This window comes from Camelus bactrianus, chromosome 11, assembly GCF_048773025.1.
Source record: "Camelus bactrianus isolate YW-2024 breed Bactrian camel chromosome 11, ASM4877302v1, whole genome shotgun sequence".
Lineage (NCBI taxonomy): Eukaryota > Metazoa > Chordata > Mammalia > Artiodactyla > Camelidae > Camelus > Camelus bactrianus.
The window spans coordinates 84700788-84844966 of record NC_133549.1 but is presented as its reverse complement, the minus strand read 5'-3'; the positions used below and the strand labels follow the sequence as shown (position 1 = coordinate 84844966).

The following is a 144179-nucleotide window of genomic DNA, read 5'->3' as shown; positions in this document are numbered from 1 at the left end:
ATTCCTAGTCTTTTGAGGAATCTCCAAACTGTTTTCCACAGTGGCTGCACCAAACTGCATTCCCACTAACAGTGTAGGAGGGTTCCCTTTTCTCCACAGCCTCTCCAGCATTTGTCATTTGTGGACTTTTGAATGATGGCCATTCTGACTGGTGTGAGGCGATACCTCATTGTCGTTTTGATTTGCATTTCTCTGATAATTAGTGATATTGAGCATTTTATCATGTGCCTATTGTTCATTTGTATTTCTTCCTTGGAGAATTGCTTGTTTAGGTCTTCTGCCCATTTTTGGATTGGGTTGTTTGTTTTTTTCTTAAATCGTATGAGCTGCTTATATTTTCTGGAGATCAAGCCTTTGTCAGTTTCATCATTTGCAAAAATTTTCTCCCATTCTGTAGGTTCTTGATTTGTTTTATTTATGGTTTCCTTTGCTGTGCAGAAGCTTGTAAGTTTAATTAGGTTCCATTTGTTTATTCTTGCTTTTATTTCTATTGCTTGGGTAGACTGTTCTAGGAGAACATTTTTGAGATGTGTGAGATAATGTTTTGCCTATATTTTTTTCTAGGAGGTTTATTATATCTTGTCTTATGTTTAAGTCTTTGATCCATTTTGAGTTTATTTTTGTGTATGGTGTAAGGGAGTGTCCTAGCTTCACTGATTTACATGCTGCTGTCCAGTTTTCCCAACACCATTTGCTGAAGACTGTCTTGATTCCATTCTATATTCTTGCCTCCTTTGTCAAAGATGAGTTGACCAAAAGTTTGTGGGTTCATTTCTGGGCTCTCTATTATGTTCCATTGGTTCATATGTCTGTTTTTGTGGCAATGCCATGCTGTTTTGATTACAGTAGCTCTGTAGTATTGTCTGAAGTCTGGGAGAGTTATTCCTCCAGCCTCTTTCTTTTTCTTCAGTAATGCTTTGGTAATTTTTTAAAATTATAAAACAAAATTATATGAAGCTCCATGAAACAAATTTGCAAATCTAGAAAAAATGGGTAATTTCTCAGTAAAATATAAATGATCAAAATTAACCCAGTAATAAAATATGAAATTTTTTGAATAAACCAATTACCACAGAAGACATTGGAAAGGTAAAAAAGACCTTTCACTAAAAATGTTACCTACTGGTTTTATAGGTGAAATCTATCTAACCTTTAAAGAACAGATAGTTCCTAAGTCATTTAAATGATTCTAAGCCACATACACACACAAAAAAATACAGAAGCTCCTGATTCATTTCACAAAGCCTGCACAACTTAACTGCACAAAGTTTTACAGCAAAGCTTTGTAAAGAAGAAATAGATAACTGTAATCTCCTTTCCAAAAAGCAAATAGAATCTAGCATTGTAAGTAAAGAATAAAACAACATGAATAATTAGGGTTAATTCAAAGAGTGCAAAGGCTGCTATACATTAGAAAATCTATCAAAGTAATCTGTTAGAGCAACAAGGGAAAAATCTGATCATACCAAAGATGCTTAAAAAGACACAATAAATTCAATAATCATTCCTATAATGATCCAAGTAGGGGCTATAACTTCCACAATGCTTGAATGAGGAATTCAGAAAATACTATTCCTAGAGAACAATGATAAAACTTTACAAAAGTATCAAAAAATTATTATTTCTAACTCTAGAAGTTAACCAAAGCACACAACAAACTAAAAATATTATTTACTACTGGTTACATTCCATGTTGTGAAATCTCTTTTGTCTGATATAAATGTAGTCACTCCAGAATTCTTTACATCAGTGTTTTTTATCTTTTTTATTTCTATCCTATTTGTATCTTTATGTACAAGGTGGATTGCTTGTAGAAACCTCTTATGTCATTTGCATGTAATGCTATGACTAATATTAGGATTTAATATACTCTTTTGCTATTTGTTTTCTTTCTGTCCCATCTATTCTTTTCTACTTTTTTCTCCCTTTTCCACTTAAAAAAAATTAGTATTCCATTTTATCCACTATTAGCTTATTAGATACACACTCTTTTTCTTTTGTAGCAGTTGTTCTACAGTTTATAAGATACATATTTTATAATTGTCTACCTTTAAATAATTTTATAACACTTCCTATATATTTTGAGAACCTTACAACAGGGTACTTCTCCCCTCAAAAAATATATTATTGTGTTATATTTTAGTTCTACATATGTTATAAACCTCACAACATATGCATATTTTCTCTAAACAAATATCATTTAAAGAGATTTTAAAAGTGAGGAAAATGTATCTTATATTTAATCACATATTACCATTTTCAGTGCCCTTTATTCTTTTGTGTAGATCCAGATTTCTTCTGGTATCACATTCTGTCTGAAGAATTTCTTTGTACATTTAACTTTATTTGTAGCTTAGGCCTGCTGGCAATACATTTTCTCAGTTTTTATTCACCTTTAAAAAGTCTGTACTTAACTTTCATTTTTGAAGGAGGTGTTTATAGTTTATTGAATTCGAGGTAGGCACTTTTTCTTTCAGTGCTTTATAGATACCACCCCATTGTCCTCTGGCTCTGACCAGAAATCTGCTCTCTGCCTTGTTTTTACTTTTCTCTCTATTATTGTGTCCTTCCTCACCCCCACCTGCATTTATAACTTTCTTCTTACAGCTAGTGCTTTTCAACAATTTGATCATGATGTGTCTTGGTGTGATTTTCTTTGTTCTTTGTTTGTGGTTCATTGTGTTTCTTACATTTGTAACTTTAGAGTATTAATCAAATTTAGACATTTTTTAGCCATTATTTCTTTTTGATGTTCCATTCAGTCCTCAGGTTTTTCCCCATCTGCATTTTATTTGAAGTTATGTCTTTTCCCTGTGGTGTCTAAGCTACTATTAATCCCATTCAGTGTAATTTATACTTCAGGTATTGCTTTGAGAAAAATTAAGTAGGGAAGGGAGATAGAATCCAGGTGTATGTTTTAACTATGGCCATCAGGAAAAAGCTTATTGATGTGGTGAAATTCATACAAAGTCCTGAAGGAGGTGAGGTCAAGAGATTCAAGTCTTCAGCATCCTCCAAAGCTTTTTCTTATAACTTTAGCACCTTTTTCTATTTAAACTGTTCTTTTCCTCTAATTCAGTAAGGATAGTTATCCTTTGTCTTCTGTATGCTCCTTTTTGTCTTAGAGTCTGTTTAATTATGTTCTTTTACATTTGCTTCTCTCTTGCCTTCTTTCCCTTGTTATTGATTCTTTGTGGCTTCTGGATCTATAATGGTTTTATTTCACTCTTTCACCCTTTCCAAAGCTTTGACTACTCACTCATCAGCTCCTTTCTTCATACATTTGAATACTTTCCTCTCTTTTAATTTCTTATTTCTAGAGACCACATTTTCTTTAATTTAGTTGATAATTAATGAAAAACATATTCTGTGGCATGTCTTCATCTGGTGAACATCCTTCACCTGATTTTTGCTTGTTATGTAGTTTTTTTTTTTTCTTTGTGGCTGTTTTCTGACTATTACTCAACTTTGAATGGGATCAATTCCTTCGGGATCAATTACTTATGAAAGGTTGTGCAGGGAGGGTTTGTTACTGATTAGAGACAGAAGGCAGCTTGGGCTTAGGACTTTCTCACTTTCATACCATATACATGTCCACATTGCATATTCTCAAAGTCTAATATTCTGGAACCACTTTTGGGGTAAGCAGAAAGTTTGCTTGGCTCGTGTATGCAATGTTTTGTTTTTTTTTTTTTTGGTATGGTAATTTAGTGTTTATTGTTCCTGATTATTTTCTTTATCTAGTATCAGTAGTAGCTGAGCTCATTGTCACTTATGCTCATTCACACATTTACCTCATTAAATCGATAGCCTCTTATAGAAATGGTAGGTCCACGCAGACTTTTATTTAGTCTTGTATCTTCTGCCTTTCTATGGTGCTAAACAAGGTTTAGGATACTCCCAAAAGCCCACCTCCTTTTTCCTATTTCTGAATCTTGTGGGATGTCCTACAGTTGGATTAGCTATGGGAGCCCTTGAATTAGAGAGGAACCTGGGATGAAAAGCTTTAAGCACTGCTGGTGTGACATCAGATATTGGCTTTCAAAAATGTAAGTAAACTTCACAAAGTTGTGATAGATGGTTCTGGATTGGAAAAAGCTACAAGTAAGCATATTTCTAGAGAATACATTTGATTACATTAGCAATAATAATTAGATGGATCTTACTGGGAGAGATGGAAGGAAGAGAAGTGACAATTGTGGAACTAAAATCTCTTATAGGGACAACAGTTCTCTGAAATATGGCCACTCGGCCAGCAGCATCAGCATCACCTGGAAACGTGTTAGAAATGCAAATTTTCAGGACTTTCTTCAGACCTGGTGAATCAGAAATTTTGCAGGTAGGACTCAAATATCTTTTTTAACAAACCATCCAGGTGATTCTGATGTATGTTAAACTTTGAAAACCAATGCATGAGGGGAAGAAAAAGAACTCAATGTGTAGATATGTAGTTTTCAAACTTCTTTATCTAGCATCCAATTCATCTGGAGAGATTATTAAAGATTACCAGATCCTACTTTAATATGAGTTCCTGATTCAGTAGGACTAGTTGGGGTGGAAGATACTTTGCATGCTAGCAAGTTCCTGGGTGATACTGATGCTAGTGGACCAGGAAACATGCTTTGAGAACAACTAGTCTACATACAAGATTTGAGTAAAGGCAAAACTTCGGGTAAGAGAAGGATTTTCTTACCCAAAAAGGACTGAAGATTTGGAGGAAGGAGGGTTGAGAAGAGAGGTGATGACTACATTCACATATCAGTGATTTACACAGAGAAAGACTCTGCCTGCTTTGGGCTCCGGGGAGGCAGCAAGGCCTAGGAAGTCAGGGATTTCATTTCACTCACCAAGTTTCCTGCTGTCCATGCTTGAGAGTGGTAGGAAAGTAGTAGAAAGAGCCAGGAGTCCAGAAAGTACCATGGAGACAATCTTCCAAGTGGCCTGTGTGAACCAAGGCCCAGGCACCAACCATGGTGGTCACAGGTCAGTAGATACCTGCAGGGAGAGTTGAGTTCATCAAGCAGATTCCCATTCTTGGATCATGAAAAGTTAGCTCCTCAGAAGCCTCCAGAACTGAACCAGAATTGAGGAAAAGTGCTGACATGTCCAAATGGATTTAGATTGTTCTCACCACCATGTAGGAATAGGGCCAGGGCCATCCCTGAAAGGGTGAGGGATCCAGGGGTTTACAAAAAAGATATGACACTTGAAAGGGTCCGTGCTGTTAGTGTCTTTCATAGGCTCTTTGAGAGACTGTTAAAGACAGAAAATTTGAAATTTAAATTCAATGATGCTTCATCAACATGGGTAAGGTACAGTGCCTATGATAAGCCCTCAAGCTTGGACCTGAAATGACTGCCTCAGTTCCCCGACCCAAGGGACTGGCCTCGTGGAAACACAAATTAAGATGGGTTCTAAGACATAAAATGACTAATTATGAAGAAACAATTGGTAAAACTCAAACTAAAGGATATTCTACCAAACAGCTGGCTTGTACATTCAAATATGTACTGCATATTAGATTATGGAATTGTGGCAACAGTTTCCTAAATTTGAACAAAAATGAACCTGACTTTGTGGATGTAGCAGGTCAAAATCACAATCCACAGACCAGAATAATGAAGCTCATAATGAATCACAAAGAACTTACACACCAAGAATAGAAATTGTTTCTTTTTCATTTTTTAAAATTATTTTAGAAGTTTCAAGAGTCCATGGTTGAGTTCCTTCTCTAGGTGTTTGGTAGACTGTGCTCAGAGTGGGATGTGCTAGACTTGTCCAGGACAGGTGTGGAATATCACACAGTCTTGATTTCAGTCTTTCCCAGGGTGATAAGAGGCACAGAGTTTACTGCTGACATCTGAGACAGGAAGAGCAGCTTCATGCAATCCCTTTCAAAGTAACTGCTCTTTGTTTTCTCTCCTTGTGTGATCTTTCTTGCTTCAGAGTTTCTATAGTGCTTGCAGTCTGAACCAAGCACCCTAACATTTGATTTTATCAAGACTTGTGTTTTCCCCAGTTGTTTCACGTATGTGCCATTCATCTCCCAACGCAGATGTGACCTTTTCAGAGGCAGGGCTTTGTCTTCCATTACTTTTGTATCCAGAATCCCTGTACCAGACCCCTGTAAGCACAGAAGGAACATTGGTCAATTTATTCACAGAATGATTGAATGAATAAATGAATGGCATTGTCCATTTCTCCTATTACACCAATTAAAAAAAAAAAACTCCCCCCAGAAACATGTCTGTTGGATTTGAGAGAATTTGAGTAAAAAATTGTTTACTAAAAAATGTAAGAATTTTCCACCTGTATATAAGATGCTATTTGCATCATTAATGGTTGCCTGTCTATTCCTTTCAACTCCTAGTTAGAGAATTACCACATGCCTCATATTTTAGGACCAATGATGTTTCATCTATAAGCTTACTCATTGCTTATCTCAAGTGGGTTATTGGACTAAGCCAGGCAAGACTGTGAAATTAGCAAAATCTAGCTCTGTGGCCCCTCCTTCCTCTGGCTGTTCATGCATTCCTAAAGTATTACCCATCCCCATCTTCTTTTTAACTAGTAGCCAACCAATTTATTAGCTGGGAAGATCTAAAATATTACCCCTCTATAGACTATTTGTCTTTTAGCAAAAACAGTCAGTAAGAGCCAGCTTTTAGACTAAAAATTTATCTCAAATTGTACACTTCCATATAATAAAAGCCAATGGGAGAGAGATTTAGGGATCAGGCTCCTTAAATCTCCCCTTCTAGGAAGAACCCCATTTTACCTACGCATGAAGTAGTGCTAGTAAGATTTATTAAAAAGGGGCCCATTTCTTTCTTTCTTTCTTTCTTTCTTTCTTTCTTTCTTTCTTTCTTTCTTTCTTTCTTTCTTTCTTTCTTTCTTTCTTTCCTTCCTTCCTTCCTTCCTTCTTTCTTTCTTTCCTCCTTTCTTTCTTTCTTTCTTTCTTTCTTTCTTTCTTTCTTTCTTTCTTTCTTTCTTTCTTTCTTTCTTTCTTGTTCTCCATGGTAAGATTTCCTTTTCTTTTCTTTTTTTTAATTGAAGTATAGTCAGTTACAATGTGTCAATATTGGTGTACAGTAGAGTGTCCCAGTCATGCATATACATATATGTATTTGTTTTCATATTTTTAATAAAGGTTACTACAAGATATTGAATATAGTTCCCTGTGCTATATAGAAATTTGTTCTTTATTTTTACATATAGTGGTTAACATCTGCAAATGTCAAACTCCCAAACTTATCTCCTCCCTTCCCCTTTACCCCAGTAACCCACAAGTTTGTTTGCTATGTCTGCGAGTCTCTTTCAAAGACAAGTTCATTAGTGTCTTCCTTTTTTTTTTTTTTTTAGATTCCACATATGAGTGATATCATATGGTATTTTTCTTTCTCTTTCTGGCTTACGTCAATTAGAATGACAATCTCCAGGTCCATGCATGTTGCTGCAAATGGCATTATTTTATTCTTTTGTGTATGTGTGTGTGTATTTATTTTTTTCTAATGGATTCACTGGGGATTGAACCCAGAACCTTGTGCATGTTAAACACATACTCTACCACAGAGCTATTCCCATCCCCTGAGGTTTGCTCCTTTTAGTGGAGGGACATACTCTTCCTGCACCCTTTTGTAAAGATACCTGTTTTATTGGAATGATCCCTGGTAGAGGAAGCCTGGACAGGGGAAGGGATGCTAGAGAGCCAGCAGTAAACAGGAGGCAGGTTCCGAGCCCCCTTCTGCCCTGGCCTGTCTTGGTGAGACAGTCATGCTCTGCCGGCACCAGCTGGCCTTGCGTGATGTGCCCTTCACTGTACTAGGTGTGGATGCTGCCAGGACCCACTGCTGACTCGCCCAGAGGATCTGGGTGGGCAGGAGAGGAGGCCACAGCTAGTTGACTTCCTGCACTCACCTGAGGTTTTCTGCACCCATTTGAGAAAGATCATCCCCAGGAATAACCTTCGACAGGGCTGCAAGTTAGCCTTGCCTGGGAGGGACAGCCCAGCAGTGCACCATCCCTGAGGACCACCAACCACCATGGTACTTGCCTTCAAGCCAGGGATGGTCTGCCTGCCTCTTTCCTGGGAGCTCCAGCTGGCTTCATTGGTGGTTGGCTTGAAAACTGGTGCTAGGCTGCCTGCCCTGGGGGTATGTTTGAATCAGGTAGGGGGCAGTGGCCCTCTGCCAGATTTCTGGCTTGATTCACCCTTCATCCCCAGTCCTAACCCCAGAGGCCATGTCAGAAAGGGGCATGGGTGCTGCTGGGTGCCCTAGACCCACGTTGTCCCCTAGTCAGCCTGAGGGAAAGATCAAAGCTTGGCTTCAGTGGATGCTTCTGTGCTGTCTCTATTTGGAAGGAATCTTGGCAGAGATTGTGTGTTGCCTCCTCAGGAACCAGGATATAATTCACACCTTGATATAATTGTCTTACCTTTTGTCTGGATGGCTGCCTTTATTTTCATAGGAAAGATCAAGGGTATCTGTGCCTCAGGAGTTGTCAGGTCAGAACATCTGGTCCCAAGTGGGACGGGCTCCTTGGTGCCACCTAGTGTCAGGTGTAGCCCTTGGCAGGGAGAATGCTCACAAAATGGGATTCACCCCTAAGTCAATTCTTGGGTCCTGGTACAGTGGGAGTACAGAGAGAGCACTTTTCTTTCTTCCTAAATATAATAGTCGAGTGGCAGTGACTGAGTTGGCATGAATGAAATAATGCTACATGGTAGAGAGCACAAAGAGCTCATGTGGAATACACCAGAGCATCCTGAGAGTTCAGAGCAGGGGCCATGGGTGTGAGAGGATGAACAAGACATGGATAGATGGAGGAGAGAAATGCAGAATGAGGGAGTGAATGCAAGTGGGGTGCTCAGTTTAGGGCAGTGGCTGAAGGGGAAACTGAGATAAGACTGGAAAGGAAGATGGGAGCCTTGAAAGCTGGAAGATACGGTTTGAAGTTCACCTTGAAGTTCTGGGGACACTTTGAAAATTTTTAGCAGGGAAGTGACAGGTTGAAAAGGGCGGGTTGGAATATTGATATGGTCAGATCCCCACCTGTGACAACCATGCAGGGCCAGCAGTGCTCTAAGGAATGCAGAACAAACCAGGGGTGGAGACACATGTGAAACAGGCAGGCCAGGGAGCTGTTGAATGCCTTTCCAAGGCTGGATGAATTCAAGCTAAAATCCACCTCTACGATTGTAGCAGCCAGCTCTCCTCCCTGGGGCCCGAGGGTTTCAACATCAGAGCTCTGCAGCCACACAGCCAGCCCCACCTTGGGGGTGAATTTCTTCAGAAGCGGTAGTTATTAGGCTGAGGGTGGAACCAGGAAGCTGACTCCTGGATTTCTCGCTTGCCCTGGGGTGCTTTTGACCCTCCATCCCCAGAGGCAGCCTTCCAGGCCACAAGGGATGGCTCCTCCCCACAGCTTCCAGCCATCTCTAGTCTGGCAGGAGCTGCCCCAGGCTCTTGGCTTTACCGTTCCTCCCACAGGGCTTCACTCGCTGCTGAGCTTGCAGGAAATGTGCTTCCTGAAGCTGGCACCTCCCCATGCAGGTTGAGAGCTGCAGGCCTCAGCCTGAGGGATGACTCTGCTGGGGCTGTCATGTGTCTCAGGAACTCACCGCAGCTGCTCCCTCCTCAGGTAGGCAGTGACGGGGTGGCTGTGTGGCCCCTTCCACTCCTGCAAGCATCAAAGGAAGTTGATTCTCCTGCAGTGGAAGGCAGGATGAAAAAGGGACTGCAGAGGGGGTCCTGCAGGCCACAGTACCCTCTGGATGGTGACAGGGCTGCCACAGTCAGGGCAGCAGAAGGCAAAAGGAAGGGCAACACGTGGCCCCTGGAAAGGGGGATCCCAGTACCCTCACTGGAGGGCTCAGGCTTATCTGCACAGGGAGGGGGTAGGTGCCCAGAGTGGAGTGTACATTGTGTGTGTGTGTGTGTGTGTGTGTGTGGTCTGAGCCCACACCAAGCCTCATGCTGAGACACTGCATTCCTGCTGGCAGGGCTTCCTGCTCCAGATGTCTTCCTGCCCCAGAGTCACTATGGAGTCTGCTCAGAATCTAGCACCATATTCTCCAAATTCAGGACAAGATCTGGCAAAAGTTCCCTCCCTTTACCACCCACCCTTTCACTTTGGAGGGAAGAAGCCACCTGACTGGCCAGCCCTCCACCCCTACTCTCCAGGGAGGCCCAGGGTGGGATCTGCATGGCTTGTCCTGCCAGATTTGAACAAAGCAGTTTCCCCAGGCTGGGCACTCTTGGTTTCCCTCTCTGTACCTGGGAGAAGGGAATGAGGCTAGGGGTGCTACTGTTCAGGAGGATAGAGTTGGGAGGGGGCAACACAGAGGACCCGAGGCTAGCAGGGAAAGGCCTGGCCTGAAAATCAAGGTGTTAGAAGATGGCTGGCAATTCAGGCACTTGGCTCATTCTTCCCAAGGATTAGCTGTAGGCCTCAGTTTCCCCAACTTACAAAGTTAGAATCTTGCAGTTTATGACTCTGATTGATGATGGCTCCTGTGTTGGCTCTTGGAGGAAGGGTCGGAGGGAGCAGGAGATGGGGCAGACTGCTTTTTCCTTCCCTGTTAATAGCCAATTGCTCCCAAGGCCTCCAGCCCCTCCCCCAGAGGCTCAGGTGCAAGTTTGCATATCCATTAGCTCCCTTATCTCCTCCGAGAATTTGGGTCCTGCTGGGATTTTTCCAGCCAAGTCACCTTAGAGGCCACCAGCCCATCTGGTCACCAGGCTGCCTCCCTTTCAGCAGCTGCCAGCGCACACAGCCCCCTTTCACGGTCTGGGGTGGTGTTAACCCAGGGACCAAAAGACTCTGGGGGTGGGGACAGGGAAGCCTTGATAAGTTCACTGCCTCTGGGCTGCTCCCCTGCCCTCCTGGCTCAATCCCCCAGCTTCTGAAGTCCCCTCCCAGCTTTCAGGTACCCAAGTGAGGAAGAGATCTGGCCCAGAACACAAGGCGCTCCGCAGTTGTTGGAAAGGATTTCTTGGTGGTGGGAATCACTTCCGCCTCCGATCTCACCAGGTTTCTGAGAGGCTGAGTGACTTGCCTCAAGGGACACAGCTGGGAGCGCGGGAATACCGATGTCCAGGTCACCGCTGTTGCCACCTCCAGCACGTGAGGCTCTACTTCCTTCCGCGCTGCCTTCAGGTCGCTGCCGCCCCCCACCCTCACCCCCGCCCGGTTTCCTTTTGGCGGCAGAAAGACTGACCAGCTGGGGAACTGAGGGCTGAGCGTCCCCAGGCGGAGGTCCCCGCTCCTAGGGAGGGGGTGCGAAGGACAGCTGATTGGGGCCCGCCCCTCGTTGGCACTGGGGGCACCCCCAGTCCTCCGCTCACCTGCGCACCCCTCCCCCGGGCCCTCCCCACCCCGCCCCTCCCCGACTCCGGCTCGGGGTGTCCCGGGGGCCTCGCCGAGCCGTCCGCCCGCCTGTCTGGGAGCGGCGCGGGGACGTCCGCCGGGATCGCCACGGCCGAGGCGCCCCGTAGGGGCCGGGCTGGGGCCGTGCTGGGCCGGGGGCACGTCTTAGCCCTGGAGCCGCTTGGCGGCCGGGGTGAGTCGCCCACCCCGGGCCCACCGAGTTCTCTGCCCCACAGCCGGCTCCCGCGCCCGGGCCCGGTTCTGTGTTCCCCGCCCCACCCCGCAAAGGCCAGCCCGAGGCTCGAGACCTGACGGCGCCCTCCATCTCCTTCGGAAGGGCCGAGGGATCGCACTTTGCACGTTTGGACACTCTTGGCGTTAAACCGGCCATCACCTCTATCCCACTTCCTCTGGGTCCACTTCCCTCTAATTCCAAGTCTGCAGGCTTCTCCGCCCGGCCCCTGCCGCAGCCCCAGCCTGCAGTTGCGAAAGTTTCCTCGGCGGCGGCAGCGGACCCCTTTCCAAAGGAGCCACGCAGGGGTGGACATCCTGGCCCACTTCCTTGCCCAAAGGGGCCTGGTTTGGCCTCCAACTCTCCCGCATGCAGGGTGCCGGTTGGGAGACCAAGACAGCCCTCCATCCTCTGCAGTTTCAGTTTCTGCATCTTTACAACCAGGGCATCCAGATCTTAGGAGAACCTGGCAAAGGCCAGGGGTGGTTGTACTATTTTATTTTATTTTTTTTATCGCAGTTAAGGATCCCAATTTTTTAAAATTTTATTTTACATAGGTATAATCATGCTTTGGAGAGTGGGTGTGGGACAATAAAACTTACAAATCACTGGTTTATAAGTCAGAAAGCCATTAATTCACTTGTTTATGCTTTCTTGTTATTAGTATAGTCATGTATTCGACTTAAGACATAGATGTCAAACACCTGGTAGAAATGCCAACGAGTTCTCCTAACATGCTCACCGCAGACACTACCAATCAAGCAGAGCACGCCTTTCCTTCCCCATACCAGGCTCCAGGCAGCCATCACCACTGCCCAGTGCTGGCATGCAAGATCAAATCCTCCTGCCACTGCTGTTCTTCCCAATAGCAAAATGCCTAGGAAGTAATAATTTTACTTATTTGAAGTCAGAGCAAAAGACCCATTACCAAAAAATACAAGGAAGAAATAAAATAACACAAGTGAAAATAAATTAGAACTAAGGAGTTATAAAAAGGAGTAGGAAGTCAAAGAGAGAGGATGGCCAGGGTTCCATGTAGTTAGTATCATTAGAACTTAATTACATTTATTGCATTCAGAAGTTAAAACAAAGAAAGCAAATGAAAGATGGGATGAGGGAAGGGAGGGCAGGGGGACGTTTTTGGAGGGAATGTCACATGAGGGAGGGATGAGTGATGTTAGACAGTGTCCTTACTTCCGTGACAGATGCGGCAATGAAATTCATAAGGCTGTCCCTCAGTAAATGCTGAGGATATTACCCTTAGGCATAATTCAATGAAGGCAGTTTCATAGTGGGTCAAGATAATGTGTTCTAATTTGATACCAGAAAAAGAACCTAGACTACTGAGAAATGTGAGTGGATAATCCCAAATGGAATTGGATTGTTTTACAGAATATTTCCTACATTTGGGATATTACCGCCAACTCACTATGTAGTACAACTCTGCCAACTCACTACAGAGTATAACTCTCTAATGACTATAATTCCCCAAAATAATATCATCCTTGGGTAAGCCCTGATGAAATATTACTCTTCCTCTCTCCCTTTTAAGTCATTTTTAGATTGAGCCTGAAACTTCTGTCACTGCATTCCCTCATAACATTACTATATCCTACAATAAGGCATTTCTTAACTGGTTATATTTTAGCAGAACTGCTCCTTGCCAACATGTGAAATGTACAAATCTGACAATGTCTTTCTTCTCCATGGTGTGACACATACTGGTGCTGCGCCCTCCAACATAGCAGCTGTAATTCCGGTGGCTTCCCAGTCAAGAACAGTTTCTGGCATAACTCAATAAATTGTGCTCAATGAATATGACCTGAATAAATAAATATGAAAGACCTTCATATATTTTTTAAATTTATTTTTATTGAGTTGTAGTTGGTTTACAATGCTGTGTCAATTTCTGGCATACAGCACAATTTTTCAGTCATACGTGAATATATACATATATACTCATTTTCATATTCTATGTCCCCGTGAGCTACTTACTGCAAGATCTTGAATATATTTCCCTGTGCTATACTGTATTAACTTGTTTATCTATTCTGTATATACCTGTCATTATCTACAAATCTAGAACTCAGTCTGTCCCTTTCCACCCCGATTGCCCTTGGCAACCACAAGTTTGTATTCTATGTGTGTGAGTCTGTTTCTATTTTAAGTTTATTTGTCTTTTCTTTTCTTTTTTTTTTTTTTTTTTTTCAGATTCCACATGAGTGATATCATATGGTATTTTTCTTTCTCTTTCTGGCTTACTGCACTTAGAATGACATTCTCCAGGGACATCCATGTTGCTGCAAATGGCATTATGTTTTCATTTTTTTATGGCTGAATAGTAATTCCATTGTATAAATATACCACAACTTCTTCATCCTGTCATCCTCTAGATGGACATTTAGGTTGTTTCTATGTCTTAGCTACTGTGAATAGTGCTGCTGTGAACATTGGGGTGCAGGTGTCTTTTTGAATTAGGGTTCCTTCTGAATATACGCCGAAGAGTGGGATTGCTGGGTCATATGGTAAGTCTATTCTTAATCTTTTGCGGAATCTCCATACTAATTTCCGCAATGGTTGCACCAAACTGCATTCCCACCAACAGTGTAGGAGGGTTTCCATTTCTCCACAGCCTATGTTTTCTTCTAGGAGGTTTATTGTGTTTTGTCTTTTTATAGGTCTTTAATCCATTTTGAATTTATTGTTGTGTGTGGTGTGAGGGAGTGATCTAGCATCACTAATTTACATGCTGCTGTCCAGTTTTCCCAACACAGTTTCCTAAAGAGTCTACCTTTATTCCAATGTATGTTCTTGCCTCCTTTATCAAAGATTAATTGACCAAAAGTTTGTGGGTTCATTTCTGGGCTCTCTATTCTGTTCCATTGATCCATATGCCTGTTTTTGTACCAATACCATGCTGTTTGGATAACTGTCGGTCTGTATTATTGTCTGAAGTCTGGGAGAGTTATTCCTCCAGCTTCATTCTTTTACTTCAGTAATGCTTTGGCAATTCTGGGTCTTTTGTGATTCCATATAAGTTTCATTATGATTTGCTCCAGTTCTGTGAAATATGTCCTGGGCAATTTGATAGGGATTGCATTAAATCTGTAGATTGCCTTGGGCAGTGTGACCATTTTAACATTATTGATTCTTCCAATCCAGGAGTATGAGATATCTTTCCGTTTTTTTAAGTTTCTTCAATTTCCTTAATCAATGTCTTGTAGTTCTCCATATGTCTTTGACCTCCTTGGTTAGATTTATTCCTAGGTGTTTTTTTACTTTGGGTGATATTTTAAAAGGGAATGTTTCTTTACTTTCTTTTCCCATTGATTCATCATTAGCATAAAGAAATGCAACTGATTACTCTACATTATTCTTGTATCCTGCTACCTTGCTGAATTCTTCTATTAATTCTAGTAATTTTTGTGTGGAGTTTTTAGGGTTTTCTATATACAGTATCATGCCATCTACATATAGAGACAATTTGAACTCTTCTTTTCCAATTTGGATCCCCTTTATTTCTTTTTCTTCCCTGAATGCTGTGGCTAGGGCTTCCAAGACTATTTGAATAGAAGTGGTAAGGGTGGTGAGACCTTGTATTGTCCTAGACTTTATTGGGAAGGTTTCCCATTTTTCACCATTGAGTACTATGCTGGCTGTAGGTTTGTTATAAATAGCTTTCATCATGTTGAGATATGTTCCCTCTATACGCACGTTGGTGAGGGTTTTTATCGTAAAGGGTGTTACACTTTATCAAATGCTTTTTCTGTATCTATTGAGATAAACATGTGTTTTTTGTCCTTTGTCTTGTTGATGTGGTGTATTACATTGATGGATTTCTGTATGTTGAACCATCCTTGTGTTCCTGGGATGAAGTCAACTTCAATGGATAAAGAACATTTACAAAAACCTACAATTAAAACTACTTCTTATGATCAAAGACTGAATTCTCTCTCCCTAAGACCGGGAACAAGGCAAGGTGTTTACTCTTACTATGCTTATTCTTTATAGTACTGGAAATTATAGATACTGCAAAAGACAGGAAAAGTCCTTCCAGTTCTAAAGGAAGAAATAAAATAAAATTATTGCTATTGCAGGTGACATGATTATCTATGTAGATGGAGATAATCCAAAAAAAAAAAAATCTACAAAAACTTCTAGAACTGATAAGTGAGTTCAGTAACATTGTAATATCAGCATTCAAAAATCAACTGCACTTTTAAATAATAAAAACAAATATTCATACGGCATACTTTCAAAATAAAACACCAGTTGTAATTACTGGAAAAAATGAAGTACATAGGTGTAAATCTAATAAAATACATATAGAACTTGTAAACTAAAAACTATGAAGTGCTGATGAAAGAATGCAAGAGGTTCTAAATAAATGGAGAGTCACTGTTTTTATGATTTGGAAGGCTCAGCTTAGTAAAGATGCCAATTTTCCTGATACTAATCATAGATTTACAGCAATTGATATGGAAATGTCAGCAAGCTTTCTTTTTTGTTTTGTTTTGTTTATATATGTATTTTTTATTAATAGGCTTTACGTTTTTAGAGCACTTTCAGGTTCACGGCAGAATTTAGCAGAAAATACAGAGCGTTCACACATAGCCCTCCCCACTCAACCATATATACTCCCCTACCCTCAACATCACTCATCAATGTGGCATATTTGGTGCAATTGAAGAATCAGCGTGAGCACATTATTATCAACCAAAGTCCACAGTTTACATAGGGTTCACTCTTGATGTTGTACCTTCTATGGGTTTTGACAAATGCATAATGATGTGTAGCCACCATTGTAGTATCATACAGAATAACTTCATTGCCGTAAAAATCCCTTGTGCTCCATTTATTCATTCCTCCCTTCCTCTCTCTCCCCAAGCCCCTAGAAACCATGATCTTATTATTGTTTCTGCAGCTGTGCCTTTTCCAGATTATTATTTGGTTGGAATCGTACAGTTGGTAGCCTTTTCAGACTGGCTTCTTTCATTTAGTGCTATGTCTTTTAAGTTTCTTACATGTCTTCCATGGCTTGATAGCTCATTTCTTTTTCTTCTTCTTCTTTTATTTTTTTACTGCACATATATTTTTAAATTTACATGTATGTACTGTTCAGTGTTTCTAAGAATGTTTAGAGCTTTAGCTTTTTAAAATTACATAGTTATCAAAGGAATAAAGCCAACCACAAAATAAGAATTAATTCAAAAAGATACATACATCCTGCTATTAACAGCAACATTATTTATAATTGCCCAGATATGGAAGCCTCCTAAGTGCACACCAATATTTAAATAGATAATAAAGATGCAGCATATATATATACATACGTAATGGAATAAAACTCACCCATAAGAAAGAAGGATATTTTGCCATTTGTGGCCCTTCATTCACTTTTTTTAAATTTCAAAAACCAGAATTATAACCAGCATAAACATTTCCAGTACACTGAAAACAACAAAATACCTAGAAATAAACTTAACCAAGGGGGTTACCTATACTCTGAAAACCAAAATGACGCAAGGAAATGGAAAGATTTCTTGTGCTTTGGATTGGAAGAATCAACAGTCTCAAAATGGCCACACTACCCAAATCAATCCACAAATCCTATGCAACCCCCATCAAAATACTCACAACATTCCTCACAGAACTAGAAAAAATAATTCCAGATTTTTTCAGGAACCACAAAATCCCTGAACAGCCAAAGCAATATGTTCTAGGTCTTTTTTTTTTTTTTTAATCTTTCATCTTTTTGTTCTCTTTTCTTATGATTTGATGACTAGAGAAGTTCCTTATTTAATATTTGTTGTAAAGCTGGTTTGGTGGTGCTGAAATGTTTTAGCTCTTGTTCATCTGTGAAGCTTTTGATTTCACCGTCAATGTACACTTTAAACTTTAAAAAATGAAAAAGAGATGAAGAATGGACTTTAGTTGATACTAATGTGTCACTATTGGCTCACCAGTTGTGACAAATGGGCCATACAAATATGAGATTTTAATATTAGGGGAAAGTGGGTGAGAGGGATATGGGAACTCTTTGCATTGTCTTTGCAACTTTTTCATAAATCTAAAGCTATTCTAAAATACAAAATTTATCTAAATAAACATAAGGAAATAAAAATGTACTGAAAATCATTGAATTGTCCCTTGTAATAAGTGAATTTCATGGTATATAAATCACACCTCAACAGAGCTGTTTAAACAGTTAATAAGGCCAGAATGGGAGCAGGGCTGGGCTTGTGCAGGGTCAGGGAAGGGCCAGGGCCCAGGCTTAGGTTAAGACTCAAGGCTGGTTAAGACCAGGGTCAGGGCGGGGTCAGGCAGGGGTCAGCAACCTTGATAATGGGCATGGAGGTGTGGATCTCTGAAGTCCAAGGCCAGCCTGTGGCCCTCCTCTGGACGCTGCTGCTTCCCCCAGCCACCCTGGAGCTGTGGGGGTCCTCCAACAGGACTTGGCCACCCTTGGTCAGGCTCCAGGTGCGAAGAGGCCAGTGGAGAGTGGTGCTCTGACACCTGATGGGCAGTGGTTGGCTCCTGGAGCCTCAGGTGCAACTGGGGCCTCAGGGCGGGGTTGAGACGGGTTACACAAGAGGGCCTCAGTGGGATGCGCTGTGACCAGGGCCTGGGTGACCTGAGTCACTGTATCTCATCTTCTCTCTGCCCTTCCCTCCAAACAGGCAGCCCAGACATCACCTCAACACAGGTTGGGTCACAGGCCCCCCCCGTGGGGCCTCTGGGAGGGAACTGCCCCAGGACCTTTGTGGGGCTGTGCAACGGGTCAGGTAGCAGGGTCTGGTCCTGAGGCTGGGAGGCTGGCTGGAGGAAAGCACCAGGACTGCTAAATAAGTGGCCCTTAGTCTGGGGCCCAGGGGTCTCAATTCCCTCCCTGAGGCCCTGGGAGCACAAGCCCTAGACCGGAATGCCCACTCTCAGGGGGCCTGGGCACACTCCTGCCCTCCCAAGTGTGAGTCCTAGAACCAGGGCTGTCTTCATTAGCCCACTCCCTCTTTTAGAAATGGAGGGTCCTGAGTCAGAGAGGGGGAGTGACTTTCCTGAGGTCACACAGCACCACACACTTCTGCCTGTGAACCTATTTCCCTGAGATACTGGGATGAAGTGGAGGGGGCACAAGCATTTAGCAACCATGACCTTGAGCAAGTAATATTGGCAGCCTCTGAGGCCTGCAGTTCTTGGATCTGCAGAGTAGGCACTGAGGTGTGCTAAGTGAGGGAAGTAATGGCTGTGATGGCCCAGCCCTTCACAGGCTCATGCAGGGATATCCGTCACCATGGAGATGCTGCTGTGTCAGCTGCTGTGGCTGCCCTTGGTCCCCCTGCCTCGCCCACCAGACCACTGAGCCCTCATCCCCAAAGGCCTTGCTCAGTTGTCCTCTGCTGTCCAGTTCTTAGTGGCACCTTGTCATTTTGGCTAGGCCTCTGGATGCTTGGCCTTGGTTTCCTACCTATGAAGTGGACAGGCCCTCCCTGGTAGTGGCATCTGAGGTACTACCAGTGTCATAGGAGGCAGGGGCATCTCCATAGTGTGAGGGAAACCCAAGGTGATAGGGAAGATCTATGGTGGCCTGGAAGTGGTGGCGGGCCAGTGGCCATGGCAAGCCAGCCTGCTATGCCAAGGCTCGCATGTCTGTGGAGCCACCCTCATCAACTCCCACTGGCTGGTTTCTGCTGCCCTCTGCTTTCTCAAGTGAGTCCTCCCTCCTAGGGTGCCAGCAGAGGTGCTGGCAGGGGAGGGGTTTGCAGGGGAAGGGGAGAACAGTGGTGATGGGCATCCCACAACAGTCTTCTGGGCTTTTCTCTGGGGCAGTCTGTGGCTTTCAAATGCATGTCATCCCTGACTTTGACCTGTGTACCCTCCACCTGCACTATCCTCCACACTCACCTGTCTGATCCTCCTCATGCTCTGCCTTCAGCCCTTGTACCTGTCCCCCAACACAGATGCACCCCAGGAGACTGATAGTGTTGGTCTTGGCTACCATGAGGTGTGGACCAACCTCAGACCACAGCTTCTTCTCAGTGTCCCCACATTCCTGGGTGTCAGACTCTAGGCAAGGAATTGGAACTGTGTGTATGGCCAGCAGCTGGTCCATTCTTCTTCTTACTTGTACAAAACTGAATTCCCAGAAAGAGCTGTGGTCACTGGTGTGAATGGGGTGAACCCTGCTGCCAGGTTGCATAAATGGGAGATGGGTTTCCCTGGGAGAGTGACACAGCTGCTCAGGTGTCTAACTCACTGTTCGTCCTGGGCCTGTATCAGTGCCCAGCTTCTGAACAGATGAAGAGGGCTCTCCAGGGAGCAGGGGCATCACAGCCCAGGTCCAGGAGCTGGAGCTTTGAGAATGCAAAGTCCTGCCAGTACCTACTCTGTGCCACACTCCATGCATGCTTCTCTGTGGCATTAAGGGTGGCAAGCCCCCACCTCACCATGACTCCATCCTGTCAGAAGAGAAAGCCCAACATGCGTGAGAAGGGCAGACCACATGGTGGTGGGAGAGGTCAGGAGAAGCTCTGTGCTCCAGTGGTTGTGGAGAGGGAGGGGCTTGCTGGAGGGGAGCAAGGGGGAGGGTGTCCGGGCAGATGAGCCATGCATGCAAGCTCAGGGAGGTGGGAAGTTTCACCACTTGTATTCAGGGAACAAGGCAAGGTCCCATTTCCTGTGCTCATTTGCTTATTTAACAAATCTGTTCTAAGTGTTTATAACGAGTGGAGATGCAGCCCTTGGACAGGAAGATGTTTAAAGAAAGGAGGGGTCGGGAAAAGTGTGGGGCCAGAAGGGGGGATGTAGGGAGCCTTCAGAAGGGTGATGTTAGAGCTGGAATTGAACCAGAACTCCTTCTGTGTACAATCAAAAGGCCTTCATTTGATGACCCCCCCTATTCCACCATCCAGCCCTAAGATTCAATGCTTCTCCAATTCTAGTGTGTGATGGAGAAGCCATATGCTGCGGTTGTAAGTAGAATATCAATTATCCTCAAGAAAGAAGGGCTCCTTATCATTAGAAATGGGGAGACAAAAGCTGCCTGGCATCATGGGGGGCAGAGGGGCCCAGAGGGCTGTGGGCAGTTAGATGAGGATGCAAAGAGAGCTAGCCCACACTCAGATATGATGGTGAAAATACACCCTTCCTCCTCCAGAAAAATCTCACATCCTGAAGAACTACCGAGTTTTGTTTGGAAACACCCCAGCTGTACCAGCACACCAGGCACACCCAGAATATATGCATGAGTTGGATTATCATGTACCCAGACTTTGATAAATTTAAACCTTTGGGAATGACATAGCCGTGCTGAAGCTGCTCTTTCCCGTGAACTTCACCTCCTATGTCATCCCCGCCTGCCTCCCAGCTCCTGACATGCAGCTACCCAGTAACACATCCTGCGATATCTGGCTGGGGGGTGTTCAATGAGGAAAGTAAGGGGGCATAGGAGAGGCTGGGGGGCAGATGAGGCAGGGAGGAGGAGAAAGGGAGGAGGACAGAGGAGTCCCCAGGCAAAGTGGCCACTGGACCTTGGCTTGCCGTGCCTCATATCAAAAGGACTGGACTGATGTCCTAGTTGTGAAAGTGTGTGATTCTAAAGATTCAGTGTTCCCTAAGTCCAGATCTCTGAAATTCTGGGAATCTTTGACTTTTGGAATCAAGAATTGGGTTCTTGGAGTCCTTCTGAGTATTGACTCTAAGGTTTTAATCAACCATGGATGTGAGTTGACTTGATTCAACTCAGAAGTCATGATTGGGGACTGGTTCATTCCAGGCCACCGACACACTGATTTCCCATTGCTATAGGAGGCTCTTGGGAAAAGTGGAGAGAAAACACATTTATGACCTCTGATCTCTGAGCCTGCAGGATCAAGTTAGAATTATTATGACTTAAGAGTGTTTGACCTCCCTGAAGCCTGCTTTGCTCTTCTCCCAACCCAGGTCAACTATCTACTTTGTAGGCTTATTAGGTAAATTGAATAATGCAGGAAAAATTTTGAGTGTTTTAAGATTGAAAAAGGAGAAATATAGGCAAAGACTTATGAGCAAGAGTCTTTATTAAAGAGAGGACTGCTTATGGTTTGGGGAAATGCTTATGGTGCGTAATTAGGTGGAAAAAGCAAATATATTTGTAATTACTCGGTACAGTGTTTCTCAGCAGAGGTCTACGGGCATTTTGGATGGACCCTATCTTCACTGGGTAGGATGTGCCTGCTAGTGCGTCAGTAACTCTCCCTGTCATAGAAGAACCATGTCCCCAGTGTTCCCATACCATACATACTCACACACCCACAGAAATACTCACAGAAACACAACACACCACACCCACACCCACAAATACACACAGAGAGACTGCTTCCTCTTTGAGAACAGGGACCTTGTCTTTCTGGTTTTAATATTCCAGTCTGTGCCCTGTACCTGGCACGTGGTAGGTGCTCTACTGCTGCACTTTGGTCCCATAGACCATCATTTCTTGCCTGCACCTCCAGACTGGTCTCCTAGCTCCACCCTGTGTGCTCTGCTTTAGTCTCCACACAGCTGAGTGTTTCCTTTAGAGCAGGAGACATTCCAGTTCTCTGCTTACTACCCTCAGTGCCTTCTCATTTATGCTTCAAAAGAAGTCCAGACTCCGTACCTTTGCTCTGAATAACATTGGCCCCCAATCCTCCCTGCATATCTCCTACTGCATCCCTCGCTCATGCCATCCCAGCCACCAGGTCTCCTTCCTGCTTTGAATATGCTGCAGCCACCCCCACCTCGGGGCCTTCACCGTGGCTGTCAGCCTAGCCTCTCTTGCTCTGCTTGCTCATCTTGGTATGACTCATTTCTCTACACGAACAATTCAGCTCCTCTTCTGAGGAGTTTTACTGGCTCACATGAGCTAAAATAGGCAACCCCTCATACCACATCTCCCTATTCCCTTTACACCATTTATTAGATCTAAAATAATGCTACTTATTCACTTCACTTACCAGATCTCCGTGAACCGAAAATGTTCTCCTGTGTCACTAGTGTCTAAAAAATACTTAACATGAGGACAGATTAATAAGTGAGTGATTGGATGAGAGGATGGATTGGGGAGGGGTAGGTGGGAAGATGAGTGAGGATAAGGGAAGATGGGTGGGTGGGTAGGTGAAAGGATAGTGGGTAGAGAGATGCAGTGAGTGGACATATCAGTAGATGGAGGGGAGAATGGAGAGATGGGTCAAAAGATGGGTGGATGGTCAAATGGATGGAAGGGTGAGTGGATGAATAGGACAAAAGGAAAGCTAGGTAGATAGATGGAGGGATTGGTGGGTGGAAGGAAAGTTTAGTGATAGACAAATGGAGAAAGGATAGGACGGTTTGTGAAAGGGTAAGTAGGCTGGTGAATGGTTGCTAAGCACCAGTGAAGGGTGTGTGTTGGTGGGATTTGTGGAAGAAAAGAGTTGTGGTCTGTTGCTATGAGAGAGGTAGAGGGAATTGGATGAGTTTGGAAAAGTTCGAGAAACGGGAGAGGGCTTCTTAGGCAGAGGTAGAAGACTGAAACAGTGCTGAGAGCTCAGCTGTGCTGAGAAAACCCCACGCTCAGGGGTGAGTGGTGAGCAGTAAAGAATAGTGGGGAGTGGGGAGTGGCCTGTAGCTAAGCTGCAGTGCACTTCTCTTACCTCCTCATCCTCATGGTGCCTCTGCTCGAACTCTTCCATCTCCAGGAGGGAAAGGTGGGCTTCAATGAGAACAATGTCTGTAATATGTTATATGAACAAAGAGTTGGCAAAGGCAAGAACTACTCTGTGCATGAGGAGATGCTGTGTGCTGGGGACTTCTTGACAGGAAAGGCCATCTGCCAATTGTGTGAGACCATTTCTGTTCTTCCCTTGCCTGTTCTCAGGTCCTCCCTGTTTTGCTGAGGGTGGAGGGTGGGGGGCTGTGTTGCCTCAACTCTCCTTCTGGAGAGCCCCCAGGACATCCTGTTTCCTCCCTCTATGTGTCTTCCCTGGATTCCATCCCTTGGCAGTGTCCCCCAGGCTACCCCTTCCTAAGCCCTTTGCACCTAAGAGCATATACTGGCAGGACCCTCAGACAGCATCTATTTTTGAGGCATGTTTTAAATTTTTGATTGAAATATACTTGCAAAAGAGTATATTCATACTGTTTTCATAGGTGTGTAGTGGATGAATTCTCACACAGTGATGCAACATGTGAGCAAAACCCTAAGGCCCCATTCATGTCCCTTTCCTGTCACCAGCACTCAAGGGAAACCACCATCTTCACTTCCAACACCTTAGATTATGAATTTTCGGTAAGTATAATTTATTTCCGGTTGTCAGTCTTTCATGGCTTCACATTATATGTGTGAGATTCTTCCCTCCTGTTGCCTGTGGTTATAGTTTGTTCATTCTCATTGCCTTACAGGAGTCTGTTGTAGGCACTGAGTTCTATGGTCAGTTCTGCTTTTGATGGGTATACTAGTAGTTTGCAAGCTTTCTATTTCATTTCACTTCCAAATATTTCATGTTGCATTTCATAGAAGCCCATGAGGAGAACTGTTGGATTAAAAGGTATGTGTATATTCAGCTCTGGCAGATATTACCAAACCTCTCGAAGTGGTTACCACAGTGCCACTCATTCTAGCAGTGGGTGAGAGTTTTTGTCCTCCTCAAAACTTAGCACTTTCTATCTTTTCTCATTTTGATCTTAATGTGGTTTTATCTTCATTTTCCCTATAACAAATTAAATATATTCTCATATATTTATTGTCATTGGATGTCTTCTTCTATAAAGTTTCCCTTCGAGTTCTTTCCCCTCTCATTTTTCTCTTGGGTTGTCTGTCTTTTCCTTTAGGGGCTCTTGGTCTATTTGTATGATTTTCCATATTCGAGATATGAGTCCACTGTTGAATATATGGATTGTGAAGGTCATGCCCCATGTTATAGGTGGGCAGACAGGCCTGGAGAGGGAAAGTGACACCCTAAACTAAGGCAGAGCAAGCTGGGACTCTGTGCTCAGAGTCCAAACCCACTGCATCCCCCTTGGGCCCAGCCTCCCAAGCTGACATCTTATCTTTTTCACAGATGGCACTGTGGAGTGGAGGGGAGAGTGTTAGGCTCCAGAGTTAGAGACACTGCCCTGCAATGTGTCCCTGCCCTGCAACTTCTGGTGGGCTTTTCACCTCCTGAGCCTGTGTCCTTATTCACATTGTGGGATTCTGAGGTCTCCTTCATGGCATTGTTGAAAGAATGGTATAGTGGTTTGAATAGTGTCCCCTAAATCTGTATCCACTTGCAATCTCAGAATATGACCTTAATTGGAAATAGAGTCTTTGCAGATGTGACTAGATAAGAATCCCAAGATGGCACCATTCTGAAAATACTGTGGGTCCTAAATCCAATGACTTGTGTTCTTATAAGAAGGGGGATAGACACAGAGACACTCGATGTCTGGCTTCTGGCTTCCAGCACTGTGACAGGATACATTTCTGTTGTTTGTAGTGCCACTCAGTTTGTGTTGATAAGCTGTGTCACTTCAGGAAACACACACAGGAGGGATGAGATGCACCTGGCCTATGGGAGATCCTTGCTGACAGCAGCTTTTATGATGGCCCAGTGAGCTGCTGAGCCTGAGGGAGGAAGCTTGGCCACCTGCCCTGTTGGTGGGAGGTGGACCCAGGTTTCCTGGTTCCCAGGCCCTAACCAATGGGTATGGACTTTCTGACTGTCAGGACTGGACTGTCCTTCTCACAGAGTCAGCTGCACCCAGATATGAAACAAAGGGCTCAGCCCACTGCTTCCCGAATCCCCATCTGGCTGTCACCCTAGACCCCACTTCCAGCCTTGTCCTCCATCTGCCTTCCCCTTGCAGAAGTCATGCCAATGGAGCTCAGGGCTGGAGCCCTTGTCTGCTTGCCTGCCAGACATCCACAGTGCCCCTTGACCTCACTCCTCCTCTAGATCCCCCCAGCCTGAGGACACCACTGAGCTAGATGCCTCAGAGTCCCAGCAGATGGCCCCCTCCTGCCTCCCTTAGCCTTTCCGTCACCCCAGTCTATCTGAGAGTTTCCATCTAGATTCATCTTCTACCACATCACCTGTTCTGGCCCCCATCCTCCAACCCAGGGCTCTCTTCTCTCCCCTAAATTGTCCCTCCTTCTGCACAGGGCACCCAGAAACAGGTCTGAGGAGAGAAGGGCCACAGGGACACTCAGTACTCAAACAGTGGTGCAAGACAGACCTGGGTCCAGTAATTAATGTGTTGTTTACTGGGATTGTGGCCTTAGCTCAGTTTCGTCACCCATGAAATGGGGTCACTAACAGCCTCCACTTAATAAGGTTCCTATAAAAATTTGAATACTGTGCCTGGCACTCAGTAGGCACTTAACAAGTGTTGGCTTTCTTTGTCCTGGCCTGGTCTGCTCTCCTCTATCTTAATTGTACCTGTGTTGGGCCTGTCTTAGACAATTCTCTCACTTAAGGTGGAATTCACTGGCCTGGACTGACTCAAGACACACATGCACACATGTTTATGCACACATACACACAGTTTTCTCTTTCTCTACAGTAGTGCAAACCACAGCTCACTTTGCATGGGATATATTCGTGTTGGGTTCCCTCTGCCTTCTGAGAGCTCTCTGTGGGCCAGGAGGCTGTTGGAGCCCTTCCCATCTCCATTTATCATAATATCAGCAACCACATGGCTCATCTGTGTGAATCCTTGAGGCCTGGAGTGGACAAGGACCAGGTCTTCCCCTGGCCTTGAGAAACTATGAGTGAGTACACCGTGGGGAGGGCCAGGGGTACTCCAGGCAGGGACCACAGAGGGGAGGAGTGGAGAGGATGATGGGATATTCCCTATTTCCAAAAAGCCTAATGTATGACTTTCTTGGGGCTGCTGAGACCAATCCCCTCAAAGTGGGTTGCGAAAATGAGAGAAATTAATCACTTTAGGTTTCTGGTGGTCAAAAGTCTAAAATCAAGTTGCTGGCCAAGCACGTTCTTTCTGGAGAAGAATGTTTTCTTTTTTCTTCTGGCTTTTTAGAGGCTGCTCACTTTCCTTGGCTCATAGCCCCTTCCTCCGTCCTCAAAGCACATCACTCCAACCTCTGCTTCTGTCCTTACATCTCCTCATCTGTCCCTGGCCTCTCAACTCCCTCTTTCCTCGTGAGGAACCTTGTGATTACCTTGGGCCCACCCAGATAACCCAAGATAAGCTCCCTACTTCAAGATTCTCAACTCCACCACATCTGCAGAGTCTCTTTTGCCATGTAAGGGGACAGAACCACAGGTTCCAGAGTTGAGGATGGGCATCTTGGAGGGTTAGTTTTGGCTGGCCACACCATGTAACCTTCTCTCTCCTTCAAGCCACCACTTCCCCCCACCACTCCCTCTCAGCTAGAGCTTTTGCTCCTTATTTCACTGAGAACATCAAAGGAATCAATCAGACTAGAGCCATTCACCTTCCCAGCCCTACAGGCCCTCCCAGCATCTTCCATCTGGCTCATCCCTCTTCTCCTCATCTGCACTTAACTGCTCCCTCTGCTCCTGCATCAGAAAGTTAGGCTTTTTCCTGTTTAGACTCTGAGCTCAGGAAATCCTTCTTCCTCCAACCTTCTTGTCCTGTCCCTTTCATGGCTAATTTCCACACACCACATCTAACAATGGCAGGCTAGCTGGCTTATTGACAAAAGCACCATACAGGAGGAGCCTTGTTATTTCACCCCTATACACGAGGGTGGAGGCTGCCCTGGATACTTGATGTGCATGTTGGACAGATGAGTGGAAGAGCAGCAAGCATGACTGTGGCCCCTGCTCCACTACCCCTACATCCAAGGATGAGATGCTCCATTTTCCTGATGAAGTGAGAGGATTTTCAACCAGATGGTCCTTCCCTGACAGTATTTCAGGACTCCAGTAATTCCCAACAGCTTTCTGGGGATCCCATCCTGCTCCCCAAGCAAAGCTGGCTGCTTCTGCCAGGCCTGGGTATGAGTATTTTCTGAGGATGCTCAACCAAGAATTTGAGAGAAAACCAAAGGCCTAAATGAATGAATGAAAAAGGGAGAGGACCCAAGTGGGGATATTCTGCTGCAGCTCAGGGTTTTGCAAGAACTGGGGTCTGTAGTGGCCTTACCTAACCAGGCTCCGCTCAGAGCAGTCCTCTTGGGCCTGTTGGGGCAGCTGTCCCTTCTCAGACTTTTGCTGGACCACCAAGGCCTCCCTGGGAGCAAGAGTCCAGGTGTTGTTGATTTAGATCCATGACTGTCCTGAGGGTCACTCAGGAGCTTCCTCAAGCATGACTCCAGTGCCTGCCTGAATGACTTTGATCACAGAGGGAGACTGACGGTTGGATGTTCAAAGAGGCCCACTTCAGTGAGCCTGATGGCAGACGCTCATGAGCCTGGCCTTGCTACATGGTCTTCTCAGAATTGGGTAAGCTACACACACTAACTTCCTTCTCTCTCCTAGGGTGATTCTGGGGGGGCCTCTTGTCTGTGACCTCACCAATGCCTGGGTTCTGGTGGGGCTGGCCAGCTGGGGCTTGGACTGCAAGTATACCATCTACCCCAGTGACTTCACCAGTGTCTCCTACTTCATTGATTGGATCAATGAGATCCAGAAGCTCACATCTCTCCCTGATGCCATGTCTGCTCCTCCTCAGACACAGTTTCCATACCAACCTCTGCAAGCTGCTGCTCACCTGGGCCTGACACAGGCTTTGTGACTCCACAGACCTGGCTCCTACTGCTGTTCATGTTCCAGGCCCCATGGCAGACCCTGTGGTGACCTGCTAAGCCTCTCTGCTCTTTCCCTCTGCCTCAGACCCCAGTCTCCTTGCTGGAATTTTCCACCCCTTCCTTTCCCCAGCCCCATCAGCTTTCAGCAGTCCCTTCTTGGTTTTATAGTCCAACAGCTGCCACTCTCCAAACCAAGCCAGAAAAACCAAATAAAAACAAATGAAAGACTCATCCTGCTCCTGTCTTTGGGGACTCCTACCTTCTTGATCCTCAGCATTCACCTCTTCCCTTGAGTTCTGTCATCTGGCTCCCTGGACAAAGAAACAGGACCTGGCAGAGAGACTGTCCCAGGAGGAAACTGGGTTGAGGGTGCTGAAGCAGTCCAGCTGGGGAGGGAGAAGGATGTTTTCACTTGCAGACTACACTCCTGACATGAGAGTGCACAGACCTTCAGAGGAAGTGTATTAGTCAGCTCCAGATGCTATAAGAAGCACCATGGGCAATGTGGCTTAAACAACAGTAATTTATCAATTCATAATTTTGATTGGAGCCCAGAAGTCTGAGTTTAGGAAGTAGGCAGGTTTGATTCCCCTTGAGAACTCTCTCCTTAGCTTATAGACAGTCATCTTCTCCCTGTGTTCTCACATCATCATCCCCCTGTGTGTTTCTGTGTACAAAATCTCCTTTTTTAAAATGACATCAGTCATATTGGATTAAGGCCCACCCAAGTGACCTCATTTTAACTCAATTATCTCTTTAAAAGCTGTACTCCAAATAAAGTCACATTCTGAGTTGCTGGGGGTTATGACTTCAATATATGGATTTTGGGGGACACAGTTCAGCCCATAACAGGAAGTAAGACATTTTGCCAGGTGACTACAGTGCAGAGCAGTAAGAGTTTTCTCAAAGTAAAGAAACATTACTCCTGAGGTTTAGAGAAGGTAGGATCAACTTCCTTTGGAGGTAGAGGGAAGTTCCCAGGGTGCAGGACAATTGAGCTGGACTGGAGTAGATGACCCAGCCTGTGAGGAAGAGGATTCCACCCTACAGCATAGAGGGCTTTTGAATGTGAGGGGTCTAGGAGACTGAGTGGAAACAGACAGAGGAGGCCCAATGCCAGGCTGAGATCTGAGGTTCAGGCTGGCAGTCCTCAGACCTCTACTCCTGGAGTTAACTCCCAGCACCCTTCTCACCTGCCTACATGGCCCTGCTCTCCCTTGTCTGAAGGGGCCCAACTCACTCTCCACCTTCCTGGCCTCCAACCTGACACAAAACTATTCCCTCTGTCCAAGAACCAAAGTCAGTCTCACCTAAGTTGTCCACACACCTCCAGCTGTTGGAGCCTCATGTCTCCTTTTCTGCTTGACTGACTCAGGACTTAGTGATCTGGCAAAAAGCCTTGAAGCAATGTTCTCATCATTCTTCCTGCCCATCCACCTGACACAGAGTCCTTGTGCAGCCAGAAGGATTCCAGAAGAGCACTTGTATGGCAATAAAGAAATTGACAACTTAGAAGAAATGGACAAGTTTTTAGAAACATACAGTCCACCCAAACTGAACCAAGAAGATATATATCATTTGAATAGACCAATCACTATAAGTGAAGTAGAATCAGCAATAAAAAATCTCCATGCAAACAAAAGTCCAGGACCAGATGGCTTCACTGGGGAATTTTACCAAAAAGACCAAGAAGAGCTCATACCAATCCTCCTCAAACTGTTCCAAAAGATTGAAAATGAGGGAATGCTCCCAAATGCATTCTATGAAGCCACCATCACTCTGATACCAAAGCCAGACTAAGATACTACAAAAAAAAAAAAAAAAAAGAAGAATGAAAACTATAAGCCAGTATCACTGAGGTACATAGATGCAAAAATCCTCAACAAAACACTAGCAAACAGAATACAACAAACCATAAAAAGATTATACAACATGATCAAGTTGGGTGCATCCCAGGGACACAAAGATGGTTCAACATATGCAAATCAATCAACATGATACACCTCATCAACAAGAGAAAGGTCAGAAATCACATGATCATCTCAATAGGCAGAGAAAACTCATTTGATAAAATTGAACACCCATTTATGATAAAAACTTACCAAAGTGGGTATAGAGGGAACATATCTCAAAATAATAAAAGCTACCTATGACAAACCTACAGCCAGCATAATGCTTAATGGTGAAAAGGTGAAGAAAGCCTTCCTGCTAATATTTGGAACAAGACAAGAATGCCCACTCTCACCACTTCTATTCAATATAGTATTGCAAGTCCTAGCCCTAGCAATTAGTCAAGAAAAAGAAATGAAAGGAATCCAAACTGGAAGAGACAGGGTAAAATTGTCATTATACATGGATGACATGATACTATATATAGAAAACCCTAAAGGCTCCAACCAAAAACTACTAGAGGTGATGAAAGAATTCAGCAATGTAGCAGGATACAAAATAACATACAGAAATCAGTGGCATTTCTTTACACAAACAATGAAATATCAGAAAAGGGAAATAAAGAAACAATCCCTTTAAAATTGCATCCAAAAAATAAAATACTCAGGAATAAATCTGACCAAGGAAGTCAAAGGCCTATATGCAGAAAACTACAAAACACTGACTAAGGACATTAGAGATGACTTTAAGAAATGGAAAGATATCCTGTGTTCTTGGATAGGAAGAATTAATGTGATTAAAATGGCTATATTACCCAAAGCCATCTACATGTTGAATGCTATCCCTATCAAATTACCAAGGACATTTTTCAGAGAACTAGAACAAATAATCCTAAAATTGATATGGATTCACAGAAGACCCAGAATTGCCAAGCAATACTGAAGAAAAAGAATGAAGCTGTAGCAATAACCCTCCCAGACTTCAGACAATATTACAGAGCTACAGTCATCAAAACAACATGGTACTGACATAAAAACAGATGTATGGGTCAATGGAACAGAAGAGAGAGCCCAGAAATAAATCCACAAATTTTTGGTCAATTCAACTTTGACAAATGAGTCAAGAACATACAATGGAGTAAAGACAGTCTCTTCAGCAAATGGTGTTAGGAAAACTGGACAGCAGCATGTAAAGTGATGAAGTTAGAACACTCCCTCACACCATACAAAAAGATAGACTCAAAATAGCTTAAAGAGTTAAACATGAGACAAGACACTCTAAACCTCTTAGAAGAAAACATAGGCAAAATATTATCTGACATACATCTCAGCAATGTACTCCTAGGGCAGTCTACCCAGGCAATAGGGAAAAATAAGAAAAAAAAAAAAAACCAAATGGGACCTAATTAAACTTATAATCTTTTGCACAACAAAGGAAACTATAGGCAAAACAAAATCTATGGAATGGGAGATAATATTAGGAAAACATGAGACTGACAAGAGCTTAATCTCCAGAATATATAAACAACTTATATAACTTAATCAGCAAAAAAACAACCAACATAATTCAAAATGGGCAGAAAAACTAAACAAGAAATTCTCCAGTGAAGACATACAAATGGCCAAAAGGCACATGAAAAAAATGCTCAATATCATTAATTATTAGAGAAACGTAAATCAAAACTACAATGAAATATGACTTCATGCCAGTCCGAAGGACCGTCATTCCGAAGTCCATAAATGATACATGCTGGAGAGGCTGGGGAGAAAAGGGCCCCTCCTACACTGTTGGTGGAAATGTTGCTTGGTGCAGCTGTTATGGAAAACAGTATGGAGATTCCTCAAAAGTCTAAAAATAGTCTTACCATATGATCCAGGACTCCCGCTCCTGGACATATATCCAGAAGGAACCCTATTTTAAAATGACACCTGCACCCCAATGTTCATAGCAGCACTATTTACAATAGCCAAGACATGGAAACAGCCTAAATGTCCATCAACAGATGATTGGATAAAGAAGAAGTGGTATATTTATACAATGGAATACTATTCAGCCATAAGAACCGACAACATAACGCCATTTGCAGCAACATGGATGTTCCTGGAGAATGTCAATCTAAGTGAAGTAAGCCAGAAAGAGAAAGAAAAATACCATATGAGATCGCTCATATGTGAAATCTAAACAAACAAACAAACAAACAAAACATAAATACAAAGGAGAAACAGACTCATAGACATAGAATACAAACTTGTGGCTGCCAAGGGGGTGGGGGGGTGGGAAGGGATATACAGGATTTCAAAATGTAGACTAAATAAACAAGATCATACTGTATAGCACAGGGAAATATATACAAGATCTTATGGTAGGTAGCTCACAGAGAAAAAAATGTGACAATGAATATATATATATGTTCATGCATAACTGAAAATTGTGCTCTACACTGGAATTTGACACAACATTGTAAAATGATTATAAATTGATAAAAAAAAGAAAGAAAGAAGTGATTCTGGTGAGGGCTAAGAAAGAAAGAGGGGCACTGGAGAGAAAGTCTCCATATGTGTAGAGAAAACACAAACAATCATGAACAGAATGTTGATAGAAATACGGAATGCTAAAGGCTATTCTGGTTAGGTCTCAAATGGAAATGAGGAACATGTTATTGAAAGTTGGAAGAAAGGCAATTCTTGTTATCATATGGCAAAGAAATTGACTGAACTATATTCTAGTGTTTTGTGGAAGGTGGAACTTGTGAATGATGAAACTGAATATTCACCTGAGGGGATCTCTCAACAAAGTGCTGAAGAAGTGGCTTAGTTTCTCATGACTGCTTATAGTAACACATCAGGAGAGAGAGAAATTGAAGACAGAATTGTTAGGCCAAAAGTAATTAGAATTTAGAGATTTGGAAAATTCTCAGCCTATCTATATCTCAAAATGAGAAGGTTTGTTCCAAAGAGAACTCTAAGGGAATAGCTGAGCAACCATTTGAAGAAGAAATTCTGGATGTGATTAAATCAATTATCTCTGCAGAGGCCAGGAATACAGAGGGATGAAACCAGCAGAGACATTGCCAATGGGAACTTGAAAGGACAGAGAAAGCCAGGCAGAATGAGGGAAGGCTGCCAGAATTCTTGGATTCTGCAAAACGGAAGAAGAGAGGTATTTGGCTGTGAACACGTGCTTCCCTTCAAGAAAAGGGAAGAAGAGACCCCAAAGGCAATGCATAGCTTATCAGGGCTGTGGATCCCACCACAGGCCCAGGAACCTCAGAATCAAAGTGTGGGAGTGTTGCTGTCACAGAGCATCATGGTGTAGACAGAGACCTTACAGAGAGATGGAATGTGGGTGGCACCCCACCAAACTGAAGGAGGGGGGGAGCTACCTCAGCGAGCTGTGGGAGTGATACTGCCTCCCCAGTGGGCCTGGAGGGCAGAGCATCAAACCAAAGAGGATTATTCTCCTCCATTAAGGTCTGATGGGATTTGCCTCGCTAGGTTTTGGACTTCATTGGAAACTGTCACCCCTTCCTTTTTCTCTGTTTCTTCCTTTTGCAGTAGGAGTGTTTATTATATGCTCATCTGACCATCATAGTTTGGAAACACTTGTTTGGTTCACAGATTTACAGCTATACACTAAATTTGCCTCAGGGTGATTAGTACTTCCAGTTTCACTCATGTGTGATTCAGATGCTATTTAGATGCGACTTTGGACTTTAAAATTTAGAGTTGATGCTTGAATGAGTTAAGGCCTTTGAGACTTATTGGGATAGTCTCAAAATGTATTTTGCATGCAAAAAGGGCATGAATTTGGCGTACAAGGGGCAGAATGCTATGGATATATGTCCCCCTAAAATTCATATATTGGAGCCCTAACCGCAACGTGATGGTATTTGGGGATGAGGATTCATTTAGGGAGGTAATTAGGTCATTAAAATAGGGCTCTCCTAATGGGATTAATGCCCTTATAAGAGAAGGCATCAGAGAGATTCTCTTTTCTCTCCACCACAGGAGGACACAGAAAGAAGTCAACCGTCTGAAAGCAAGGAAGAGAGCTCTCACCAAGAACTGAATCTGTCACCTTGATCTTGGACTTCCAACCTCCAGAACTAAGAAATAAACATCTGTTTTTTAAGCCACTCAGTGTTTGGTATTTTGTTATAGCAGTCCAAGCTGATGAAGACATACAGAATATATGAGATGGTCTAATACATGTATATCCATGGTTCTAGAAGTAGACACAGGAGAGAATGAGGAGGAAAAAAACATTTGAAAAAGATAATATTATGTTCTAGAGTTGATGAAGAATGTGTCTTTGCAGTTAATGAAGCAAACTAGATCATGCAGAGGATAAATTTTTTAACCTAAAACTAGTCACACCTCAATTAAGAATAGAACACAAAAGATGAAATATAGTGCTAAAAACAATTAGCAAGGAAACATTGATCACCCACCATGAAAGAATTATAAAAGTGATGGCATAATTTTAAAAACAATAACAAAAACCATAGTTGATGAAATATATTTTCAAAGTTCTGAAAGGGAAGACTTTTCCTCTGGACCTGATAACCCAGTAACATTATGATTTATAAAAGTTCACCAACAAGAGAATTGATAAATTATTTTTAACACATCCATATAATGCAAACTTATAAATAATTTTAAAAAATTAAAGAACATGTACTATACCGATTTTTATTACTTTGAAGTCAGAATGTTGAAATAGAAGCCAAAGGCAATATGATATGCATATGATTCCATATATAAGCAAACATATTTTCAGTATGTTTAATTTTGATTAATTATACTGTGCAAAAAGCATAAACATTTTTATAAGTTGGATATACACCAAGTTCTTGATAGTGGTTATATTTCTCACTGTTGGTGAGCGTGCACAGTGTTATAGCTCTTATGGAAAACAATATGAAGTTTCCTCAAAAATTTAAAAATATACCTACCATGTGATCCAGTAATCCTGCTTCTGTATATATATACAAAAGAATTCAAAGCGGGATCTCAGAGAGATATTTGCACAGCTGTATTCATTGGAGCAGTTTTCAGAAATAGCCAGGAGGTGAAAAGCCAAATGCCCATCAATAGGTGAATGGGTCATGTGGGCTATACATACAATGGACGATTATGTAGCCTTAAAAAGGAAGGAAATCATGTCGCATGTTACAACAGGGATGAAACTGTCGGATACTATGCTAAGTGAAATAAACCACTTATTAAGGGACAATTAATGTATGATTCCACTCATATGAAACACCTACAGTAGTCAAAATCATAGAAACAGAAAGTAGAAAAGCAGTTGTCAAGGTCTAGGGGAGGAGGAGGGAGAATTAGCATTTAATGTGTACAGAGCTTCAGAATCGAAAGATGAAAAACTTCTAGAGATCTGTTGTACAGCAATGTGAATATACTTAACACCACTAAACTGTAACTTAAAAATGGTTAAGATGGTTTCAAAAAAGGATGAAAACACAGGTATAAATCTTCTTGACATAGGATTAGTCAACATAGCTTTAGCGATGACACCAAAACACAAGCAACAACAGAAACAAAAAATAAACTTTACCAAATTTAAATGATTTTTCTGCTTCAAAGGACATTCTCGAGAAAGTAATGGACAACCCACAGAATGAGAGAATATTTTTTGCAAATCATATCTCTGAAAAGAGACTTTTATTTAGAATACATAATTGCTCATACATATTGCTCCATAGCAGATATACAAATGGCCAAGAAGCATATGAAAGAAGCTCAGTGTCAGGGAAGCGCAATCCAAAACCACAATGAGACACCACTTCAGAACCATGAGGATGGCTGTCATCAAAAAGACAAAGGATAACATGTGTTGGCTATAATGTAGAGATAAACTGGAACCCTCATAGTCTACTAGTGGAAATACGTAAAATTGTGCAGCCACTTTGGAAACAGTCTGGCAGTTTCTAAAAAGGCTAACCACAGAGTGTCCTTACAACCCAGCCATGACAATCTCAGGTATGCAGCTGTGAGAAATGAAAACATAGATCTCCACAAAACTTGTATACTAATGTTCATAGGAGAATTATTCCTAATAGAAAAAAACAAATTGTGTGGACACCAGTTCACACACGTGTCTCTGTCCTGAGTGCTCAGCCCCGCCCCCGGGCCACAGGAGCCAATCCGCGCGCTCGCTGCCCAGCGCTGCCCCGGAGCCATCCTCAGCTGGGCCCCGCCCTCCGCCTAGCGGCCAGCGCGTTGGGCGGGCAGGCAGGCAGGCAGGCAGGCGACAGTTGGCAGTTGGTCCCAGCGGCCGGCGGCTCTGAAGCTCCGCATCTGCTTCGAGGCGGCGGCTGCAGCGGCGGCGGCGGCGGCGGCGGCGCGGTCCCTCCGGGAGGCGCCGTGTGGGCAGAGCGGTGGCCGCGAAGCCTTGAGCCAGCGCGGAGGCGGTGGAGGCGGCGGCGGCGGCGGCGGCGGCGGCGGCGGCGGCTGGCGCGGGACCGGAGCTTGTCTGCGGGCGGGTTTCGCCGCGGGGCCGCGCTCCAGCAACCTCATCGGCGAGGGCTCCTCCGGCGTGATGCGGTGAGTGTCCGCGGCCTCCTGCCCGGCCTCACGCCCGGCCTGGGCGGACGCGGCCGCGGCGTCGGCCGCCAACCCGCGACCGCGACCCCGAGCCAGGCCGGACCGCAGCCGGGCTGCCCCGCGGTCCGCGCGCCGGGGGTCTCGTGCGGGGCCGGGCCGCTCGGGCTGGGGCGTTACTCGCGGCGCTTGCCGGGCGGCCCTCGCTGGGCGCGCGGAGTGGGGGAGGGGCGCGGGGGGCGGCGGCCGGGAACTGGGGACCCCGGGACGTCGGGACGGGAACGGCCCCCAGCCCCAGGGTGCTCGCCTCGCGGCCTTCCCTTGCCGTCCCCATAGTGAAGCCGCGAATTACTTCAGGTACTTGAGGAGGCGGCCTTGGTCTGGAAAGCGGTTCTCAGCGGCGGGTGTGCACAACCCTTAAATCATCCTCTTGTTCTCCACGTGCCTGCGTTTTTCGCGAACGGCTGTGGTTCAGCACCTTCCGTGGTGCCCGTGGTGCCCTCCTGCGCAGGCTTTCTAAAAGGCAAGTAGTGGCACCAGTTTGGGTGTGGAATGTTTCAGTCTTGAAGTTTTGAATGACTTAGGCATGGTACTGTTCGCCTTTCAGGAAGGGTAAGTCAGCATCGCTCTTTTGATTTATTTAAGGAGTCTTAGGAGTTGGGCCTAATTTGACTTTTTTCCCCTTTTACCCGGCATGAACTCTAGCATAAAGGCATCCAGAGGTTTTAGCACAATGACTGTGGACTTTTCCTCTTAATGCTCCGGTGGTCAGTGTGTATGCGGCCCTGATGGAGTTCTTGCAGAACCGCATGCAGTCTCCCTTGTCTGGCTCCAGATCCCTCAGAAGCGTTTCGGGGTCGGGGGTGACGGTGTCTTTTTGTTTGTTTGTGTTTGGGTTTTTTTTTTTTTATTAGAACCAACTCCTGTGGTATTTTGTGCTGACAGAGACTTGTGGAGGTGTGGGCTCCCTTACATCTAAAACCTTCATGTGAGCGTGTCTTTTGTGTTGAAGGAAGGAAGCGGACTATGAACACTTCGTGTCAGGTACTGTGCGAGGTACCTTGTCTCCTGTTACCTGAACAGCCACCTGCAGAGAGGGAAGGGCAGTGCTATCAGTCAGATGAGAAAGTATTTTGAGGTGAAGCCAGTTCCTAAGGTCACACAACTAGAGTCAGACTTGAGATTGTAGACTGTCATCCTGTTTCAGTTGCCAGAGCTCTTTTCATTACTCCCTGTTTTCTTTAATTAGTGTTATTAATAATTTAGAATTCTAGCATATTTTACTCTTAAAAGCAAATTTAGCTCAGAAACATATTCAAATTTGAATGGTCATTATTTTAGAAATACATAGAGGGAATGTTTTACCAAGTATGCTAGCTAGGTGCAAAGACTAAAATTCTTTTAAAAAACCTGAATATTTTCATTCTCTTCAGGAACAGAGTGCTTCACAGCACACAGTTGTGAAGATTGACGTGAAATCAGTGGGTTAGGAGCCATAAGAGGAATTAAATTAGGTCAGGCCTAAAAGAAACAAGGTCCTAGAAGGTAATGGAAAGACAGTACTGCCCACAGCATTGCTTATGTGGTGTAGGTCTGATTGCTGTGCACCTGCGTGGGGTTGTCTGTGTCTGGCTTCACAAACCTTCCTGCCGGGTGTTGATGTATGACTAGGAGTTTGCCTTGAGAAGTGCACTCCAGGTAGAGGAGAATGGACACACCAAGGCCCAGAAGTCTGAACATGACACCTCCGGTCAGGAAAACCAGGAGTTGTCTGGGAAGGGAGGGTGTGGGTGAGTGTCCTTGGGGAGAAAGCTGGAGTGGAGGCAGCTGGGGTAGGTAGGGCCGAGTTTTGAAGGACTTTGTTTTCTGAGGAGTTGGGACTTGATTTGGCAGGGGAAAGTCACTGAAGGATGCCCTTTTTCCGCTGGTTCCCTGTGAAAGTTTGTGTTTTCCTTATTGTCTTTGACTTTCTACCTCTACCCACTGTTCGTGTCTCTTTCTACTTATTTAGGAGTGCTCAGTGAATGTGATTTTTATCCAGGCTCCAGGGACATTTTGATATGTTTGTGGGTTTTGTTTTGCTTTTTGTTGTTACATTGATTGGAGGTGTTATTGGCCTTCAGTGTGTATGTGGTGGAGGCGGACGTATGAAATGACCTGCATGCAGTTTGCACAGCACATTCAGTCCCTGCACCGAAGGAACATCCTGTTAAGATGCCAGTGATGTTTGTCTCCAGCCCATCCCGAAGAAGGGCTGGGCCCTAGTCAGGCCCTGCCTTCCTCTGTGGTTCATCTCCTCCATGAACTTGTCCTTATGACTTTCAGCTCTAGCACTTCCCCCATCCCTCCCTGGGACTTGCTATATTGGTACCACCTGTTTGAAAGGCAGGCCCAGCAGTGCTATAAATCATCTACAGAGGCTCCAGACCAGATTCCTAGTTGTGCTGGTTTGACTGTCAATTTGACTTTTAATGAAGGAGTCTCTTGTATGGTTTTTGGAGCTCAAGGATGTGAGGAGACCATCCTACATGAGCAACGGAAAATCCAGAGTTTCTGAATAGCTTTGAGTGCAAGTAAAATGCAAACAAAATTCATTTTGATATTAGCAACATCCCTAATAATGTGCTCCTGGTGGTTTGCTATAATTTATATGCCATTCTGTTGAATTTAATTTGTATGTTCTCAACTATTAATAAAAATATTTTTTATGAAAAGCATCCCAGTTGAGCTTTCCAGTAACTATGCATAGTTTATTACTCACCTTGCTCGCAAAAATGTACCTACTAAAAACAAATGATTCCCCCAAAAGCATCTGGAGATACCCCACCACACCTCCAGCCTGCTCTGCCCGCCCACCTGCCTGGCCCTGAGATGCTCTTTCTTCCTTTTTACTTCTCTTTTCTCTTTCACTTCTCAGGGCTCCCATACACTGGAAAGCCAACAGGATAGATGTTCTCAATTTCTGGTGTACAGTGTAGTGCTTTAGTCATACATGAACATACAGATACTTGTTTTCATATTCTGTTTCATTAAACATTACTGCAAGATGTTGAATATAGTTCCCTGTGCTATACAGTATAAACCTGTCGTTTATCTATTTTATATATTGTAGTTAGTGTCTGCAAATCTCAAACTCCATATTTATCCCTTCCCACTCCCTTCCCCTCTGATAATCGTAAGTTTGTTTTCTCTGTCTGTGAGTGTGTTTCTGTTTTATAAATAAGTCCATATGTGTCTTCTCCTTTAGATTCCATATTTAAGTGATATCGTATGGTATTTTTCTTTCGCTTTCTGGCTAACTTCACTTAGAATGACCGTCTCCAAGTCTATCCATGTTGTTGCAAATGGCATTATTTTATTCTTGTTTATGATTGAGTAGTATTCCATTGTATAAATATACCACAATTTATCCAGTCATCTGTTGATGGACATTTAGGTTGTTTCCATGTCTTGGCTATTATAAATTGTGCTGCTATGAACATTGGGGTATATGTATCTTTTCCCAATTAGAGTTTTCTCTGGGTATATGCGCAAGAGTGGGATTGCTGGATCATAGGGTAAGTCTATGTTTAGTTGTTTGAGGAATCTCCATACTGTTTTCCATAGTGGCTGCACCAAACTACATTCCCACCAACAGTGTAGGAGGGTTCCCTTATAGAAGGTACTGTTTCAGATGCAAATCTGTGTTGACACATGCAGCCGTGGGTGGGAAAGGAAGGAATAGTAACTGTGGGGCGCCTTTCCAAACTCATTAGCCCCTAAGGCCACAGCAAGATGGGTTGTCCTCCCTCAGTGGACAAGATGCTCCCACCCAGAAATCCCACAAATCCCACAGTGATGCTGTCATTCCCCTTTTACACACCTTTAACAGGCACCCCATGAGGTTCCTCTCAGCCAATTCCCCTTGTGTCCTTGGGATTAAGAGGGAGCTGCCTCCACCACTCCACACATTGCAATAATCCCAGGAGACTAGAAGAGGCTCCCTCTACAATGGTGCAGAGAGGTAGGAAGCCCTGTCTCTCAGGCCAAGGACACCCAGAAAGGAAACCCTGGACTGTCGTCTGTCCTCCTCAGGGAAGCAGACTGAAGCTCCCCAAAGACAAGGGCTGTCTCCAGGCTCCATTCTAGAGAACTGGTTAGTGTTCAGAGCTGAAAGGCACAAAAACAGCTCTCCATCCCTAGTTTGCTCAGGGATGCAGATGATGAGGGAATGCCCCACAGGCCTGTGGCCAATCAGGCTCGAGGGAAAAGGACAATGCAGGGGTCCCTGAGGAAAGTGAGAGCTGCAGGCTGCCAGGAGCAGTCTGAGGACCCCGTGTCAATGCGGAGGAAGATCTAGTCAGCAGCCTGTGGATCCATAGCTCCTGGGAACTCCTCATCCTCTTTCTCAGGACCCGTCTCTGTAGAGCAGTGCAGACAGGAATAAGACTACAGTGGTCTGAGATCATTCCCAAACAAAACTACCATTATTCACATTTTACATACAACCCCCCAAGGTGCTGCTCCCACCCACAGCCACCCAGACCCACCTCCCCTACCCTCTAACTCCCCACCACCCCACCCCACCCTGGCCCTGATGGTCCCCCCTCCTTCCCTGCCCTTCCTCCCTGATCCCCACATCAGCTGGGGTCAGCACTGAATGAGGAGGAGCCCCTAAGGTCCCCTGGGGTCCCCCTAAGGGGCTGGTAATGGAGGGTTGGCACGCTGTTCCCTGCTGGCTGCAGTGCCTGTTTCTCCTTCTCCTACTCTCTGTGCCAAACAGGTCACACCTTCTCTTTTTTTTTGCCTGTGAGGGGTGAAGCAGCCCCAGAGTCAAGACTGGCCTCCCAGAGATCCCAAGGTCAGTCTTGGGCAGGGACAGCTTCTCAGAAGACACTGGGCCTCCACTGGAGCCCACATCCTAGACTTGGCAGCTGGTGGAGGAGCTGGGCTGAGGCCAGTTGTCTGAGGGGAGGGGGCCTGGGGAGCCCCTGAACCTCCAGGGCAAATTTCAAGGGCCCTGGGGAAGAGCTCTGGGACATCTCCCAGGGCCACTGGCTGTACTGAGAGGCCAAGAGGAAGGCCAGGCTGGGGAGCTTCTCCTTGTCCTCACTGAACCCATCCCGTGGCCCTGGGGCCTCTTTAATAGGAGACCTCTCTCTGAGAACTGAGGCATCCCCGGGTCCCAGGCTCTGTGCAGTGTGCTTTTTACCCTGGGGAGGAGAGAGGGGCTGTCCAGTCTGGAATGGAGGGAAATCGTGATGTCCTGGAGAGATAATAAAGCGTTTGGTCCTGAATAGGCCACTCTGTGTTTGGTAGTACCTTAGACATTCCTTGAAATCAATGTCTGGTGGGCTGTCTTCATCACTGACCCCTAGCTGGGGGCCTTGGTCATGCGTCTGGGCATCTTGGCCAATGTCAGACTCATGAGTACTTGAGTCCAAATGGGGTGCACTGTGACTGGTGGGTGCCCGCACACCCAACTCCTGCTTCAAGGGCCAGGAGTCATTTCTGCACCAGCTGGTAGGAGGAAGGTGGACAGTGACTGGCCTCGCATGTACAGGTGAGGGGAGGAGGAGGTCTGGGCAGTGGGATGATGGCACTGGGGAGCAAGAGGCAGATGTCTCCAGGACTCCAGTCAAAGTACAGACACTAGAGCTCTTCTGCTGTCCTCCTGGGCCTTACTCCCAGCTGTGTGTCCTTCCTTTCCCTCTGGGCCCCCGTCTTCTCCTTCCTATGGCCCTGCATTGCATCCAGTCCCTGGCAGGCCCTCCACAGTGCCAGGCCTACCAGGCAGGGGAGGGATGAACAGAGCCATGTGGGCCTCCTGTTCTGTGGTCCCATCCCTCCGCCATCTGTCCTAGGTGTTTGCCTTCCTTGGTTACCTGGGTGTCCCTTGCCTTCCTTCTTCTACCTGGGGTCCATCCCTCCCTTGTCTCCCTGAGTGTCCCTCCCTCCTCTGGCTCACCTCTTCACGGGTGAGTCCTTCTTCCCTTCCAACTCCTCAGCTAGGACCAAGAGATCCAGCTGTGTTTCTGGGGAAAGCAAGTCATTGAGGGTGAATGACTGCCTTCACCTAAGATGGAAAGAAGAGGCTGTGAGTATTCTTGGCCTGGAGTAAATTTGTGAGCCATAAATACCTGGAGGGAAAGTGCAAAACAGAGCCCCATCCCATTGTCCTCCACAAGGTGGCACGCTTTAAACCACTGAGGCAGTTGGCTACACACACACACACACACACACACCCCTCAGGGACAAGGTTCAGAGCTTAAGTCCCAAAGGCCTGGGCAGAACCCCAATCCTGGTGCTGAGAGTGCCAGTCCCTGGAATCTTACAGCCCCCAGGCTCCAGGCCCAGCCCACCTTGGTAACGAAGTCTTCGTGGGAGCACAGTTTGTCATTGTAGCTCAGGAGATCCAATCCGTGTAGGTCCCATTCTATTCTCGGTTCAGTTCATTTCTGTCCTCTTGGAATTCTGCATCAAGCTCCCCAGTGGCTGAGGGGACAGGCCCCACCAGCTCCTCAATGGTGTCCACATACTCTCACAGCCTCAGGGGGAATCTCCTTAGGTGCCATGGTCTCCGAGGGACACTGGGATCTGTGTAGTTGTGGGCAGGTGGGCTGGGCCCTGGGGCCACCCTTCCTGGGCACACACCCTGGGGCAGAGTGGAGGAGGAAATAATGTAAGGGGCTCCTGCGTCCAGCTCCTGACCATGCAGTGCACGTGTTGGTACAGACAGTGTTTGTATGACATGGACGTGGGTGTGGCTGGAGTCAAGACCACCCGCATCTTCACCTGCAGTGATGGGGGTTGACGAGGGAGAGGTAAGAGGGAGCTTCTAAGAGAGTCACGTGTTAGGGAGTTAAGTGGGAACCTTGAGGAAGGGAAGTCAGGAAGTGGGGAACTCCAATTCTCCAAGTGTCTCCCCATCCTGCCCACTTCCCAGGCAGACTTTATGTGGGGTCCTTAGACAGGGAGATGGAAGTGAAGTTACAAAACTGACCAAGTCAATACCCCAGAGTGACAAAGGGCAGCTGAGACCCCTCTTGGTGGCTGCTGAGGTTGAAAGACCAGTGAGCCCCATGAGGGAAAAGGACTGATGTGGGGACGGTGGCCATCCCTAAGCCCCTATTACCTTTGCACTCAGCTCCAGTGGGCACATGGGTACCTGGCTGGGGGCCCACTTTAGGGGCTGGGGGTGCCTGAGGTTCCACTTCGGTGGGGCTGGAGGAGGCAGTCCCTGCACCCCTTTATCCACTGCACCTGCTGAATCCGCATCTCCTCCTTTGCCTCAAACTCCCTGAACCTGAGGGGTGAGGGAGGCACAGGCCATGCTGAGAAAAAGCCCTGACTTCTGGAGCCCACCAAAGGAGAAGAGATGGAGAAATCAGAAGAGGTTGTGCTGGGGACAGTCAATGCCTCTGAGGTGCAGTGGGGAGCTGCTCCTGCGGCAGATACCAGATCTTGGGACACACCTGCCTCCCCAGCAATGGGCAGTGTTCAGTAGCATAGACCAAGGTCACTGAATTGAAACAGGCCTGCATGGTAGGCCCACAGAGGAGACCAGGATGGTGTCACATTGACTGTCCTGAGAGCACTACCTGGATGTGATTTCTTGTGTGACAGTGTGACTCCTGGGAGAACAGAAGCCCTGGAGGGCAGGGCTGTTGTCTGCTGGATGCATTAAATGATGGTTTTTCCTAGAAAAGGGCAGGTCCTTAGTGGACCTTCCTATTAGTCTGAGGAATGAATGAGCCCAACCAACCCCATCACACAGATCTGAGTGGGCGTGGGACCCCACTTCTCCCTCCCACGTATCCCTGCTCCCACTCTCCTAGGCCAAGGACAGGGACAGCTAATGGCATCAGAAGTTCCCTTTGAAATGGGAAAACAGTTCAACCCATGGCCAAAGTCCCAGTGACACAGGAGGCAGAGGCTTCCTCATGGGCAGGAGGACAATGACCAATTAGCCCCAAAACAGCCCCTCCAGTTGAGCTTACCAGGGGCTGGGTCCCCAGAAAGCACTTTCCATGAAGGACCCACTCTGTCCCTACCTTCCTAGGGCCTGATCCTCTCTTGACCCCAATGTGCAGAGGAAAAAACTGAGGCTCAGAGAGGTAGAGTGACAATCCCACATGTGACTGCTAGTAGGTGGCTGAGTTACCAATGTCCCATGAGGATAGAGTGCTCACCTTTGGAACAGAAGGTCCAGCACCTGCGGGGCGGTGGTGAAACTTCTATACTTGCCCAGGAATGTGTGCAAGTAGGAGGGGTTGCCGCCCAGGACAGTAGGTACCAGGTTTGCCACCAGCTTCTGCAGCCTGTGTCGCTGGAGGGTCCACACCCTGTAGGTCTCATCCCTGCTCCCTAACGGTCCATCTACCCCCTGGGGTGGAAAGAGGACAGATATGAGTCAGAGGCAGCACAGGGGACCACCAGGGAGTTGGGAATGGGGCTCAGACCGAATCCTCAAGCCTCAAGGTCTTGTGCCTGAGGTGGAATAGGGGACCCCTGAGCAGATTCAAGGTTCTCGATCACCATTACAAGGGGCAGTGGGTGATGATTAAATGCATTAATGTCTCAGATCATTGTGTCAGCATCGCAGTGCCAGCACCTCCCTGCATGAACTACCTCATCTCTGTGACTGCTATCACAGCATCCCATTGTAGAGATGAGAACACAGAGGCTGATCCTGGGGTGGGAGGAATCAGGATTGTCAGGCCTATGTGGCCACGTGTGGATGGAGGAAAAACAGGACAATTTAGAAAAATGCAGAAACACCCTTGACTGAAAATGAACTGAAATTCTGTCAAAGTCTTTTTCTGAGATTCTGACTCATATGTGGGCATTGACTTTGCATCTGGCCAAGGCAGGGCCTGGACTGTGAGGGCGGGTGGGAGAGATGGGGCATCAGATTCCTTTGGCAGCAGGTCTCTAAGAGGGAGCCCAGGGGAGGAGCAGGGCAGCTCTGGGACCCGGGGCTTCCGAGGATGGAGTCTCGTCACTCGCACTCACCCAGAGCCCATCCTGGACTCTGTTGGTGTTGTGGGGCACCTGCCCCTCCTACAGGGAGATGGAGCAGGGGGCTCCATGGGCCAGGTCCTGTCCCATGTCCTGTGTGGAGTCCTGCAAACACAGTGCCCAGCAGCCATGCAGAAACCTCAGAGCCCTGTCTGATCGTCTTGACTGGTTCTCAGACCCATAATGCATCTCCTGTCCTGACACACACACACCACTGTCTGCAGAGATCTCCATGAGGGACAAAAAGGTGACACCCTGAGGGCCTTGGATTCCCAGTGGCACAGATAAGAGACCCCTCAGGAGTCCTCTTTCCCCCCTGCCAGCCCTGTGCTCAGGTGTGGCCATGACAAGACCACCAGTTTACCACGTGTTCAACAACCTATTCCTACCCAGTGGAGACACCTCCCCTCAAGTCCCCCTACTCCGAGATGGAGATGAGGGGAAGTGGGCCTGCCCAGGGAGGGCTCCCAGAGGAGACTGGACCAGGACTGGCCTGCTCCAGGGCACCCTGTGTTACCTTAGGTGACCTCTCATAATAGATGACAGACGTTGGGGTTAAGGGTTCAACCAACGCCTACAGACTCTCAGAAGCCTCTCACTCCAGGGTTTTCTGGAGGAGAAGCAACGGGAGTTCGGGAAACAGAAAAAGAACATGATTCTGTGTAAACTGTCTCCAGCCATGTGAGCTGGCTCTGGGGCCATCACTAGAATGTGGGTGCCTGGTAACCAGTTTCTCTTTCTGTTGGTGTCTGTTGTCAAGGAAGTGACATCATTTCGTGGGGTCCACTTCCTGGAACCCCCTCCTCAGACAATACCTCCACTCGCAGCCCACTGGGGTGCTGTCTGCTCACCTGCTTCTCCACGCAAACTTACATCTTCAACAGTTACAGCAGCCCTGCCCTCTCCACGGCTCCCGGGGATGGTCTGTGTGCAGCTGTGAGGAGATGACCTGGCTTCCAGACTCAACAACTCATTCTTACCTGTTCTCCATCTTGGATTTATCCTGGTGTTTCTCCAGGATAGTCTCCCCATCTGCACAGTAGAGGTGATTCTAGCTCGTACTAGGGATGTCCTCAGCACATGTGGGATAAGACCTGAAAAGTGTGAGAGTCATGACACTTGTAAGTGATGCCTCCAATCCCCTTTTTTTGTCTTATTACCACCCTTAACATCTGTTCCTCTCCTGATCCCACCATATAGTTCTTATTTAATGTCAATGTGCACGTGTGTCTATGTGTTTGTGTTTTTGTGTGTGTGATTTTGCACACGTGTAAGCCAGTGCTCAGTCTCCGTGTAGCCAGCAGAAAACTGCCCTCACATGGGAGGGTTGGGCAAGAGCTTCCTGAGGTCTAATGGTTTCTGATTTCCAAAGCAAACGTAATGAATGTGGTTCAAGCCTTGGCCAGCAGGTCAGAGCACCATGACTCCAGGCCATACAGGTAGCAGGGGCTGGAGCTGGGATCACAGACTCACACAGTCAGATTCCACTGTCCACACTCAGAACCACAGTGTTGGGGGCAGGGAGACTGTCCCCTTCATGGGCACACAGCCTGGCAGAGTAATCTTCTTTGGCTGGACACGCAGTCTTCCAGGGACAGATGGTCAGTTGAAGGGTTGCTGTCACCAGAGATATTTGACAGTCTCATTTGGTGTTCCCTCTATGTTCCCATCCTCACATGCCTCTCCCAAGTTCCGACTCCAGTATGAACAGTCACTTTCCCCAGGAACAATAGGATTTTTATCCACTGGAGTAAGAAGACCCTCAGCCTCAGTGGAGTTTCCTTGAGAATCATTTTCTCCCAGTAATTTCATGAGGAACGTGTATCAGATTTGATCTAGTCTTGTAAGTGTCTCAGGTTCAGTTGGCCCCAAGCTGCCCTCTGGAACTGTCTTCCCACCACTCCCCGATCCTTGCAGCAGCTCCATCTCCCCACCTGCTCAAAGCAGAACCTGGGGCTCTGTCTGCTCCCTTTCTGCCTCACCCCACATGCAGTCAGCTCCTCCCCTGTCCCTGGGTCCCCACTCCAAATGCATTCATCACCTCTCTGTATCCCCCTCCCACTCCTGTCCAGGCCACCACTGACACTGTCCTGGATTCATGCTCTTTGCTTCCCTTTCTCACTCCCTCTGATCCAAGGGAGGGATGTTTAGAAGACAGATCTGTTCCTGTCACTCTGCTAACACACAGGGGACCTCTCAGAGGCACTTTCAGGAAATGTCCAGATCCTCGGCCAGACCTGAAGGCCTTCCTCCTGCCAGCAGCCCACCTGGCCTTGCTCCCCTCAGTCCAGCCGCACTGGCCTATGTCCGTTCTTCCAAGGACCATCCCCTGCCCACCCTGCAAAAGCCTCAGGCTGGGAGCCCACTGAGCTCTTTACCTGGATGACTCCTCCTTCAGGTTTACCTCAAATGCTGGAGGATGGTCTGCCCTGGCCCTCAGTGCCTGCCTCAGGGCTCTTTCCATCATCCAGAGAGTCATCGTTGCAGCCTTCTGGGCCCCAGGGTTTGCCTGCAGAATTTGCAGGAGCCTGGGATCCTGAGCAACCTCCCAGTGCCTAGCCCTGTGACTCCTCCTGCCACTCGCTTACAGGTGAGCCCAGAGGGCTCTGCCACCCACTCTCAGCCTGGGTTAAGAGGCCTTGCAGACCTCTCGAGACCCTCCTCCCTGCTGGTTTTCCAAGAGGAATTGAAAGGAGGAGAAAGCCAGAGCCGTGTGTGGGGCTTTCAGATCCTGACCTGTTCATCACAAGCCCTGCTCCTTTTCCAGTTTCCTTGGTTGGTCTTTCAGGGCTCAGTGCTCAGAGTCACCTGGGTGCCAATCCCCACTTCTTTTGTTTTAATATGTGGCTGGTACAAGTCACCTTTATTTTTTTCTTCAGTATGCCTGGGACTATTCCAGGCACTGGGAATACTGCAGTGAATGAAACCTATAAAGAGCCTGCCAGCTTGGAGCTTAACCGTCCAGCATGGGGAGAATAATCATTTATATGTTTACATCTCTCTTGGATCTGGACCCCTCCCCTCTCCCTCCAACTGCTACCCCATCTCTCCTTCCCTTTAAAGGAAACACCGTCAGAGGGTTGTCTAGACTCTGCTCCAACTGCTCTGATGAAATTATCTGTTTGTGAGAAGAGCTTTCTGGGTAGAACAAATAGCAAGTGGACAGGGGTGTTCACGGGATTCCAATAGTCCAGGGTGCTGGGGTGGGTGGGAGGGCAGCAGGGATGAGTCCTGGGGGGAAACCCTAGAGAGAGGTGTGCTTCTCCTCTGAGGAGCCCCAGTGTTCAAAGCAGCACTACTTGTAAAAACCAAGATGTGGAAGCAACCTAAGTATCACCCAACAGATGAAAGCTTTAAATGTATATACATTTTATAGATATATATACACATTATATATGTATATATAATGTATATACATATAATGGAACACTACTCAGGCATAAAAATAGAATGGAATTTTGCCATTTGATACAATATGGATGAAACTTGAGGATAGGATGCTTAGTGAAACAAGTCAGACAGAGACAAATACTGTATGTTGTCAGTTATATATGGAGTCTAAAAAATAAGGGAAAGGAGTACATATAACAAAACAGAAACAGACTCACTGATACAGACAAGAAACTAGTTGTTACTGATGAGGAGAAGAGGGTGGGGAGGGGCAAGACATGGGTAAAGGATAAGAGACACAAACTACTATGAGTAAAATAAACAGGCTGTGTGTGGTTAGGAATGCTTACATGTATGTTTTAAAGTTAAACAAGCCCCAGTTCTGCCCTGAAGATGTTGATGGATGCTGGAGGGGATACAGCTACCTTTGTAAAATAGGTGCCAAGCTTTCTAGCAGCTCAAAGGAAACAGCTCCTCAGGCCTCCTGGAGGAGGTGGATGTGTGACCAACTGTACAATTCTTTTAAGAAAGTGGGCTGTTTGGAGTTTTTATATTTTCTAGATTTAATTTTGTTAACTTTGTTTTCCAGAAAATTATTCATATGGCCTAATATGGCCATTATATACGTATGAAGTTGTTCATTACATTTTTCATAATACTTTTTTCCCACACTATTTTTTGTCTTGTAATAAACTTTTTTTAATTGCTAGACAAGGTTCATCTATTTTCAATTAGAAAAAATAATACTTTTCTTTTCCAAAACCAACATTTATTTGTGTCCATCACACACAGTGTTTGCTTTCCAACTATTTTAGGTTTTCTATATTAAATTCCTCCCCCATTTCCAATGTTTGAAAGTTTATTTTCAATTCCTTGTTGAATGTATGCTTTGTATAATTTCAAATTTGCTAAATAAACAAAAAAAGTTAATCTTCACTGAAAAAATGAAAGCACGGCTGCCATAAAGGGAAACAGACACCAGAAATGAAGTTACAGTGAGTGACAGAGAGAAGAATAAATTTTCAGCATCAGGAAGACAAAGACAATCAAAAACAAATCAAAGAGAAAAGCAATTCCATACAAAGAATTAAAAATATGTGGAAAAACTGACAAAGTGCATATCAGAAAGCTCACATCTGAGGAACTGCAATGCTTAGTGAATCTCAAAAGACATCCCTGAATTCACCTAGTCCTAAGAAAAAGAACCTTTCTAATGACTTCCAATCACACCACTACATTTACATAAATATTAAAAACTCATAACATGCTTTACCTGGCATGAAAGACACCTTTTTTCACAACAGAAACCAGCAAATACCCTTCAAGGTGAAGCACAAAGCACAGCTCCTTGTGCTGCTTCTAAAAGAGACAGAAGGAGCCTGACTGGATATTGCAACAGTGTGGTTCTCAGGGAGAGCCACTTCCCCCATTGGCTTACCTTTCTCCCAGCTACTTTAAGGATACAAGATGCTGGGGTCTTTGAAATCTCCTTCAAGGAGAGACCGCTGACAAACCCTAGTTCCGTGGTAGTTAATGATCCTGTACTTGTGGGAAACACTGAAAAATCAAAGATCTGTTTTTCCCTGGCTGTTGTTGGTAATAGCTTCATTTGGCTTCACCTGCTGATGGTTTGGTGGCGATCAGGGAAGGCCCCTTCTCAGCTACCACTCACTTTATACCAGTGTTTCCTGACTTCCTTGAGCACGAGAATCCCTGGGGCCCTTGTTGAAAGCACAATCACCTGGTGCTTCCTGGAGGACTCAGCAGCAGGACCAGGAGTGTGGACTTTACATGGCACCAGGGGCTTCTTAACAGCAGCAAAGATGTAAACAAATCATTCAGACTCTGCAAATTGTGTATCTCATAAGCAGTTAATATCCAGAATATGTAAAGAACTCATACAACTGAACAGCAAGCAAACAAGTACTCTGATTGAAAACTGGGCAGAAGATCTTCTGAATAAACATTTTTCCAAAGAAGATATACAGTTGGCCAATAAGTAGATGAAAAAGATGCACAGCATCACTAATCATCAGGGAAGTGCTCATCAAAACCACGATGAGATATCACCTCACGTCTGTTAGAATGGCTATGATCAGGAAAAAAAAAAAAAGGAAGAAATAAATAACAAATGTTAGAGAAGATGTTAAGAAGAAGGAACCCTTGTGCATTGTTGGTAGGAATGTAATTTGGGGCAGTCACTGTGGAAAACAGTATGGCATTTCCTCAAAAAATTAAAACTAGAACTACCATGTGACCCAGCAATCCCACTTCTGGTATTTGAGGAAAAGGAAAACACTAACTGGAAAAGATATATGCACCCCTATGCTGACTGCAGCGTTATTTACAATAGCCAAGATACGGAGAAAAGCCAAGTGTCCAACGATGATGAATGGATGAAGAAATTGTGGTATAGAGTCAGAGGATGGCCGCAGCCACAGCAGGTGGATCCCCAGGCCCATCCCACAGCCCCGCCAGCGCCCTACTGCCTGCCAGCCCCTCCGCAGGTGCTGCTGAGGCACAGGGACTCTTGGCACCACCAGGCCATGGTCCTTTTCCTGAACAACATCTCCCTAAATGGGTGTCCCTCAACCTGGGCCCAGGAGGCGAGAAGCCCCCACCCCCACCACTGCCACCGACAGATGCCCACGAGCCCCATGCAACACCACCTGGACTGCCCTTTGGCCTGCCTTTGCCCAATATCATGAGCAGGGCCTAGGCCCCCCCAGGGCCTGCTCGGCCCTGCACCTGCCCCCATTAGCGTGGGCCTTGGCTGGGGCCTAGGCCTCAATGGGCAGCACCAGAGAAGGCGCATCGCCTCCCAGCACTGTTCCCTCATGTTTCTGAAAGACACAGTGGGACGTACCTTGGTTCAGTGGACAATGCACATATCTGGGTCCCTGAGACACAAAGTCCTGAAGAAGACTCACTTCATCAAGAACATGAGGCAGTATGATACCGAGAGCAGTGGGATCATGCTGATTTGTGCCAAATGGTCCCTGCATGTGGCCTTCTTGGTCCTGCCCTACGGAGAAGGCTGGTGGGTCAGTGACCTGCAGGGGAACAACCAGAAGCAGAGGCATCCGTCTGGCAACATTTTCGTGTCTTCTGAGATGGCCTTTCAGTTGGAAGGTGTGGAGCTGGGGGCAGGTGGAAAGGTTGTGTCCTACACCAAGTTCCTGTACCCCACAAAGCCCTGGTCACACTTAAGCCGGACAGCCATGGCCCATGGCCTCTGCCCTGGCCCAGTGTCCCCACTAGTCTGCCAAGGTCGAGATGCAAAATGGCCCCCACCAGGGTGACAGCAGCTGGCCTAGAATTATGGGCCAACATGTGGGATGCCCTTGAGTACCACCCTGACCTCCTGGACAACCCTCAGTGGCCCTGCGGCAAGCACAAACACATCCTCATTTTTGCATCCTACAGGACCATGGTGACAGAGTATGTGAAGCCCTCCAACCTTAAGGAGGACATCAACGAGAATTTCCAGAAGTTCCCACACCTCAAGCTGACAGTTAGTAAAATCAGAAGTTTAAAATGAGAGTGTGGCCTGGAGCCCCTGACGGTGTCCATGGCCTACATGTACTTCAAGAAGCTGGTCCTTCAGGGCAAGTGTAACAGGCAGACCTGCCAGCTGTGCGCAGGCACCTGCGCGCTGCTGGCGACCGAAATCGGCAGCGATCTGCACAGGAATGTTAGGAAGCAGCTCATTGACAAGTTAGAAGGGAGGTTTCAATTCAAGAGACTGAACCTCACCGGGTTTGAGTTCACCATGCTCATGGCCTTGGAACTTGCTCTGTACCTTCCCGAGAGCCAGGTGTTGCCTCATTATCGACTTCTCATGCAGCAGTTCTAGCCTGGCCCTCCTGAGCCTGGCACCCCGGCACCCCAGGGCTGCGGCATGCACGTGGGCCCAGAGGTGGCTCCCGGCCCTGTGGTGTAGGCCACCAGCCTCCCTGGCTGGTGCTGCTCTTCCTTCCCACCCTTGCTTCTTGGGGGACTCTGCTTTCACTCCAAAGCACACCACACTGCCACGGCGTTTCTGAGCATCTTCCTGAGTTCTCCCAGGAACAAAATATGGGGGTTTGTTACTGTTTCTTTTCTTCCTGTGCCTGAGACTGGTCTGGCACCAGGACTTTGTGACGCATGGTGGTGAATCCGGACTTTGCAGCATCTTTTTCTTTCTTGGCGTCCCCTGGCCTTCTGCAGACTGTTGCAGCCACTGCACTAGCATCTCAAAGGAGATCTGTGTTTCCAGATCTTCCTCAACCCACTGAATTGCTGAGTTAACCTGTTGAAGCATCAATCTTGGCTAGTTCGGTGGGTGTGGAAAGTGCCCTTTGGAAAACACCCACCCCAGCCCCGCCACATCAGCCTGGCTACTTCCCAGCCCAGACCCTGGGGCTTGTCAACCTCCCTCCCCGCATCCCACAGGCAGAGCTCTGATATCAGCCTCAGCCAATGAGAGCAGGCTCCGGTTTGTCTTTATCTCACCTTTTACTCTGGACCTGTTCTTCTGAGAATGGGATCACTGTGAAATCCCAATACCCCGAGTGTCACACCCCTCAACCTTGCCCACCCCATGCAGGGGCCCACCCTTCATCTTTCACCAGGAAAACCCCTCTTGCCCATGACACTTGAGACCTTCGGGTTGATGGCTCTGCCAGCTCTTGATTTTCCTAAGGAATATTGTCGAGAAAACAGGTTATTTATTGTCATTTAGGATGTGGGTATGTGTTTTGGTTTTTTTTTTAAGTAAACAAAAACTGGTTAAATTAGGTCTGCTGAAGCTGTAACTTGAACCACACTTGACCCTTGAGCAGGGAGGAGACTGACCTCACAGCCCTGCCTCCCTAAAGGGCTGGTGCCCGTGCCTTCCCCTCTCCCCCCCCAGGCAGGAAGGAGAAGCACCTTGGCCAGTGCAGCCCACCCTGAGTGGACCCTGAGGGCGGGTCAGTGCCCACACGTGAGCTCCTCTGCACCATCTCCGCTACTGGCCCCACGAGAAATACCGAAGACCGACGACGGAAGTTTCTCCCTTCATGGGTCAGCTGCTCTAAAAAAGGACCATGTTGGCTGGGCCATTAAGTTGCTTCCCCACAACTGTCCTATCATCCTGTCAGTGGAGGGGCCCCAGGACAGCCCGCCCTATGTGCCATCCATGTGGACTGGTGCTTTTGCAGCAGGGAGATGCTAGCCTGCATCACTGCAATCAAACTCCAGCAACTCAGCCTAGACCCCAGAAGAGGTGCAGGGGGCACCTGCAGACCCACTCCCACCCTGTTAGCAGCTGCTCCTCCTTCCTCAGTCTCTCAATTCCTGGGGGACTGCAGGATGGAGCATGAAGCCCAAATCTATATTCCACCCTTATTGAGGATTGCCTCTTCCTTACCTCCCCAGGATGGCCCACCAAACCCCGACATACACCAAGAGGGGATTGGAGGATGAAGCTGCTAGGCCCCAGGCAATTCTTCTGGAAAGTGACCTGTCCTGCCACCACAGCGTCTCAAGTCTTGGTGGCACTCCTATTACAAGCACTGCAAGGGACTGACTTCCAAAACCTATGTCCTGGTTTACACTTACCCTTGCGGGACACACCTTGGGAATTTCTATACAAATATTAGAATGGCTGATACAGTAATTTAAGTTTGAATGTTTATGTAGTGAGATTTAGTCATTTACCAAACCTGTCTGTAACCTTCCCCTTAGTGCGTCCTTTTTTTAAACTATGCAACAGCTGCCACCATGTGGTACTCCAGCAAAGTGAGTATTTAAGGCAAACTTCAGCCGAAACCCTCTCCCTCTAGAGCCAGCCCAGCTGTCCATGCATCCAAGGGCCTGGTGCTACACCCTCAGCCCCCAGCAGGCACTGTGGATTTAAATGTTGAAAGCCGGCTGTTGGACCTCAATGTCAAGTTGTGTCACGGATCTGTTTGCAAATAGTGATGTATTTATCCTTTCAGTTTGGTTTTGCAACATGAAAAAAAATTGTGGTATAGATATACAATGGAATCTTATTCAGTCAAATGAAAAAGAAATCTTACCACGTGACACCATGGAAGGAACTTTAGGACATTATGATCAGTGAAATAACCCAGACAGAGAGAGCAAATACTACATGATCTCACTTGCACGTGGATTCATAAAAAAACAAGCAAAAAAAAAAAAAAAAAGTAAAGTAACAAAGAAACCAAATCCAAGCTCATAGACACAGAGAGGAGATTGGTGGTTGCCGGAGGCAGAAGGTGGCTGGGGTGAAATGAGTGATGGTGAAAAGGTCCTAACTTCCAGTTATAATATAAATAAGTCATGGAGATTTAAGGAACATGAATACTATATTGCATATTTGAAAGTTGCTAAGAGAGGAGACCTTCAAAATTCTACAAAAGATTTTTGGATCTATGTACAGTGACAGATATCATATAGACTTTTAATAGGGAAGAATGAATCTGACTTCATATTGGATCTGTTTCTTTCACTTTAACTGTGTATTCTGTTGCTTTTGCTATAAGGTAATCACTAAGGGGAAGTGGCCTATAGCCTGAAAAATAAAACAAGCCTGAATTCAAACTCAGGTAGGATGGTTCTTTGCAGCACTAGTCCAGCATCTTTTGGGTCTGCTGGCTTTCTGAAAAAGACGCTATTCCTTGTCCCAACAACTCATCTCTTGATTTATTGGCATGATGTGCAGTGAACAGTACAAGCCTGGACTCCATAGCAGACTTATTGTGGTGATTATGTCACAATATATGCAAATAACAGTGGGAAATGGGTGAGTGCAGGTCTGACAGTCACAACTGTGTAAATCAACAATCAGGGGTTAGTAAGAACACTTACCATGACTAATGAGAAGGCACAAGCCTCTGTGGCTCAGTGTTGTGTCCTGGCCATCACTGGCCTCCCTACCAGGGCTCAGGAAGCCTGAGCTGAAGTTGGAAGTGCATAAAAATGCTTATATACCAGTCGTTCATATCCATCTGTGTAAGAAGAATTGCACACCATGAACAAGTGGGAATTATTCCTGGAATGCAGGATGGCTGCAACCTAGGAAAATGCATCAGTGCAATATACTACACTAACAGTGTGAGGAGAAAAACAGGATCATCTCAATTAATGCAGAGAAAGAAATTGAACAGATTCACCGCCATCTTCTCAATTTCATGTAAACATGAGAGAATTTTGTGTAAATTCATGTAAACAGATGAGAAATTTAAAGGGTAATATTCACACAAGTTTTTAAACATATATCTAGCCCACCTGGATAATAGCAATTTTAGAAGGATCACACCATTATATATTGCATTGTAACACAAATTCCTTCTGTTCCTCTTGCTGTGTGTCAGGTGTTTTAGAGCATCATCAGACAAAGGGCAAAATTCAGTAGGGATGATCATTGCAAAGGAAAACATATTTGCTTTATGCCATTGAGTTTAACATTGATTGTCCAAGGAAAACCAACCATTATGATAGTCATGCAGAGCTGTGTTTCTCCATGTGGTTATTGATTGTAAACTCAGTCTCATCATGAAACTTTAGGTCCATAGGATCTCGTATTATGACATTGGATCCCTGAGGGAGTCAGAGGTGTCTCCTGAGACCTAGTGTGGAGAGCCACATAGTAGGATAATCAAGGAGGCTGAAGTGAGCTGAGATGTGAGAGCAGATGGTGAGATGTGATGTGGGAGACCACTGGGATCAGGTGGGTCCTGGCTGAGAGGCGCTATGGAAGGTCTTCAGATGTAAAGGGCCTGGCAGGTGAGGAAGGTGTCTATTTATGTTGACCTCCTATTGGAACAGCTCCAGGAGAGTCTCCATTTCAAATACATTCCCAAACCTGTCACATCTTGCTTCTCAAAAGTGTTCATTCAGCAATGCGAGCATGTCTTCTTGGCCAAGTGCTTGGCTAGAGACCTGTAAAATACTCAAAACCAAGGAATAGACTCTGCTTCGAGGTGGCTGAGCTGTTGTAGGTAGAGGACCAGGTAATTAAAATCAAAACCTGTCCCTCTCCCACATTTCATATGATCACTGTTCTTTATTCTGATCCTTTAGGATACACAGGATTTTAGCAGAGCTCCCCAGGGGAAAGCAGACCCAGTGCTCTGGGGATAGGAGAGAGTGTGGACCCAGCTTGGCTGTGCTGAGCAGGAGACCTTTCCCTTTGAGTGACTCCCACTGAGACCTACTTCCCCTCTTCAATTGTCTCCTAGGGATTCTGGGGTGATCCCGCTGTCCTGTGAGCAAACCACTTGCTACCCAAATCTACATCACACACACAAAAGACAAGATGATTTAAAGTATCTTTACTACATTATACTGATTGTCAAAGTATTTTATTTGAATATATATTTACAGACAGTTGGAGGGAGAGAGGAAGGGACAGAGTTGGACACAGATAGGGGCTGGACACAGAATTATACATGTCTGGATGTCACAAGGGACAAGTTCCACTCAGTGGCTCACCTTATATTTGTGACTTATAGAATATTTACATTAGCTTCCACAAGAGATTTAAAAAGAAAAGCAAATCTGTATACTTTAAAGAAATCCTCAGTTTATAAAACGTTCTGATGAAGGCTAAATTGGAAAGGACCATATTTGAATGGAGCAGAGTGTTTGTCATAAGCGGTTACACACCTCCCTCTGGTGGCTGTATGAGGAATGGCATGTGTGTTGCTGGCCCCATGGAACTGTCAGACAAACAGGCAACTTTCACACACATCAGTCTTGCTGCTAGAAGAAAACAAATTCTATAAGTTCAGAAGTTTAGGGTTGCCTTCTATTCGAATTCCTCCTCTTGATCATGGCATGGCCGGGCACTTCCCAAGGGCAGGGTCTCTGAGTATTGATGGAGCCCCTGAGTCAGGCCCTGTGTTCACAGCAGAGAACAGAGAGGAGGTCGCTGCCTCACAGAATCTGCAGGGAGAGGGTGGGAATGTGCTGTGGTCACTTGTCCACATCCAGCCCTGTGTGGTTGGTGCAGAGAAGTTAGTATATCCAAAGACACGTATGACACTTTGATGTTTATATTAACAATAAAACCTAAAAGCAAATTAGAAGTTTATCACACAGCATATTTATTTCAATTCATCTAAATTTATGTAGAACTTGAAAAAAATGAGATTACCATATATTACCAGGCACTTTTCCACTCCACATGAGTCATTACCGTATCCATTGAAAACTTTAGAAAACATGAATTTCAAAGCTGCATAATGTTCCTTCTGATCCCTTGTCATTAAGGGACCTGCTTCTATTGCTCCTGCTGCCAGCTTCTTCCACAACCATGTCTAGTTTGTCTCTGATAGTGGAGCCCAATCCTGTCATCCCCAGGCAGTTTCTAAATCTAGGATCACTCCCTGAACTTCCCGAGCACGATCCCTGTTCTTTTCTCCTAGGAGGGCAGGCATCTCCCACCATGTCTTCTCTCTTTCTGTGGATTCAGAGCTTCTCCCAGACCAGGAAGCTCTTCAATCAGTTCTCAGGCTGCTTTCTGCTCAGTGCTTGACGTATAGTAAATACTCAGTAAAGATTTGGCAACAATAAATCTAAATGAGTTGCACACTACTTCTGATGTCATCCTAAAATCAGAATTAAATACCGGAAAAGAATCAGATGCCTTGAAGCAAAAGAACTAGTTTATTGTTTGCAAGGTTTGCAAACCAGAAACAAAAGCCTTGGCTTATAACTGAAAGTATGTATCCAGGGGGTTAATGGGTTGAAGGATTTTTAAAAGCAAAACCTCAGAATATATAGGTGAGAGATTTGTAAGAGGATTGGAAAGCCCTGGCAGCCTGACTGCAGGTCCTCACGGTTGGACCGCAAGTTTTCTATGATTGGCTGACGTGGAAGCAGCTCCTTAGCGGTTTTACCAGGTGGGACCCTTAGCAGAATCAGAGGTCCTCAGAGCTTTTGTTTGTGGTTTTCTAAGACCTCGGGAGTATGTTACTGAAGCCCAGTTCTGTCATGAGCTATATAGTATCTCAAGCTTCCAAAACCTCCAAGTGGCCAATAGACGTCTGGGGCTCTGTACTCGAGGTGTTTTCTGGAGGTGAACTTGGTTCTGCGGTCAGATTTTGATGTGCTCATTTCTGGCCACATCCTACAAACCCACACAGAGCCTGTGCTCCTGAGTATCATGGGAGAGGCTCAGCCCAGGCAGCCCATCCCCTGGGTCCTCTGATCTCTGCTTCACCTGCTCCCAGTTTACTCATGTGCTTCTGTCTTTCCTCCTCCAGGGAGAGTTCAGAATTTCTTCCCTGTGAGGACCTATGCTATTCTGTGCATCGGGGGCTCAATCTCTAAGCAGGGAAAAGAGGGGTCGCTGACCGTGGCCTCACTCAGTTACCTCAGACCATGGCATCCCCTGACCTTATTTTGATGGACATCATGGCTCCTCCTTCCTCCTCATTTGTGGTTTTGAGCAAAAAGCAGAGCTCCTTCCCCTGCAGAACCTGAATGACATGTCCTAGGGGCTGTACCAGGGGCACAGCAGTGGATGTCTGCTGGGGGAGCCTGAGGGGTGCTAGGCCCTGTGAGCACCTCCCAGGCCTGCTGGCCTGACTCTCTGACCTTCCTGCAGCTTCTCAGGCACCTGGTATGTTTTAAGACTCTTTCTGCTCATATGAGCTCAAGTGGGTGCCGCTTTTGCAATTTGAAATTCGCCTGGATGGAACACATGCAGAGCCCTGCCTTTTTTATTTATGTATTTAGTTTTATTGAAATACAGTCAGTTACAATGTGTCAATTTCTGGTGTACAGCACAATGTCCCAGTCATGTGTATATGTACATATATTCATTTTCATAACGATTATAAGAAGATATTGAACATAGTTCCCTGTGCTATACAGAAGAAATTTTTTTAAATCTATTTTTTATCTAATGACTAACATTTGTAAATCTCAAACTCCCAAATTTAACCCTTCCCACCTCCTTTCTCCAGTAAGCATAAGATTGTTTACAATATCTGCAAGTCTGTTTTTGTTTTGTAGATGAGTTCATAGTGTCATTTCCTCTCTCTCCTTTTTTTAGATTCCACATATGAGTGACACCATATGGTATTTTTCTTTCTCTTTCTGGCTTACTTCACTTAGAATGACAGTCTCTAGGTCCATCCATGTTGCTGCAAATGGCATTATTTTATTCTGTCTTATGCTTGAGCAGTATTCCATTGTATAAATATACCACAGCTTCTTTATCCACTCATGTGTCCATGTACATTTAGGTTGCTTCCATGGCTTGGAGTGCATGCATCTTTTCGAATTAGAGTTCCCTCTGGATATATTGTGGGATTGCTAGATCATACAGTAAGTCTATTTTTAGGGTGGTTTTTTTTTTTTTGAGGAATTTCCATATAGTTTTCCATAATTGCTGCCCCAAACTACATTCCCACCAGCAGTGTAGGAGGATTCTAGGGATCTGCATGTAACTTGATGACATGCCTTATTTTTAATTTAAAAATTTTTAAAATTTAAACCAAAACACAATGATAATCAGTGTCCTCATACGTTAGTCAGCCAGACACAACAGGCCACAAGTAACATGTTATCACTTCTAAGAATAATCAGGAATTGTAAGTTCACAGACACATCAGGAACAGCGGGCGTCCCAGCACTGAAGGCGAGGGCAGGCAGCAGAGCCTGACTGATACTTACAGCACATTCCTTTGCTCTGGCTCTGGCGCTGTCGCAGGCAGGAGAGCTGGAGCTGGCTCTCCATCCAGAGGGGCTTCCCCAGCGGGTTCTGGAGCTGGTGCTGTAGCTCCAAGTAGGGAAACTCTCATCAATATGACTGCTTTCCCATGTGTCTCCAAAAGACAGGAAAGCTCTCACTGCCAATCAACAAACTCTCAGTCCAAGATTCCACCCCTAGGAAGTCTTCCCAGACTGCAGTCCAAGGGATGAGTGTTCTGAGCCTCCTTATTGCTCCTGGCCAGTTCCAGCCTCAAGAGGCTCTGCTCTGTGTGGGCCAGTGCCTTCCCCTCCCCACTCAGCCCATCACACACCCTGCATCCTGCTCACCATCACCCTCTGTGTCCTGAAGCTCCAGATGCTCCAGCTCTGCCAGGAGAAAGTGGACCCAGTGCTTCAGATCTGAGCCAGGCATGCTCAGCTTTAAGTAAGTGAGCATAATCTTTAGGCAGGGAAATTATGTAAGCTGGTGGAAATCCTCTGGGTACTGGTGCAACCAGGTGCCCAGGATGGAGGTCATGACCCTGGGGGTAGTCAGGGGGACACCAGAGTCAGAGACCTGGCCTTGCCTAACACAAGGTGCTCCCAGAGCAGCCCTGCAGGGACCTGCTCCAATTAGCATTCAGCTACTCTCTATGTAGAGGGCGGTTCTGCTCCACATCCCATCCCACCTGGCAGTCTGGAAAAATGGCGGGCCTCAACACAGAGAGGGGGCTGCTACAAGCCTTCTGAAGGGACAGCCCTTGGTCAGTGGTGTGACCACCTCTCTACCTCTTCAGGGACACCTGTTACACTGTTCTTTCCATCTCCTTGCTCCTCCCTACTGGATGGCACCTTTTTGAGGACAGGCAGGCTGTCTGCTCTGGGCACTGCCCTCTCGGGAACACAGGAGCTTCTCTATAAGTGTCTGACCTAGGAGGGAATAGACAGGCTTTGTCTGCCACTCAGGCTTCCCGTGGGCCTCCTCCCACCTCAGACTTTAGCTCCTGCATCTGCCTGCTGACTAATCCTCCAGGGACCCTGCCTGGGTCTCATACTGCCCCTGCCACTCACCTCCCACAGGGTGGGCTCAGTGGTCCCCTGAGGCTCACTGGGTCCCCTGAGCACCAGCTGGTCCTCACCATTGAGAATCCACCAGATGGTGAGCAGGATGCCTGCCTCTGCCCATCCACAGAGCCTACAGCTTCACACAGTATTTGGGGGAATCCTTCCTTCTTCAATCAAAGAGACTCACTGTTTCAGCTGGTGCAGGAGTCCACTGTCCTCATCACTATAAGGGAGGACACATCCATATCTAGATGAAACAAGGAAGGCACCACATGGACTATCCTGGGAACACTACATTAAGGTGATGTCGAGTGTGACAGTGTGACTCCTGGGAGAGTGGAAGTCCTGGAGGGCAGGGCTGATTTCTGCTCCCCACATTAAATGATGGTTGACCCTAGAAAAGCACCTGTCCCTAGGGGCCCTTCCTGTATATTTGAGGAATGAATGAGCCCAACCCACACCATCATACAGATCTGAACTGGCCTGGGACTCCACTTCTCCCTCCCAGGGATCCCTGCTCACACTCTCCTAGGACCGAGACTGCTAATGGAATCACCTATCCCCTTTGAAATGGGAAAACACTTCCAACCAAGGCCAAAGTCCCAGTGACACAGGAGGTAGAGGCTTCCTCAGGGGCAGGAGGACAATGACCAATTAGCCCAAAACAGCCCCTTCAACTGACCATTCCAGGGGCCAGGTCCCCAGAAAGCACTTTCCATGAAGGACCCACTCTGCTCCTACCCTCCTAGGGCATGATCCTCTGTTGACCCCGATGTGCAGAGGGGCAAACTGAGGCTCAGAGAGGTAGAGTGACAATGCCACACGTGACAGCTAGTAAGTGGCTGAGTCACCAGTGTCCTTGAGGACAGAGTACTGCCTTAGGAACAGAAGTTCCACGACCTGCTGGGTGGTGGTGAAAGCTCTATAATTGCAGAGGAATGTGCGAGTAGAAGGGGTTGCTGCCCAGGATTCAAGTTTCTCAGCATCACCAGTACAAGGGGTCGTGCGTGATGATTAAATGCATTAATGTCTCAGATCATTGTGTCAGCATCGCAGTGCCAGCACCTCCCTGCATGAACTACCTCATCTCTGTGACTGCTATCACAGCATCCCATTGTAGAGATTAGAACACAGAGGCTGATCCTGGGGTGGGAGGGATCAGAATTGTGAGGCCAACATGGACACGTGGGGATATAGGAGAAACAGGACAATCTGTAGAAAAATGCAGAAACACACTTGACTGAACATGAACTGAAATTCTGTCAAAGTCTTTTTCTGAGATTCTGACTCATATGTGGGCATTGACTTTGCATCTGGCCAAGGCAGGGCCTGGACTGTGAGGGCGGGTGGGAGAGATGGGGCATCAGATTCCTTTGGCAGCAGGTCTCTAAGAGGGAGCCTAGGGGAGGAGCAGGGCAGCTCTGGGACCTGGGGCTTCCTGAGGGTGAAGTCTCATCACTCATACTCACCCTGAGCCCGTCCTGGACTGTGTTGTTTCCGTGGGGCACCTGCTGCTCCTGCAGGGAAATGGAACAGGGGACTCCATGGACCAGGTCTTGTCCCATGTACTGTGTGGAGTCCTGCAAACACAATGCCCAGCCACCGGGCAGAAACCTCAGAGCCCCGTCTGGCTGTCTTGGCTGGCTTTCAGACCCACAATGTATCTCCAGTCCAGACACACACACTCAACCCTCTGCACAAACCTTCATCAGGGACAAAAAAGCTGATGACCTGAGGGCCTTAGATTTCCATTGGCACAGATAAGAGCCCCCTCAGGAGTCCTGTTTCCCCACTGCCAGCCCTGTCCTCAGGTGTGACCATGACAGGACCACCAGGTTACCACGTGTTCGATAACCCATTCCTGCCCAAAGGGGACACCTCCCCTCACGTCCCCCTACCCCAAGATGGAGATGAGGGAAAGCGGGCCTGCCCAGGGAGGGCTCCCAGAGGAGACTGGGCCAGAACTGGCCTGCTCCAGGGCACCTAGTGTTACCTTAGGTGACCTCCTCATAACAGACCAGAGGCGTTGGGACTGAGGGTTCATCCAACGCCTACAGCCTCTCAGAAACCTCTCACTGCAGGGTTTCCTGGAAGAGAAGCCCCAGGAGTTCATGAAACAGAAAAAGAACATGTTTCTCTGTGAAATGTCTCCAACCAAGTGAGCTGGCTCTGGGGCTATCACTAGAATGTGGGTGCCTGGTAACCACTTTCTATTTTTGTTGGGGTCGTTGTCAAGGAAGGACATCACTTCCTTTGGTCCACATCCTTGAACCCTCTCCTCAGACAACACCCCTACATACAACTCTCTTGGCTGCTGCCTTCTCATGCCCTTCTCCATGCAAACCCACATCTTCCACAGTTACAGCAGCCCTACCCTCTCCACAGCTCCCGGGGAGCTGTGAGGAGATGACCTGGCTTCTAGACTCAAGTCCTTGTTCTTACCTGTTCTCAATCCTGGATTTATCCTGGTGTTTCTCCAGGATGGTCTCCCCTCCTGCACAGTAGGGATGATTCTAGCTCATACTTCTAGGGATGTCCTCAGGCACATGTGGGATAAGACCTGAAAAGTGTGGGAGTGGTGACACTTGTAGGTGATGCCTCCAACCCCATTTTTCTTTTTTTTGGTCCTATTAGCACCCTCACATCTGTTCCTCTCCTGATCCCACCCCATAGTCCTTATTTAATATCACTGTCCATGTGTGTCTATGTGTGTGTGTGTGCTTGTGCACACGTGTAAGCCAGTGCTCAGTCTCTGTGTGGCCAACAGAAAACTGCCCTCACATGGGAGGGCTGGGCAAGAGCTTCCTGTGGTCTGAGGGTTTCTAATTTCCAGTGCAAACCTGAGGAAAGTGGTTCAAGCCTTGGCCAGCAGGTCAGAGCACCATGACTCCAGGCCATACAGGTAGCAGGGGCTGGAGCTGGGATCACAGACTCACACAGTCAGTTCCTACTGTCCACACTCAGAACCACGGTGTTGGGGGCAGGGAGACTGTCCCCTTCATGGGCACACAGCCTGGCAGAGTAATGTTCTTTGGCTGGACACGGTGGTGCAGGGACAGATGGGCAGTTGAAGGGTTGTTGTCCCTAGAGAGATTTGACAGTCTCATTTGGTGCTGCCTCTGTGTTCCCGTCCTCACATGCCTCTCCCAAGTTCCAACCCCAGTATAAACAGTCACCTTCCTCAGGAACAAGAGGATTTTTATCCACTGGAGTAAGAAGACCCTCAGCCTCAGTGGGAATTCCCTGGGGATCAGTTTCTCCCAGTGATTTCATGAGGAACGTGTATCAGATTTGATCTAGTCTCGTAAGTGTCTCAGGTTCAGTTGGCCCCAAGCTGCCCTCTGGAACTCTCTTCCCACCCCTCCCTGATCCTTACAGCAGCTCCATCTCCCCGCCTGGTCAAACCAGAACCTGGGGCTTTGTCTGCTCCCTGTTTCTTCCTCACCCCACATGCAGTCAGCTCTTCCCCTTTCCCTGGGTCCCAATTCCAAATACATTCACCTCTCTGTATCCCCCTCCCCCTCCTGTCCAGGCCGCCACTGACACTGTCCTGGATTCATGCTCTTTGCTTCCCTTTCTCACTCCCTCTGACCCAAAGGATTGATGTTTAAAACACAAATCTGTTACTGTCACTCTGCTAACACAAAGAAATCTCTCAGAGACACTTAGCGGAAAAGCCCCAACCCTAGCCAAGTCCTCAGGAGCGTCCCCAGGAGGTAGCACCTTCATCCTCTGGGTTTACACAGTGCTAAATGCTGTGATACCCAGACAGTGTAAACCGATCAAAATTTCATTTCTTTGCCACATAGGAGAAGTTTACAGGCAAGAAAAACTGCTCATGGAAATGGTGTGTCTATGAACAGGGTGATCTGATTCATTAGGGGTTGTGTCTAGCTGGACATATGATTCTGGAGAAGGAGTTATCTGCCAGGTGAGCAAGGGCTCCAGGCAGATGCACGTCCCCTAATCCCTGAATCTGGGAATGTGGGTGTTCAGCTCTGACAGGCTGCAGGCAAGGCTGTACCCAATGTAGGATGGGATGAGATGGGAAGGGCTGAGCCTCTCACATTCATTTCACAGAGTGTCTGGGGTCTCCACTTTGTAGCTCTTACCTCAGTAGGAATGGTGGCACTTGGGTATCCCATCACCGAAGTGGAGCAGATGTGAGTCTGGGGTCTGGTGAGACCTGGGACTGCACCTCACTTGTGGACACCTGAATCCCCATCCCTCATGAGGGCAGAAGATATGCCACTGGCACAGAGTGTGGTGTGCAGAGTCAGGGTGGGTAAGCCTCCTGTGAGCTCCCTGGTGGCCAAGGGGACAGGGGCTTCACCCCTCAGTCTTAACTCTGTAGCGAATCATTGGCCCTCTGGCTAACTTATGATGCCCACTAAAGACTTAATGGCTTACATGTCTCTAGCTGCCCAGGGCCACCTTAGGCCACTGTGCTGTAGAGACATGTCTGAACAGTAGTGAACTGGCCTCAGCATTTCGCCACCAAGGCCCTCCTGGCAAATTCCATCCTGGCCCCTCCACCAACTCCTCCCATATCTTGCTCTCCTCCCCTTGGTGTTTCTGTATGTGCTTCTACCTCCACACTTTACCTTTTGCTGTTTTCTCAGTTTGGGATGTGCACTTTCTTCCTTTAGTCAGCTCATGGGCTCATCTCAGCCCGTGTGGCACCCACTGCAGGGACCTACTGCAGCAGATGGCAGGGGAGAGAAGGCCTCTGAGCAGTGGTGGGAAGGAGAAGGAGCCACTGTGGTGCTCCACATCCTGGTTGTAGAATCTTCGCAGTGACTGATCAGGGTGTGAAGGCCTGAATTTTGCTCTGGAGAAAGATACCCTGGGGTTTGGTTCCCTGCTACCTGTCCTCCCTGGGGGAATTGGGAGCTCCCTCAGTGCAAAAAGGCCAGAGTCACAGGGCCCGGGGGCCGGGGAGAGAAAGGAGAAGCCTCCTCAGGCCTTGTAATGGGGTAGCAGGGATCCCAGCATGCAATCTGGCAAGGGCCTGGGCCAGCCTTTGGGCTCTGGAGAGATTCATCAGGGCAGAGGCTTTCAAACTTTAGACTCTCAGCAGCAGAACCCTTTCCTTGCACACAAGGGACTTAGAGCACTCAAGTTCAAGCCTGAGGGAAGTGGGGTGGGGCTAGAGCCCTGGAAGCCAGGACCTCCTCCGAAGGACACCCTGGATCCAGGCTGGCGGACACACACACCCAGAGGAGCACTGCTCTAGGAGGAAGTTGGGACACAGGCTGCCCCTGTAGGCCTGGGACTGAGATGACAGCTCAGGGTCTTTTCTGGTAATGGAAACCTTCTTTTTGCTCACCTTTGGTATTTGATAATGACCCTCTGCAAACTCTCGCCTGCCTTTTCTGTCCTTCAGAGGAGCCTATGGAAAGGATGGACCTTGCTGGACTCCATGGGGCCAAGGGAAGCCCTGGATGTCAACATGAGAACCACAGGTGGGCTTGAGCTGGCCTTTGGTCCTGCCACCTACCATGTCAGGGAGGCCTGGGTCAAGGGACCAGATTTCTGAGTTTCTAGATTGTTTTTTGTGGAGGAAGTAACTTCTCATATGGGTAGCATTTCAGATTATCCTGGTTCTAAGAAAACCAGACAGTCTGAATTGGACCCCAGTTTCCTGACCATAGAATGAGGTTAAAGAGGCCCCTGCCCTGCAGAAAGGGGGTGCTCCTGTCTAGGGAGGATACACTGTGTATGATTTCCTTCCTCCTCTCTGGCCTGTGGGGTGTGTCTCCAACAAATGGAAGCCTCCTCACCTGGCTGCCAGGCATGGGCCCCTGTACTGTGCCACTGGTGTTGTCAAGTCCAAACTCATTCTGCTAGCCACATGACAGGCCAAAAAATTGGGAGACAAGGTGTGGCAAGGAATAGCGACATTATTCAGAAAGCCGATAGACAGAAAGGAATGGCCAACTAATGTATTTGGAGAACCATCCTGCTCTAGTCAGAATACAGGCTCCTTTTGTATGAGATAAAAAGGGTGGGGGGAAGGGGTGTGGTTGATTTTTGCAAGCTTCTTGCTGCAGGCACTCTTTGTTCTTGCAGCTGTCCATGTGGGCCAGGTCCTGATGTCCCTGTAAACTTCCAATAAATCAAAAGTCATTCTCTATTTTGCAACTTGCCATCTCCACTTAAGTGCAGAAGTGCTAACATCCTTCAAGGTCAGAGCCCCCAAATAGGTTCTCCTGTGTATTTCATACTAAAGGCAACATTGTTTCACAAAAGGTGCAGAGCTGGCAAGACTGAGCCTAGAAAGTAGCTGCACAGTGGTTGAAGCTAAAGGAACAGATCCAATACAGAGTCAAATTTGTTCCCCTCTATTGCATTGGTAATGCAGTGGAAAGAGTACCTGGGGAGGCGGGGGTGGCCAGGGTGTTGGGGCCTACAAGTGGGTCCTGCCTTGGAGGCTGCCGCAAGGTGGGTGCCTGAAGGGTACCTTTAGTGCTTGGGCAGTGGTGGTTCTATGTGCAGCAGACAGTGCCCAAGAGATTGTGCCAGGGCAAGAGACTCCTGGGAATTTCAGGATTCCAACTGGTGCTCCCTCTGTCCAGTTATTGGCTGGGATGAGAAATGAGATGACAGAGAAGGGAGAGGTCTGCTTTACAGGATGACAAAACTTTAAGTGACGATTGTGGTTTCCGAGCAGACCACCATGTTTTCTTTGCCTTGCCATTTCATCTGCAGGTTTGGTGGCAAACTACAGGCTTGAAGTAGTGTTCCAGTTAAGATTCCTGATGGGCTCAGGTTATCTCTTTGCACCTTCTTTCCCAAGTGGAAAATGGGAATACCATCTCCTAGTAAGATGTAGGTTCTGAGCACAGTGCCTACATATGGTAAATATTGCATAAATATAGTCAGAATTGGTATAACTGAAGGTCTTTTTAGAAAAAAACAAGGACCTGTTTGGCTAAACTGTTCAAATGAAAGATTTATTGATCCACTTTTAATTTCTGTGACTACATCTTTGTGTTGTGAGGAGCAAACCAAGAAGATTGAGTCCTGGGTCTGCCAGCAACTCACCAGGTGCCTTGGGCAAGTTACTCCTCTGAGCCTCAGTTTTCCCATCTGTGAAATGGGTTTACAACATATGACCCATAGATTGCTAATGTCTCTTCTCCAGCCAGGCTATTAGAGTTGGGGTGAACTTCATCTGGTAGAGTTGCTTCCCCAGGAGTCTGGTTTGGGGGAGACAGCTTTTGCAGGCCTAGAGGTTATCAGGGCTTAAGGGACTGGGCTGGCCAAGATCTATAAGTAATTAAGGAGTTGATGAGCCTGATAAAGCCCCAATAATAGCCAATGTCCTTGGAAACTGGTAATCCCAACTTCATTGGCAGACAGGATTCAAAGAGTCTTGCCTGGAGGTAGTGGGGCATAGTGTTCCAGTGATCTCTGGGCCCGCCTCCCAGCTCTAGGAGAAATGGGACCTGTGCAGAGTGCCCCTTCTGGCTAGTCAAGGGCTACCCAGGCCATTCCAGTCTAGCAGGGAAAACTGGCTTGGCTTGGGAGTGTAGGAGGATGAGCATTAGGAGATGAGCATCTTGGGATGGGGAAGGACCACACACTGTGGGAGATGGAGAAGAAGGTGATACTCAGGCCAAGAGCTTCCAGGGGAAAGCCAATGTGAGTCATAGCCCTCAGGTCACAAACTCGAGGGATCTCATCATCCAAACTACAAACTGACAGGAGCCTCCTCAAAACTGTGTGTTTGTAAGTTGACTTCTTAATATTTGGAAGGGGGTCTTGAGATTGGTCTCACTGCAGTCATGCTACCTCTACCTAGCATAATGTCAAGAAAAACTTCTAACTGGGTTAGAATTATCACGTGCCTACTTTACTCACATACTGCAGGTGTCCAAACAAGTGTGTTTGTGGAATCCCTGACCCTGTGGCTCTTGATCTCAAGTTTGAGCCCCTAGAGGGTGAATATACTACCATGCTTCTGAGGTGGAGACAGTCCCCATAGGAACCAAAGTGTTATATAATAAAACCCGTCCTTTATTTATTTCTCTTCTGTCTATAACTGTTCAGCCAGTGCACTATTGAACTTTCAGGGAATGAGAATGGAGACATGGAGAGTTTGTAGAGCCTGAGTGGGGCATGTTTTACAATTCAAGGTCAAGATAGGTTTCTAGAGGAAGTGCCTTTGTGTGAGCACCACACCCAGCTGGACAGCTCAGCCTCCTGCATGCACGGTCAGTTTTCACTTTCTGCTCATTGGCCCCTCATTCTGGAAGTCACCTTGCCAGCCCATGTGGCTCCCTGCTGTTTCTCCAAGCCAGCTTCTCCTCTCCCCTAGGCTGCCCCTGCCCAACTGAGCCAGTCCCATCAGCCGCTGCAAGGGCTGCCTCACTGCTCTCCAAGCCCGCACTGGGCCCCTCTGCACAGCCTCCTCCCCTATCTTTCCAAAGTAAAATGTGCCAGTGTCTTCTGTGGCAGGCAGCTTGGGACACACACGCACACGCACACGCATACGCACACAATTTATTTTTCTTCTTGCTTTGGCTGGCTAACCAGCATTCAATGCCTGAAAGCCTCCCTTCCTTCTCCCTTGGTAACCCTCACTCAGCCTTTAGAACTGTCACCTCTTCCAGGGAGCCATCCCCTGGCTCTTCCTCCCAGGCTGGGTCACAGCTCAGGATGTGCCTGTGCATACATGGCATTTGGGGTCCTTGCCGTATCTTTTAATAATCTGTTTAACTATCTGCCTCTCCTTTGGGTGGGGAGTTCCAGGAAAGCATCTCTGAATCTGTCTTGCCCAGCACCTGATCCTGATCAAGGTAGAGGCCTTGGAGCCAGGCCAATGACAGGGCTAACGGGTGCTCCTGGGCTCCCAGGATTAGACCTTGATAGGAGGCTCTGTCAGGTGCTTCTAGATCAAACTTCCATGGAATCCTGGTCTGGGAAGTTCTCAGCTGTCTCCCCAAAATCTTGGGTGTGCCTTGTGGAGCCCAGTCTATCTGAAACTTGGTGTGGGGTGGGGCGATGGGGAATGGTGGCTACCCTTCAGTCTTGCCACCTCCTCCCAGGCTGGAGCCCAAATAGCTTAACCCTACATCTGGTGGTGATGGCTTGCCAGAAACATTCACCTAGAGGTGTAGAGAGCCCCGCTTTCCCCTGGCTGCTAGAAAGGCACTCTCAACTCTGGCTTACATGTAAAAGGCTCTGCACAGGGTCAGAGTGTGAGCAGGCCAGCCTCTTGGAAAGCTCCTCACCTCCAGGCACTGAGGTGAGGGATGTACCGGGTTGCTGGTCGTGAATTGGGCTTCAGAGTCCAAGCGTCCTGCCTGAGCCGCTGCTGAGCCCTGAGTTGTGGGGTGGGGGATGGGCGCGCGCCGATGTCCCTGAGGCCATCTAGGGTCCAGCCCACCGCCACAGTTTTACTCCAGATGTTTGGCCACGGTGGGTCCCTTTGCATCCTGGTGCCTGGCTCAGCGTCCCTCCTCGTCTTTCTCCTGGCTGCCCTTGGCCCGGCTCCATGAGGGGTTCTCTGCACAGGGTGGGGGTCATGGGGTGAGGCACTCAGCAGCTGAGGTTGACGATCGCCAGGGGACTCCTGGAACCCCCAAGAGCCTTCCGAGTCCTACCCATCTTCAGATTCAGGTCCCTAGTGAACGGGGAGCATGAGGCCCATGGCTGGCAAGTCTCTGCACACCGCAGCCCCGGCAGTTCCCCACTGCCCTGCTGGCCTCAGAGCGTCCCCCAGTTGGGAGCGAGGAGCACCCGGCGCCCTATCCAAGCTGCCAGCGGGAGAGCATTGCAGGGCAAGGCTGAGACTCCACAGTCACCTGGTCAAGAGGAGGGCAGAGGGGAGGGAGGCGGGCAGGGAGGGGAAGTGGAGCCGAGGGGGAGGGGCGGGGGCATCCTCCACAGTTCGCTCCTCATGTGGGCCCAGACACTGCCAGCTGCAAGCTGCTGCGAGGGTCCGGCTGCTGCTGCCACTGCCTCCACCGCCTCTGAAGCCTCAGGAGCCACGGAAAGCGCTGCCGCCGCCACCACCACCGCCGGACTCCCCAGCTGCGCCAGCCTGGGCTCGGGCTGTCACGCCACCACAGCCACTCCTGGAGTCGGAGCTGGGGCCTGATCGCACTGCGCTGGGGTGGGCAGGGGGGGCGTGGCGCAGGGGCGGGCAAGCTGGGGAAGATTCAAGGGTAGGAGCTCCTCTCCCTGGGAGCCGCCTGGGACTGCACCCGGACAGGTGCCTCCCTGCTCACTGCTGCCCTAGGCCTCACCCTGGCCTGGGCTGGTAAGCCACAAGCCCAGGGATCATGGAAACGCTGACGCTGTGATGTCTTTGCTGGACATGCCAATGCCTGTTGGTGCAGGTCAACTCTACCATCCACCTCGGTGAGTGCAGTGGGAGGCAGGACTGAGGATGAGCAGGGGCCCCAGTGGCGCGGTGGGCAGGAGGCATCCAACCTTGGGCTTCGGGCTTGGTGGGCGGTGCTCCCAAGAAGAGCCAGGCTGCGCTGCCCTGTGGGGGAGATGTGCATGGGCAGCATCTTGCACCCTAGGCTCCCGCTGCTCCCCGGGTTTCCAATACCCCTGCGGGGCCTTGTGGCCTCTGTGGACACTTAGGGCCTCAGCTGTGGGGAACGCAGGGCTAGAGGCGCATCTAGAACCTGGCTGGGCCTCAGGCGGGGTAGCGCTAGCCTTTACTTTCAGCTCAGAGCAGCGGGAGTCAGGGGGCAGACAAGGTCCTGGTCTCACCAAGTTGTCAGTGCAGGATCAAAGAGACCCAGCCTGAACTGTGGGTGAATGTGGATGGGTGGGTGTTGTCAGTGTGTGTCGCTGTGTACGTGCCTGTCACCATGTTGATGTCACTGTAAGAGAGCATTGGGGTGTGTGGGGCCATCCTAGCTTGTGTTGGTGAGTGCATGACTGTCTCTCAGCCTGTTAGAGTGGACAGAGTGTCTGCCTGTTTCCCTGGATATCTGTGTATCTCTCAGTATATGTGTGGGACTGTGTGTGTATCTGATTGTGGTGATGGCAGCCCAACCCTGGACAGTCCCAGAGTTTCCTGTGCCCCAAGTGTTGTGAGCTGGCAGATGGTCTTCGGGGTGAGAGCCAGGGGAGAAGCCTGGGCAGTGGTGTGTTGGGGGAGGGTCTGTGTGCAAGATGAGCAGGATGAGACCAATGGAGGGAGAACCAGGAGAGGAAAGAAGAGGAGATAGAAAAGAGGAGGAAGGGGCCTGTGGATGGGGAGTGTGTGGGAGCTGGTAGCATCATGGGGAAATCCCAGATAGTTGGGCGGGTTTTGGGGACTGATGGGTTGCTTTGGGGGAGCTCGTTGGCAGTAGCCTTTATGAAAGTTGGGAAAGACAAGGGAGCCGAGAGAAACTGGGCGTTGGGAGGCATGAGAAGGCATGAATGATGGGACAGGCCAGGCAGGGGTCTGAGGGGTGGTGAGGGACTAGATCTGGGCTTGGTGCGCTGCAATCCCCAGGCAGAGACCTGGGCCAAGCCTGCTTCCCAGTGGTGGGTAGTGGTGTCATTGGGTCCTGAGGTCAGCGTTGCAACTCTGGGTATAGCATGGAAGGGGACCTCCCTCCTCCTGCCCAGTCCCCAGCTTGGGGAATCATTGGGCCCACAGAGTTGTCCAGGCTGCAGAGCCAGGTTTTGGGGAGTCTGACTGCTCTCAGGTGCAAGTGCACAGAGTTGGCCAAGGCAAGAATGCAAAGGTCCAGCTGGAGGCCACCCTGGAGGAGCTGTTCATGGTTTAAAAATGGCCCCTTCTGGGCTCCTCAGCTTTGTTGTGTCAGAAGGCAATGAGTCTAGGAACATTCTCCAATTCCTCCTTCCAGAGACCCCCCAATGTACATGGAAGCAGAAAAAGTGGGGAGGGTTGGAGAGCAGGAGGCAGAGCCCAGGCAGCCAGACTGGCACTGAGCTGCCTGTCATCAGTCATCAAAAGTCCATACATAACAAAGCCCCCTGGCATAGGAAAGCCACTGTGGACCTGCTTGCTCTGCTCTAGGCCAGCAGGGCAGAAGGAAGTCATTAGTCCATTTTTGGGATTGGGGCCGGGGCCATTGCCCTGTGGGGAAATTTTCTGGCTCCTGGGATGGCACTCCTGGGGCCATGTCAGTGCCTCTAGGTGCTGCCTGACGTCATGCCAGCTTGACTCCATTCTGTGGCGCATGGCTCATACATGAAGTGGCTTGGTTGTGAAAGACTTGTGTGACCTGGTGGCAGCATGTGCCATGTGCATGTGTGACTGATGTCAAGTGTGTTGGCCTATGGGGGCGGGTGTATTTCTGTGCTGGTGGACCAAGGAGAACCTTAAACTATCCTATCCACCTGAAACTCCAGCCAGAACTCCCACCACCTGGCAACCTGCAGTTCTGCCAGCACCGTGATCTGAAGGCCAAGGGTGGGGGTGGGGTGAGGAAGGTGAGGCCTTCTCTAGGCCTGGTCTTGACCCTCCTGTCCTCCAGGTGCCATCTTCTGGGAGAATGTGTCCAAGGATGACAGGGCATTTCCAGCTGGCCCCACCAGACCTGAGCCTGAGCAATGACATCCTGTAGAGCTAGAAGATCACCTACTCCATCAAGCTCATCGAGGTCAGTAATCCTTTTCAGGCCCTGCAGGAAGCTGAGTGGCTGGCCGCTGTGCCCAGGGCTAACAGGGATGGGGCCTGCCAGGTGGCACAGCACTGGGGACCAGTGGGGTTGTTACCAGCTGGGCTGCGCAGGGCCCGCTGTGACCCTGGGCAATTGCGGTGCTATGCAAGGTACACGCTCCCTCCCTGGCCTCACAAAGCCATGGCACAGGGAGTGCTCTGCACTGCGGGGCTGGAGTGGAGAGTTTGTGAGTAGGTGCGCTGGGCTCCTTCCGGACTACGTCGCAGGCTTGTGAGGCTCATTTCCAGCTCTATGGGCCAGTGTGTGCTCCCAATGCTGGTGGCACAGGTGTGTGTGGCTCAGGGCCCTCTTTGTTTTGAGTGTTTGTGGGTGGGTGTGTCTGTGCGCTGTGTATCTGGGATGGTACACCTCCCCTGACCTGGATGGGCTGGTGTCTTCTTCACTACCTACAGAGGAGCCTCTGGCACCCAGTCCTGTGGTCTCCCCTCTCAGGAGCACAACCCTGGAGGCACAGCATTTCATGGCCCCTCTGTGCCTTGGCCTGCCTTGTCTGCCCTTCTCCTCCAGGTCTGGAGGAGCTGTGCTCTCTTGCCATCCCTGCCTGGGCCAGAGGTGGGTGCTGTTTGACCAGGAAAGGAATGGAATTGGGCCAGGGCAGGCTGGGGGGAAGAAGAGCAGGGAAGCAGGTTGATATTGATCCTGTTGCTGCCTGGAACTGCAGTCTTGCTGCAGCGTGACAGTTCTGAGTGTGCATCGGGGCCACAGTCCAGCCAGCCTGGTCCAGCCCCCAAGCAGCTGGCTGTAGAGCCTATAACTTGCTCTATTTGGTGGGAAGGGGTCAGGCAGAGCTGGTTTCAAATCCCAGCTCTGTGACTGATCTGCTGTGTGATATTTAAAGGTCACTTGCCCAGTCCAAGCCTCAGTTTCAGTGTCTGTTAAGTGGGGCTACCTCAGTGTTGTGGTGGTGGATCTAGAGAGGTGATGTACACACAGCAGGCAGGAGGCTGTTGGCAAGCAGCTGTCCACTGGGGTGCCCAGCAGTGGCGTGCTGAGCCCCATGGTGGGGTTAAGGGTTTGGGTGGTGGCACATTGTACCTTAAGTGGACTTTGGTTCTCTGTGTCCTGGCTACCATTTGCTCTGTTCTCCTATTCCCTGGACAAGTGTGCATGACAACCCTTGGTCTCTGGGCCCTGCCTGGGTCTATCAACCCCCAGGTCAGGGCAGAGACTTGGACTCTGCTGGCTAGACACCATTCTCCTTGGGCCCTTGGCTAGAGCTCTTGGCTCAGTCTGCCCATGTGCCGGCCCTGACATGGCCTGAGCCCCTGCAGGCTGAGCCCTGGCCTGGCCTGGCAGGCTGTCTCTGTGCTCTCTCCTCCCCACACGGCCTTTCTTCTTGGTGCAAAGGCAGAGGCATTAGGTCTTGCATTAGCTCTGCTGCTGGACTGGGGCTGGGGCCTTTTTTCCATCCTTTTGTCTCAGTATCCAGAGGCCTAGGAGGAAGGGAGGGGCCATACTCTGGGACCTAGCCTGAGCTCCAGGCCCAAAGCTCTGAGACCTGAAGTTGAAACTGGGCTGGGCTCCCAGGGCTTGTCACAGTGGTGCCCATCTTGCGAGACTGGTGCCAGGTGCTGAGGGGCCCTGACTTGGCTCAGCCCTGGGGTCCTGGCTGCCTTCCCTGTCATGGCTGCAGACATCAGGTGCTGCTCCCCGTCAGTCCTGGGTGGTTCCAGGGCCCCTGCCCTCACTCACCTCTCCCTCCATCCTGGGCTCTGCTGAGGGGTTGGCCCCTCAGGGCCTCAGGGCCCATACATGTGGGATGAGATCCCTGCAGCTCCCAGGGCCATTACACTGGGATACACTGACCTGAGGCTCTCTCCACCCCTCAGCCCTTTAAATGTTTAAAGACAGCCACTGTGCCCCGCAGACTTTTTCAGGCTTCACATCCTGCAGCCTGAATATTTCTCACTTGGTTCTCTTTTGGATTTGTTCATTCTGTCCTTGCCCCACTTAACACACAGCATCCCTGATGTCTCTTGATAAGGGACTTAGTTTGCTGACCTCAGCTTTCCTGCCTACAAACTGGGGACAGTGGTACCTCCCTTAACAGGTTGTCTCCAGGACCAAATTAGGTAATGACAGTGGAGAACTAAGCTGGTGCCTGGCACTAAAGAGGCGCTCAGGAAACAGGAGCCACAGTTACTGTCCTCAGGTTGTCTGACAAGTGCAGGGGGAGAGGCATGGTCACTGCTTGCCCTGGATGCTCTGCTGACACTAATGAAGCCCTAGTGAGTACTCCTGCTATGGCTCTGAGTGAGGCTCAGGTCCTCAAGCCCAGGGCTTTTGCCCAAGAAAGGGTGATGCATCAGAGAACCCCTCCTGGAGCCTGTGCAGGTGACTGATTCCAGTGTGTGACTTCACACCTGCCTGTTTATAGTCTAGCCTGCTGAGCTTGTGAGTCTCAGTCATGCCTTCCAGAGGGTTGTCTCTCCTTCCCAGCCCTGAGCCAGCCCACAGGGTGTCTGTGCCTCTCTTACCCACCTCCAAAATGCTCAGTAGGCCAGGCCCAGCCTGATCCCACTGCTCAGCTCCCCAGCTTACTCTGTGGATCCACATGGGGTCACTGGGCAGTAAGCAGGGGACACGGGATCTTATCTGGGGGGAATCACTGATGTACCACTAATGGGTGCATTTCTACCCCACACTCCATCCTGTGTTCTGTTTCTACCCATGTACACTCTTTATATACGGACTTTACAGAATCACAGCACAGGGGGTCTTCTAGGGCCTAGACTCCAGACTTTTCCATTCCTCCTTCCTTCACTGTAGAAGCCTTGTGGGCAGTCACATGGGTGGCCCTGGGAGCCAGTCCAGGAACCTCACTGAGGGGAGGAATGTGGTGTGCTTGGCAGCTGTCATCTAGTACAGGCTCCTGGTGATTTCCTGTTAAAAAGCAGAGGCATCTCTCAATACCCAGCATCTGTGGACCCCTGTGCCCAGAGCTGTGTGAGCATCGTATCGGACAGCCCTGGGGAGTGTGGGGGATTATATAGAGAGCAGAGGGAAGCAGGGTTTGCTTCACAAATGTGAAGGAACCTCAGAAGCTAAGCAGGGTTGGGCCTGGTTAGTACTTGGATGGGGGAAACGTGAAGGATTTGTAGCCGAGCCGGCATTCTCCTTGTTCTTTGCCTGCCCTCCCACTATGTATGTAACCCTCACCCAATCTCAGGCCTTTGTCCAGTTCTCACCACCTCCACCGACATGACCCCAGCCTTAGCCTTGATCCCTGTGGTCACTTAGTGTTCCCTGCCTCTGCTCTCCCTTCCAAGCCTCTGTCCATGCAGCAGCTGTTACCTGAAAAATTAATTCAGTCACCTCCCTCTTCTATTGAAACCCTTCAATGCCTCATTGCAGTACTGAGAGTAAAATCTAGACCCCTTATCAGGGCCTGAAAGCCCCCAAGTACCCCCAAAAGGGCTGAGCTCACCTGCTTCGCTGCCGCCACGCCTCTTGACATCTCTGCTGCAGCCACGTTCGTTTCTTCCTGTATCCCCAACAGGTGAAGCAGGCTCCCACCTCGGGACCTTTGTGCATGCTATCCACCCCCACCTGGAAGGCCCTTCACATGACAGGCTCCTCCTCAGCTCAGCTATTCCTCAGATCTCACCTTCTCAGAGAAGCTCCCCTTGGCTCCAAGATGGGCCCCTCTCATTCCCCGACAAAGCCTTCTTTTCCTTCTTTGCCAGCTTCCCCACCTGTAATTATGTTATTCATTTATTTGTGAGGAGCATCAGGTCTGTGAGGGCGGGGACTCGTCTGTCTCATTCACTGCTCAGTTCGTAGAGCCAAGCCTGGTGTGCTGTCGGTCATGGGTGCTCAGTAAAAGCCCCTGAATGGATAATAGGACAGATGGACACATGAGACTTCTGTTCTCTGAGACCCCTTCAAGCTTGGGATCATGCTGAGAACCACTTGTGGTCCCACAGCATGTGGGGCTTGTTGCATTTATAGCTGCCCCATCCTGCCACCTCATGCTGGCCTTTCCTTCCTGGTCAGCTTCTGGATTTGAAGGTTTCTGCTAGCAAGAAATATAGGAGCTGATGACACAGCCTCTCCCTGCCAGTGGCCACTTCCATGGGGGATGCTAAGGCCCAGCACAAAGGCTACAGTCACATTGAGGGGGTTTCCCATGCTCACCATCTGGAGTGGGGAATAATTTTGGGGGACTCATTTCTTAAAGGTGTTTCCCCATCTGAGCCCCACCTGTCAGGGGCTCAGGGCCATTGGTCTGTCCATCCCCTCTGAGATGTGCCTGTGGGGATGGGAGTGGGTGGTGAGGGAAGGAAGGTTACCCAGGGGAAGTAGATGCTCACCCTGGGCTCCAGGTGCTGGACTTGGGGTCTGTGTGGCTGTGTGGGTATTGGGTATAAGCTGGAATCCGGGTTCTTCCAGGTCCACTCTTTTTTTTAATTGAAGTACAGTTGATTTATAATGTTATAATGTTGTGTTCGTTTATTTTGTACAGCACAGTGATGCAGTTATGCACATACAGATATTTTTTCATTATAGGTTATTACAAGTTAGTGAGTGTAGCTCCCTGTGCTCTACAGCAGGGCCTTGTTGTTTGTCTATTCTGTATGTAGTAGTTTTTATCTGCTCATCCCACACTCCCAATTTATACCTTCCCTCTGCTTTCCCCTTGGTAACCGTAAGTTTGTTTTCTGTGTTTGTGAGTCTCTTTCTGTTTTGTAAACATGTTCATTTGTGTCTGGGTTTCCATTGTTGTCTCCCACCTGGGAATCCTCTGGTGGGCTCAGGAGCCCACTGACTCTGGCCTCAGTCTCCACATGTGTGAAATGGGGATGATGACTTGGGGAGAGAGGGGAGCAACTGGAGGTGTGGGGCTGGCGAGCATGGCTGCTTGAGCTGCCAGGTCCCTTGCCCCACACTCCTGCACAGTGGGTAAGCAGTGCCCATTTGCAAGAATGCAGCTGCCGACTCTGCCACGTTGGCCTCTGAGGAATCAGGAATTAGAACCCTCCAGGTGAGCCAGGGCTGAAGGGGCTTTGAAGCTCTGTAGTTAATGATGGAATCCTCATCAGGAGGAGCCTGGGGAGCACAGCTCTGGGGTCCAGCTGTGTCAGGCTGCTTAGCTCCTGGACCTTCATTAAAGGGAGGACAGCCTGCGTCTGTGATTAGTATCAGCACCCACTGAGCAGTGCTGGCGAATGCTCCAGGGGAGCTCCTAGATGGCGGGGTGCAGCTGGACAGGGACTGCGTGCCAGCTCTGCTCCAGCCTTGCCTCTGGGACACTACAGGAAGCCCTCCCTGGCTACTCTGTTACCTGAGGGGGCTGGGACTTTCTCTTTGCGGCCATGCCATCCCGCCCATCTCCCCGCATGTCTTAGGGGTCACCTGTGGGGTCTGGGAGCACAGGCACCATTTTTTCTGTGTATCAGGACACCCAGCAATGCAGGGCCAGAGCAAGTGTTTGTTGAGTGGGTGTGTGACTGTACCTATGGCATGTACATGTGTGGGCCTGCAAACACACAGGAGTGCTTGCCTTTGTGTCCTAGTGAGCTCCCAGGCATAACACCTGCAGATGGGCTGAGACCCTGGTGGTGGGAGGGTCCAAGGATCATCTGCTTAGAGAGCCCCTTCCCATCAGGAACCCCACTTCCATGACAAGAAGGCTGAGCTACGGTGCCCTGGGTGATGTGGAGAGTTTCTGCCTCATATGTCTGAGAGGAAGCTGTTGCCCCCCTGTGTGCTTGTGGGACTGCTAAGTTGGACCACCTGAGAATATCACCCTCTAGCCTTACACCAGGGGATCCTGCCGAGGGCCTGAAGTCACTCTCTGTGTTAGTTATATTAGTCATGTGGATGTCAGGAACACCTGTACCAGCCTAAGAAAATAGGGATGTTTATCAGGCCATATAATAGAAAAGGCCTCAGGTTGTGTAACTTCAGGCATGGCTGGATCCAGGGGCCCAAATAGTATCCTTGGGACATCGCCTCCTTTTCCACACACCCTGTCCCTGCCTTCCCAGTGGTGGGCCTCCCTCCCAGGCAGCCCTATCCGTTGAGAGCCCCCAGGCTGTTTCAGGCTCATGTCTAATCAGTCCAGCCCCCTGGTGCTTCCCCACAGGAAGAGGGAGAATGTTTAACAAGAGCCTCCCAAGGGTCCCAGGATCGCTGCTCATGGGCCCAGCATGGAGACAGTCTCATCTGGATCAGTCCTGGTGCCAGTGGAGTGGGATGCCCTGGGGCCACCTCAGCCCCTGAGCTGAGAGTGGAAGGGGCAGAGGGGACATGGGTGGTGTCACCTGAAGAAGAGAAAGGAGGCTGGGTCCACACAATACCAGCGTGCCCTCCACCTTCTCTTTCCTGCCCCCAGGAAGTGAGAGCAGCCACACAGGGTGGGGCCTCTCTGCCCATCCCCAAGGTGTTCTGGGGATCGGGGTTGGGCTGGAAGCCATGGGGCCACACCTGGTGACCAGACCTTTCTGCACAGTGGATTCCAGGAGACCTCAGACTTTGAGGACTTGACAGCTCTCTGGCGTGGGCTGCATTAGGAGGGAAAGAGCCAGGCTCTGAGCTCTGTGCTGTGCCCACGGGGTCAGGAAGGAGACCAGATGAGGCTGGGCAGTGTGGGAAGGCTTTCTGGGGGAGGAACACTTGTGCTGGCCCAAAGGTCAGGAGGCTTTGAGTAAAGGAAGCGAGTGTTTCAGGAGTGTAGCGAGTGTAGGATAGAGTGGGCTGAGCTGTTGGTGGTGTTTTGGGCAGTGAGGGAAGGGTTGGGACCAGCCTGCTGGGGTATGGGCTCAGGCGTAAGAAGGGGGAGGACCCTGGGTCTGAACCCCTCCCTCCCAGGTTTCCTGAGGGTCCCTGTGGATGTGGTGTGACTGGGACCTCTCTTCACACACTTAAGTCCTGAAGGGAGGAGCACCTGATGGCCAGGAGGTGGGGTGCACTGCTTTGTGACCTCCTGCAGGTCCTGGGGTGTCTGCGGTCCTTCCCCTCACTGTGTGTGATGTCAATGTCCTATTGTTTACACATGTATGGTGATAGATGTTCATCTAGGCTTCAAATAGGGAAGAACAAACCTGACTCCATATTGATCTGTTTCATTTTAACCTTTGTATTCTACTGGTTTTGCTACAAAGTAATCACTAAGAGAATGTTGTCTCTAGCCTGAAATGTATAGGAGAGCCTTTTCTCAAGGCTCTGACCCCTAAAGAAGAACACCTTTCCCTTTCCATTCACATAATTTGCAAAACAGAAAAACATTGATCTTGTGGAGATTTATAGGAACATTGTGACCAGATCAACAGCAGCAAAGAAAGTATTCAGGTTCCAGGAGGTTTGCACCAACCAACCACAACCACTCCCCTTTTAGTATAAAAGAAACCTGAATTTGAACTCAAGTAAGAAGGCTTTTTGGGACACTAGTCTGCTGTTATCTCCATCTGCTGGTTTTCTGAATAAAGTTGCTATTCCTTGTCCCAACAACTCCTCTCTTGATTCACTGGCCTGTTATGTGGCAGACAGTACCAGCTCAGACTCACCAACTGACTTGTTTTGGTGGTTATTTCACAGTATTTACAAGTATGGAATCATTATGTTGCACGTTTGAAACTGACCTAATGTTGTGTACCAACTATACCTCAAAAATAAATAAATAAATAAATAAATAAAAGCTGCAGAATCCTAAGATAAATATAATATAGAACTAGCTGTGACTTCTGAAAAGTTAAAACTTTAGTTGCATCACATGTCAGTTGTCTCCTTCCCCTTCCGTGTTTGTACCATTTCTACATTCTCAGAACATAAAGCCATTAGGAGATAGGCTGGGACCTGGTACCCTTTCCCTGAGTGCTTGTGTTGATTTTGTGGCAGAAAAGGCTAGCGACTCCATGTCTGCTATAGGGCCAGGTACTGTCTGTCCTCTGTCTAGGATGTGTATTTCTGTATTTCAATTATTCTTTATGATTTTATTTTTTTAATGTAATTTTATAAGGCACCAAAGTAAGGTGGAAACAGTTGACCTTTTTCTCATTTCTCTAGTCTCCTACAAAAGCTCTATATAATGCCAGACGTTTGAGCCATCCAGACTCAGAACTACCTGGGCCACCAGTAGCAAGCCTCAGAGTGTCACGGTAAGTGAGCTGTGCTTTACCATTTCATGTTTGTGTAATGAATTATAAATTAATTAATCAGTTGCTCTCTTCATTCATAATTTGAGAGTCTCTGGCTTTTCTAATAGTTTATTTGTGACTTCCTCACTAAAATTTAGTGGCTTTAGTTTTATTCATTGGAAAAGTAAAGATTGTGGACAGAATAACAGAAATTCTGGTGTTACTAGCTTATAAATGAAAACCTCAAAAAATATTAGACTACTTTACTCCTGACCCACACTTTATGGAAATGCAGTATTGTGTATTTCATATTTGTGTTAAGAGCTGTATTATAAATTACATTAATCTTCAAGTGGCTTTGAGTGATTAATTTGCTTTCAGAGCAGAACTTTTTCCTGCATTCCAGTAATACCTTTCAATTCAAAACACATTTGAAACAGATTCTTATCAAATTATTTTCTTCAGAATAACTGATAGGACCATATATTAATACTTCTGATTAATGGTGACACTTCAGCCATCTGGAGCAATCAAAGAATGAGTACTTTATAATAACAAAAATAGGGATAGAAATCATTCTAAAATACAATGTACAGTTCCTTGTCTTCTTAAGTTGATATATTATACTCCTTTTACTAGTATAGAACCATCATTGTGCAGTTGATGGCTGGTTTTTCCTACCTTAATATACAGATGCCTCTATTTAAAAATTTTTCTATCTGTTGTAGTTTTCCTGTCCATCCTGAGCTGCTTCTAAGTGCTATTTATGTATGTAATTGTGTTCCTTCTAATGGTCTTGGGGCACATAACAAATTGTATGAAATGTAAGGTCAAAAAGACCAGAAGGAATTCCTGAGTGGTTCTTTTGTGAATAAAGCATTTTGGGTCTCACCTTGTAGGGCATAAAATTTTTAAACTATCCCTAGCGACCTTTATCTTTGGCAGGGGGAGAGGGGATTATTATTCTTAATCTAAATTTGCCAATTAGATGAGATGTTGCTATTTTTATATATTTATTTAGAACAACTAATTTAATACCTTTATTAATATGTGAGGCTGTCTTCAAAGGAACCAAATCAAAAAGATGATGGAGTTCTTAAGGCTCCTGCACCACCACCCAAAGTGATAAACACTGTGATAAACACCGTGACAATACCTCCTCAGCTCTACCAAGATATAGTTACTGTACTGAAATGCAAAGAAGATGACAAAGAAGACAGCAGCTATATACAGTTTTACTGCACATGGGTAGAATTTTGTGTGTTATAGCCTTTTAATGTCCTGAACACATATTAGTACCCTGGTGCTCAGCTTTGAACAATGAACTTATCCTACTCCTACCAGTGTTTTTACAGCATTTGATTTGGTTGCTGTCTGATAAACTGTACGCTTTTAAATAGAGCCCAGCAAGCCCACGGATGTAACTATACTACTTCATGGTTACCAAAGAAGTGGACTTCTGTTTTCTTGGCAGTTAGATACTGTTGTTCAGCATGTGAAGCACTTCAGGATGTAGTGGAATTTGGTGAAAATCAAAAGTTAACTGATGACAATCAGTACTTGTTAAGTGACTTAAAGTGCACTCAGCCTCTAAACACATGATGCCTTAGATCTTATTTTTATATTTGGTAATTGTATGCCTCCTCTTTCTCATTAAAATTTCCTCAGAGGGTAAAGCTAAACATTTGTGATTTCGTTATCATAGGTGTAGGATATAGTGATGTTAAAATGGGATTGATTTAAGAGACTTAATTCTACATGGATGAAGGAAAGTTGGATGATAAGACCGTTTAAAAGTATAGAATAGGATTCAGCTTCCAGATGCTTAAAAGAAGTGTTATGCTAACCTTAGCCCCAAATTTTACACATGCAAATGGTAAATTTGATTGAAGTACATTTTGCTTTGGATCATCTCTTATATACTATAATGGATTGAATGTCTTGATTTGATTGAATTATCCAGACATTTGGAGTATGTCCCAGTAGATATTTATAATCTTTATGAATCAGAAGCATTATGAAAGATAGCTGAGATTTTTTTTTTTTGCCTTTAATGGTAGTAATAATGTAAGGAATACACTACAGGCGATTATGTGTTATTTATATTTTTTAATATAGCATGCATAATCACATAGTATACATCAGTAAGTTTTTAATAATTTGGCTTACCCATGTTTTTTATATTGTGATCTGTATGAGCAATGCTTTGACACCTCCTCACCCCAACTCGTGTCCTTTTGCTTGTTTTGGTACTATGTAAACAATATACTAAGGCACTAGATATTTTCAGCCCCCTAACCTAGTCTCTTTTCTTCTAGTGTTATGAGCTTGACTACTAAATGTGCCACGCCCAGTTTTAGAATGTACCTTAGAGCACATGGGATGCTAGCAATGGTCTTTAACACCTTGGATGATTCCCAATATCATCAGGGATTTAAGTTTCTGGAATTGAGAAGCATTATTTAAAGATTCTACTTTATTTGGCTATTAAAAAAATACCTTCATTCATCTATAAATATTTCCTAATTATGGGTTGAGTTAGTCTTATTTGCTAAATATTTAGAGCTTAATGCCGAAATTTTCTCTTAATAAATTAAGTAAGGTTATTTTCTAATGACCTTTTCCCCCCTTAACTTGTCAGTTTATACTATTAAAACACTATTTAGTTATCATAGGTAGCATACCACACTGGAGATTCTAATTCTGTAAGTATTGATTTTCTCTAGTTAAAAAGTACTGAAAAAATTATTTATTTTTGATGTTAATAGCATGGAAAAAAGTAAAAAGATACTAAAAAATATTTTTGACATTTTGTTTGGATGTTGAATATAGGACATAGCCCATTATGAAAAAGAATCTATTCCTCATTTTCATTATGATTTTGACACTTTCTCTTAAAAGTAAAGCATATATATAAAAGTTGGGTTTAACATTTTCAAAGTTAGGAAAAAAATCATTATTAATCATGATCAATAGCGGTATTTTGAGATGGAATTTTTTTTGTTCAAGGAAATATCCCAACACCTATGCCCTTTTAATTTCCAGAAATTGTTGCTCTGTAAACATTTAGTTACCTAGTCAGAATTTTGAGGATTCAAAGCTTAAATCTTTAGATAATTAATTGTGTTTCTGTGCATTGAAATAAATGTTAAGTACAGAATATTCCATATATTAGAATATCCCAGCATAGACCTTTTTGTTATATTAATGCTTACCTACATCACCTTCAATACTTGTAGATTTTATTATAAGCAGAGTGTGCTAACTCTACCTGATATGAATGATTTTGAGAATATATTAATGGTTCTCTAACAATTACTTGCTTCAGCCGGACCTGATAGGTTTATTGCAAAGAAACGAGTGTAAATATGCTTCTTTGAGCATCCTAGCTTTATATATTGACACAAACTCAGCTGTGTTTATTTCACATGAAAAATAGCTGTTTCTGATACAGATTTTACACTTACACCATTGCATTTAGTTATTGATTGTAAACTAAAACTTTACTATATCATAAAGAACACAGAGTAAAGGATATTTTAAAATAGGATTATATTTAGCTGAAAAACTATTTTGTAAACCCTTCATTTAGCACTTTGATGCCCCAGAGCTAGAAGCATTTATGTAGGAAAGTTCTGAAGAAAGGAAAATTTTAAGCAGCAGTGTTTTATTAATGTATTTATTTAATTCACATTTCCCTAGAATATTTAAAGAGGGGAGTTTTCACTGAATACATTTTCAAGCTTTCTAAAATATGAACAAGTGTCAAAATGATCTTATCCCCTGAAAATATCCCTAATTGCTGATTTTTTTCTTTTGTCTGTTGAATCTGCCCCTTTTACAGCTGCCCTCATGTACATACTGAGTAGAGATCTTTTGAACATGGATCTTGATAGAGCTAGCCTAGATCAAATAATTTGACTTTTAGTACTGGAACAAGATGCTTCTTGAGCTAAGCTGTTGAATGAAAAAGACATGAATAAAATTAAAGTAAACATCCAAAGGCTCTGTGAAACTGTGCAGAAGAAGCACCTTCATCTAGAAAGTACAATGGTGGTTTCCTTCTTTCCATTCATAAAGTGAAAATTACTTTCAGGAAGTTTTTAGTCATAGTTGTTGTGTGACTTTCAACAAATCATTTAAACCCTTGTTTATAATTTGGTAAATTCTTGTGAGGTTTTGCTCAACGTAATTCTGTTCCCTGCCTGATGTTCCTAAACTGGCCCATCAGTATTTAGTTTAGTTTAGTTTTGTTGTGTTTTTCCTGGTGACAATTTTTATTGCATTTTGCCTAATCCTTTTCCTTTTTGCTTTTTTGTTTGTTTGTTTTAATGTAACTACATTGAGGCTACTAGGGATCTGAATTCTTACTCTTTGTAGGTTTCAGGGATAAAGATTCAAAGGATTTTCAAAAGCCATTTTCAGTGAGCATTCACTTATTCCAGAGTATCTCAGGATGTCTGATCAACTGCTGTAAGAGATCAAGACTCGGAAGGAAGATTCCTGGGCATCAGCCCTTCTCTGGAGCAATTTCTCTTATCCTAGGGGTCATGGCTGTGGCTACTTTTATGCTCAATGTAACTCCCTAAGTTGACTGTGTTGCTTTTGGTTGATATTATTTCTAATTTCTTCTGGCTTCTTTAAAGCTTTTCTTAAAGATTGGTAGGCCAGTAGAAGATAATTGGTCTTGTCACTAAAAAAAAAAAAAAAAAAGAAAAAAAAATTGTTAAATATTCCCAACATTTATGTATTTCCAACATCTGAACTATGTAAGCATTGGTTTTTCTTCTGCCCACAAAACTGAAGACTGCAGCATTTGCCTCAAAAATTGCAGAAGGCTTTGTGTTAGCCACATATGACTTAGAGTTATTGCTGTGTTTAGTTAAGATAGAGTAGGGAATAGATTCAGGTAGAGTGGGGTTTGAGAGGGAAAATGAGTTACCATTAAAAGGCAGGATACAAAATTGACGTGTACTCAGGCCTTTCAATTACAAAAATTAGAAAAGTGGTAAGATTGTAGATAAGCAATCCTTCTACCTTCTACCAAACGATCTGTATGCTATTTTTGAAACATATTTTACTTTTAAAAGTACTTTTAATATTTTTACATATACTAATTCTTAATGGTAGAAATTTGAGCCTGTAATTTTTATTTGCTGCATGATTGAATAAATATACCTTTATTACTATTTTGTCTCCCATAGTGTTGTACTTTTCAATTCTTTCCAGGTGTTTTCTCTTGAATAACATGATGATAAACGTTCCTTGAATTTTCTCCATCATTCGTTGAATTTATTAGGATGGTAAATACCATTATAACTTTGTTATATTGTGTTAAAGAGTTAACCACATGATTAAAACCAAACACAGTTGCTAATGTTAGGATGCCTCTTTTTACACCACCCCCACTTCAACTATTCTTGAATTTTGTGTGTGTTTTAAATCTTACAATAGACATTGCTTTATAGAGTGACTATCCCCTACACATAAGTGTTGTTTGTTTTATTAGTTACTTGACCTCTTCCTTGAAATACATGACTACTCCTGATGTGCTGTGGAAAGATAACTTAAAATATTAATATTATTAGAATAATAAATATAATTCAAATATCCAAGAGCTCACAGTTGCTGAGTAGTATTCTTATTAATGATTTGGTTGTGCTTTTAACTTTTTGAGGACTATTCCAGTTTCAAATAAAATGTTTGAACTGTAGGCTACTTTTAAATACTAGCTTATAGTATACTGAATATAGCAAGCAGTCCTTTTTATACCTATAGAAACAAACAATAAAGTCCCCTTTTTGCATAAAATCTTGTGAATCTTTGCTATATTAACACCAAATTACTATGTACTCTCTTTTCTAAATGAAGAAAGCCTCATTAGTCTTCAGCTTCACTGCTGTGACTCATGAGCTGACTTACCTGAACAGATCTCATTACTTTACTCTTTCAGGGCCTTAGAATGAGAATTGGGTAAAATTTAATCTGTTTTTATAGTATTGAATTCTAGTTTTATATTTATCACCTTGCACATCAACCTTGCTTTTTTTATAAAGAATAAAATAAAGTCTTTAGATCTCTTCTAAATCTAATAATACTAAGATTTTTGTTGATTAGATTTTTTTTACATTTCTAAATACCTAAGTTATATTCAGTTTCAAATAGGTCAGGAAAACAATATAAAGTTGCTTCTTTCAAAGGAAAGACACTTTGGGAAGAAAATCAGGTCTTTTCAGCTTTGCTAATTAAAGCATTTCTTTTGATAAACTAAAGCTTCTTTATTTCAGCAGGAACCAGTTTGCCCTTTATTGGAGTGTGGCTATGTGTGTTTTTAAAAGATACAATAAAAAAAAAAGGAAAAAAAATTAAAGGAAAATAAAGAAAAAGGAAAAGTAGACTGGTTTATAAATAAGGTTCTGAGTGCTCTGTGCTCCCTCTACTGGTGGCCCTCGGTCATTATTTGTGTATAATACTGTCATGGTGGCCGCATGATGGGTATTCAAGCTGCTACCGCTGCGGTGTAGTTTAAAACTGGTGAATCTGAAGCCCTAAAGATAACAAAGGATTTTTATTCAGAATAGATAAGAACATATATAGAACAATGTGAAAAAAAAACAAGAAACTTTGCTGGAAAATAAGGAATATTTGACGGGGGCTCACAGTAGAATACAGTTAACTGATAAATACATGAAAACAGGCTTATTTTGAAAATAGAAAAACATAAAGCATAGCAGTAAGAGACGTTTTTACCATCAGGCAAAAGTTTAGACACACCCACACCCTGTTCATGCAATGTTGCTTGTTACAACTTTTGTGGTAAATTAATTCAATATATTGATCTGTAGTTGAAATACATGTACCCTTTGGTTTGTCGGTCTCACCCTTGAGCCTCTATATGGTAGAAATAACAGTAGCAATATGTATTTTATTGAACTAGCAAATGATCAACTACTAGAAATAATGGATTTTCTCTGAAATAAGCCAACGGTAAAAAAAAAAAAAAAAAAAAACTTCTACAGTTCAAGATTTTTCTGATACCAATTTAAATAAGTTTAGGTTAACAGAAAAAGGCATTTAGTGTGTTATAAAAATGCTATGGTGTCTTAGCTTGGTGGTAGAAAGCATGCTTAGCATACATGAGGTCCTGGGTTCAATCCCCAGTACCTCCATTGAAAAAGAAATTAATAGTAAACAACAAACAAACCTAATTACACAACTGCCCAAAATACTATGGGCTGGTAGCATGCAGTTTTTTTTTTTAATAAAAATCTCTAGAGTTGTTGCTTCAGAATTCTTGTTGTGCATCAATAATCTTAATAGTGTTTCCGATTTTCAGGCTGGACATTTAGCTATGGACATGTTACTGTCCCTTAGTTCTAAATGAGAAGGAGACTTGTTTAAAGAAGAACTCTGGCTCTTGGAGTGGTCTAGATCATATTATAAAGGTAATATATATATTACCTTTATATATATATATATATAAAGCATTTTAATATATTATTTAAAGCTTGAAGAAAATTCATGTACTTCAAAGAATAATGACGTCAGTTTGAAAAGATCTGTTCTTTTTAGTACCATCTTGAAAATCTTTTAAAAATAAAGCCATTAACAGTGTGATATGGGGGAGTTATGGAAATAAAAAAATAAATTACAGCCTCATATTTTAACATCTCACAGAATAAAACTTAGAATAAATAGTATTCAGAGAAGTTCTAGCATATTCATAGCATGTGTACAGATGGCTTTTATATGTTAGTTAAGGGGATAAGTATTGAAGTGATGAGACATGCTAATGTATATTCATTTCTTTTCTCCTAGTGAAAGGTGTGGACCATTTAAGTAGAGATGAAGATGAACAGAAACTAATGGCCTCACTATGGGGAGCAGAGAGATGCTTATGAGTTTAAGAAAGTAAAAGTATGAACAAATATTGGGGGAAATTACTTAATCTTAAATATGACTCTGTGTGTGAGACTGTCATAGTTTTATATTAAACATCCCTTGAGTTTTATTTTGCTAATCCAAGTTGAAATTGTAATGCATTCTTTGAGCAACCAAAGTTTACATGTTAAATGACCAGTGTAGTTTTTTTTGTTTGTGTGTTGTGCCATATGAAATCATGAGTGTCAAGTTTGTTCATATTGCCAAATGTTATAGTTCTTTCCTTAATGTGGACTTCTGCTTAAATATATTAACTTGTTTGTAGAAGGTAATAGTTAAATGCAGTCAGGGTTTTGTTTAATTTTTTAAATAGTAACTTTCTTCATGTAACTACTGTTTCAGTCACATTGTTTATGATCACAGCTTATTATAATATTTGGTTTTGAAGAGTACTACTGAACTGTATGCCATAAGTATATTTGTTTTTTGACTTTTCTGAATGACTGAAGCAAGTTCAGAGTATATTAGGATTTATGTTGGCAGTGAATTTCAAGACACATAGGCTGTGTGTTGGCCAGACTGGATTAGCAAGGGATTTTTTTGAAACATCTGTGGGAAAATGATCTAGTGTAAATGAAAAGTTTCTGGCATAGATGAAGTGGAAATTATTCCTTGGCTCTTCTAGAGTGCTTCAAGTACATTTGGTAAATATAAAATTTTTAAGAATTCTAGATGAATCTACATTAAGAACTTTAACAGTTTGTTTATTAAATTAGTGATTGTTCTTTTCTGACCTGTAAAGTGCTTGGTAACTGATTACCAGGAATTTATAGCACAGAATATGTTAATTATGAACACACAGTTATAACAGTGATGTTTTAATTTGGTAGTAAAGCAATAGATGTACTATTTTCGATTAAGGACACACGGGTTGTTGTTCCCTTAGAAGACAAGGGCTGATCATCCTTCCTGATGTTTATGTCTTCTGGAGCACTGTGTGTTATGTGTGAATGAATGAATGAATGAATGAATGTTATGAATTGCCACAAAATTTCAAAATTTTTCCTTTTAGGTAATGGTGCGTAATCCAGAGAATCAAAGCTACTTGAGAGCATAGAAAGATTCACAACTCATTGTTTCATCAGCTAAGTAAGTTTTTCTGAAACGTCATGCTTTCTTTTCCTTTCCTTTCAAATTGATGTACAGTGTTGTGTTTTTAGTGTCCAGCGTTGTGATTCAGTTATAGATAGATAGATATCAATTCATAGATTCTTTTTCATCACAGGTTATTACAAGCTAGTGAATATAGTTCCCTGCGCTATACAGTAGGACCTTGTTGTTTATTGATTTTGTTTATAGTAGTTTGTATCTGCTAATCCCAAAGTCCTAATTTATGACTCCCACTTCCCCTTCCCCGTTTGGTAACTACATGTTACCAAAGACATAAGTTTCTATGTGTGTTAGCTTCTGTGAGTAATTATTGTTTTGTAAATAGGCTCATGTCATCTTTTTAGGTTCCCCATATAAGTGGTATCATTGTATTTGTCTTTCTCCTTCTGGCTTACTTCCCTTAATATGATAATGTCTAGGTCCATCCGTGTGGCTGCAAATAACCTTATTTTATCCTCCTCAGTGCATGTAAAATTTCCAAGTATATCTCCAGCCCTGGTTCTAGCTCATTATAGCAGCTTCTTCCTAACATCTCTATCCCGGTTGTTGATATTGCTGCCCTGGTTCTCTGGCCTCTAGCCTGTCCAGTACAATACCTGTACCTCGGGGATTAACCTTTCATGGATCTCTGTTTTGTAAAAAGAACCCCAAACTTCAAATCTGTGTGATTCCTTATTGTCTTTGGATGTATGTTCAACAGCCTTAGTATAGTAGCAAATACCCACTTCAGCCTGACTCAAGTTTATCTATTTTTAACCCCTTATTTTTAAAGAATTTCAAATGGAGATAAAAGTAGAGAGTAGCATCATAACCCCTGTTGTACATGTCATTCAGCTTGAATAACCAGCAGTCGTGGCCAGTCCTGTTTCCATGTATTACCCATCCATTCCCCTTCTATATTATTTTGAAACAAATTATAGATTTCAAATCATTTAATTCATAAATACTTAAGTATATATTCTCTAAAAGAGGACTCTTAAAATATAACCACAATATCATTCTCATATCTTATAAATTATTAATTGCTTAATATTATCGTATGTGCAGTCATTATTCAGATTTCCAATAGTCTCAAATTTCTAGTAGTCTCTACTTACTAATAGATTTGCTTTTTATCTGTAGGATTCCTTGTCATCTATTTTTGTCTTATATTTGTAAATTACATCACACTTAGTACCGTTAAGGCATATTGTTCTGTAATCAAGTTTACTCTCCCTTACCAAAGTGTATTCATGCAAGTTAAAATCTGTTTCTTAGTTTGAAAATGTCTTTTGTATATTTGACATGACCCCTGACACATGCCTTCTAAGAGGAGATGGTTAGGAACCTTTGTAATTAGGACCTTTGCATCAGATGTCTTAGAAGTGGCAGTAGAGGTCAGAATTGGGTGTTTGTGAAAGACCAGTTATCTGGCTTTTTGAAATTTTCAGCAGAACCCTGATAAATGCAGGGATAGCATATTGAACAATTAAATATTCTCCTGCTGTTCCCACCTCACCTCCCAGCAGATTTATTAACTCAGTGCTCCTTAAAGCCTGTGAGTTAACAGTAACAGCATGGTCATTCTGGTGAACATCCCCAAACTTCTAAAGAACAAATTATTTCATGTTCGACACAAGGAACCACTTCTTAACCAGAGAATATGTTTTAAGTAGCAGCTGGAGAGCAATGAGATATAGTACAGTTTTCTTTAAGGGTTTTGTGTGGTGTATAATACACGAAGGTTTGGCCGACAGAGTCAGCTTAGTTCATCTCTCATAGACTTTTTAAAATCAATGGACATGGCAATTTAAAGAGCATTTTCAGAAATACTAGACCCACTTAAAGATGACATTTCTTTGTTATTTTGGGTAGCATCTTGAGAATCCTTGGGTATAGATGATGCCAGGAGACATGTCAGTTCAATGACCTCATGTTAAAAAATATGATGTGAGGTTTGAGTACAGCTCAGTGTAGTGCACACACTTAACATGCACAAGGTCCTGGCTTCAATCCCCAGTACCTCCATAAAAAATATGATTTGTTCTGATGTTTAGGAAGTATTTAATATTTATCTATACAAGGTTATTATGCAATATTAATATAAATAATATTCTTTACCTACGCTAAGAGCTTACATTTGAAATGAAAAAACATCTAAATGAAATTCAGAAGTGCCCAGTGTTAGCTTTTAAAAGTTTAACTTGTTTGGGGATATGTTGTGGTAGGTTGTTATGCTGGAGACTTTGGTAAAATAGCGGGCAGCTGTGGGTAGTAAAGTTATAAACCTCTGCATTGAGTTTATAATTTTAACTTTGCTTGGAAAAATTAATAGTATCAAGTTTTCGTAAAATCTTAGCGCCTAGTGTGATTACCAGACATGTTTGGTACACAGTTGAGTAGATAATACATTATAAGTTCTTTAATAGAAAAAAATTAATTTAGCAGCATTTATGACAAGTTTAAAACAGTAAGGTCCAAGGAGGTAGAAATTCTTAGTATAACTATGTTTGTTTAGCATAACCGTCTTTATTTTGTTTTGTCTTAAGAGCATTACAACATTGTGAAGAATTCATTAAGCAGTATAACCGTGCTGAGAACAGTACATGTTTACCTGACAGTCAGCCTCTGCCTCCCCAGAATATCACTAATCACCTGGGCAAAGCAGTGGAAGACGGCATGAGGGACATCATTGGGGTGATGCTCAATTTAACTAATGATAAACATCAGTCATATTTTCTACATATATTCTCACTGAAAGATTGTATTACATGTAAAAATAAGTTAATCGCCTTGTTTCTTCTTGTCTTAATGTAGTCATTTTAAAATTGCCATCATGTAATTCATTTACTCATGTATAGATTTAACTGCTTTTATCAGTTGATATTTTAAAAACCAGCTCAGCTCAGAAAAATTATTGTCAACAGTGTATCTCAATAAAGGAATAGCTATACATTTTTAATTTTTAATATTTGTATTAATACATATTAGTTGTCAGTGTCATAAAAATGATAACAACCTTTATCCTCTTCCCATTCCCTGTTTCAGAATGGGACAGCACCACAACAGGAGAGCAGGGTGGCATGATGGGCACAGTGATGAACTGTGTGCTTCAGATTCCAAAGTACCTACCTGAGAAGCAGAGATTTGCTATTCAAAAGCTGGTGAGTTCAAATGACTATTTCAGAAATGAGTACTTGATCTATTAAGATGATAAAAACTTCATCTTAGTTTTGAATTTAAGAACCAGTTGTTCAATATACTTTGGGTTTCAGTTGACTCCCTATGAACATAATTCTTACAGTACAGAAGGGAACCATGAAGGGCCATGTGTAAAAATAACGAATATGAGAACTAAAAGTGGTGAAATCATTCTTTGGAATGGCCATTATTTATAATTAAAAAGTGGTTATTAACCATTTTGAAGCTCATAGCACACTGATTAGTTTTCTAGCTGTCAGTAAAAGTTGTATATTGTATTCACTTGTTTTAATTCTCACCTGTGGCAACAGGCATATTTTACCTTTTGTAGGATTTAGGACTACTGGTAAATCTAGTTGAGTATAATGCTCAGAATTGGCAGTGTCTCATCAACATGGAAGCATCATGTTCTTTTGATTCTTCCTTCTGTAGTGGAGAGGGAGATGGTAGTTTAAGGATGGCTGGACAAGTCCATGCAATTCAGGCTTTAGTGCAGGTAAGCAGCCAGTTAAAAACAAACTAACACCTTCAGGTTTTACATCTGTCCAGTTTATTTATCAGGTGTTACCTACCCTCCTTCATACCTTCCCTCCCCTCCTCTTCTTCTTCCTCTTCCTCTCTCACCTGGTCAGTGAGAGAAGAGGTACACTGGGTTAGAATGTGTGCCATTACTTATTCTGCTGACTGTTTTCAACTACTGTAATCACTCCTTAGGCATTGTTATCAAAAAGCAGAAACAAGGCCTCATTGTATATGAATCAAAAGTAGATTACTAACAACAAATTACAAATCACGTTTTAGCTTTATCCCATCTGGTTCAAGTCTTCCAGCATTACTTACTGGTCTGATCTGTGCCCAGGACTGTGTGTACCTAAATATTGGAGCATAGCTTTGAAAGTATATATGTCTTTGGAGTAATTTCCTGGCTTAGGAATTGTGTCACAGTATGTATATTTAAAATTGATGCCCCAACTTGCCCCACCCCAATCACATACTCCCTCGTCAGTTGATTTTTACTCCCCTGTAAAACTGTATGTGGGTTTTTGCTTCTTGACAGTGCTGGGTGTTACTATTTTTTACTTTCCCCCATATAATACTTTCTGCCAGTTCTTAGCTACCTTTGTCATTTCCTTAAGTGACAGTTTGCACATGTTCAGAAGTGATCATGAACCTTTTTTTTTTTTTTTCCATTTTTTCCAAAGCCTTTGCTATCCTGTTAATCCTTTTGGCCTTTCTGAAACTAGACATGCTTGATCTGTGTCTTCAGGTAATAACCTGCAAGAACTTGTCATTTTCTTCAGTCATAACTAGGAGCCTAATCATTCCGTTTCAAACATTTGGGTTTCAGGACTTCTTTATTCTGTATACTTTTATGTGATATAAAGTATACATTATAATAATTATTGGGCATACTAAGTAACTTTTGTTTATGTGTGGTTTATCTATTGATAAATTAGGAGTCAAAGCAAAAAGTTGTAAAATTCAAGTACTCATTCTATTAGCCACTTGATATATAAACATAATCACATGGCATGTAGATTCTGGAAAACTCCCACTGTCTAGTTGTGAGAGAATGAAAGGAGTCAGTTGACCTTTCAGTATACTTATGAATGCAGTTTTGAGCTCACACATTCCCTGAAAGGATTTGGGGGGACCCCTAGGGAACCTGGAACCAATTTTAAGAAACACTGCTTCACATAAAGCTGGAATTTTATTTTCTTGAGGGTATTAAATTTTATATGCCATGCTTGTGAATATTTAGCAAATTTTTGAGATCTCCTTGGCCTGTGGTTTTCAGGTAGCTGTCATTAGTAACTTTGGGTTTCCCCAGTCATATCAGTGAGTATATGAAATGCTTTCTGTACATTCAGCACTGCACCAGCACATGAAAATAAAGGGAGTGAAGGCAAGAGGTTGAGTGGGTTCCCTTTTAGAGTTTTTGGTGTGTCCTTCCATTGACAATTGTACTTCCATTGTCAAGTATTCTAGTTGAGATCCAGTTCTAGGTGTTTCTCTGAGAACTAGCTTTTTACTTTTACTGGTTCTTGCTTATCTCTTTATCCCTTTAAATTCCTTTTAAAGAAGCCACATTGCTTTCCCCCAGTATTACGTTTTATTCAGTGTACCTTCTTCCTTGCAGTTAATTTATCCAGGCTGCTAGGATTTAAAAATTGTTTAATTCTTTTAACTTTTGATTTGTATATTTGTTTGAATTTCCTCTCAATATTCTCCAAATTAAGAAAAAGTGTTGAGATTCCCAGTCTTATAAACAGAATGCCTGCATCATTAGTAGATACACTTAATTTGATTGATTGAATTTCAACAGCTTTTATACTTTTGGCCTTCAGTTGGATGAAGACCAAGGGCTTTTATTGATATTTACTCTTGTTTACCAGACAACATGCTTCTTAGGATTAGTAGTATTTAAAAGCAAATTGAGACAAATTTGCATATATACATGCTGGTTGGTGATCTCTCTTAATGATCTTCAAAAATCACCTTTATCAGCTATTCCTTGAGCGAGAGAGAGCAGCCCAGTTGGCAGAAAGTAAAACAGATGAGTTGATCAGAGACGCTCCCACCACTCAGCATGATGAGAGTGGAGAGAGGCAAGAAAGAAGTGGAGAGATGCGGCGGGCGTCAACTGAGAAGACGGATGGTACAGAAGAGAAACAGGGAGGAGGAGGAAGACGATGAAGAACTTGACCTCAATACAGGTGTGTTTATTTTGATGTATTCAAATTACATATGTGTTCTTTTTCCTCCAAAACATATTTAATTCATATATTGTTATAATGTTGCTATGTTTATGGCCTCTCTAGTTCAGTGCAGACAAGCTTTGATATTTTAGTGCTTGTGGGAGTTCTTCACAGGCTTCCTAGCAGTGAGGAAGGTATGTGTCCAGTGCAGGCAAGGTCTGCTTTCCTTTCCTGGCTCTTTCTTTACTTATCTGTAAGGAGAAGCAGCTGAATAATATGACCCCTAAAGGTTTTTATACTTCTGAAACTTGGGGATTCTTTTATTGGCCTCACTTTGTAAACTGAGAGCTATTGTCATAAATTACAGTAATAGTTCTCAAAGACTTCTGCCCATATTTTTTAACTGAGTTGTCATTTTTTGGTTGAGTTGTAGAATTCTATATATTCTAGTGACTTGATTCTTATCAAGTATGTGATTTGCAGATAAATTCTGTGAGTTGTCTTCAGTTTTTTGATAGTGTCTTTTGAAACACAAAAGCTTTAAGTTTGATGAAGTCCAACTTACCTATTTTTTATTTTGTCACTTGTGGTTTTGTTGTTGTGCCTAAGAAACCATTTCCTAACCCGAGGTCACAAAGATTCAGTCCTGTGTTTTCTCCTAAGGGATTTATGATTTGGCTCTTATATTAAGGTCCTCTTCCATTTGTGTTGTTTTTTGTTGATATGTGTGGATATTCCATTTTCCTAGCGTCATTTATTGATGTTTAGCCATTCTGAAGGAAAGATGACTAACAGAGGTGTTGGTTTCTTGAATGATTTTGTGTGTCTGTGTGTGCATGTGTGTTTTAATGTACTGTTACAGTTTTTGGTTTAAATATTTTCAGCTGTTCAGCATGCTGGCAAACACATGGAGGATTGCATCGTGGCCTCATGCACAGCACTACTTCTTGGGTGTCTCTGCCAAGAGAGTCCAGTAAGTAATAGTTCAGTGTTGTTTTATGTGTCTTAAAAAGATTCCATTGTGACAGCTTCTTATCATTACCTAATTAACTTATGACTTTTGCTTACCCCCTCACATTTGGTGAAGTTTAGAAGATACATTTCAAAGTAAGAATATATTGGGTTTAATAAGGAAACTCCCAGGCTAATGGAGGAATGGATTCACTGTGCCCTTGGTTGAAGTCAAAGAGAGCATCAGCTACAATCTGTGCTCAACTGGCTTCAGGTGCAAAAGTCCAGCCTCAGTGAGAGCATCAAAGACTCAATTTCTGTCTTTACACTCTGCTGTCCCCTGCATGTCATCGTGTCTTTTGCTAGCTGTCTTCACGGCCCTGTGCAGACTCTAGCTACGTGACTTGTCTATTTAACTAATGTCCAGTGGAAGAAGGTGACCTCTTCCCGTATGTTTATTTGTAAGAGCAATGGTTTCTTTCCCCTAGGACCCCTGCACACCCACTGCAAAAAGTAGGCTTCCCCGCGCCTTGGCCAAGACTGGCTCACTTGCTTTAATTTGATCTACCCACTGGCCAGGGAAATGGGATTACTACGTGAGATTTAGATCATCGTGATTTAACTATGAGAAGTATGTGAGTGTCTAGACACGTGGGCTGAATCAGCACAGAAGTGGACAGGTTCTGGCTATTGGGATGGTCTCCTTTAAAAGGGGAAACATATGGATATTTTTTAACAGAAAGTCTCAGTAGAAGAGCCAGATTTTAAAATAAAAGAGAGAGTTTTCCCCCTTAGCTGCCAGGGGCATTCAGGTTGCAAGAAAGAGTGGAGGAAGGTCTATTGTATAGTGGGGTGGTTAGTTTTTCTTCTCTGAGGCTGGAGGACTAGAAGTAAAGACCATGATCTGAAGGGCGTCTATCAACCCTCTCACATTTCTTCACTTTTGCCATCAACTTTTCTACATTGCCTTGCTTTCCCCCTGTATCCATTTGTCTTGAATCCTGTGTGTTTTTCTGAATCATTCTTGTCCATCTCTTCATATTTCTATTGTAGTCAAGCTCTGATCTAAATGCACACTTGCCCACTTCATCTTGGCCCTTGGTGGCACCAGCCCTTTCAGGGTCAAGGCCAGTGTTTTTAGTATGGCTTTGGCGACCCTGCAAGTTCTTTATTCCCCTTCCAGTATGTGATCTTTTCAGCTCAGTTCTTTTTCTTATTTCCTTAAAATCCAGAGATTTTTAAGGGCAAATGAGAAACACATGCCAAGCAAACGGAAAGAAGATGCTCCTTCAGTAGCACCCCCCACCCCCAAAGGAACCCGATGGGCATGCTATGTAAATTAAAGATTTTTAGATATCGTGTTTTGCACACACCCAGATTTCGGTCATGGTCTTTCTTAAATAATCGTTCTTAAAATTAATTGAGTTATTATCAAATGTGACTTATTTTGGGCCATCTTTCCTATGTTAATAAATTCCTATTCATCTATGTTTCTCTTGCTTGTAAAGAGATCATAAGGTCCTTAGGTTGTGGGAAGTGTTGTGAATTCATAGAAACTAAGATGTCTTTGTTGCCTTGGGGATGATTATGACTAACCTCAAAAAGCTATCTGATAGAACAAAATGTAAAGGAGATTGGTTTGCCCGATGCTTAAGTGGAAAAGAAACAGAACAGCAGGTGATTCTGTGCAGTAAGTGCTGCTCTGTGGTGAGGGCAGCCTGCCTGGCCCGGCAGACACTGGTGTCATTTCCCATCACCCCCCGGACACCTGACGTCCTGCAGGGCTCAGTCTCCTCTCTGCCCTTCCTGTCCTTGCTGCTCTCGTGACTCCCCATTCCTGAAGTCCTGCACGCCATTGCCGCCGCCACAGCTAGCTTCCTTAAGAGCACGTCTGATCCCATAACTCTTCTCTCACCAGTCTTTCTTGACTTACCACCATTTAGGCAATGGTGACTTTACTGCTGCAAGACCCCAAACTTAAAATTACATTCTCCAAATTTTAACTCTGCCAGAGCCCTTTGGCACTTTCTAAATTTCCCAAATAGGCCACGCTGTTTCCCGCCTTTTCTGTTTGTACCTGCTGCAGGCTGCTTAAAAATAAATGCTGTGACTCCCTTTCCCACCCCTCAGCCACTCACGATGTTGTGTTCTGCAGTGTGGTGACAGAAGAGGATGAATTTGCCTTATTGAGAGGCTTTCACTCAGAACCCAGGATCTGATCCCTTATCCTGTGTGATGGGAGTGCGCTTCTCTACTGAGCAGCCCGCACAGACCCCTCAGCCCCCTCTCTCCCCACCGCTGTGGTCTCAGCCCCTTCCCTAGAAATTGGTCAAAGACGTTCTTAAATCCGGCTTTCCTTTCCTTATGCAGTGACCATAGCTATTGCCCTTACAGCATATTCTCCACTTTGCAGTATATTTTAGAAATACAGACATTTAAAGATTGACAAATCTCTCAGTATTTTAGCTGCAAACTTGTTAACTCAGTAGGAGTAACTTATGCTCTGCCTCCCAGCTGGGGGCCTGTGGTGGCTTTTGGTGGGAAGGGTCACTTAGACTGTGGGTGATTGATCTTTTCTGAAATTCTATTCATATCATTATTTTGCTTATTTATAATTCCAAAAATACCTTGACAGTAATAAAGAAGAGGGAGAGAGGGGGCTGGCTGCATATTTCCTAAGAGGGGCAACGTATACTCTCCTCTCCTGCCCTGTGAAGGAAAATCAAGTCAGAAACTTCCCTGTTCCTCCTCCTCTTGTGGCAATGTATTTTCTTTTGTGTTTTTTATTATAGGTGAGCACCCTTAGAAGAGATTTTTCTTTTATTCTTTATGAACTTCTAAGTCATTTTTAAAATATGTTGAAATAGAACAGGTTTTAGACAGGCCATGTACTTTTCTTATAACAGATAAGTTTATATATAGTCTGGCTGCTTCTTGCTAATGAATGATGGGAAACATCTTAAGCTTAAGCAAAACTGGAATCTCTACATCAGGCAATCTAGATAAAAACAAAGTTGTTGAGAGAGAAATGGAGACAAATTGTATAAATCTGTTTATGAACCTTTTAAAGTCAGAAAAATGGGTGATAAATTGAAGGAAATCTCTGAAACGGTGCTTGAAAACAGGGTCCACGAGGGGAAGCTGAGCTCTGAGAAGAATGACAGCTCCCTTGGTGGTGTGGCACCAGCAGGGACCAAGCCATCCTCCAGGCTTTCCTCCTGTACAGCTGTGATTGCAGCCCTCAGTGCTAAAAAGGCTGCTTCCAACTCCTCTGAAGAACCAGTGACCAATTGCTGGGGGTCCTCTCTGTTACCCAAAGAAGTAAATGACAGCCCTAGAACCATTGAAAAGTCTCCTGAATCCCAGAGTCTCACCAAAGGGATGGAAAAATCATCCCTCAAGCAGCCAGATGCATCTCCAGTGAGAACAGTAGTGAGGGATCGCCCTCCTTTCCTGCAGGGTCGACACCAGCAATCCCCAAAGTCTGCACCAAAACCATCAAGACATCTTCTGGGGAAATCAAGGGGATGGTGATGAGGGTGTTGCCCGAAGATAATCTTTTTTTTTTTTTCCGAAGATAATCTTGATGCTGGAATAAAGCCTTCAGAGCAGACGGGGTCCATGGTGGTGTCCGTGATGTCGCATCTGTCATCTCCAGCCTCAGCCACTGTCCTTTCCTTCCAGCCTCAGGACACCTGTGCAGTCAGTGGTCATCACCAACGCTGTTGCCCCTTCCGAGCTGACGCCCAAACAGGTCACGATCAAGCCTGTGGTGACCGCCTTCCTCCTGGTGTCAGCTTTGAAGATGGCTGGCTCGCGAGTCATTAACGTGAAGCTCACCAACAACACGATGGTCAAAGACACAGTCATATCTGCTGCCTCCATTCAGAGCACCAGCAGCGCCATCTTTAAAGCCGCCAGTGCCACCCAGCAGCAAACTGTCGTGGTGCCGGGCTCCAGCCTGGCCAATGCCAAACTTGTGCCAAAGACTCTGCACCTTGCCAACTTAACCTTCTGTCTCAGGGTGCCAAGGCCACCTCTGAGCTCTGCCAAGTGCTCACCACACCTCAGCAGCAAATAAAACAGGCAATAATCAATGCCGTGGCCTCGCAGCCACCCTAAAAGCTCTCATGGGTCCTGGCAGTGTCCTCCCTGCAGAGTTCTGTGGTGGAAGCTTTCACCAAGGTGCTGCATGGCGTCAACTCAGTCCCAGCTTACATCCCCAAGCTCAGTCCTCCTGCCAACGCGTGCATCACATTATAAACCCTTGGGTACAAGTGCTTGGAGTATGGGGACTCCTTTGCCCTGAAAAGAGCCTGACCCAACACTAGGACAGATGCAGTGTGTGCATTGAAGTAACATGCAACCACTGTAGTAGGAACCTCATTACTGACAACAAGTGCAGCCTCCCGTCCCCTGCCCGTGGGCACGAGGAGAAGGGAGAGGTGATGCAGGGCTCCCACTTGATGGTGAAGCCGGTGCCAGCAGGTCAAATGCTCGTTTCTCCATCAACCAGTATCCTGCTTCATCTCCCACTCTGCTGAGCTCCGTGGGGCCGGCACACACACTGTAACATAAATCCCATCTGGCATAAGTGGGACAGTCACATCAGCCCCTTTGAACTCACCCATCCTTCCAGCTATGCCTCGGGATGAAGACCCACCAAGCTCTGTAGGCGTAGTCTGAAATGTTTGCAGTGTAATGAAGTTTTCCAGGATGAGACATGGCTGGCTGCCCACGTCCAGCAGGCTGCAGACATGAGTGGACAAAAGACTTGCCCTGTCTGCCAGATGCTGCTTCCTCACCAGTGCAGCTCCGCCTCCCACCAGAGAATCCATCAGCACAAATCTCCCTGCACCTGCCCCGAGTGCAGGGCCACCTGCAGGTCAGTGCACTTCCAGACCCACGTCACCAAGAACTGTCTAAACTACACGTGAGAGTTGGTTTTCGATGTTCATATTGCAATGTTGTCTCCTCTGATGCGGCCACGCTGAAGTCTCACATTCAAGGTTCTCACTGTGAAGTCCTCTACAAGTGTCCTATCTGTCCAGTGGCATTTAAGTCTGCCCCAAGTGCACATTCCCATGCCTACACACAGCACCCTGGCATCAGGATCAGAGAGCCAAGAATAGTAAGTGTTCCATGTGCGACACTGTATTCACCCTGCAAATCCTGCTGTATCGCCACTTTGACCAGCACATTGAAAACCAGAAGGTGCCTGTTTTCAAGTGTCCAGACTGTTCTCTTTTACATGCACAGAAGCAACTCATGATGGACCATATCACGTCTATGCATGGAACACTGAAAAGCATGGAAGGGCCTCCAAACTTGGGTATAGACTTGCCTTTGAGCATTAAGCCTGGAACTCAAAATTCAGCAAATCAAAACACAGAAGACACCAGATCAATGAATGGGAAAGAGAAATTGGAAAAGAAATCCCCCACCTGCGAAGAAATCAGTGGAAACAAAAAAAGTGGCCAGTCCTGGGTGTATGTGTTGGGGTGTGACCACCTGTTCACACAGAGAGACGTTGACATTTCCCACGTGAGGAAGGAGCACGGGAAGCAAATGAGGAATCACCCCTGTCACCAGTGTGAAAAATCTTTCAGCTCATCCCTCAGCCTCTGCCCTCACAACCGGGTCAAACACAAAGGCATCAGGAAGGTTTACACCTGCTCGCACTGCCCAGACTCCAGGTGGGCCTTCGTGAAATGACTGATGCTGGAGAAACATCCAGCTCACACATGGTATTAAGGATCCTGACTTGAAAGGAAAGACAGAAGCCACCAATGAGTAGGAAATGGAAATAAAAGAAGATGCCAAGGTTCCCAGCCCCAAGTGGAAGATAGAAGAACCTGTTCTAGAGTTCAGACTGCCTAGAGGAGCCATCACCCGACCCCTGAGAAAGCTGAAGACAAACACCCATTGCAGTAGTCATGCACAGCTGTGTTTCTCCATGTGGTGATTGATTTGTTAATTTAGTCCCAGCAAGGAACTTTAGGACCATACGATCTATTTTTATGATATTGGATCCCTGAGGGAATTAAAGGTGTCCTCTGAGACCTCAGGGACAATCAAGGTGGGGGCGAAGTGAGAACAGAAGCAAGAGCAGAAGGTGAGATGTGACCTGGGCGACCCCTGGGATCATGTGGGTCCTGGCTGAGGGGCTCTGTGGGAAGGTCTTCAGGAGTAAAGGGCCTGGCAGGTGAGGAAGGTGCCTATGTATGATGACCTCCTGTCTGGACAGCTCCAGGAGAGGCTCCATTTCAAATACGTTTGCAAATCTGTCCAATCTTCCCTCCTAAGTGTATTCATTCAGGAGTGTGAGCTTGTCTTCTTGGCCAAGCGCTGGACTAGAGACCTGTAATATACTGGAAAACAAGGCCTAGACTCTGCTCCCAGGTGGCTGAGCATTGGTTAGAACACAATACAGGGAAAGCTGCTGTAGGCAGAGGATCAGGTAATTAAAATCATAACCTGTCCCTCTCCCAAGTTTCTTATCATCACTGTTCATGATTCTGACCGTGATGCTCCTTCAGGATACACAGGGTATTTTGCAGTGCTCCCCAGGGGAAAGGAGACTCAGTGCTGTGAACATAGGAGACAGTGTGGACCCACCTTGGCTGTGGTGAGCAGGAGAGCTTTCCTGGTGAGTGACTCCCACTGAGGCCTACTGCCCTGCTTCAATTGTCTCCTAGGGATCCAGGGACAACCCCACTGTCCTGTGAGCAGAGGACTTGCACTCAATGATCCACATCACACACATACAAAAAAACAACACAATTTAAAATATTTCTACAGCATTACACTGATTGTCAAAGTGTTTTATTGAAATCAATATGTACAGACAGCTGGAGGGAGAGAGGAAGGGACAGAGGTGGACACACATGGGGGCTGGACACAGATGAGACACGTCTGTGTATCCCAAGGGACAATTTCCACTCAGTGGCTCACCTTCTTTTTGTGAATTGGAGTGGATTTACATTAGCTTCCAAACGAGGTGGAAGAAGAAAAGCAAATCCCTATAGCTTAAAGAAAGCCTCAGTTTCTAAAACTTCTTCTGAGGAAGGCTAAAGTGGAAGGGACCACTTTGGAATGGAGCAGCCTGTTTCTCAGAAGCAGTGACAGACGGCCCTCTGGTGGCCGTATGAGGAATGGCATGGGAGCCGCTGGCTCCATGGATGGCAAACAGGCAACATTCACACACACACAACATCCGTCTTGCTGTTAGGAGAACGCCAATTCCATAAGATCAAAGTTTTGGCTGTGCCTTCTAGTGCAAGTCCTCATCTTGATCGTGCCATGACCGGGCACTTCCCAAGGGCGGGGTCTCAGGGAGTGTTGATGGAGACCCTGAGCTGGGCCCCATCCACAGCAGAGAAGAGAGGAGGTCGATGCCTCACAGGACCTGCAGGGATAGAATGGGAACATGCTGGGGTCACATGTCCACATCCCAACCCTGTGTTCCTGGTGCAGAAAAGAGAGTCTATCCAAAGACACGCATGGCCCTTTGCTGTTCACATTAACAATAAAATGTCAATGCAGTTTTGAAATGTATCACACAACATCTGTGTCTCATTTCATCTAAAATGATGTCAAACTTGAAAAAATGAGATGACCCTCTATTACGAGTCACTTTGTCACTTACCAGGTGTAATGATTGTATCCACTGAAAATGTTAGAAAACATGACTTTCAAAGCTGTGTCGTGTTCCTTCTGATCCCTTGCCCTTAAAGGACCTGCTTCTATTGCTCCTGCTGCCAACTTCCTCGACAACGATGTCTTCTTCATCTCTGAAAGTGGAGCCCAATGCTGTCCTCCCCAGGAAGCTTCCAAATCTAGGATCCTTCCCTGAACTTCCCAAGCATGAACCCTGTCCATTTTCCTAGGATGGCAGGCACTTCCCAGCATGTCGTCTCTCCTTCTGTGGATTCTGAGCTTCTCCCAAACGAGGAAGCTCCTCAGTCAGTTCTCAGTCTGCTCTCTGCTCAATGCTTGACCTAAGTTAAATATTCAATCAAAATTTGGACATCATTCATCTGAACAAGTTATGCACTGTTTCTTATGTCATCCTAAACTTAGAATGAAATCCCAGAAAAGAATCAGGATGTCTTGAAGCAAAAGGGCTAGTTTGTTGTCCGCAAGGTCTGCAAAGCAGGAACACACAGTTTTTACCTGAAATAGAGAGTATGAACCCCGGGGCTTGATGGGTTGAAGAATTTCTCAAAGCAAAACTATGAAACGTAGAGGTGGGTGACTTGCAAGGGTCTTGGATGGCCCGTGCAGCCTGACTACAGATCCTAGCAGCCGAACCACAAGTTTCCCATGACTGGCTGACATTGGAGCATCTCCTTAGAGGTTTGACGAGGTGGGGCTTTTAGCAGAATCAGAAGTCTGACAGGTGTATGTGATTTTCTGAGAACTTGGAAGCATGTGAGTGAACCCGAGGTCCATCATGAGCTACACAGGATCTCTAGCTTCCAAAACCTCCAAGTGGACAAGGGATATCTGGGCTTCTGTACTGAAGGCATTTTGTCGAGGTGAATTTGGTTTTGCCTTCAGACTAGGGTGTAATCATTTCTGGCCAAGTCCTACAAACCGACACTGAGCCTGTGCTCCTAAGCATCAAGGCCGAGCCTCAGCCCAGGCGGCCCTTCCCCTGGGTCCTCTGATCTCTCCTTTGTCTGCTCCCAGTTGAAATAGAGGCTTCTGTCTTCCCCACTCCAGGAAGAGCTCAGAATCTCCTCCCTGTGAGGACCTATGTTGTGTGCATGGGGGCATCCATCTTCAGGCAGAGAAGAGAGAGGTCGCTGACTGCAGCCTCACTCAGTCACCTCCAATCACGGGATCACTGGACTTTACTTTGATGGACAACATTGGCCCCCCTCATCCCCTATTTCTGGTTTTGGGGGAAAGGCAGAGGTACTTCCCCTGCAGAAGCTGAATGCAAGGTTGCCAGTCCTGTGGACAGGACATGGGTGGGGCAGTGGGTCTCTGATGGGGGAGCCTGAGGGGTGGGAGGGCCTGTGAGCACCTCCTAGGGCACCTGGCCTGAGGCTCGGACCTTCCTTCAGCTTCTCTGGCACCTGATATGTTTGGGAAGACACTTACTGCACATCTGAGCTCAAGTGGGTGCCCCTTTTGCAAATCAAAGTTCCCCTGCAGGGAACATATACAGGACCCAGCATAAAGACAATGTCCTGGCTTATTTTTAATTTTTAAATGTGTAAAATTTAAACCAAAAAACAATGATGATCATTGTCTTCATCCATTACTCAGCCAGACACAATAGGTCCCAAGTAATATGTTATCACCACTGAGAATAATCAGGAGTTGTTAATTCAGACACCTCAGGAACGGTGGGTGTTCCAGCACTGAAGGCGAGGGCAGGCAGCAGAGCCTGACTGATACTTACAGCACGACCCTCTGCTCTGGCTCTGGCGCTGTCGCAGGCAGGAGAGCTGGAGCTGGCTCTCCATCCAGAGGTGTTTCCCCAGCGGGTTCTGGAGCTGGTGCTGTGGCTCCAAGAAGGGAAACTCTCAACAATAGGACTGCTTTCCCACGTGTCTCCCAAAGCCAGGGGAGCCCTCACTGCTACTCAGTAAACTCTCAGTCCCTATTCCACCCTCAGGGAGTCTTCCTAGACTCTGCTCTATGTGGTCCAGTGCCTTCCCCTCGCCGCTCAGCCTTCACCACCCTGCATCCTCCTCACCATCACTCTCTGCCTCTGGGAGCTCCAGTTGCTCCAGCTGTGCCAGGAGGAGGTGGGCCTGCTGCTCCAGGTCGGAGCCAGGCATGCTGAGCTCTACATAAGCGACAATGGTCTTAAGGCATGGGAATTCTGGAGGCTGGTGGAAATCGTCTGGGTACTGGAACAGCCAGGTGCCCAGGATTGATGACATGGCCCTGGGGGTAGTCAGGGAGACACCAGAGTCAGAGCCTTGGCCTTTCCTACCACATTGGGCTCCCAGGGTAGGCCTGCAGGGACTTCGGCCTTTTTGCCTTTGGCCCCTGCCCATCCAGAGGCCGGCTCTGCTCCATGTCCCACCTCAGCTAGCAGTCTGGGCGGAGGCGGGCTTGGACACAGAGGAGGGGCTGCTACAAGCCTTCTGAAGGGACAGGCTTTGCTCAATGATGTGACCACATCACCTTTTCAGGGACACTTGTCACAGTGGTATATCCATCTCCCTGCCCCTCCCCACTGGATGGCACCTCACTTAGGACAGGCAGGCTATGCGCTCAGTTCACTGCCCACTAAGGCACACGGGAGCTGTTCTATGGGTGTCTGACCCAGGAGGGAACAGACAGGCTGTGTTGGCCACCCAGCCTGCCCACGGGCCTCCTCTCACCTCAGACTTAAGCTCCTGCACCTGCTGGCTGAATAAACCCCCAGGGACCCTGCCTGGGTCTCCTTCTGCCCCTGTCACTCACCATCATCAGGATGGGCTCTGTTTCCCCTGAGGCTCATTGGGTCCCCTAAGCACCATCTGAGTCCCCACCATTGAGGCTACACTAGATTGTGAGTAGGATGCTCTCCACTCCTTGTGTTCTGTGTCTCCCAAAGGGCGTGTGGGCAGTGATGGGATAGATAGGGGTTGGGTGTGGGTTTTCTTCAGGGTTGACTCTGTCCTCTGATCTCCCACATGCCCCTCACAGCGCCACAGTCCCATCCACAGCTCTCTGGGTCTCGTCTCCTCTTTGCCAGGGGAAGCCCTAGGACTTCTGCTCTCAAGCCAGAATCACAGGGTATGTGGGATCCAGGATGCTGCCCACCTCTTCCCAACCAGAGAGCCCAGAGCTTCATACACTATTTGGGGAAGGAGTCCTTCCCACTTCAATCCAAGAGACTCACTGTTTCAGCTGGTGCAGGGGTCCCCCATCCTCTTCCGTAACAGGGAGGATGCACCCGTATCTAGAGGAGAGCAGGAAGGTGTCACATGGACCGTCCCGAGCACACTAGCTGGATGTGCTGTCTAGTGTGACAGTGTGACTCCCGGGAGAATGGAAGCCCTGGAGGGCAGGGCTGATGTCTGCTCGATGCATGAAATGATGGTTGTTCCTAGAAAAGCCCCTCGCCCTGGGGGCCCTTCCTATACATTGGAGGAATGAGTGAGTGAGCCCACCCGGCCCCACAGCGCACATCTGAGTGGGCCTGGGACCCCACTTGTCCCTCCCAGGGATCCCTGCTCTCACTCTCCCAGGACAGGGACAGCTAATGGCGTCACAGATCCCCTTTGAAATGGGAAAACACTTCCACCCAAGGCCAAAGTCCCAGTGACACAGGAGGCAGACGCTAGCTCTTGGGCAGGAGGACAATGACAAATTCGCACAACCACAGCCCTGCCAGCTGCCCTTTCTGTAAGCCAGGTTCACAGAAAGCAATTTCCATGAAGTCCTCCCTCTGTTCCTACCCTCCTAGGGCCTGAACCTCTCTTGACCCCAGTGTGCAGGGGGGCAAACTGAGGCTTTGAGAGGTAGAGGAACAATGCCTCATGGTACTGCTGGTAGGTGGCTGAGTCACCAATGTCCATGAAGACAGAGTGCTCACCTTCGGAACAGATGGTCCAGCACCTGCTGGGCGGTGGCAAAAGTTCGATAATTGCCCAGAAATGTGTTCACATAGGAGGGGTGGCCGCCCAGGATGGCAGTCACCAGCTTTGCCACCAGCTTCTCCAGCCTGTGTTGCTGGAGGCTCCACACCCTGAAGGCCTCATCCCTGGACCTGGATGGTCCAACTCCCACCTGGGGTGGAAAGAGGAGAGGCATGAGTCAGAGGCACCACCGGGGACCCCCAGGAGCTTGGGGCTGGAGACCAGACTGACTCCTCAAGCCTCAGGGTCCTGTGCATGTGGTGGAACAGGGGAGCCTTGAGCAGATTTAAGGTTCTCGGCTTCACCAGTACCAGGGGCGAAGGGCGATGATGAAATGCATCAGTGCTTCAGATCCCTGTGTCAGCACCGCAGTGCCAGCCCCTCCCTGCATGCACCACTGCATCTCTGTGCCTGCTGTCACAACATCCCATTGTAGAGATGAGAACACAGCGGCTGAGCCTGGGGTGGGAGGGCTCAGGATCTTCAGGTTAATGTGGACGCGTGGGGATGGAGGAGAAACAGGACAATCTGTAGAAAAGTGCAGAAACACCCTTGACTTTACATGAACTGAAGTTCTGTGAAAGTCTCTTTCTGAGATTCGGACTCATATGTGGTCACTGACTTGCATGTGGCCAAGGCACGGCCTGGGCTGTGAGGGCACGTGGGGGAGACAGGGGATCAGATCCCTTTGCCAACAGGTCTCTAAGAGGCAGCCCAGGGGAGGAGTGGGGCAGCTATTGGGCCCGGGGCTTCCTGGGTGTGGAGTCTCCTCGCTCACACTCACCCTGAGCCTGTCCTGGGCTCTGCTGCTGTCGTGGGGCACCTGCCTCTCCTGCAGGGAGATGGGAGCCGGGGACTCCATTGAACAGGTCCTGTCCCATTTTCTGTGTGGAGTCCTGCAAACACAGTGCCCAGTGGCCAGGCAGAGACCTCAGAGCCCTGTCTGGTTCTCTTGCTGGTTCTCCGACCCATAAGACATCTCCAGTCCCGACACACATACACCACTGTCTGCAGAGACCTCCTTCAAGGACAAAAAAGCTGACAAACTGGGGGCCTTGTATTCCCATTGACACAGATAAGATGCCCCTCAGGAGTCCTCTTTCCCCCTTATCAGCCCTGTCCTTGGATGTGGCCATGTTACCAAGTGCTCAAGAACCTATTCCTGCCCAGAGGGGACACCTCCTCTCAAGTCCCCCTTCCCTGACATGGAGATGAGGGGCAGTGGGCCTGCCCAGGGAGGGCCCCCAACTGAGGCTGGTCCTAGACTGGCCTTCTCCAGGCCACCCTGTTTTACCTTAGGCCGCCTCCTCAAAATAGGCCAGAGGCATCTGGGTTGAGGGTTCCACAGACGCCTACAGCCATTGAACAACCTCTCAGTCCAGGGTTTCCTTGCGGAGAAGCCCCAAGAGACTGGGAAACAAGAAGAGAGCATGTTTCTTCTGTAACTGTCTCCAGCCAAGTGAGCTGGCTCTGGGGCCATCACTAGAATGTGGGTGCCTGGTAACCAGGTTCCATTTCGGTTGGGGTCTGTTAAGGATTGATGTCACTTCCTGGGGTCCACTTCCTGGAACCCCCTCCTCAGACAACACCTCCACACACAGCCCTCTGGGCTGTTGCCTGCTCACCCCCTTCTCCAAGCAAACCCACCTCTTCCACAGTTTCAGCAGCCCTGCCCTTTCCATGGCTCCCAGGGAGGATCTGTGTGCAGCTGTGAGAAGACGTCCTGGTTTCCACACTGAACTCCTCATTCTTACCTGTTCTCCATCCTGGGTAAGTCCTGGTGTCTGTCCAGGTCTGTGTCTCCCCACCTGCACAATGGGAATGATTCTAGCAGATACTTCTAGGAATGTCCTCAGGTGTAAGTGGAATAAGGCCTAAAAAATGGGGGAGTGATGTCACATGTAGGTAGTGCCTTCAACCCATGTTTTTCTTTCTCTGACTTCCTCCTCCATGTCTGTTCCTCTTCTGATCCCACCCCATAATCCTTATTCAATATACAGTGGTGCACAGGTGTCTATGTGTGTGTGTGTGTGTGTGTGTGTGTGTGTGTGTGTGTGTGTGTGTCTTAAGCTGGTGCTCACAGTCTGTGTGGCCATCAGAAACTGCCCCCACACAAAAGGGATGGGCAAGAGCATCCTGAGGTCTGAGGATTTCTAATTTCCATAGCAAACTCAAGAGGGGCTGAGGCCCTCGCTTAGAAGCTTAGAGCACGTGACTCAAGGCCATGCAGGTAGCAGGGCTGGAGCTGAGATCAAACACAGTCTGGTTCCACAGTCCACGCTCAATACCATGGTGCTGGACGCAGGAGACTGTCCCCTTCAGCAGTCACACAGCCTGGCCAGCTGGATTTCTCTGGCTGTACCCACAGTGGCCCAGGGATTTACAGGAAGATGATGGCTGCCATCACCATTGGGCTTGTCAATGTTATTTGCTCCTTCCTTCATGTTCCTGCTCTTAAATGACTCTCCCTAAGACTCAGGCTTGCTGTCAGGTTTTAGCCAGTTCCAACTGCAGTAAAAACATCTTCTGGGTCATCATGAACGGAGTATTTTTCATCAGCTGTGTACCGCCACTTGGTTGAAACCCCCTGGGAAGCAGTTTTTCCCCATGGATTCATTATAAGGTCGTATGAGTTTTGCCATTTGTTTAGATTTCTCATATTAATTATATCACTTATTATTTGTCTTTGACTTACTTCACATAGTATGATAATTTCTAGTTTTCCCAGACATACTCCTCAATGTTTACAGCAGCTCTACTTACAACAGCCAAGATGTGGAAGCAAAGTACATGTCCATCGACAGATGAATGGATAAGGAAGATGTCGCCTATATACACCATGGATTACTATAAAAAATTAATGAGATAATGTTATTTCCAGGTAAATGGAATGGATGCAGAGATTATCATACTTAGTGAAGTAATTCAGAGAAAGATAAATTTATAACTTATATGTGGAAACAAACAAAAAAGTGATTCAAATGACCTTATTTAGAAAACAGAAACAGGCTCAGAGACATAGAAAACAATCTATGGTTACCAGGGGGGAAAGTGGTGGTGGGGAGGGATAAAGTAGGAGTGTGGGATTACAGATACTCAATAGTATGTACAAAATTGATAAACAACAAAGACCTACTGTATAACACAGGGAAATATATCCAGTAACTTGTAATAACCTATAATGGAATAGAGCATGAGAATGAACATATATACAACTATAACTGAAGCATTATGTTGTACACCAGGAACATATACAACACTGTAAATCAAATCTACTTCCATGAAAAAATAAAGTGTATCAGAACTGATCTAATCTCATTAGCGTCCAAGGTTTAAGTGGCTCCAGGCTGCCTTCTGGAACTCTCTTCCCACCCCTCCCCATATCCTTGCAGCAGCTCCATCTCCCAATGGGCTCAAACCAGAACCTGGGACTCTGCTCCCTCTTTCTTCCTCACTCCACATGCAGTTGGATCTTCCCCTGTCCCTGGGTCCCAACTTCAAATGCTTTCACCACCTCTCTGAATGTCGCTCCCCCATCCTTTCCAGGCCACCACTGACACTGTCCCAGATTCATATTCTTTTCTTCCATTTCTCGCTGCCTCTGATCCAATACAGGGATGTTGAAAAGATACATCAGTTTGGGTATCTGTGCTAACACACAAGAAATCTCTCAGGGGCATTTGGGGACAAGCCCCAATTCTCAGCCAGACCTGATGGCCCTCCTCCTGCCAGCAGCCCACCTGGCCTTTCTCCCCTTGGTCCAGTCACACTAGGCTCTGTTCTGCCCAGAACCACCTCCTTCCCCACCTTCAAAAGCCCCAGGCTGGGAGCCCATTGAACTCTTTACCGGGATGTCTCCTTGAGGTATACGTCAAATGCTGGAGATTGCTCTGCCCTGGGCACTCAGTTCCTCCCCCAGGGCTCTTTCCATAGCCCCAGGAGATGCAGTCTGGCCTCGTGGGCCCCAGTACTTTCCTGGGAAGTGGTCGGAAGCTGGGACTCTAGGAAACCACAGGCCCCCAATCCCATGATTCATCCTGCAACTGACTTGTAGGTGAGCCCAGCTGGCTCTATAGCTCTTTGGTGACTCCAGGAAAAGAGCCCCCAACCCTTGGGAACTCTGACCCACTGCTGGATTTCCAGGTGGAATTTAGAGAAAAAGGAAGTGAGCCAAAATTATAGTGACCCAAAGATACTGTCATATAAACAGATACACAGATCAGTGAAACAGAACACAGAGCCCAGAAATAAATCCTCACATGTATGGTCAAGAAATTTGCAAGAAAGAAGCCTAAAATGCACAGTAGGGGAAAGGACAGTCTCTACAATAAATCGTGTGGGGAAACTGGACAGCTACATGCAAAAGAATCACACTGGACTGCTATCTTATATCATATATAGAAACGAATTCAAAATGGGTTAAAGCCTTGAATAGAAGACCTGAAACCATATAACCCCAAGAAAGACTAGGCAGTGAGCTCCTTAACATCAGATTTAGTTTTAAATTGTTGGCGCTGACTCCGAAAAACACAAGAGATGAAAGCAAAAATTAACAACTGAGACTACATCAAACTGAGAATCTTCTACACAGCAAAGGAAATGATGCACAAACTGAAAAGGTGAGGAATAAAATGGGAGAAAATATCTGCAATTCAGATCTGATTAGGGGTAATTTCCAAAATATATAAAGAGCTCACACAACTCAATAACAAACAAACAAATCCTCATTAAAAAATGGGCACGGGGTCTGAATAGTCATTTTTCTAAAAATGACCTCCAGATGGCCAATAGGCACATGAACAGGTGCTCAACATCATTAATCATCTGAGAAATGCACATCAAAACCCCAATGAGATATCATCACATTTGCCAGAGTGGTCATCATCAAAAAGATCACAAATAACAAATGATTGTGAGGAAGTGGAAAAAAGGGAACCCTTGTACACCATTGATGGGAATGTAAATTGTTGCAGCCAGTATGGAAAAGAATATGAAGATTCCTCAAAAACTAAAAATAAACCTATTCTATGATCCAGAAATTCCACATCTGGATATATATTTGAAGAAAAGATAAACACCAATTCAAGAAGATAGCTGTACCCCAATGTTTATAACAGTATTATTTAGAACAGCCCCAAAATGGAAGCAATCTAAGTGTCCAGTAATAGATGAATAAATAAAAAGATAACATATAATGTATTTTATTTGTGTGCACACACACACACACGATGGAATACTACTCAGCCATAAAAAACATTGACATTTTCCCATTTGAAACAACATGGAATGACCTGGAGGATATTATGCTTACAGGAATAGGTCAGGCAGAGAAGACAAATACTGGATGTTACCACTTACATGTGTAATCTGAAGTACAAAACAAGTGAACATATATAATAAAACCAAGATAGTCTCACAGACAATAGAGAACAAACTAGTTGTTTCTTGTGAGAGGGAAGGGGGGAGGGCCAAGAAGGGGTAAAGGATTAAGAGACACAAACTACTACATATAAAATAAAATAAATAAGCTCTGTGTCTATAGGAGTGCTTCCTTGTGTGTTTTAAACTTAAACAAGCCCCAGTTTCATCCTGGGGTGTTGGTGGATGCTGGGGTGAGGTGAAGCTACCTTTGTAAAATAGTTGCCAAGCTTTCCAAAAATTCAAAAACATCAGCTCCTCAGGCCACACTGAGGTGAATGTGTGACCAACTTCTTCAGTTATTTCAAGAAAGAGAAACGTTCATGGAGTTTTATATTTTCTAGATTTAATTTTGGTGACTTTTATTTTCCAGAAAATTATTCATGTAGCCTAACGTGGCCTGTATATAGCTATGAAGTTTTCATTATCTTTTTTAGAATACTTTTTGCTACAATATTTCTTCTCTTATTCATAATAAACTGACTTTTTAAAGTTGCCTTGACAGGGTTCATCTATTTTCAGTTAGAAAAACAGTATTTTCCTTTTCCAAAAACCAGCATTTATTTGTGTCCATCAAGCAGAGTGTTTGCTTTCCAACTGATTATTTTAGGTTTTTTATATTGAATTCCTCCTCCATTTGCAATGTTTAAAATTTTGTTTTCAATTCTTAAGTTGAATGCATGCTTTGTATTATTACAAACTTGCTAAATAAATTAAAAAGTTCAAGTTTTTTACTGAAAAAATGGGAGCACAGCTGCCATAAAGGGAAACAGACACTGCAAATGAAGTTATAGTGAGTAACAAAGGGAAGAATACATTTTTAGCATCGATAAGACAAAGAGTTAAAATCAGTTCCATACAGAGAATACCACAAGTTAATTAAAAATATATAGAAAAACTGACAAAGGACATAATAAAAAACTCACTTCTGAGGAACTGCAATGCTCAGTGACTCTCAAAAGACAACCCTGACTTTACCTAGTTCTAAGAAAAAGAACCTTTTTAATGACTTCCAATCACACCACTACTTTTGTATAAATATTCAAAAATTATAGCATACTTTATGTAGCAATAAAGGCACCTTTTTCCCCCCATAACAGAAACCAATAAATGCCGTTCAAAGTGAACTGCTAAGCACAGCTCTTTGTGTTTCTTTTACAGAAGACAGGATCCTGATTGGATAATTGCAATAACCTGGTTCTAAGGGGAAGCCACTTCCCCCATTGGCTTAGCTTTCTTCCAGTTACTTCAATGAGATGCTGGGGGGCTTTGAAAACTCCTTCAATGAGAGACTGGTGACAAGCCCTGGTTCTATGGTAGTTAATGATCCTGCACTTGTAGGAAACGCTAGGAAATCAAAGATATGTTTCCCCCTGTCTGTTGTTGGTAGTAGCTTCATTTGGCTTCACCTGATGATGGCCTGGTGGAGGATGAGGGAAGGCTCCTCCTCAGCCACCACCCACTTTATACCAGTGTATCATGACCTCTCTGAGCACAAGAATTCCTGGGACTTTTGTTGAAAGCACAATTCACCTGGTGCTTCCTAGGGGACTCAGCAGCAGGACCAGGAGTATGGACTTTCCACAGCACTAAGGGCTTCTTAACAGCAGCAAAGATGGGGAAACAAACCATTCAGACTGTTCTTCCTTATTCAGCTTCATGGATGTATAAATGAGGTACAAAACACTGCACAATTTTAAAGTGTACACTTCACTCATGTATATACTCAGAAAACCATCAACCTAATTAAGATTTAAAATATACACAAGAGGATTCTTCATCCCTCTTTGTAATCCACACATCCCTCATTCCCTCCTGTCCTCAGGCAAACACTAATCTACTTTCTTCCACTATAGATAACATGGCATTTAATATGAATGACATCTTTCTGTACTGCAGAAAGCATCTGGTTGTTTCACTGAGCATACATATTTTGAGATTTAAAAATAAATAAGCTACAAGGATACACTGTACAACACAGGGAATATAGACTATTTCAAATAACTTTAAATGGAGTATACTATAAAATTCTGAATCACTATGATGGACACTTGAAACTACTAAAATATTGTACCTCAACTATACCTCAGTTAAAAAAAGAACACTTGTAACCTCCATCCAGGCCAATCAACTGTACTTTTCCGCCAACCTAGCACGCTCTCCCTGTGCCACATCCCAATCTCAACCAGCTCCTTCCTACCAAAAGTACTCACTGTCCTGATTTTTATACTCATTACTCTCTTTGAGTTTCTTTGTTGTTCTTTTCACCCAAGTGTGCCTCTCTAGGCCCTGTAGGTGAGGCTTGCTCATTGTCTTGTACAAGGACTACTCATCCTTGTAGTCTAAGTTCCTTCTCCATCCCTTTCTCTTTCTTATGCTGTATCCATGGAAGACCCTGAGCCCTTCCACCTATAGAAATTTCCAGAATGGACTTTGCACATTGTGTTCTCAGATGCAGTTCAGCACATCCCTCTATTCTTTCCATTTCCTGCAGATTTTCAGCTGTATTCAGAGGCTTGATGAGACTCAGGATCAAGATTTTCGATGAGACCCTAGATACTGATGTGCCTTTTCATTAAGGGACACATAATGTCATGTTGTCTGTCTATTTTTGAGATGTTAGCAGCAATGATGTTCAGTGCTTACATTGGTTAATCCATTTGGGGTGGTCAATGATAACATTCTAGTTACTTCATTTCTTTTTCATTTATTAGCTGGTTTAATTTTGAAGAGGCACTTCCGTTCATCTACTATTTGGTCACCCATTGAAACAGTTCATGGAGGAAAGGCAGGTTAGATGCTTCTTTCTTTTCATTTATTTATCCATCATCAAGATAATGGAGGGATCAGCCAAGATGGTGGAGTAGAAAGAGGATCGTAGCTCACCCTCTCCCACAAATACACCAAAACTCTTATCCATGAACCCACCCAGCCAACCAGAGCACTAGCTGAACTCTCACAGAACGTCGCTTTCTTTAAAAGACAAAGATGCCACGAATCTAGGAGAAAAGGAAAAAAGAAAAGAAGAAAAAGCAAAACACTGTGGGACTGGTCCCATTGGGAGGGAGCAGCAAAGGAGAAATAGCACTTGTTTGCTGGGTCTCCCTATCTCCAACAGAGAGGTCAGCGGGATGGAGGGGAACCTCCGAGCCTCGGATCTGTACAGAGCAGCCCTTGACTGACAGAACTAAGTTAAATGGGCACAGAGGGTCTCTGCAACCCCTAGCCCTAGAGGCAAAGAAGCAGGTGGGGGATGGGACAGGCTGCCCCAGCCAGGCAGAGGACTGGGGCAGGCTGCACAGAGGCAACCCCAGGGGACTGCAGGCTGCTGTGCACCATGGCTGGGAGGGTATACAGAGCAGAACAACCTGGGCCTTCCATATAATATGAAAGAAAAAAAAGCAATATGGCTGGTGTGTGAAGGGCTGAAGTGTGCCATAGCCCTATCTCTGAAAACCCACTGAGCCAGTTTTTGGGAAAAGAGAGGTGGGGCTTAGCCACAGCCACCATATCCTCTGGTGCTTAGCACCCAGGCAGGGGCAGGGTCAAAACCTGAATTTGTACCTTAGGGCTTAGCAGCCTCAAAGGCAAGATAAAGACTTGTTTACAGCTTGAGGCAGATACGATCATTCTGCCCTGGTGCCTCTGAGAACTCATGCCTCCAATACAAATTAACAAGGAGCTGAGTTCTAGCATGTTCAGGGGCAAGTGCCATTCTTCCATTTTCCCCTAGCCCACCTACACAGTGTGGACATAAGGCAGAGTGGTCAGCTGAACAGAGCAGGGAATGACTGGTGTTGGGAGGTGGCAGGTAGCCACCCACATTCCCTGCAGGAGTGCAGCACCTGACTGTGGTGCTGGGAGGGGGTGTGACCTGCCTGCCTACCATGCCCAAGCACAGCACATGACCGTGGCAACAGAAGTGGGTGTGACCCACCCATGCACTGTGTCAGAGCACAGCACCTGACCAACAGTGTTGGGAGGGGGCATGATCTGCTTGCTGACTGGCACCGGGAGTACCACAGAACAGGGGTGCCAGTGGAGGGCCTCTGAAAGTAGGGAGCTGAGTTTGCACAGCAGGGTGAGGACAGGAGCAGTGACAACCCAAAAAACAAAAAAGGAAGCACCATTTGATAACAAGTGCAGGCTCTGACTATCAGGTCAATGGCCACACTGGTAACAAAAGTGAAGTAAGACTTTACAACTAATCATACTTAAGAAAGACCTCTCAATAAAATCTTTAAGAATGCACAGTCTCCACAGGAACACATCCACTTTATTTTTCTTTTTTTCTCTGTTCAATTTTCTTTTACTTTTTCAATTTTTACTTTTTAAACAATTGTATATGTCTTTATTTTTAACCCTTTAAATTTTTCTTTTAAAATATTTTTATTATTATTATTTTTAAAAATTTGCCTCAGTTTAATTTTTATTTCTCTTGACTTTGTTCTCCTGTTATTGATTATACTCAGTTTTCAATTTTTTGGTTCTTTCCCCCTCTTTTAAGGTTTTTAAAATATGTCTCAATTTGATTTTTATTTTGCTTCAATTTTTCTTCTGTTATTGATTATACTGTTTCAAACCTCTTTTTCCTCTTCTTTTAAAATTTTCTCTCTCTTTTTTAAAGTTTTATTTCCACATACACTTTAGGTAAATAAACAAACTCCTTAACGACCACAATAGATAACTGACACACCATAAGCCATAGTGCCAGAGAGATATGAGCAAGAAGAAGCAGCAGAAGAACCGCTCCCAACTAAAAGAACAAGAGAAATCCCCTGGGAGAACTATCAATGAAATAGACAATTATAGCCAACTAGATCAAGATTTCAAAAAAGGAGTGTCCAAAGTACTGAAGGAACTAAAAGAAATCGTGTTTAGAGATATGAAATATGTCAAAAATGAAATTGAAACTATAAAGAAGTGCCAAGTAAAATTGGTAAACTCATTGGCTGAGATGAGAACTGATCTAAAGGCTGTACAAAGCAAGCTACATAATGCAGAGGAACGAATAAGTGACCTAGAAGACAGGACAACAGAAAGCATCCAATCAGAACAGCTGAGAGAAAAACAAATAAAAAACAATGAAAACAACATAAGGGACCCATGGGATACTATGAAGCATGCCAATCTATGCATAATAGGGGTTTCAGAGGAGGAAGAAAGAACAAAGGGTATTGAAAAGGTATTTGAAGAAATCATGACTGAAAACTTCCCAAACCTAAAGAAGGAATTAGATATCCAAGTACAGGAAGCTCAGAGGGTCCCAACCAGGAAGAACCCAAACAGACCCACAACAAGACATATCATAATCAAGATGGCCAGAGTCAAGGATAAAGAAATGATCCTAAAGGCAGCAATAGAAAAGCAAAGAGTGTGTTACAAGGGAACCCACATAAGGCTCTCAGCTGATTTCTCTACACAAACACTACAGGCCAGAAGGGAGTGGCAAGATATATTCAAAGTCCTGAATGAAAAAAAGATGCAGCCTAGGATACTCTATCCAGCAAGTTATCCTTTAGAATAGAAGGAGAGATAAAGATCTTCACAGACAAGCAAAAACTAGAAGAGTTTAGCAACGCTAAACCCATGCTGAAAGAAATTATGAAAGTTCTACTCTAAATAGAACAGAAGCAGGATGCTACAGAAACAAGAAAACCATAACTGGAAAGGTGATAACTACCATGAATTACAAATAGAATAAATATGAAATTGTAAAAGAAGACATCTAAATCATTAAGAGTGGGAGAGGGAAGCAAGAAAATATAGAGGTTTTTTTTTTTTTTTCTTTAAAAATTTTTGTTCTCAGTAGGATGCATTTGAGCTTATATTACCATCTATTTAATACCAACAGTTATAGTATTGGGTTAATAGACTTACAAAACAGGATACCATAAGCCAAAAACTTACAATTGAGTCACAAAAACTAAATAAAATCCAAGATAATACAAAGGAAAATTATCAAACCACAAAAGGAAGAAGGAAGGAACAAAGAGGAAACACCAAATCAACTGCAAATCTAAATACAAAATGGTAATAAACACACATCTATCATTAATTACTGTGTTAATGGACTAAATGCTTCAATCAAAAGTCATAGGGTGGGAGACTGCCTAATAAAGCAAGAATCGTCAATATGCTGCATACAAGATACCCACTTTAGGGAGAAGGACACATATAGATTGAGAGTGAGAGGATGGAAAAGGATATTCCATGCAAATGTAAATGACAAGAAAGCAGGAGTAGCAATACTGATTTCAGACAAAATAGACTTTAAAACAAAGTCCATAAAGAATGATAAAAAAGGACTTTAATAATGATTAAAGGAGTAATACAAGATGAGGATATTATACATATTAATATCTATGCACCCAATATAGGAGCACCTAAGTACATAAAGCAATTACTAACAGAGATAAAGGGGGAAAGTGATGGGAATACAATCATTGCTGGAGACTTTAACACCACATTAATATCACTGGACAGATCTTCCAGACAGAAAATAAATAAAGCAACAGAGAAATTAAATGATACAACAGAAAACTAAGACTTGGTGGATATTTTCACAAAATTACACACCCCCAGAATAGAATATACATTCTTTTCAAGTGCACATGGAACATTTTCTAGGATTCATCATGTACTTGGGCACAAAAGAAGCCTCATCAATTTTAAGAAGATAGGAATTATCTCAAGCATCTTTTCTGACCACAATGCCATGAAACTAGAAATCATCTATAGAAAAACAAAGGAGAAAACAATGACAGCATGGAGATTAAAAAACATGTTACTAAAAAACCAGTGGGTCAATGAAACCAAAGCTGAAATTTAAAAAAACACTGAGATAAATGATAATGAAAACAGTCACACAAAATTTATGGGATGCTGCAAAGGCAGTGCTAAGAAGGAAGTTTATAGTGATACAGGTATTCCTGAAGAAAGAAGAACAATCTCAAATAAACAATCTAATGCACCAGCTAAAAGAATTAGAAAAAGGAGAGAAAAACAAACAAACAACAAAAACAAACAAACAAACAAACAAAAAACCCAAAAGTCAGCAGAAGGAAGGAAATAATAAAGATCAGGGAGGAAATAAAATAGAGATTTTAAAAAAATAGAAAAAAATCAGTCAAACCAAGAGCTGTTTTTTTAGGAAGAGTAAATAAAATCAACAAACCTCTGGCCAAGCTCAGAAAGAAGAAAAAAGAGAGCACAAATAAGCAAAATAAGAAAGGAAAATGGAGAAATTACAAAAAAATAACATAGAAATACAGAATATCATACAAGAATACTATGAACAACTATATGGAAACAAAATGAATAATCTAGAGGAGATGGACAAGTTTCTGGAAACATACAGGCCACCAAGACTGAATCAAGAAGAAACTGACCACTTGAAAAAACTAATCACTAGAAATGAAATCGAATTAGCAATACAAAACCTCCCTAAAAATAAAAGTCCAGGGCCAGGTGGTTTCACCAGGGAATTCTATCAAACACACAAAGAGGAACTCATACCAGTACTTCTCAAACTCTTCCAGAAGATTGAAAAGGAAGGAGTACTCCCAAACTCATTCTATGAAGCCACCACCACCCTGATACCAAAACCAGGGAAGGACACTACCAAAAAAGAGAATTATAGGCCAATATCACTGATGAACATAGATGCCAAAATCCTCACCAAAATATTAGCAAATAGAATCCAACAACACGTAAAAAAGATTATACACCATGATCAAGTGGGGTTCATCCCAGGTACACAAGGATGGTTCAACATATGCAAATGAATCAATGTAATACATCACATCAATGAGAGAAAGGACAAAAACCACATGATCATCTCAATAGATGCAGAAAAAGCATTTAATAACATTCAACACCCATTTATGATAAAAATTCTCACCAAAGTAGGTATAGAGGGAACATATCTCAACATAATAAAAGCTATATATGACAAACCTACAGCCAGCATAGTACTCAATGGTGAAAAACTCAAAACCTTCCCACTAAAATGTGGGACGAGACAAGGCTGTCCACTCTCACCACTCCTATTCAATATAGTCTTGGAAGTCCTAGCAAGAGCAATCAGGTAAGAGAGAGAAATACAAGCAATCCAAATTGGAAAACTAGATGTAAAATTGCCACTATATGCAGATGGCACAATACTATATACAGAAAACCCTAAAAGGGCCACAGAAAAATTACTAGAACTAATTGAAGAATTCAGCAAGGTAGCAGGTTACAAGATTAACATACAAACATCAGTTGCATTTCTTTACACTAATGATGAGTCAACAGGAAAAGAATGTGAAGAAACAATCCCCTTTAAAATAGCACCCAAAGTAATAAAATACCTAGGAATAAATCTAACCAAGGAGGTGTAAGACTTATACATGGAAAACTATAAAACACTGATTAAGGAAATCAAGAAGACTTTAAAAAATGGAAAGATATGGAATGCTCTTGGATTGGAAGAATCAATATTGTTAAAATGGTCACACTGCCCAAGGCAATCTACAGATTTATTGCAATCTCTATCAAATTACTCAGGACATTTTTCACAGAACTAGAACAAATCATAATATAATTTATATGGAACCATAAAAGACCTAGAATTGCCAAAGCATTACTAAAGAAAAAGAAAGGAGCTGGAGGAATAACTCTCCCAGACTTTAGACAATAGTACAGAGCTGCAGTCATCAAAACAACATGGTATTGGTACAAAAACAGACATATGGACCAATGGAACAGAATAGAGAGCTCAGAAATGAACCCACAAACTTTTGGTCAACTAATCTTCAACAAAGGAGGCAAGAATATACAATGGAATAAAGACAGTCTCTTCAGCAAATGGTGTTGGGAAAACTGAACAGCAGCATGCAAATCAATGAAGCTAGAACACTCCATCACACCATATACAAAAATAAACCCAGAATGGCTCAAAGACTTAGACATAAGACAAGTTACAATAAACTTTCTGGAAGAAAACATAAGCAAAACATGATCTCACATACATTTCAAAAATGTTCTCCTTGGTCAGTCTACCCAAGCAATAGAAATAAAAGCAAAAATAAACAAATGGGACCTAATTAAACTTACAGGCTTTTGCATAGCAAAGGAAACCATAAGCAAAACAAAATGACAACCTATGGAATGGGAGGAAATTTTTGCAAAAGATGAAACTGACAAAAGCTTGATCTCCAGAATATTTAAGCAGCTCACACGATGTAATAAGAAAAAAAAAAAAAAACCAAACAACCCACTTCAAAAATCGGCAGAAGACATAAACAATCAATTCTCCAATGAAGAAATATGAATGATCCTTAGGCACATGATAAAATGCTCAATATCACTAGTTATCAGAGAAATGCAAATCAAAACTACAATGAGGTATCACCTCACACCAGTCAGAATGGCTGTCATTCAAAAGTCCACAAATGACAAATGCTGGAGAGGCTGTGGAGAAAAGGGGACCCTCTTACACCGCTGGTGGGAATGCAGATTGGTGCAGCCACTATGGAAAACAGTATGGAGATTCCTCAAAAGACTAGGAATAGACTTACCATGTGACCCAGGTATCCCACTCCTGGGCATATATCCAGAAGGAACCCTACTTCAAAATGACACTTGCACCCCAATGTTCATAGCAGCACTATTTACAATAGCCAAGACAAGGAAATAGCCTAAATGTCCATCGACAGATGACTGGATAAAGAAGATGTGATATATTTAAACAATGAAATCTATTCAGTCATATAAAATGACAACATAATGCCATTTGCAGCAACATGGATGTTCCTGGAGAATGTCATTCTAAGTGAAATAAAAGAGAAATAAAATTACCATATGACATCACTCATATGTGAAGTCTGAAAAAAAAAATGACCTTTTCCAAGGGAAGGCGTGAGAGACTAGGGATAGGATGTGGGAGGAGGGGAGAGGCTGACTACAGCGTTGTTTGCAGTTTCCACAAGAGCCTTGGCCTTGGCTTCTTGCCCTGACCCCTCTACCACACTCCTCCTATAACTCACACCACTTCATTTATCCTTCCATTCCCTCCATCTGCAAGACCTGTTCTTCCCAAACACCCTACGTTCAAGTCTCTGTTCAAGTATCATCTTCTCATTGACCACTTATTTAAACTAAATAACCTCCCTCCAACCACACACTCATCCGCTAGTCCCTAATCCTGCTTTATTTGACCTCATAAGACTTATTGCTATGTGTAATTAAATTGTATACACACACACTGTAAAAAAGATATACACATAGATGTTGATAAAAAGATTTAGGTATAGATATAGATATTTCTTTGCTCCCCTTTGTCTGTAAGCTTCACAGACAAACATTTTATCTAATTCCATTTTTTATTTCCCTAATGCCTTCAATAGCTTCCAAATATCAAAGTGCTCAGTAAATACATATTGAAGGAACAGTGTTCCCTTTGGCCTCACATCTCATACATGGTGGTCACATATGTGAAGGTGCCAATGTCACGTAAATGGAAATACCTTCTCTTGGCAATTGTTCCCTGTGCCTTGCTCTCCACAGCAGCCCAACTGTATTCTGAGCAAAGGGTGAGGCCACAGTTGCAGCTTCCCAGGATAATTGGAAACAGACTCAGCAATTGCACACAAGAAAGTTAGGAAAGTCATTGTCTGGAGAATGGTAGAGCTCTCAGTGCCTTTGTGTTATTGTTGAGCAATCTTACCTGCTGGGCATATTTCTTGCAAAGGGTCAGCATCATACTTCCTGAGAACTCCACTTGAGAAATAGTAGATGAACAGAGGTCAAGATAATTTGAGTCCACGTGGAGCTCTCTAGTACAGGAAACTGGTGTAAAATGTTGTAAAGTGTTCTCATGGGCTTGTGTATAGTCAAGAGTCAAAAATTCCCAGTGTTTGGTTCACATGTGATTTCCTTACTTTTATATCAAATTACTGCAGCTCCAAGGCAACAGTCTGAGGGTCTCATTGCAGCTGGGGGAGCTCAACTGGTCTGTCCCAGTTCTGGGAGATAATGTTAAATTTTACCTTTATATCCCCTTGTGGCTCAAGTAACTAACTCATTTGATCTTTACCATGATTCATTGAGTCAGACAGGTCAGACTTTATAAGTGTTCCCTTTGGCAGATGTGGGAAAGATGGCGGATGTCACTTGCTCATTTGCTAGTGTCATCTTTAGTGGGATAATTGCCCTATGTGGCCAGATGCACTTATGGGGTCATCACCTGTTGAGATCAGAGGGCTGGTTCAATTGGGCCTCAAACCCTTCCATTTTTAGAAAGCAATAAAATCCTTAATAGTTAATATGTTTTTCCATTTTCTTATCCACTCTGTCCTTCCCCTTCATATTCTGGCCCCTAGAATTTGTGTGTTTATATTCAGAGAGTTCCTACACCCCCCTGAGACTGGATCATTTTAAAACAAGACAAAACAGGACTGAAAAGAGCAGACAGAGAATCTCACTTTTCAGTAAAATCCCAGCCTTATTCTTAGTGAGTATATCTGGTTGCCATTTATTTTCATGGCTTTGCCAAATAGCTATGTGGCTAACACCCTGGAGCCAGCAAGGTTTCCCAAAGTGCATAAAATCTCACTAGGCGCCATGAATTGGTGGGTGTTTGACTTCATAATGCATGCCTGGGCTCCTTGACTGTGTCTATAAAGACTCTTTTAACATTTTCATAATCAATTTCCTTAAAATATCAAATCTTTCTTCTCATATTGTTATGTTCCAATTGTGCAAACAGACAGTGTAATCTAGATATTCCTGTCAAAAGGGCTATATAAATCCCTTTTAGTTCATTAAAATTTAGTCCATTCATTAGTGTTATTCTTTGGCTGATCCAGGCCTGCCCAGCTCTGGGCTGGTATGATCTGTAGTTCATAGGTAGGCCCAACCACTTTTGAGATTACAAAAACCCCAGTGTGTTGGTAACTTCCTGGACATCAGCAGGAAACCACTGAATTTGGTCTTGCTGCCCTGAGCCTTGTGTCTGTGCCTTTCAAGAGCCTCTGTTGCCATGTTGTGCAGACTTCACCTAAGCCCTGTTTGCCCAGCTCTCATGCTTTGGTTTCCAGATTAGAGTCAAATTCCTCCATTGGTATTATAACTCTCTCTTGACTTAGAAGATCATTTTCATTGGGTCTCAAGGTGCCTTTCCAATGCCTGCCTTCTCCACATCCTGGGCCCAGTTTCTTCCACTGAAAGTCAGATTATGGAAATATAACTTTATCATAAGCCCTTGGCCTGTGCCCAGAGATGCCTGCTCCTGTAGCCTTCACACCCACTGTGAAGAGCTCCTGAGATACCAGCTCCATTCTGGACCAGTAATGTCCTCTTCAAAATTGTGATATGAGCTATTGAGCTACTGGATATTGCCTTTATGGGTAGGAGACAGACCTACAGCCAAAACTGTTCCCTCAACTCTGGATGTATTTACTCCAGCTTGCTCTGAAGCCCAGCATGCCTCATGGATGAAACCATATCTGTCATTAACAGCAGCACCCTGCCCCATTCTCCTGCTGCCTGTGGAAACACCATCCATCGTAAAGCCCCATGCCAAACTCACCTCATCGAGGGTGCTGCTGGATTCTCTGGCTATTGTAAAACATTATAGCCATTGAGTGGTAACTTTGTCCTCCTTAGATTGTAGTCACTTATTTATACACTTTGCTTGATCACCTGCCATGAGAATAAGGACTCTTGTTTTTCCAAGTGATGCCCTGTGTTTGTCTCATCTTGGCTATTCCTAATTAATGCCCTGATACTTTGGTCTGCCTCATCTTTTGGTGAAAAGCAATGAAAGGGCACTGGGTTAGTATAGAAGAGTCCTCACCCTGATTAAAGGTGGTGGCTTGAGTGTTTCATGATGTCTTAGTTGGTGCAGCTGCCATAAGAAATACCATAGATAAGGGGCTTAAACAACAGACATTTATTCCTCACCTTCTGGATGCTGGGATGTCTGAGATCAAAGCACTGACAGATCTGGAATCTGGTGGGAGCCTGCTTCTTGGTTTGCAGACGGCCACCTTCTCATTGTTTCCTCACATGGTAGAGAGCACAAAAGAGAAAAATCCTGTGTCTCCTACTCTTTTTATAAGGGCATTAATGCCACTCATGATGAATGTACCCTCATGACTTACTGTTTCTCGGAGGCCTGACTCCAATACCATCACTTTGGTGATTAGGTCTCAACATATGAGTTTGGGGTGTGGGGAGAAGTAAGGACTTCCAGTTCATTGTACATGATTTCCAGGCACTTAGATGTAAATCTGGGGTGTCAGTATTCCCTGGAAAACCACATGGGGGGAGACTACCCATCAAGTCATGTGTTCAAGGTTATGTGAGTGCAGAAAACATTTAGCACACACCTTACTCTGCATTCTGTGCCTTACTGGGCCCTGTGAATACAGAAACACACTGCACATGGTCTCACCGTTACTATAGGACACAGATAACTCTCACTATTATACTGTATGTGCAAAAATAGACTATATCTGGGGTTATGGTTGGAGCAGAGAGAGGAGCATTTAGTCCAACCTGGAAGTTTGGGAATGCATTCTGGAAGAAGTGACACCAGAATTGAGGTTTCCCAGGATGATTAAAAGTTAAACAGAGAAAGAAAAGTGATGGGGGCACTGTGAAAAGAAATGTGCCCAGCTTCCTCTGGGTTGAATTGTGTTTTCCCCAAAAAGAGATGTTGGAGGCACAGATAGGATCTGTGCCTCCCACCACCTGGCTGACTTGCCCTAATTTTGGCATATCCCTTTTGGACTCTATCTTGCCTAGGGCCCCTCCCTGGCCTCTATTGTTGTTGGGTTTTCTTTGTTTGTTTTACCCCATTTCCTTCCCTGCAGCCTCATCTCTCTTCCTAGCCCCCCTCCAGCATTCTGCATGGAATGATGAGTGCCTGGGGTGAAGTCACTGAACAGAGCTGAAGAACTGATAAGATACTATCACGGATCAGAGTCAGAATTCAGTCATTCCTAATCTGAGTTGCTTCCTCATTACCATTTTTGTTATCTACTCACATACACAGCAGTGGAAAGTACTTAGCACCTTGTACAAAATATTCTGATGGAGAATATTCAGCTTTTAAGCTTATGCCCTGGGACCAGGTCCTGTTCTTGAGAAAGATGATGAATTCAGGATGCTGTTGTCTATGGATCATTTTAATATGATCTTTTTTATTAACTTTAGAAAGCTGGAAATGAATAAACAAACATGTCTGTTCCTACTTAGAGGTGGATGAGCTACTTTGAGCTCTGTCAAACAGCCCATCAACTATTCTTCTTTTACTTTGAGGTACTTAGGAAGCAGCGAGGCATTTCTCCATCATAAAATCAAACCACCTGACTCTGCCCACTGGGTCTGCTGGCCACAATAGGGACTCTGAAGAGGAGCTGCTCCTTTGCCGTAATTCTCCGCTTGACTCATCTTCTCCATGCACATCAGCAATTCATTAACAGAGGACATGGTCTGTTGATAAAAAGAGCAGGTTGAAAGGTTGCCACTCGTCTGAATAACTGCAGTAATGGGACTGTCCATTGTGCGTGTGTGTGCTTCACCCAGCACGGCCCATCCATCAGCTGGGATGCCTGTGGACTTTCATGATGAGAGGATATCTCTGGTGGATGAAGTGCTCTTTGTTCTCCCAGCCCCCAACGCTGGCTCACCCAGCCAGGCCCAGTTATTTCATACGCCTGATCCTAATACTTCTTACCCTCTGTTTTCAGTCCTAAACCCACTGCTTGCTTGGCTGCTAATGTAGATCCTTCCAGTTCATCCTCAAAGCTTCAGAAGCCTCTGCCCTTCCTGCTCTGCCACCCAGAATGGGACCTCAGCTCAGATGGAAGCAGCAGCCTTCTCTGGCCATGCCCAGCTCTAGAAAGGGGTTGACCAGTTGGCCACTCCCTCATGTTCATGTTTCTAGGAGTTTCCCATTACTATGGAAATGTGATTTGAGTAGTATTTCTCATTTTTTTTTTCTTTTTGGCCACAGATTTTACACATCTTTTGAAAAGCTATTTCTTTTATTTTGCTTTTTAAATGATTACTTTTCTTATTAGATGAGTAATATAGGAATATAGTTTTGTGTTACATCTCCAGACCTGAATACACTCTTCCATAGATGATTTATTATGCATATATATGGATTTTCAGCTATGTTAACCTCCATTAGGGAGCCATTTAGTCACATACAATTTTTCAAATGTAAATGATTTTTAATTAAATAAAATTTGAAATTCAGCTCCTTCATCGCAGTTGCCACATTTCACATGCTTCAAGCTACATGTGGCTAGTGGTTGCTGTATTAGACAGTACAGATTATAGGACATTTCCAACATCAGAAAGTTCTATTGGACAGCACTGATCTATAGATATATATATGGCTCTATGCTTATGCAATGTTTGTCTGTTTTTATTTTATATAAATTTACCACACTTCACATACTGTGTTGTAACTTTTTTGTACTAAATAATGTGTCTTGAAGATCTTTTACTGCCACTGAATATAATACGTTCCATGTGTTTTTAGCACCCACTATTTCTATATCAATGGAGTTTAGATTGTTCCATTTTGATTTTATTTTATTTGCTATTACAAATAATGTTACAATGAACATTCCTGTACCTGCCTTTTCATGAAGCTAAGTGATTATTTTTCTAGGAGAGTTAACAAGAAGTAGAATTTCTAAGTCACAGAGTTTGCCCATTTTTAATTATTACAAGTTACTAAAAATTGCCTTTCTAGCAGCTATATCAATGTGTAGTCCCACTAAACCTATTACCCTGCTATCACCAATTTTATCAAACTTTGAAAATTTCACTATGGTCATGGTTTTTAAGTGACATCATTGCTACTTTAAATGGACACTTCCAGATAAGAAATTAACTAACAGTGAGTACAAATTACTGGCAATTCATAATTCCTTGACTGTAAACAGCCACTTCGAATATTTTGATGATTTTTCTTTTTATGTTTGTCTTTTATTGAATAAAGGAGATCTTCATATATTTAGGATATTGGTCTTATATCTATTATATGTGGTATTAATATGTACTTACAACTTTAACTTTTTAAAGTAATGTCTATACTTTTTTAATGTTTTTAAAATGTTTTTGATTTTACAGTTTTAAATGTTGATTTAATCATATTTATCAGTCTTTATGAGTTTAGCATGTATTTTTCATTTTAGGCCTTTCCTATTCCTAAGTCATAAAAATCCTCTCTTCTAATATTTATTTTAGCTTTTCAAATTTTTTTTTAATTCTATAACCCATCTGGAACTCATTTTTATGAGTAGTATGTAAGGTAGAGATCTAACTTTTCCCCACATTTATAGCTAAAAGTTTCCACGCAGTTATATTAGACAGCCCACTCCTCTCCATTGACTTAAACAGTACTGTTATCCTGTGTTATCTACCCACATAAGTGTGAAAATGCCTATATTTTCTATTCCTTGATATGTCTGTCTATTCTTGCATATCATTTTACAGTCCTTGCCTTTATATTAAATGATAATAGGCAATAAGGAAAATGGTTACTTATTTTCCTTCTTCAAATTGTCTCAGACATAAGAATCAGAATTAGAATTTCACATTCCATTAAAAATATTGAACTATTCTAATGAGTATTGAATTGAAAGGATAGATTTCTTAAGGAGGCATAGATATATTTATAGTATTGAGTTTTTCCATCAGTGAAAATCATTTATCTCTTCATGTATTTAGGTTTATTTATGTGCAGATATAATTTCATTTATGAAGAATTATATCCATAAAGATCTGATATTTCTTGCTAGAGCTATTCCTGGCTGTTGTATACATTTTGTTGTTACTGGAAATTAATTATATTTAAATGGTATATTTGTAAATTGATGACTACAGACATATTGAAATACCACAAATGCATGTTTTTTTCTATTAGATAGTGAACATAAGTGGGTCAGTAGGACTGATGGCAAGTGTGGCCCATCAGATTTTACCCATTAGTTCTAAACCTTTGTAATCTAGCTGGGGGCATGGGACCATAATGAGGTCATTGGTTTACATAAATATTATACCTTGAAGGTGCCCCATTCTCACAATGAATTGTGTCCAAACTTAGGTCTCAGCTACGTTTCTAAGGGTTATTTCTCTGCTCACCATGAAAATGGTTTCTGCAGGATGGGGTGTGTGAAAGGACCCACTTCACTGTAAAGTGAGTTGCTTATCTGAAGTGATGTACAGAATTCCATGTAGATGGATCTAACACTGTAAGCCTCAGATAGTGATGATGACCAAGACCCTGGAGGCAGAAAAGTCAAACCAATACTCAGAATATATGTCAATCATGGTCAGGATGATGCTTTGCCCGTTCCAGTGTAGGGAAGCCTGATATAATCAACTTGCTACCACGCAGCTACACGGTCTTCTTAATGGAGGGTTCTGGTGCCACACTGTGGGTTCAGCGTTAGTCTGTTACTGGCAGCTTGGCATTAGCTAGATCAGCCCTGGTAAATAGGAGCCCATGCTTTGCGGTCGATTCATCCAGAACCTCCATCCTTGCTACCATAACCACTCTGCTCATATATCCATTGTGCCAGCAGTATGGTTGCTAAACACATAAGCTGTTTGATCTCAGCTGGCTGAGTCATTTTCACTACATGGCTGTTTGTGCCTTTTCCATTGTGAGTGCTCTCAGTGTGCTGTAACATGTGACAGAAGACCTCACACTTTCCTTTTCCATGGTTCCACCCAGGTGCATGTTCCCCCACACCTTCTTATTTCAAAATTTTCAAGCTTTCTCTGTCTAGGCCCTTGAATAACAAGCCAAGAAAGTTGACATGCTCATGAGTTTATCTCTACCTAGGATGATTGCTCTTTCTATGCATAATGTGCAACAAAGTTTACTGTCCCAAACTCTGCCCATTTGGAGGGTTTTCCCTCACCATTGTCTTTCAGGGCTACTTTGAGAGGAGCAGTGATACAGCACCAGTCCATTTGGGGTTTTAACAAACATATCAAGCTGGCCTGTCTGTGAACCAGCTTTATTTCTTCCTCTGTTGTGAGTCATAATTGACCTTCCTCCAAGCAGCCATGCATGTGAGCTAAGAGAGTGGCACCAGGGCACAAGCCGTAGATGACACAGAGGTCTGTAACCTCTGGTCATGCTGCCAACATGTGCTTTCTGGCTCTACTCATGTTCAATCCCATATGTGTTGCTGCATCTTACAGTGAATTGCCACTTTGGTGACTCTGCCACACGGTAACTTGAAATTCCATGGTCAGATACTCCTCCTCAACCTGGGCCCAGAAGTAAACCCAAAGCTGTGTTTTGTACACAGTTGTTTCTTTGCTAAAGATGGCAAAGCTTTGCTCCAGACTGCCAGAGTCTCCTTTGTGACTCTCCAGTTGGGGCTTTCCATGAAATCCACATGGCATCTTTTCCCACTAAACATACTTCTGGTACAGAAGGCACTACTGAGTTGCATGACCCAAGGAGAAAAAAATGCATGTTACAGAAACATTTATTGTCCTGGATCCCTTCAAAGTTGGAAAGCTTTTATGCCACCAATAAGTGGATTGGAGCAGTATTTCAAATGTGCTACAAGCTGTGGAATCCATAGACCTAACAAGAATTATGCTTCTTTCTTGTTTGTGAGAGACTCAAAGTGCATCATTAACTTATCCTTTACTTTGGAGGACATGTTCTGGCATGCCCTAAGCCATTAGACCCCTACACACTTCTTGATATTTACTGAATTTTCTCAGGGCTTATCTCTCATCCTCTGGAATTTTTATATCTCACTAAAGCCTACAATGTAATTGTCACTTCCTGCTTATCAGTTTATTAAGATGATGTCATTGATATAACATGATGCTCCTATCCAGACTGGCTAGGTGTCTCTGGAATGTACTATCATAGAGGGTGAGAGAGTCAAACTAGCCCTGGAGTGAGACCATAAATATACACTATTTTCTTTCCCATGTGGATGTGAGCAAATTTAATGTACCTGTTGGCATTTGTATGTCTTTTTTGGGGAAAAAAGTCTATTCAAATACTCTATCCATTTTTAATTAATTTTTTTTTTGCTGTTAAGCTGTACGAGTAATTTATATATTTTTGTTATCAACCCCTTATCAGATATACAATTTGCAAATATTTTCTCTTATTCCATAGATTTTATTGCTGTTCATAGTAGTCTCTAATAATCCTTTTTTTCTGTTGCATCAGTTGTAATGTCCCCTCTTTCATTTATAATTTTACTTATTTGGTTCCTTCTATCTTGTTTTCTCTTGGTTAGTTTAGCCTAAAGTTTGTCAACTTTATCTTTTCAAAGAACCAATTCTTAGGTTCTTTTTTTAATGTTTTCTATTGTACTTCCATTTACATTTTAAACTATTTAAAAATTTTTCGTCTTCGATCCATTGGTTGTTCTGGATTGTCTTGGTTAATTTCCACATATTTGTGATTTTTTCCGCTTTCTGCCTGTTACTGATTTTTAGTATCATACCACTATGAGAAAAGATACTTGATGTGATTTCAATCTTAAATTAGCTAATGTATTTTTGTGACCTATTATATAATTTATCCCAAGGAATGTTCCATAAGCTTGTGAAGAATGTGTGTTCTGCTGCTGTTAGATGGAATTTTCTGTATATGTCTTTTAGGTCCATTTGGTTTAAAGTATGGTTCAATTACAATGCTTCCTTGTTGATTTTCTGTCTGGACAATATATCCATCCTGAAAGTGGTGTATTGATGCCCCTACTATTATTGTATTGTTGTCTATTTCTCCCTCCATATATGTTAGCATTTGCATAATATATTTAGGTGCTCTAATGTTGAATGGAAATATATTTATGATTATTTTATCTTCTTGATAAATTGACCCCCTTATCATTATATAATAGTCTTGTTTGTATCTTGTTATCATTTTTGGCTAAGACCCTATATTGTTGGATATAACTATAGCCACTCCTGCTTTCTTTTGGTTTCCATTTGCATAAAATATCTTTTTCCATCCCTTCACTTTGAGTGTATGTGTGTCTTTAATGCTGATGTGAGTCTCTTATATGCAGCATATAGTTGGGTCTTATTTTCCTTTAATCCATCCAGAGTCTGTATCTTTTGATTGGGAAATTCAATTTGTTTACATTTAGTGTAATTATCAATACCATGGACTTAAACTAATGCCATCTCAGTAATTTTTTCCTAACTCATTTGTATCATTTGTTCCCTTGTTCCTTTCTTTCTCTCTTTCTGCCTTCCTTTGTGAAGTGATAACTTTCTGTAGTGCTGTGCTTTGATTCCCTTCTCTTTATCTCTTGTGAATCTACTGTAGCAATCACAGCTTTTAGTATTTTTGTTCCTTAACCCTTATACTAGGGTTGTTAACGTACCACCATATTATTGTTTTAGAGTATTCTGAATCTAATATATACTTAGCTTTACCAGTGTGCTATATATTTTCAAGTGTTTTCATGTTACTAATTAGTGTCCATCCTATTTTTATTTTTTACCTTGAAAAACTTCTTTCAGCATTTTTTTGTAAAGCAGGTTTAGCAGTGATGAATTCCCTCAGCTTTTGTTGCTTAGGGAAAGTCTTTATCTCACCTTCATTTCTAAAGGGCAACTTTGCTATGTAAAGTGTTTTGGTTGGCAAGTTTTTTGTTTGTTTGTTTGTTTGTTTGTTTGTTTGTTTGTTTGTTTGTTTTCAGCATTTAAAATGTATGATCCCATTTTCTCCTGGCCTGCAAGTTCTGCTGAGAAATCTGCTGATAGCCTTATGGTGGTTTCCTTGTATAAGATAATCATTTTTTTTTAATTCCCCCTTCTGCCTTTGAAATCCCCTCTTTGTCTTTGATTTTAAACAGTTTTATTATAATGTGTCTTTGAAAAGGTAAATTTGGTTACAGGGGCAGGGGAAGAGGTGGGAAGGGATAAATTGGGAGTTTGAGATTTGCAGATACTAACTACTAAATATAAAATAGATAAACAAGTTTATACTGTATAGCACAGGGAACTATATTCAATATCTTGTAGTAACTTATGGTGAAAAAGAATATGAAATGAATATATATATGTTCATGTATGACTGAAGCATTATGCTGTACACTAGAAATTGACACAACATTGTAAACTGACCATACTTCAATAAAAATACATATATAGAAAAAATAAAAATAATAATTTGGATTGAAATTTTGGGGTTATCTACTAACTTCATTAACTTAGATTTCCAAATGTCTCCCCAGGTTTGAAAAGTTCTCAGCTTTTATTTCTTTCTTTTTTAATTGAATGAAAGATTCTTTAAATTTTATAGTGCTTTACAGTTTTCAAGTTTCACACACATGATTTCATATAAACGTATAATAAGCCATTTTTCACCCTACCCTTATATTGCCCCTCCCTTCTTTCCTCTCCCCACTGGTAGCCAACCACTAGTTTGTTCTCTGTATCTGTCTCTGCTTCTTTGTTGTTTTATTCACTAGTTTGTTGTATTTTTTTTAGATTCTAAATATAAGTGATATTATATGTCATTTGTCTTTCTCTGTCTAGCTTATTTCAATTAGCATAAGACCCCCCAGGTCCATTTTGTCATTTATATTCTTTTTGATGATAACCATTCTGACAAGTATGATATTGTGGTTTTAATTTGCATTTCTCTGGTGATTCCACATGATTTTTTCATGTGCCTGTTTGCCATCTGCATTTCCTCTTTGAAAAAAAAATAGTCTATTCAGATCTTCTGCCCAATTTTTAAAGTTTTGTTGTTGTTGTTGAGTTGTATGAGTTGTTTATATATGTTGGATATTAACTCCTTATCAGTCATATCATTTGCAAATATCCTTTTCCAATCAGTAGGTTGTCTTTTCATTTTGTCAATGGTCGATGGTCTCCTTTGCTGTGCAAAAGCTTTTAAGCTTAATTAGGTCCCAATTTTTTATTTTTGCTTTGTTTCCTTTACTTTAGGTGACAGATCCAAAAATATATATATATATATTGCTGCCGTTTATGTCAGAGTATTCTGCTTATGTTTTCCTCTAAGAGTTTTATACTATCCATTCTTGCATTTAGGTCTTTAATCCATTTTGAGTTTATTTTTGTATAGGGTGTTAGAGAATGTTTGAATTTTGTTATTTTACATGTGGCTGTCTGATTTTTCCTAGCACCACTTATTGAAGAAACAGTCTTTTCTCCATTGTATATATTTCGCCCCTCTGTCAGAGATTAATTGACTGTAAGTGTGAGGGTTTATTTCTGGGCTCTCTACTCTGTTCCATTGATCTATGTGTCTGTTTTTGTGCCAGCATCGTGCTGTTTTGTTTACTGTAGTTTTGTAGTATAGCCTGAAGTCAGCAAATATGATTCCTCTAGCTCTTGTTCTTCTTTCTCAAGATTGTTTTGGCTATTCAGAGCCTTTTGTGTTTCCATACAAATTTTAAAATTATTTCATCTAGTTTTGTGAAAAAATGCCATTGGTATTTTGATAAGGAATACATTGAATCTATAGATTGCTTTGGGAAATATGGACATTTTTAACAACACTGATTCTTCCAATCCAAGAATACAGTATATCTTTCCATCTGTTTGCATCATCTTCAATTTCTTTCATCAGTGTCTTAAAGTTTTCCAAGTACATATCTTTTACTTCCTTAGGTAGGTTTATTTCTAGGTATTTTATTCTTTTTGATGCAATGGTAAATGGGATTGTTTCCATAGTTTCTCTTTCTGATAGTCTGTTGTTAGTGTATAGAAATGCAATACATGTCTGTATATTAATTCTGTAACCTGAAGTTTTTCCAAATTCATTGATGAGCTTTAGCAGATTTCTGGTGGCATCTTTAGGTTTTTCATGTATGGTATCATGTCTTCACCAATGAGTTTTACTTCTCCCTTTCCAATTTCAGCCATTATTTCTTTAAATAAAGATTCTTACCCTTGTTCCCTCTCTTCTCCTTCTGGGACTCTAATGATGACTACATTGTTTATCTTGATAGTGTCCCAATAGTCCTGTAGGCTTTCCTTATTCCTTTTAATTCTTTTTTTTTCTTTCTTTCCCTCTTAAATTTTCTTCTTGTTCCACTTCAATTGACCTATCTTATAACTTGCTGATTCTTTCTTCTGCTTGGTCAACTCTGCTGTTGAAGCTCTCTATTGAATTATTTAGTTCAGTGATTGTATTCTCCAGCCACAAAATGTTTTATGCTTTCTATCTCTTTTTTAAACTTCTTATTTTATTCTTGTGTTGCTTTTCTGATATCATTAAAGTATTTTCCTACATTTTCTTGTAGTTCTCTGAGAATTTTTAGAGCAATTATTTTGAATTCTCTGTTGGGCAGTTCCTGGATCTCCATTTCTTTGGGGCCAGTTACTGGAGGTTTTCCTTTAGTAAAATCATGTTCTCTGATTCTTCACAATCTCTATAGCCTTATGTAGGTATCTGCATATTTGTAGAAACAATAACTTCCTCTAGATTTAATGAATTGGTGTTAATGAAGGAAGACTTTTGTGTGTGGGTGTGGTATGCTGGAGTGTGCTGTGGCCCCAGGTTTAGTGATGCAGAGCATCAAATGCAAGAACCTGTGATGGCATCAGGTCCAAGGTGGGATGTGATATCTCTTTGCTCCAGGACACTGGGGTCCACAGCAATGATAACTGTAGGGGCCTTGTCAAGCACTGGGAGAGGAGGGGCTTGTCAGTGACTGTAGATACTGTTGGAATTCTCAGCAGCATCTGCAGATCCAGTGGCTAGGGACCAGGGCAGGCATCAGTGGTGGCTGGAGCTGGTAGTCCGCATATGCTGAGCTGTGGGGGCCAGCTGCAGAGGCTTATGTAGGGATAATGGCCAGTTTACAGACACTTACTCAGTGGTTTGAGCCAGGGCAGGCAGCAAGGATTAGGGACAACTTAGGACTTGCTGGCAACCATGGGGACCCTGGCTGTTAGTGTGCTCTCCCATGGATGCATAATCTTCCCCTGGCATGTGCACTGCAGTGAAGGCCAGTGACAGGTATCAGGTTAGGGGTGTGCAGGTGCACATCTGGAGGGGCTAGCTACAGACGAATGCAGTGGTGCCCACCAGTGACAGGAGACAGGGCCTGATCCAGGCCCACAATCAATTGTAGGGGCTATGGCAGTAGGCATGCTCTCCCATGGCTGCACACTCTGTCCTCGCCAGGTGTTTGTACTGCCAATAGTGGGGATCAGGCTGGCAATATGCAAGTACACAGCTGGGGAAGTTGGCTCCAAGTGCACACACAGCAGGAGGAGTGTCTAGGGTGGCATCTTGCACTCAAGGAGCTGCAGAGGCCTGAGTTCACTGCCAGTGTAGTTTTCAGGCTCTGGTCGGGGCAGGGGAGGTTCAGGCAGCTGGCATCAGTGAACAGGCATACCTGTAGGGAGGAGGCTGGTGAAATCTGCAGGAGTTCTGCAGCAGCTGTGCTGACCATTGGTTTCATCAGTGGTAAAGTCTGCTGAACTCGTCTGTGAACCAGGTCACTGTAAACTGTAGTTGCTCCCTCTGAATGGCTGCTGAATGCCTCTCTGCTTTTCTTCCTTGTTTCTAGCCATCTCTATATTTCTCAGCTTTCCCAGTCAGGACACGGTAAAACTGAAGAGAGACCTCCGTGCCATGCCCTGAAAGTCTGGAAGAGCTGTCTGTTTACCTACTCTTCCTTTCTCAGTGAGGTGAATGCTTTCCAGCTGAGAAGTTCTGTCTTGGTATTAACAGTGCCAGCTTGGGTGATAGAATGGTGCAGGTAAAATGAAGCTGTCTTCCTTGTCTTCTTCTGCAATTTTTTCAAGCTTGTTCCACCATATTGCAAAAATTTCTTAGATGGACTCCAGAGCTCTCTGAGAACTGTTTTTGTTCATGAATAGCTGTCTAATTGTTATTTGTTGGGGTACAGGGAGGCTGGAGGTTCCTATGTTGTCAGTTTTGGTGATGTCCTCTCTGCCATTCCCTTTATTAAATGAATCATTTGTGCTCAGTAGCAGCCGTCCAACTTCTCAGGACTAATAGTTATCATTGCTATCACACTTCTTAAATGCCAGAGATATTGTGCTCACTGGTGCATCACCTTCAACTGGCATCACATCCCAGTTCACCATAAGTGGGGACTTTAATAATTGCTTCAATATAGCCTTCCTGGGACTGTCAACACCTCACTACCACCTCATTGCCAGCCAGCCTGTGAATGAACCGGCTTCCACATCCTGCTGTGGGGTCTCATTTCTAGAACCACTCACAGTTCCAACAATATCAGGTTGGATTCCCAGGAAACAGACTCTGAGATGAGGTCTGCATGCAAAACATTCACTGAGAATGGTTCTCAGGATGGACACTTGCAATAAAATGAAGAAAGCAGAAATGTGAGAAGGAGAGGCTAGAACTCAAGGCACTTGCACCTGAGGCTGTATCCTTCCCTGTGGGCGCTCCAGAGCTGAGATGGCCCTTCAGAGTTCCCCCAAATGTAGGCAAGGCAGCAGGTCTTTGAACCTCCACAGAGGCCTGTCATTAGCCGTGGTCTGCCTCACTGAGAGGGCAAAGGCAATTCCCAGTGAGAGAGTGCAATGCAGGCTCCTGGGACAGCAGAGTGACATTAGGGGAAAAGCTGATGGGATTCAAATAAGTTCTGCACACTAATTAGTAGTATTATATGAGAATTTGCTTCTTAGTTTTGATCAATGTTCTATGGTTATGTAGGATGTTAACACAGAGGAAGCTGGATAAAGAGTAAGGAAAGTGGACAATTTGCAACTCTCTGTATGCCTAAAATTATTTCAACATAAAAATAATGATAAAATAAATTGAAAGGAGAAATGAATAAATGAGAGAATGCTATAATGGGTTTACATGCATGATGAGAGAAGATATAATAGAAAATATCTTCTCCAAGAAAATGGGCATACATAAGGAGTCAAATGTGACAATGCAGTAAATAATGTAGTCCTCCAAGATAATAATAGAGTAGTTTTAGTGGTTCAGAGATGCTTAAATCCAACCTTTATTGAGTTGTGAAATGAAAGGAGGTCTCCTTGGGAGCACTATATAAAGGAAGAGGAGAAGTAATAGAGTTAAATGGAATATTGTGCACATTCTTGAATTCTACAAGATAGTCTAAATGCAGGAAATGATGAAGAAACTTAATGATGGATACAAAGTATGCAATTTTAACATCTGTCTTTAAAATTCATTTTTTTTGTAAACTTTATTTTTATTGAAGTACAGTCAGGTACAATTGTGTCAATTTCTGGTGTACAGCACAATGTCCCTGTCATGATATACATACATTTGTTTTCATATTATTTTTCATTAAAAGTTGTTACAAGGTATTGAATATAGTCCCCTGTGCTCTGCAGAAGAAATTTGGTGGTTTTTTATCTATTTTTATATATTGTGGCTAACATTTGTAAATATTAAACTCCAAATTTATCCTTACCCACTCCCATTCCCCCAGTAACCATAAGATTGTTTACTATGTCCGTGAGTCTGTTTCTCTTTTCTAGATGAGTTCACTAAAGTCATCTTTTCTTCTTTTATTTTATATTTCACATATAAGTGATCTCATATGGTATTTTTCTTTCTCTTTCTGGCTTACTTCACTAAAAATATTGATCTCTAGGTCCATCCATGTTGCTGAAAATGGAATTATTTTACTCTTTTTTATGGCTGAGTAGTATTCCACTGCATAATTATACCACAACTTCTTTATGCAGTCATCTGTTAATGGACATTTAGGTTGTTCCCATGTCTTGGTTATTGTATACAGTGCTTCTATGAACATTGGGGTGTTTGGTGGGGAATTTCCTGATGTGATGTATGTCTTATAAAGGAACAGAAGTCAAAAGGAAATTTGGATTTCCTCCACATAAGTTTGATATGAACATTCTGTACTTAATCTATGTTTTCTTAAAGTTCTCCCATTAAGCCAATTATAATAATAGCTTAATAATAAGTGTTACAATAATAGCTAACCTTTACTGAGATTTTGCTCTGTGTCAGGACTGTGCTAAATATCTTAAATGCATTATTGGGAGAAATTAAGGAAGCTTCCAAATGAAAAAGATAGGGCAGAATAAACAATTACCTCTGGACCATGTGACTTTATAAAGAGAAAAGGCATTTCTGTAGCCTCTCTGATGAGTGGGAGATTGGAATAAGAACCCCATTAGAAATCACAAATCACATCTAGTAACAAGAGACCTTCATGAGACCCATGTCCTCTGGAAGACTGATTTATTTCCCTTTATTAAATGCAGCTTTCCCTTCTGGAGAAACTGTGTAGAGAATTGCACACATGGAATTTGTTTTTCTTGCCTCCTATTACACAAAATACCTTAGGAAAACAGCCAGATTTTCTGATACGGGAGGGTACATATAAGATACTACCTGGATTCTGAGTTAGGTGGTGCACTTGAAATTCACTCTGAGGGGTTCTAGGTGCATTTCTAAAAACAGACTCAGACTTCAGAGCAGTAAAAACATAGGCACAGGAGTAAATGGTGCACAAGGTAAGTAGCAGGATGAATTTTATCAATACTAGTTAATGTATCTCTTGAGCCATGCGAGGTAAAACAATGACTTGGTATATATAATTCTGGAATTATATTTCCATCTTGCTCCATTCCTTCAAACTAAAAAAGAGCTTCCAACTCCTGGAGAGAGGCGAATAGAGAAGAAATTTCATACAACCCATATCACATTGCTGCTAATACGCTGAGGAAAGCAAGAAAGGGTCTCTCTTCCTTGAAGGAAGAACATTTCAGAAGAGCCACTGACCTGCCTTGGGGTAAAGGCAGACTGAAAGATAGTTGTGTGCTGGGAGTTTCGGAATCCAAAAAGGAAATAGATTAGATAGAGCACAACTCCACAGCAAATAGAGAGACAGCTTTTACATGAGTATTGATAAACAGAGCACATGGGAGATCCACCTGAACCAAGGAATTACACCTGGTTCCATCTCACCTTTCTTAGATTTCTGCCCAAGACCACCACAAGAAATTGCCACAATTTAAGGGGCTTAAAGCAACACAAATGTGTCATTTTGCACCTCTATAGGTTGGAAGTCTGACATGGGCCTCACTGAGCTAAAATCAAGGTGTCAGCAGGACTGTAGTCCTTCTGGAGGCTCTAAAGAAAGATCCATTTCCTTGCTTGGATCCATTTTCCAGGTTTTGGAGGATGCCCTTGGCTAGTGGCCCCTTCCTTTATCTACAAGGCTTATAAGGTTTCACTTTTTTTTTAACATTTTTTTATTGATTTATAATCATTTTACAATGTTGTGTCAAATTCCAGTGTTCAGCACAATTTTTCAGTCATTCATGGACATATACACACTCATTGTCACATTCTTTTCTCTGTGAGTTATCGTAACATTTTGTGTATATTTCCCTGTGCTATACAGTGTAATCTTGTTTATCTATTCTACAATTTTGAAATTTTGAACCTATTCCCCTGATACTACCCCTAGCATCGCATTTCTTTTTCTTACCACAGCCAGGAGGTTCTCCAATTTTAGGACTCCTGTGATGACTTTGGGCTTACCTAGGAAATCCAAATAATCTGCCCATCCCAAGATTCTTAATCACAGCTGGGAAGTCCCTTTTGCCATGAAGATAATATATTTGTAGGTTCCAAGAATCAGGGCATGGACACT

The 144179-nt window shown here is 44.4% G+C and overlaps 1 protein-coding gene and 3 pseudogenes across 1 annotated transcript; 3 read left to right on the top strand and 1 right to left on the bottom strand.

Annotated features, from left to right (window-relative positions):
- The first annotated feature begins 17953 nt into the window (after positions 1-17953).
- On the top strand, positions 17954-28359 carry LOC141579003 (putative serine protease 47; annotated as a pseudogene).
- A 20629-nt stretch (positions 28360-48988) lies between these two features.
- Positions 48989-106072, top strand: LOC141579212 (CDK5 and ABL1 enzyme substrate 2-like; annotated as a pseudogene).
- On the top strand, positions 97532-106072 carry LOC141579211 (zinc finger protein 532-like; annotated as a pseudogene).
- A 316-nt stretch (positions 106073-106388) lies between these two features.
- On the bottom strand, positions 106389-110999 carry LOC141579215 (ral guanine nucleotide dissociation stimulator-like). The gene is made up of 4 exons (XM_074374444.1): positions 110891-110999; positions 110064-110257; positions 109368-109427; positions 106389-106515 (listed from the first exon to the last, which is right to left on the bottom strand). The coding sequence occupies exons 1-4, from the start codon at positions 110966-110968 to the stop codon at positions 106488-106490; spliced, it is 360 nt and encodes a 119-aa protein (XP_074230545.1). The 5' UTR covers positions 110969-110999; the 3' UTR covers positions 106389-106487.
- Between the last annotated feature and the right edge of the window lie 33180 nt (positions 111000-144179).

Bases quoted from the DNA above. Each gene is read 5' to 3' on its own strand.
- LOC141579215 (XM_074374444.1), bottom strand. From the start codon at position 110,968: ATGGAGTCCCCGGCTCCCATCTCCCTGCAGGAGAGGCAGGTGCCCCAC. The intron at 110,258-110,890 runs GTGAGTGTGAGC...TTTCCACCCCAG, and splicing joins GAGCCCAGGACAGGCTCAGG to GTGGGAGTTGGACCATCCAG. The intron at 106,516-109,367 runs GTGAGTCTCTTG...TATTTAACTTAG, and splicing joins CCCCTGCACCAGCTGAAACA to GTCAAGCATTGAGCAGAGAG.